The sequence below is a fragment of the Leucopleurus acutus genome (assembly GCF_964270905.1).
Source record: "Leucopleurus acutus genome assembly, chromosome: 3".
In the NCBI taxonomy this organism is placed as follows: Eukaryota; Metazoa; Chordata; class Mammalia; order Artiodactyla; family Delphinidae; genus Leucopleurus; species Leucopleurus acutus.
The window spans coordinates 41072890-41217068 of NC_139145.1; the positions used below are offsets into that span (position 1 = coordinate 41072890).

Here is a 144179-nt window from a genome sequence, read left to right on the forward strand (position 1 = left end):
GGGGAATATGGTCCTTGATTGTCATTCATTCAAGCTGATGACTGCTGTGAAGTCCCTTGTCACCTCAGTTTCTCAGTAACAGACTACACTGGCCTCTTCTGTCACCTTCTGGCTCCCACCTATAGGACCCTCCAGGTACAGTTCTGCCTGTCTTCTTCCATTTATCCCTTAGGTGTGGGGCAATCCATTCTGCTGCTCCTGCACCACGCTAAGTTATGGAAAATTCTCTGTGTGTATTATAATAAAAAATATATATATATATATTTGGTTTTTGTTCCTGGTTCCTGGCAGAGAACTCCTAAAACCCTGGGAATTTCTGATAGGAATGTCTTTTGTTATTCATAACAAGCCCCTTTCCTGCATACCTGAAATTATGCTCATGAGGTGATTCTTGGCTTCTAGATAGCTTCAGGATGGGGGCTGGTCACTAGAGGAACCAACCACGTGATTAGAAGGTTGGAACTTTCAGCCTCACCTCCAACCTTGGGGAGGGAAGAGGGGCTATATAGATTGAGTTCAGTCACCAGTGGTCAGTGACTTTATCAATCATGCCTATGTAATGAAGCTTTAATAAAATCTTCGGAGCAACAAGGTTTGGGGATCTTCCAGGTTGGTGAACAAACACATCCATGTGCTGGGAGGATGGTGCACCCAAGGAGGACATAGAAGCTCTCTATGTACGCCTCACCCCACCCCCACCCCTTGCCTCATGCATCTCTTCCATTTGGCTGTTTCTGAGTTGTATCTTTATAATAAAACTGTAATGGTAGGTATAGAGCTTTCCTTAGTTTTATGAGTTGTTCTAGTGAGTTACTGAACCTGGGGAAAGGGGAAGAGTGGGAATTCCCAAATGCGTAATCAGCTGGGCAGGTGTGAGTAGCTTGGGGATCCCATTTGTGGCTGGCATGCAAAGTAGGGGCATTTTTGTTGGACTGAGCCACAAACTCCCTTAACTTATGTGTAGGCACTAATTCCACATAGTTAGGATCAGAATTGAATTGAATTGTTGAACACCCTGTTGGTATCAGAGAATTAGAGAATTGGTTGTTGTTGGAAAATGACAGGCTTGCTGTCAGCAAAACAATACTAAGCTTTTTTTGAGTTTTATTCCTCCGTGCCCTTGGATCACTTTGCTTTTCTGCACCAAAGAGAAGCACTGGCGACTAAGTGAGGCTTCAAAAGTCAAGTGCCTAGACCTATCACAAAGCCATTTCTACTCTGAGGTTGGTCGGCTTGCTGGGCTCCATGTGAGAAGGGGACCACCATTCTCTTCTGGTTTCATGCACCACAAACCTACCTTGGATTTCTGTCATTCACCAGATCATGGGCTGGCAATGAGATAGGATAGAGGCTCCTTTGCCCAGAGATCCAGCAACATCTAAGCTCTAATCACTTCCCATCTGATTCTCCTCTTCTCCAACCTGGAAATGTGCTAGTCTTTGGGCCAGGAAGATTTGCTTTGACTCATCAAGTATTTTCCAAAATCACTCTTCATGCCAGAGTTATATTCTGTGCCTCCTGAAGACTGGGATTTTAAAGACAAAAGCTGGGACAAGATTACTGTTAGTTATATATTGGGTTCTGCTGTGTCATGCCTTTTCTGAGTCATTACATACAGAATACTAAGCTGAGTGAATGAGTAAGGACCAAAGGGGAACAGAAAATACTGGGAACAGAAACCACACTGATTAATGTTATCAAAATATTAACCCAGCATACACTTTCGTGGTTTGTTTGGCAATTGCAAATGTTTATGGAATATTATTATTTGATGTCAATCTTCCACTAGACTGTAAACACCATGAGGACAGAGATTATATCTCTCTTGCTCATGATTGTATAAAAAGCACCTAGATGGTACCTAGCACCCAGCAGAAACTCAATAAATATCTGTTGAATGCAATGCAATGCAATGCAAATAAATGAATTTAAACTCCTTAAGTTGACGTTCAGTATGATTAACCAAATGATGATGACTCCCTGCTCTGATAAACTAATTTTACTTGGGTATTGACCAACTTTCCACATCACCTGAGTTAGTATGGTTACTAGCCTCTGTTTGTCACTTATTCAAGACTGGATCACTTCTTTGAATATCTTCTTTGCTAAAAATGTCCTTTCTCCACTCTAATAATTCATCATCTTCCCTACTTTCAGACTATGATTTAAAACTGACCTCCAAACAGCCTTCCGTGATTGACCTCACTCATATATTCACTCATTTTCATTCATTCATCCATTTAAAAATATATACAGAACAGTTGCTATGCCTTGGACACCATTCTAGGCGTTGAGGATATAACTGTAATTAAGACAGAGGATGTCTCTATTCAAATAAACAAATATATAAATAAGGTATTTTCAAATAGTGATAAATGCTATTAAAACACAAACATAAGGCGGTGTGATAGAGAGTGATTGGGGAACAAAATTAAACAAGGGTTCAGAAAAGGACTCTGAGCTGAGACCTGCATAGTGGGAAGACGATATTAGGGTAGAGCATTTATGACAGCATTTCCAGCTTGAAGATGAACAGGTAAAAAGGACCTGGTACAGGCACAAGGTTAGGGTGTTCTGGAAAAGCAGGGGTGAGGGCGTGCCTGGAGCTGCATGAGCAAAAAAGAGAGTGGTAGGATTGAGGGCAGAGTGGTGAGCAGGGCCAGATCAAGCAGGGACTTGTAGGCTAAGAATAAGAGTGTGCATTTTATTCTAAATGTAAGCAGGTACTTTGGAGGCTTTGAAACTTGGGTGTGTCATTCTGATTTATGATTCAAAAAACTAATTTAGCTGCTGGATTACAGATAGACTACAAAAGTGAAAGCAGAAATACCAGGTAGAAGGTAATTGCAGTAACTCGAGAGATGATGATAACTCAGTGTGAACTGGAATGGTAGTGAAAATGTAGAGAAATGGACAGATCAGGGATTTATTGATTGATTGATTGGCTCACTGATGGATTTGTTGGGGGTGGTAATGGAGGAAAGGGTGGATGGGGAAAGAGCAGAATCAAATTTGATTTCTACACATTTTAATTTGAGCAACTCGGTGTTGGTGGTGCCATATACTGAGATGGGGAAACAGGGAAGGAAAGATTAAGGTGGTAGTTTAAGATTAAGGGACATTCTATTTAGTTCATGTCTAAGATGTCTATTAGACATCTAGGTGCAGATGTCAAGTGTATAGTTGAATATGTGAGCCTGGAGCCCAGTAGAAAGCCAGAGTATATAGTGGTCAAGAGAGAAGACTTTGGACCCAATTTACTTAGCTTAAAATCCTGGCTTCTCCTTGCTATGTGGGCTTGAACAATTTACTTAACCCCTTTGTGCTTCAGTTTCTTCATCTATGAATCAGGGATAAAAAGAGTACTCAACCCATAAGTTTGTTTTAAGGATTAAATGAATTAATACATATAAAGCACTTACTATAGGACCTGGCACATGGTAAGTATTCAATAAATGTTAACTACTATTATCAGTAAGTGGCTGGGATTTGAGTATAGGTGAGGGCTGGAGCATAAATTTGGGAGTCATCAGTGGAATTTCAAAATCATGGTATTAGATAATATTCCCTCAGGAGAGAGTGCATTTAGAGAAGGCAAGGAGACCCTGGGCCAAGCCTTGGGTGGTTGCAACATTTTGAGCTGAGGCAGGGGAAACAAAGTTGCTACCAAAGAAGAGCAAGAAGGAGCCAGCCAGGAAGTAGGAGGAAAGCCAGCAGACTGCACAGTCACAGAACAGGTACTGGGTTGAACAGTGTGTGTGTGTGTGTGTGTGTGTGTGTGTCCCCGTCCCCCCACCCCCCGCAGAATTCATGTCTATCTGGAATCTCAGAATGTGACCATATTTGGAAATAAAGTTTTTGTATATATAGTTAGTTAAGTTCAGATGAGCTTTTTATTAGATTATGGTGTGCCCTGGATCTAAAGACTGATGTCCTGTATGAAGGCCACGTGATGATGGATACATCATCTATAAGCCAAGGGACACCAAGGATTTCTAGGGGCTGCCAGAAGCTAGGAAGAGGCAAGGCGTGAGTCTTCCCTAGAGCCTTCAGAGGGAGCATGGCGCTGTCAATACCTTGATTTTGGACTCTCAGTCTCCAAAACTGTTAGGAAATAAATTTCTGTTGTTTTAAGGCACCCATTGGTGGTAACATGTTACAGCAGCCCTGGAAATTCAATGCAGAAATCAAGAAATGGAAGTGTTTTCCAAAGAAGGATTGATGGACCCATGGGATGCTGCTGAGAAGTAGAATAAGATGAGGTCTGACAAGGGACCATTGGATATGACAATGAGGAAGTCTTTGATGCCCTTGCTTGGAACAGTTTCAGCTGAATATTTGGGATGGAATTCTGATTGGAGCTGATTGAGGGGAGAATGGGGGGTAAGGAAGTTGAGACAGTAGCTATAGACAGCTTTTCAGAACATGTTCACTGTGGGGATGATGGTAGTGGGGCGTGAAGTCAGGAAAACGTTTTTCTAAAGATTGCCAACCTAAGTATGTTTATATTGTTAGTGGCAATCATCCAGTACGGAGAAAAGTTGACGGTACAGAGGAGAAAGGGAATTACTGCAGATTTTTAAGTCCTTAGAAAGCTAGAGAGGCTGAGATTCAGATCACTGGTAGAGATCTTGTCTTTGATAGGAGCAGGGAACTTTCTCCCACTGTAGGAAGAAGGAAGGCCCAGAATATCATTCTAAAGCTGGTAGATTCCCAGTGGAAGGATGAGGAGTTTGATAGATTGTTTCTATTTTCTCAGCTACTCACTCAGCTGAAAGTGAGTGGAGGAGACAGAGGGTGGGTGGTATTGGAGGTTTGAGTAGAAAGTAGAGTGAGCCACTCTGGGGAATGAAGAATAACTTATCAGAATAATGCAGTGGGCTTGTGGAGCAGTGCTGAGGGCTAAGCTTTGAGATTAGTGATCGGTTGTGCAGTTTATCCAGCAATATCAGCCTCTCAGGTGCAGAGCTGATAGAGGGGAGAGAAAGTTAAGAACATTTACAGGCAAGAATTTAAATGGTAGACTATAGAATTTATGGTGGGTAAAGAGAGATGTAAAGACCTAAGAGGGGTATATAAAGAGTTGGTCTGCTCAGTGGATTGGAAGCTTGATGCTGAGAAGAACACGAGTGTAAGCACTATAAAAAACAGAATCAGAATGTTTGTAGGAGTGACCAGAGAGAAAGATGCTTGAAATAAAGGTTTTGGAAGTTGATGTTAAAGACAGTTTGAGAGGTAACTATGGATATAGGTGGGTTGGAGAAAAAGATCATTTAAGTGGGAGGGTTAAACTAGGAGATTGTGAAGGGGAGAATGGGAAACAATTGCTTAATAAGTATGGGGTTTCCTTTTGGGGTGATGAAAATGTTTTGGAACTAGGTAAAGGTGGTAGCTGTACAACATTGTAAATGTCACTCAGTTTTTCACTTTAAAATGGTTGATTTCATCATATGTAAATTTCACCTCAATAATAATTAAAAAAAGAATAAAAAACAAATGGATTATCTGTGTGGTTGTTGAAGTCACCAAGAATGAGGACATAAGCAGAGACAGAGAGGGACTCAGTGAGCCAGGTGTAAAGTTATCAGTGAATGGGGGAGAGAGACTAAGCATGAAGTCATTCCATTTATACTGTCCCAACGGTGTGTAACCCTATAAATTTGTTCCTCATTTGCTTCATATTCACTCAACCAGATTTTAAAAGACTTAGCTATATACAATATCCTAAGCGGAAGGGAGAGAAGGTGAGAGATTCAAAAGAAAAATAAACATTGGTTCATACCTTGAAAGAGTTTATAATCAAGCAAAGGAGAAAATACACACAAAGTAAATTTAATACAAGGCATCATAAGTAGTCCATCCATCTAACATCAATAAGAGGCTTGAAGGCAGGAATTATCTGTTTCATTTATATCATACTTAACATCTGCAGGAATTGTGTGTTCTGATTCATTTATATCCTATCTACCATCTAACAAATGGCTATGAATGTGCTTAATAAATATTGACTGATATTTAGTATCTTTATATCTTTGAATAGTGAAGTTATTAGCAAGATGAGCCAAAATAGAAACGACAATAATAACAATAACAATAGTTACTGCTGCTTTTCTTGTGCTAGGCCTTGTTCTAAGCAATATATGTATAGTGCGTGTGTGTGTGTATAAAATTTAATCTACAAGGTAGGTGTTATTACATGGGAAATTAGGCACAGGAAGGTTGAATAACTTGCTCAAACTCACACAACTGGGAAGTGGCAGAACCAGGCTGTGAATCCAGGTGGAATAACTCGCGACTCCACTCTCTTAACCACCATCTCTATTTCCTATTTAAGAAAAGGCAATTTTCCACACTGTACTCTGAAGTCTATGGCCCAAGGCAAACTTTCTCAATTTGTGCAACCTTGTACAGACATCAAAGAGTGCTCACAGGGAATACTCCTGAAGTGTTACTCTCCTTCCGGTTTATATAGATAGTTTAGGGAAAACTAATACCACTGTATTCATTACCAAAGGGAGACCAGCGGAGTTTGTGTTCTAGACTCTGAGATGTGCCTCGTGAACAAACTCAATTAGCTCTCTGGTACAGTCAGTCCAACAAAGGTCAGGGTACAGTGTGGTCAGGGACACAACACAACCAACCCAGATGTGTCTGCGTTGAATCTGAGCTCTGTTCTTTTTTTTTTTTAACATCTTTATTGGAGTATAATTGCTTTACAATGGTGTGTTAGTTTCTGCTTTATAACAAAATGAATCAGTTATACATACACATATGTTCCCATATCTCTTCCCTCTTGCGTCTCCCTCCCTCCCACCCTCCCTATCCCACCCCTCTAGGTGGTCACAAAGCACCACTGAGCTCTGCTCTTGACTACTTAGTTGTGTGACATCAGGCAAGTTACTTGACCTCTCTCTACCTCAGTTCCCTCACTTTAAGGATGGAGATAATTATCCTATCTACTTCCTAGGGTTTTTGTGAGATTAAGTATGATAATTCATGTAAACCACCTAGTACAGAACCTAGAGCAGAGTGAATGCCCAATACAGACTACTCTCCTGCACAAACTCCTCAGTGGTGCTCCATTTCCTGTTAAAGTCCAAACTCCATAGTATGGCTTGGAAAGTCTTTCCTTAACTCCCAAATAGACCCCAGTTTACCTTATCTCTCCCCACTTTCCCTCTGTAGATCTGAGATCCTGTCATAATTGTATGCTTGTCATTTCTTGCATGTACTTCACTTTCTGGGCATATCTAGCAATATTCGTGATGTAGTCAAAGCACAACCCAATTTTGTCACCCACTAGCCCTTAGCATTTTTATTCAGAAGAGCTAATTTTGCCCTGCCCTCCAATGCAAACTTGGGCAAATCCCAAGACATTTTAATTAATGGACAGTGCTTCTCATTTTAAGTCACAAATAACTGTCTTGATTTGTAATTAGAATGTGTCTAGTTAAGAGATTAGTTAAATACCTCCATCTCTGTTCAAAAAGTGAGAGTTCTCTCCATGTGTGAAGGCCTGTGGTCAACCAGCAGCTACATCAGACCCCACCTGGGTGGAGGCCACCTGAAGTTTTTTATTGAAAAGGATATATGGACATATAACAGAAAGTGATATAATTGATAGAAGAGGACTCACAGTATCACTGATTCTCTAATCACTCTGGGAAACTACTGCATACAGTGACTAGAATAGGGCCCTGGTTGCAGAGTGCGCAGGCTGCTTCCACACTGGTTACTAGTTATTTTGTAGAATCTGAACAATCAGCACCCTACTGCTACTGCTACTTCAAGTAGAGGAAGCTAGCTGGCTTTTTTCGTTTTGTTTTGTTTTTTAACTGACATATAGTTGATTTACAATGTCATGTTAGTTTCAGGTGTATAGCAAAGTGATTCAAATATGTATATAGATTCCATATATATGTGTTAGCATATAGTATTGGTTTTTCTCTTTCTCACTTACTTCACTCTGTATAACAGACTCTAGGTCCATCCACCTCACTACAAATAATTCAATTTCGTTTTTTTTATGGCTAAGTAATATTCCATTGTATATATGTGCCACATCTTTATTCATTTATCTGTTGCTGGACACTTAGGCTGCTTCCATGTCCTGGCTATTGTAAATAGAGCTGCAATGAACATTGTGGTACATGACTCATTTTGAATTATGGTTTTCTCAGGGTATATGCCCAGTAGTGGGATTGCTGGGTCATATGGTAGTTCTATTTTTAGTTTTTCCAGGAACCTCCATACTGTTCTCCATAGTGGCTGTATCAATTTACATTCCCATCAACAGTGCAAGAGGGTTCCCTTTTCTCCACACCCTCTCCAGCATTTATTGTTTGTAGATTTTTTGATGATGGCCAGTCTGACTGGTGTGAGGAGATGCCTCATTGTAGTTTTGATTTGCATTTCTCTAATGATTAGTGATGTTGAGCATTGGGGAGTCTTGGAACTAGTTGACTCACATTCCTTTTATAAATTATGGCCATGGGGGAATTTGCCTTATACTTATGCTAGTCTCTGAATCTGTTGTTTTGGCACCTCATTTGTCACTGAGGTAGGAAGTGTTCCATCTTACCATTCTGAAATGTGTGTGTGAAGTATGTTCTCTCCTCCCCCTCTGTTTGCCTTACCTTTTACTCACCTAGCTGACCCTTGTCTATTTTCAACACTTAGAATGTCTCTCCCTTCCTCTCACCCCATGACCCCATAGAATGGGCTAATCTCTTTTATTTGTATTTCCATGGTAACCTTTGCCTACCTGTCATAACCAATGCAGTCCACTTCGTTTTAAAGCCATTTCTGTGTTTGTCCTTAACCTCATGAGACTGGAAGTTCTGGAAGGCAGGGACTCTTGAGATGTACTGTTATATCCTCAAAATCTAACAAAATACAATTTAAATTATCATTAGTGATAGCATAAAAATCCTCAAATATCTTAGGAATTTATGTAATAAAAGATGTGCAAGACCTCTATGCTGAAAACTTAAAATCTCAGTGGTGTCTTGGAAAACTCAACAAGCCAAAATTCCAAATTTGACTCCAAAATTGATAAGAAAATGCAAAGAGCCAAGATCCTCTTGAAGAAAACAAAACAGAAGAAAGGAAACCTGGTGCGAAGACTTGTTCTACCACATATCAAGACTTCTTCTTTAGCCAGAGTAATTGAAACTGTTGGTATTGGCACAAGCATAGACAAACAAATCAGTTGTTTGGAACAGAAAGTTCAGAAACAGAGCTCCTCAGATATGTACACTTGATTTATGACAGGGAAGGCTCTATGGAGAAGGAGGAAAACATGCTTAAAACAAGTATTAAACATAAAAATATTAAATTTAAATGAATAAATTATGTTCATCAAAAGAAATACCACTTAGAGAATGAAAAGGGAAGCTACAGAACAAAAGAAGATTTTTGCAGCATATATAATTAACAAGGGGTTTGCATTCAGAATATACAAAGGATTATGAAACAAAAAGCAAAAGATAAATAACCCAGGAGAAAATTGGGTAACAGACTTGAACAATTCACAAAAGAGGAAATATAAAAGGCCACCAAATATATGAAAACATACTTGACCTCATCAGCAATTAGGGAAATGCAAGCTAAAATCTCCCCTGGAATGGCTAAAATTAACAGGACTGACAATCTTTTTTTTTCTTTTTTTTTTGCGGCTCCGCGGCATGTGGGATCCTCCCGGACCGGGGCACGAACCCGTGTCCCCTGCATCGGCAGGTGGACTCTCAACCACTGTGTCACCAGGGAAGCCCAGGACTGACAATCTTAATTGCAGTCTAGTATATAGAGTAATAGGAACCCTGACAGAGTGCTGTTGAGAGTGTAAATTGGTGCAAACATCTTGGAAGACAGTTTGGAGTTATCTAAGAAAGTTGAATACCTGCGGACCCTTGGGCCAGCAGTTCTCTTCAAGAGAAATGTGTGCACATGTGCACCAGGAGACAACTGCAGAAGTGTTGATATCAGCATCATTCATAGTAGCATCAAACTGGAATTTGGGTATTCCTGAATCCAAATGTACATAAATAGAAGAATAAATAAATAATAGTGTTATACTCATAAGATAGAATTCTATACTGAAGTGAAAATGAATGAACTGCAGTTTCACCCAAGAATATAACTGAATCTCAAACACAATGTAAAGCAGAAAAAGCTTGACACAAAACAACAGTTACCATATTATTTCATGTATAAAAAATTCACCAACAGGCAAAGGAAACTACAGTATTTAGGGATTCATACTTAGGTGGTCAAACAAAGAAGAGAAAGTCACTATATTACATCAGAAAAGTGGTTACCTTTGTGGTTACTGAGACAGTTTTGAATAGGAAAGACTACATGGGAGACTTCTGAGTATTAGCAAGGTTCTATTTCTGGATAGTAGTTAAATGGCTGTGTTTCTCAATAACTTGTTCAGTTGTACAATTGTGTTTCTTTGTACTTATCATCATCATTTTTTGTAGTTACTTCCTTATCTTCATAACAGCATATTATACTGATCAGCAAATTAAAAGGATTGAAGGCCTTGGGACTTTTTTCACTGCAGATAACAGAAAACACAACCCAAACTGGTTTAAGCAAAAAAGATAATTTATTGACTAATATAATTAAAGAATAGGGGGTGGACATGCTGGCTGCAGATGAGGCTTAGATCAGTGCTTATACACTGTGACCAGGTCCTGGTTTCTTTTTACACCTCGGGTTCTTTTACTTCCTCTGGAAAATTTTCAGACTGGCTCTTCCCTTTTGGATCTAGGATGGCTGCCTGTAGTCCATGAAATTATAGGATTCCTTCTTTAGGTCTAGCAGGAAAGAGAAACTTTACTCTCTCAATAGTTCAGTCATAAGCCCTATTGTGTCTTCCCTGATTGGCTTGACTTGGGTCATGGATCCTTCCCTGGACTAATCACTATGGGAGATAGGATAAACTGATTGATCCATCCATGGCCAATAACCAATAGGCTACATGGCTAGAACATTCAAGGTAGTATTAAAAAAAGAGAGAGAGAGAGAGAGATAGATATTGAGGAGGCAAAATAAGTAATGTCTACGACAATCAATATCCATTCTGTTTAGTTGGATATTATCATGCTTCAAAAGTAACACACAGTTTTATACTATTAACCATCTCAGGCTTACTCAGAATCAAGACAAAGAAGGTGGCTGGGTAGGAATAGAGGTACACCAGCTGAGCTTAAATCTGAAAACAACAACAAAACATTTTTTTTCTCTGCTGATGTTAGAGATTCAAAATAGTCACAAGCGCTCAGACTGATTAAAAGCAAAGCTGGCTTGTAAGACATAACAATAAGGCAATGAGTGAAACTTGATTGGATCTAGGTTAGAAAAGATCTTGACTGGATCTTTGTTCTAGTTATCTGTAAAAGATATTTCAAGGAGAACTTGGAAAAACTGAGCATTGGCTGGACAGTAAAAGATTTAGGGACTTATACCTTATCTTAAGTGTGGTAATGGCATTTGGTAATATTGGAAAAAACTCTTATTTTTAGAAGAGGCAGGCTAGAGCATTTAGGGGTGTAATGTGTTGATGTATGCAACTTACTCTCAGATAGCTTAACAAAAGACACACATATAGACAAAGCAAATGCTCAAAACTTTAACAATTGTTGATTCTAGATGGTGAGTGTGTGAGTGATGATTGTAATATTCTTTTAATTTTTCTGTATATTTGAAACTCTTCAAAATAAAAAGTTGGAGAAATAAAAAGAAAAAATGTTTGAGGGATAATCTAAAAAATCTTGAACAAACAAAAAGCTGATGTGTTTCTATGCTTTTTCCTCCTGTAGTCTAGGTCTTAGTTCCACAAGAGGTAGAAAAAAATAAATTTATGTTGGTATTAAAACAATATACAGGGCTTCCCTGGTGGCGCAGTGGTTGAGAGTCCGCCTGCCAATGCAGGGGATACGGGTTCGTGCCTCAGTCTGGAAGGATCCCACATGCTGCGGAGCGGCTGGGCCCGTGAGCCATGGCCGCTGAGCCTACGCATCCGGAGCCTGTGCTCTGCAACGGGAGAGGCCACAACAGTGAGAGGCCCGGGTACCGCAAAAAAACAAACAAACAAAAAAAACAATATACAAGTGCTGTTGCTTTTCCAACTATCCATGAAAAATATTTACTCAGCACCAACTATGTGTATGCATCGCATTGTTAATAGGGAGTTATAATTTTATCTCTATCTGACTTTATTACAGAATAAATGTTGCCAACCAAATACCAAAGGCAGAAGGAAGGGAACTAATAACATTTACTGAGGGCTTACTTTGTACCAGGAATATTAGCATACATCGTTTCATTTATTTTTCATTATAACCCTATGAAGTAGATACTATCATTATTCCTGTTTACAGATGACAAATGGAGGCGTTTGTATACTTGGCGCAGGGTCCCACATCTAACAAGTAGGGGGCATCTGAATCTAAGAGTAAATCTTTCCTTGTCACTGCTGGTGGGAATGTAAAAATGGAGCAGCCACTTTGAAAAACAGTCTGGCATTTCCTCAGAAAGTTAAACATTGAGTTACCATATAACCCAGCAATTTAATTCTACTCCTAAGTATATACCCAAGGCAAATGAAGATTTGTTCACACAAAAGCTTATAGTACATGAATGTTTATAGCAGCTCTATTTCTGAGTCAAGAAGTGGAAACAACCCAAATGTCCATCAGCTGATGAATGGATAGATGGAATGTGGTATACTCAAACAATAGAATTTTATTTGGCAATAAAAAGAAATGAAGTACCTATACATGCTACAACATGGATGGACCTTGAAAACATCATGCTAAGTGAAATAAGCCAGATGTGAAAGGCCACATCTTATAATTACTTCATTTATATGAAATGTCTAGAACAGGCAAATCTGTAGAGACAGAAGGATTAGTGGTTGCCTAAGGCTAGGGAGAAGGGAGAGTGACCTCCTAATGGATGCAGGGATTTTTTCAGAAGGGAGATAGTGATGAAAACGTTCCAAGATTGATGGCAGTGATGGCTGCACAACTCTGCAAATATACTAAAACCCACTGAATTTTACAATTTAAAATAGGTGTAATGTATATGGTATGTGAATTATATCTCAATTATATCTCAAAAAGAGTGACCCTCCCCTTTACTGACCCATGTTACCGGAGAAAACTATAGTTTTTCTCTTAGAATTGGCTTTCAAAATCAAACTGTGGAGGTGCCAGGTTGAATGAGATTTTATATATCAAGACTCTTCTATTCTAGAGAGTTAACTCTTTGAATTGGACAGAGAAAACCCTTGAAGTTCCCAGAAACCATCAGGAATGAATAAAGTGAGTGAATAAGTGAATTCATGAAAATTTTCCTTTTCCCGTATTTCCAATGTTGGCTATCCAAATTTTTTGGATTTTGGCCCCATTATGTGAAGTCTGGTATATGAGCTTTTATCTCTGGATCTAAAAGGCAGGGCATAACTGGCCACCGCTTATCTGCAGGTTGGAACCAAAGGACTATTTCTATGTGATTATTAGCAAGAGTTGGTTCTATAAGGAATTCAGAGACTTGCCTTTTGGAATGGCTTCAACTGTAACAAATATGCGCTCTTCCAAACTTTGAACTGACTTCCTCCTCCATGTTGAATACAGTTAGTGACCAGGAAGATAACCTTTAGAAACCTGAACTGTTTATGACTATTCCATGGTCATTAACACTCCACTTCTTTCCTTCTAGCACATGAAGCTAATTCCTTCTATGACTAAGCTGTGGCATTTGGGTATTTCCTTAAGCTTGGTTCCAGGTACTTACCATGTTTTTCTCCTGACCTTTCCTGATTGTGTGGGTTTGGGTGCCTCTAGAAAGTACTTACTCTGCACTGTGATTGCTTTCTTTTATTTGAGCAGTCCTCTCTAATACCCTACCCCCCTGTTCTTTTTCCCTCTGCTTTTCTCTTTAGTTTGATTTGGTTACCTGTTTCTGGCTATGTGGAGCTTTCCCGAAACTGGATTAGCAGCAATAACAGCAGTAACCCTTTAATTACCAGAGTAATTTTCTTTGCTTGTTTGGAGCTCCAGTGTTTTACAGGAAGCTGCTGTAAAAATTAAATGTGAAAAAGACACGTGACTTATTCCTGCTTTTACCAGTCCAGAGAACTTATAGTGAGGGTTATAGGGCTTCGCACCAATGTGATTTTCCCTTTAGAAAAGGAAAGGTGAGAGCTGAGGTAGGCTTCTCCTCCATTTAAACAAAACACACAAATCCAGTAACAGTGCTAAAATAATACTGTCAAGATTCTGTAATTCACCCTAGTAGAATAAATAAATCCAGTTCGAATCTGTTTATATAGGTTTTGACTTCATTGTAATCTTGTTTCTGGCCTTATGTTTTCTTGACTGAGTCAGTAGTAAAATTGTTAAAACAGGGAGGAAATCAAAGGAAAGGCCTTGCTATCTTGGGCAGTTTCCTACTCCAGTCATTAGTCATGTGGCCTCTGTAATTTCTCATTTACCAGGCTATATAAAGAGACTCATAAAGCTGCCTCCTGGCAATGTAGCAGGCTTCACGATTAATCTTAAGTAGTCTAAGGCACCAGGATGAAAGGGAGCTATAAAGAGTTAACGCAATTCCCAGAAATTTTAAAAACTTGTTTTCTATAGAGATATCAAACTGGTGGAAGGGAAGTTACTCTGAATTTGATTGATTGATGCCTACAGGAATTACATCTGCTAAATGTAGAGTTTGCATTTACAATTTTAGCCAGATACAAAGGTTGCTCAGGATTGGGGATTTATCATTTAGAGTACAGAAGCCAGAGGCTTGAATTTCCAAGGAGAGCCGGCAACACGAATCTAGGTTGAAGGATGTTAATTTCTTTTCTAACACACAGAAGTTGAGGCTTTACAATTTCAAGATGCTCCAATCTAGTGGCAACATTTTATCCACTATTAGGTGTGTATCTTCTGTGTATGTAGGCATTGCCAACCTCAAAGGCCAGACTGGTTTCTGGTAGCAACTGGCTCTCTAGGAACTAACCAAAGACAAAGCAAGGAACAGTGTAGGGGTATTTTTGGGAAGGGGCCGAGGGAGAGGGCATTTGTGGAGGGTCGTGGTGAGGCAGGAAAGTAGAAAAACTGGAGAATAAGGAGTCCTGCCAAAGCCCAGAAGACCAGCAACATCCTTGATTCATTCTGTGCACAGCGTGTTTCAGGCTTTGTATCCTGGGTAAGTGTGGAACAGTTCCTGCTGCACAAGGTGTGTTCACATTTAAATTAAGGTAGGAATGCTGGTCAGTGCTAGGGACTTGGACAGAACAAACGGATTTCCTAACCTTGGGAAGGGGGTGTGTACACTAACCTGTTTTTAACTGTGGACTAAAAGACAAACACATACTACTTGATTTCATACTACAGTAAAATCCTTTGAACAAATTCTTTAAACCAAGGGGTCGGAATTTTAAAATTACAGATAGTGAATAGGTCTAATTCATTTATTCATACATCCACTCACTTATTCAACAGAAGTTTATTGAGCGCCTATTCTGTGCTAGGCACTGCTGAGCCATCACAGATGTGGTCTCTGACGCTAAGGAGTTGACAGTCTAGGCCAGTCAGTAAGGGGGTTAAAAAAAATTCTGGCATCATTGCTACTCTGCGGCTGCATCGGGTGAGGATCAACCCTTCTAACTAACTCTCCCACGTGGTCCTGTCAGGTAAGTATAGGTGTGAGCGCGTGTGGCTCCTGATGTTTGGGGAGTGTGAAAGAGCACGTGTCAGAATGGCGCGTGTCACAGTGCGCGTGCAGATGTCGGCGTGGTACGCGTCTCCATTGCGGCGGGAGCCCGCCTGTGTGGGCTGCGGGAGGCTTGTGTCTCCCGCCCACTTACCGGAGGCGGCGCGGGAACCACCCGGCCAGAGAGACTGCGAGTGACCGCGTGTGCGCGCGCGCGCCCGTGCGGGGGAGGGGCGCGCCGCGCTGGCAGCGCCGCGCGCAGGCGCAGAGCGCGAGAGCCCGGCCGCAGCCGCCGCAGAGCGCCGGGGGCTGGAGGAGTGAACGAAAGAGGCTATGGCCGCCGCCGGCTGCTGAAGAGCTCGGCCCGCGAGCGCCTGCCGCCGCGTACGATGGTGACCGCACGGGTCGGGCCGCTGCCGCCGCCGCTGCCACCTCCTCCCAAGACGCTGCATCCAAGGCCTGGCGCGGAGGAGCCGCCGCTGTGAGCCCCGCCGTCCCGGCCCCCGCCGCCGCCGCCCGAGGAGAAGAGGAGGGCAGGCGAGAGAGCCGGGGAGTTGCGGAGTCCGTCTGTCCGCCGGCGGCGCTGCCCCGCGGGGAAGGAGGCCGCAGCCTGAGGTGACCGAGCCGTCCGCCCCGGCCGGCCCATTCCTATCCCGGTGCCCGGTCCGCATGCCACATCCTCTCTTACCCCGCTTCCCCTTCCCTCCTCCCTTCCCCCATCCAGTCGCCCGCTCTGTCCTCTTCTCCCCCTTCTCCCCTTCCCCCGTTCGCCTCCCTCCTCTTCTCCCAAGCTTCGGCGGCGTCCACATCCCCTCTTCACCCGCAGCGCCCCTCTCTCCCTCCCAACCGCCAGTCCCTCCCACGGTCCTCCTGGCCCCCCCTTAGGCTGTCTCCGACTCTGCCCTCCCCTCCCCGGGGCCCAGCTTAGAGCCCCCTTTCCCGGCTCCCGGGCCTTGTCTGCCGCGTTTCCACCCTCCACCCTCCTGGAGCTATCTCTCATCTCCCCCGGCATTCCTAAGATGCCCTCACTCCGAGCGCTCCCCCATCGCCTCTCCAGTACCCCATTTCGGGGCCTTTTCTAAGCCCCTTCCTGAGCTGCCCCTTTCCTAGCTGCTCCTTTCTAGCTCCTTTCTTCCAGTTCCCACTTCCAACTTTCCTTCTTTTTCGTTTTTGTCCACTTTGCTCACAAGCTTCCCTCCCTCTTTTATTTCACCCTAGTCTTCTTCGGTTTACGCAGCCCCAAACTCAGCTTCTCCCCTTTCATTCGGTTTGAGGTTGTTTGGGGGTGCGGAAAGGCCTGCCAAGTCATTCTTCAATTGGGGACCCATTTGCTCTGCATCGCGTCTGTCAGTCCTTTTTTTACAGTAAAAGGGGTCCTCATCCCTTTTTGTCCCCATCGCTTACTCTCTCGTTTGCCATCCTTTCTGCATCCCCCTCCACTTATGCTTTTACCAACCAAGGACCCCGAGACCCTTGCCCTCCTTCATCAGTGGGTCCCCTTTCTGTTCAGGGATGAAGAACTTCGCCTGTGTCTTTCTTCAGAATCTTTTTGGTGCGTGGCGCGGCGGAGCCAGCACCCTTGGCCAGACAGGAGGGGAGCTCCCTGGCACGGGCCTCTCTCCTGGCAGAGTTTTTGTGGACGTAATCCCTTAGCCCCGCGGCAGCGCCTGCTTTGCAGCGAGCTGGGTTGGGGTTACTATAGTTCAAACGCAACTGAGATCAGCAGGCGTGGGGGGCGGGGGAGGAGGTGCGGCGAGAGAGGAAGGGGGCTTTGCAGTGAGAAGGCATCAAAGATTAATGGATGGCTTTGCATCTCAGTCTGCAGTAAACAGGAAACTAGTTTGAAAGGAAAGGAGAGGGACTGTGTGTCTTTTTATTTTTTAAAATACGGACTGTGCAGTTCTGGTGAATCTTGAATCCTGCCCAAAGGATGAGCTGTCGGTGCTGCAGTCATGACCCAGGCTGAGTGCCCAATGACAGAGATAGCAGTTTTTATTTCCTCTGTCTGGCTGCTTAAGTTGAAGGATGGCCCTTGTATTCAGAGTGGACTCCCTATCTTTGTCGATTTGGAGATGACCAGAAACCACAGAATTGCTAGTAGTTTATGTGGAAATCAGGTACATACAAAGTTAGCTAGCAATGAGTGGGAGTGGGGAGGACCAGCTATATTTAAAACGTGTGCCAATGCTTATGTAAGAAGTGCGTTCTTCTCCCTGGTATCTAAGTTTTTGGCTGAGTTTACTTATGATTTTAGGTTTTTGCTCTGCCCTCTGACATTTTCAGGGATAATGACAGCCAGAAAATCTGTCTTTCTGAAGATTGGCTTTAGCTGATGGTAGAATTTTGTTTTGTTTTTCAAATTGGATTGGACAAAGAAAGGGGATTGATGATGAATGATAGTTTTTCTTCTGTGCTGAGGGAAAAAGGTGTAAAAACTTTCGGCATTAAATTATCTAATACTCTACTGAATAATTTTAAATTGGATTATATGGCATTCTTTGTTTTGTCCAGGAGATGTGAATTCTGTTCATTTTTTGGGTAAGATAACATTTTCATTTCTTTTTCTTATTTAACATAATTCTTCAGCAGATGAGAAGAGCTATGACTTTAAAAACTTAGGTTTTTTTCATATTGTTGATGATTTGTTTGATTTCTTCATATTCAAAACCAAAATGTAGTGTTTTCAGGGAAGTGTAGAATGAGGCCCCCTGTGTGTCCTAACCACAAACATGAAGGATGAACTATGCAATGTTATACTTGTACAGGGCATTCTTGTGTTTGTAAGTAGCAATTTGCTGCTTCCAAGCCTGGGAATGTCATTTAATGAAATCGGTTGGTCCTCTTTTTGGTTAGCTTTTGTTGAGCCTTTTTTTTTTGCCGTTATTGGAAAGAAAGGATGGATTTTTTTCTTTAAAGCTGTTTTACTGTGTAAAGCATCTATGAGTCGCATTTAGTTTTCATTACTTTCTGAGATGGTGTGGTGGAGTGTTACTTTCCCAGTTCTTTCCACATTTCAAGGAGGAAATTTAAAAATCATGCACATTTGTGACCTCCTAGAGGGGTGGGATAGGGAGGGTGGGACAGAGACGAAAGAGGGAGGAGATATGGGGATATGCGTATACGTATAACTGATTCACTTTGATATAAAGCAGAAACTGGTGCACCATTGTGGAGCACTTATACTCCAATAAAGATATTAAAAAAAAAATCATGCACAGAAAGCAAAATGTACGTAACTGAACAAGGCAGGAAGTATCTTATATATTTGGCTTTAGAGAGTGTCAGGCCTTTGAATTTTCTTTGCCTTCAGCTCTTGTGCTTATTTTCGAGGCTTATTTGGTATTGTTTTGGTTTTAAGAGAATTTTGAGCTCCCTCTGACTTAGAATATGCTCATTAGCACTAACAAATCTAAGAAAAAGATAAATTAGGCTTGAACCAAACATCTTAGTGGTATAATAATCTCTTTACCCCAGTAGAGAAGGCTCCATTTTTATTTCATGTTTTTAAGTTAGTCATTTGGCACGTGTGAGTGATTTCAGGTATCTGCAGGTAAGATATATTTCAACATTTTGTTTAGGTGTTGGTTTAGTGTGTGGTGCTGGAGTGTGGTGTATGGTATTTATCTGTGATGGTCACCACCCTATCATGTGGCACTTCTGCTGTAGAAAGGTTCAAAATGTGTTTTTTTTCCCCCCTCTTTTGTTTCCACAGCTCTTGTGGGTAACATTTTAGATTTGGTTTTCTATGTGTTAAATTTGTTTCCTCCATGTCCCTCCCTATACATGGCCAGTTTGCCAGCGATGTACTGAAATATCACTCATATACAGAAATAAATGAAACATTTAGTAAGCAATATATTTGTTATTAAAGGGGATATTTCGTTCTCTGCAGGCAGTAGAGTTTAGGGATCTGTCTTGGATGTTCTTCTGTATCAATAGCTTTAGGAACCCAAGATTTTCTTTTTATTCTTCTGTTTGTGAGGCAGAAGTAGTGGTAATTAAGAGGGAATGTATACCATTCTGATAATGGCCTTTTGTAATAGAAATATGGTCCTCTGTAAGAACTGGGAGATTTTTTCCTTAGCATTTCAAATTTTGATTTCTAATGCAAGATTGGTTTAAATTTTTTCTTTACCCCTGTAAGAGCTACAATAAATAGTGAAGTGGGCACAGTTAAAAATAACGAAAACATTAAAAACGTACAAAGGCTCTAAGTCAGATGAAATACATATGGACCACGAATATTTAAAATTTATGTATGTATGTATGTATTTATGGCTGCGTTGGCTCTTCGTTGCTGCGCCTGGGCTTTCTCTAGTTGCAGTGAGTGGGGTCTACTCTTTGTTGCGGTGTGCAGGCTTCTCATTGCGGTGGCTTCTCTTGTTGCGGAGCATGGTCTCTAGGGCTGCGGGCTTCAGCAGTTGTGGCTTGCGGGCTCTAGAGCGCAGGCTCAGTAGTTGTGGCACGTGGGCTTAGTTGCTCCGTGGCATGTGGGATCTTCCCGGACTAGGGCTCAAACCTGTGTCCCCTGCATTGGCAGGTGGATTCTTAACCACTGCGCCACCAGCAAAGTCCTGGACCACAAATATTAACTCAGTAATTGTCTCTTTTTGTTGTTGTTGTTACTTACAAAAGCAGTAGTGATTTATATTGGATTCTAGAATATGGCAAAATACTTTTCCATTATAGAATAAAGCCTGTCAGTGATATTTTTACCTAGGTCCAGTCACACTGGTGACTGGTGGTTTGTGAGAAAAATCTATCATTTGTGTACTTTGTTTTTGTTTTTTGCGGTACGCGGGCTTCTCACCGCTGTGGCCTCTCCCGTTGTGGAGCACAGGCTCCGGACGCACAGGCTCAGCGGCCACGGCTCACGGGCCCAGCCGCTCCGCGGCATGTGGGATCTTCCCAGACTGGGGCACGAACCCGTGTCCCCTGCATCGGCAGGCGGACTCTCAACCACTGCGCCACCAGGGAAGCCCCATTTGTGTACTTTGAAATGAACTCCAAGAGTGCATTCAGTTATCAGTTTGACCACCAGAGTAAGTAGTTACTTTCTGTGTATTTCCTTAAGTCATCTAGTTAGCTTAGGCACATTACATTACACTTTTTACCAAGAATTTATTTTTTCAAGTTGGCTGCTCCCCACCAAATAATACATGGGTATACTGAAACATTTGGCAAACAGAAAAAGATAGAGGGAAATAAAAACCACGCCAGGGCCACTGTTGGAAGGATGTTAATGTGAATATTTTGGTGTATTTCTTCCCAGAATATATATTTTTTTCTTTATGATATCATGAGCTTTGAGAAATTTAGGTTCCTAAATGGCATAATTTGTAATAAATGTTGATTAGAGATTTTATTTCTCAGTGCTTTTTTCTCCTTAGGACACAGCTATTTGGTTGTGATTCTCTCACAATATTATCTTTTTCTTATGTAGGAAAATTATTAAAGCAGTCTTGTTCTTTTAAAGTAATCAGAATTATAGTTCTTATTTATAAAAATGTTAATTCTACATTATTGATAGGATATACGTAACATTTGGGTAGTGGGAATGATATATAATAAATCAGTTTTTAAGTGATTGAAAAACTTATATTAATCGTTTGCTAAGTTGAGCTGCCTTTTCTTCCCCCAGCTATCTGAGCTAGGAAGCTATGAAAATTAGAGGGTGAAATGGAAATACTGACAAATATTTAACCATAGCATAGCAATCTGTCACTATAATTTTCTTCAGAAATCAATGTTTTCATTTGTCCTGTAATGTCTGAAATTACTGCCAAAGCTAGAAGTGTGTTTTGCTTTCTCAGCAAAGTTCTTAAAAGAATATTGTCAGAGCCAACAATCTAGAATTATCATTAGTCCTAAAATTGTCCTTTACCACTTTAGTTTGTTCTGTTCTCTTGTCTATAATTCCTTGGATTAATTTGCATCTGTATCATATAAAGCAGTATTACGCCAAATTGTCCTTTTAAATAGTAGATTGTCTGGGAGATCCTTCATTTCCTTTCTTTTTTTTTCTTCTCCCCATTCCACCACTAGTAATCAACAGCTAAGCAAAGACACAGGCTGCAGACTCACAATGCCTGACTTCTTCCATGTGCCAGCATGTTTGTGTGTCAGGGGAAGAATTTAATGAGCTTTTTCCTACTTTGAAGGCAGATTGTGGGAATTTCAGACTAAGAATTTAATTTTAATGATTCAAGGAAACAATATTGCAAATAATGTTATCTTTACCTATATCATGAGTTCTCTGAACTGTATCTGTATCACGTAAATTCAGTACTTCAGTTTTGATTTTAAGTAATAAGGAAAAGGATAGACTACGAGAAGCTGTGTGCTAAATGTGCAATCATGAAATGCTTGTTGAGTAACTTAGGCTTTTTCATGTAATAACTATTTAAAATTTGCCCTCTTTTTTAAAAGCTGCATAAATCTCAAAGATCTTTATAGGAGTGAATTTTTCTTTTCAAGGTAATTGGACAAAGGTTACAGTATTCTTATAGGGTGTTTTGTTAAATGCCTAAATTTGGAATTAGGAGCTTTTTTTTGACCATGCCGTGCAGCTTATGGGATTTATTTATTTACTAATTTATTTTTGGCTGCGTTGGGTCTTCGTTGCTGTGCGCAGTCTTTCTCTAGTTGCGGCGAGCGGGGGCTGCTCTTTGTTGTGGCGCGCGGGCTTCTTGCTGTGGTGGCTTCTCTTGTTATGGAGCACGGGCTCTAGGAGCACTGGCTTCAGTAGTTGTGGCATGCAGGGTCAGGAGTTGTGGTGCGCAGGGTCAGGAGTTGTGGCGCACGGGCTTAGTTGCTCTGCGGCATGTGGGATCTTCCTGGACCAGGGCTCAAACCCATGTCCCCTGCATTGGCAGATGGATTCTTAACCACTGCGCCACCAGGGAAGCCCAGGAGCTTTTTATAAACACATTTTGAGGTCTGAACATTTCATCAGAGTCTTAAAGTTGAGCAGACCTGAGAGAGTCCATGTGAAAACACAATACAAAGCTTATTTCCTAAATATCTAGAAGTAGTAGATGTGTCTAAGGAGCTTTTTTTACATTGTAACATAGTTTTTGTGTAGTATGTGAGAATCCATTAGATTGATAAGAGGATATCTGAAAGCTATTTGAGGTGACTTATTTGTATATATTGTATCTCCTGAATTTTAGGTCTGCTCCAAGAAAAAAACATGGCTGCAAAGGAGAAACTGGAGGCAGTGTTAAATGTGGCCCTGCGGGTGCCAAGCATCATGCTGTTGGATGTCCTGTACAGATGGGATGTCAGCTCCTTCTTCCAGCAGATACAGAGGAGTAGCCTCAATAACAATCCTCTTTTCCAGTATAAGTATTTGGCTCTTAATATGCATTATGTAGGTAAGTGTCTACAGCATCTTTCTTAAGCTTCTAGTGAGCATTCTGATTTATTTTATGTCTTTGAATATTCTTAAATTTGGGTAAAATGAAGTCCTTTTACATTGAGATGACAGTAATATAGTCGATGAGTATGAATCTTGTTTATAGTCTTATTTGTCTTACAACTGCACATGAATTATTAGGGGTAGAGGAAAACAGATAGTGTTGGATTTTAGTGTATGAAACTAGAAGGCAGAAGAAAACATTTTATTTTTTAATTTATTTTTTTCTTCTAGGTTTATAAGATATAATTGATGTACATAGAAGAAAACATTTTAGATTTTAATATGAATAAAATAAATAACAGGAAATACCTTTCCAGGCATTTGGCCTGTTCTAATTTGTCATTATTTTGGGGTTTGGTAGTAATTCAGAAAGTAAGCTTTTTAAAATGCAGTATTTTTATTGTTCTAAAACATTAGTATCATTTGAAGATAAAGTATTCATTTCAGTTAAATGAAATATGGAAAATGATATTATAATATTAAAGTACTCCTTGAAATATAATTGATATGATTTGGAGTTAGTGGTAGAAATAATGTGGAAAGAAATTAGAGTTAAAGGTTAAAGAAATTAAAGTCAAGAGATAGAGGCAGGAAGCAGATAAAATCCATCTAGAATAAAAGTCATGATTCTTAATTTTTAGGTTAGTTTTTGTTTTATATGTAATGATAGCAACAATATATTTTCATTTAACATTGCTGTTTTATAATTCAAGATGTGGTGTGAATGATGTACTGTAGTGGTTTTATTAATATTTTTATTATTAGAATTGTCAGCAAGTATATCTTTTTAAAATTTGTGAAGGTTATCTTTATAAAATTGTTAAGGGTTGTCCTGTCTCTATGAGACTTATTTTAATCTATAAAAGAACTTTCTGCGTTTCAGAGCTTAGCCCTGAGAACCCCTTACAGCTCTAAGAGATTACCAAGTAAGCCATTGTGGGAAGGAGTATGGTATAGTAGAAAAGACAGTGCACGAGAGGCAGAACATCTGGGTACAATAAACTCATCTCTGTTAGTTGGCACTACCTTGGGAAAGTCTCTGAAATGAGAAGGTTCTTTTATGCTGCAAAACACTAATTCTCAGCCCTTTATTCAAGGCTTGTATGTTAGCCAATATATGGAAAATAATTCCAGTCTGTAGTAGAACAGTTGGGTACTTGGCTTAGAGTTTTAGCTTGATCAGCTAAAGTAATTCGTACTGTGGTTTTAAAAATGTGGTTATCGGGGCTTCCCTGGTGGCGCAGTGGTTGAGAGTCCGCCTGCCAATGCAGGAGACACGGGTTCGTGCCCCGGTCCGGGAGGATCCCATATGCCACGAGGCGGCTGGGCCCGTGAGCCATGGCTGCTGAGGTTGTGCGTCCGGAGCCTGTACTCCACAATGGGAGAGGCCACAACAGTGAGAGGCCCGCGTACCGCAAAAAAAAAAAAAAAAAATGTGGTTATCATATGTATTATTTCTGAATAGATTGAAATATTTATTATAAAAACAGCTGCCTAATAACCAGAAACATCAATTGCAGAAATTGTATGTGTCCTAGTACAGTTGTAGTTCATACTCACCAGCTTATAACTTTGGGAACCCAACTGAGCCTTCTTTCTTTTTTTAAGAATTTATTATTTATTTATTTATTTAAAAATACAGTTTTATGCAAATAAAAACAAAGGACAGATCATTGGAATTTCTGCCCTCCTTAAGGAAAGACATCAGTACTTTTACAAGCTTAGCCTCATTCAGATAGAATTTGGAGGCTTTCAGTCGTCTTTTATTCTTATTTATTTATTTATTTTTCGTTGCTGCCCGCGGGCTTTCCCTAATTGCGGAGAGCAGGGGCTACTCTTCCTTGCGATGCGCGGGCTTCTCATTGCGGTGACTTCTCCTGTTGCGGAGCACGGGCTCTAGGTGCACAGGCTCAGTAGTTGTGACATACGAGCTTAGTTGTTCCACGGCATGTGGGGTCTTCCTGGACCAGGGCTCAAACCTGTGTCCCCTGCATTGGCAGGCGGATTCTTAACCACTGCACCACCAGGGACGCCCCAATTGAGCCTCCTTAAATACATTTAATTACATGGTATGGTGGAGTAAGCTCAGTGATTACATGAGTAGATATTTTCAGCTTGAACAGTTTTTTGGTTAGAGTAACCTCTGTGTCAGTATTATGTAGTGTTTATGTAATGTTCCAGTTTACAGAATTTCACCCTTAAATAAATTTTTTAATTGGTAGTTTATGGTTCATAAACCAAAAAGCATAAAAGGTACACAGTGAAAAGTGCCTTCCTCCTATCTCATCCACTAAGTTCTCACTTTGAGTCCCAACAAGTAGCTCTTTTTATTTCCTACAGATTCTACGGATATTTTTATGCATGTATAAGTAAATATAAAGATATATTGGTATATAAATGTAAGTATAATATAGAAGTACAAATGTATATATTTCCCTTTTTAGTACAGATGATAGCATAATACTACTCTCCTGAAACTTTTAACTTAATGGTGTATCATAGAGCCATAACTGCTGTTTTTAGATATTTACTGTTTTTTTATGTTGACACTTTCTGTTCTGCCAAATCTTAAGATTCTGATTAACTGTTGAGGCCTCACTCTCCCCCCAGCCCTCCAATTCTGTTTCATAGTGGCATAGTACCCTTGTATGTCTGTACCGTAATTTATTGCACGAATTACTTCATTGGAGGACGTTTTAGATAGCTTCTGTCTTCTGCTGTTTCATTCAGTGTTGTACTAAATAATTTTGTATAGCCATCATTTCAACAGGTGCAAATATAGCCTTGGGATAAGTTATTAGAAGTGAAACTGCCGGGTTAAAGAGTATATATACATTTGTACTATTGACTGATACTGCTCTCCATAGGATTTTACTATTTTGTACCTCCACAAATGGTGGATGAGAGTTCCTGAAATCCTACACCCTTATCAAAACAGTTATCAAACTTTAGTATTTGGCTGCTCAGTAAGTGAAAAATGGTTGTTTTTTAATGTAGTATTAATTTGTATTTCTCTTATGAGTGAGATTGAATTTATTCACGTGTTTTAACAAAACGTATTTCCTCCTCTGAGAGTTGTCAGTACATGTCCCTTGCTCACTTTTCTATGGGTTTGTTAGCCTTTTCTTACCAATTTATGGGAGTTTGGTATAATGGAAATAAACCCTGTGTGATGAGTTGGAATTATATTTTCCAATTTCAGTTCTCTTGATTTTGCTTAAGATTTTTTTGACATGCAGAATTTATTTTATGTGATTGAATTTATCATTTTTTTTCTGTAGCTTTAGGATTTTGAATCAATTTAAAAAAGCCTTTTCTGTTTTTGAGTTTATAAAGAATTGTCATGTTTTATTGCATTATTTTTGTTTTTACTTTTAAGTCTTTTGCTCCATTTAGAATTTATCTGCTTGTACAGTGTGTTTTATTCCATTTCTAAACATTTTTCTGTTTTTTTAGTTTCTTATTATTGAGGATTTAGATTATATTTTACTGTCTGATAGAATTAGTCTCTTCATTTTTCTTTATTTCCCTCTCTGAGTTTTTTTGTTATTATTAGTTTTCTATATAAACTTCAGAATTATCTAATCTTGTTCCAAAAACAACCCTGTTGACCTCTTTGCTGAGATTGCAAACTATTAAAATTTTAAGTTAGGATGAAGAGAGAACTTAAGGATGCTAACTCTTCCTTAACACAGAGAGACTTGCTATGTTCAGATTTCTTCTGAGTCCTTCTGGGGTGTTTTAAAGTTTTCTTTATATAGGTCTTAGGCTTATTGTTAAGTTTGTTCCTAGGTATTTTATCTTTTTTATTACTATTATAAGTTTTTTTCCCCTTTATAGCCTCTAATTGTTTGTTATTAAGAGCTTAAAAATCAAGGTGAGCAGTGTTAATGTTTGTGCTTATGGAGTATAATTGTGCCTTTGAACTTAGAAGCTTTCCAGTGTTGGTTCTGTCTGAGAACAACAAAGAAAAGTGACTGTCCAGATGTAATTGGTGGAATGTTAATTATAGAACTGTTTTGCAGCATATGAGATATAAAAAGGGGAATAGAAATAATATTGAAAAGGAAGAATGGGGCCATTTGTGAAAAGCCCTGAATACAGATGTTAGGTATTGTGCTTAATTTGGTAGCTAATGATGGGTCAGTAAGGAATTTAGAGCAGGTGAGCTGCATCTTAAAATTGATTAGGCAATGTTGTATAGGGTAATGGGTTGGGGAGGGGAGAAACTGGAGGTAAGAAGACCAATTAGGATTTTAGGCAAGAGGTAATGAGAGCCAGAGCTAGCATGGTAGCAATAGCAAAGGAAAGAGTGGATGTGAGAATAGTTCTGTTGTAACTGCAGTCACTAAAATCATTAGTGACCTAACATGTAAAACTCAGACTTCATTTATATCCCTATTCTGCAGACCTTTCCATGTTTGTGAAGCTGTTGACCACTTTCTCTTTCTTAAAAATGTTTCTGGATTCTTCTAACTTATTGACCATTCCTTCTGACTCTTTTGCTGTATTTTTTTCTTTGGACTGCTTTAGTCTTGATATTCCAGAATTTGTGTTTAATTTTCATCTTCTGTTGTTTGGGTGATTTCACATAGTTTTGGCTACAAATCTCTATCTACATTTTTCACAGCTTTTTTGAGCACCTTAGTCTATGGTAGTGTTCCTCCTCTTTGATCCCACGGTATCCAGTTCGTACCTCCACCATAGCACTTATTGTGCTGAATTCTAAGGGTCCATATGCTCATCTATCTTCCTAACTAGATTGTTAACTCCTTTAAGGTAGGATTGGGGTTGTCTATTATCTCAGTATTCCCAGTACTAGTGCCTGATGCTGAATAAATGAATTTCTAACTACTGTTAGATATCTCCACCTAAATATTCTACAGACACCTCAACTTATTACTGAACTCATCATCTTTACTTCAACTCAATCCTCTTCCTTCTTGTGTATTTCCTGTCTTAATAGCAAAGCCATCCTCTCAATTATCTAAGCTAAAAACATCAGAACCATCTTCACTTCCTTGTTCGCAACCACTCACCAGTAGATCACCACTAAGACCTATTTGAATATGTATCTCATAGCTGACCCTGCCAACTCTATATTCAAAGCTACTGTTTTATTCCATGTCCTCATTTTTTCCCCCACTGCTAAAATAATCCTTTAAATAGCAGAAATTTCTATATTTTGTTAGGAAGATTCATCAATGTTATTTTAAGCAGGTCATCATTTTTAAATACTGCCAGTCTTGCTTTTTAATTATGCATTACTGTTGGGTTAGCTTCATCATTATCAATTTAGTTTGTTGTGTTCTGTTTGGATAATCCTGTAGCATGAATAGTGATGCATATTTGCATCAGCAGTAGTTTTGTATTTTTCAAATAATTAGATTATGTATACAGTTGACCCTTGAACTGTGCAGGTCCACTTATATGTGGATTTTTTCAATAGATACATACTACAGTACTACATGATCCACAGTTGGTTAAATCCGTGGATGTGGAACTGTGGATATGGTGGGCCAACTGTAAAGTTACACTCAGGTTTCCTACTGAAGAGGAGGGGGAGGGGTTGGTGCTCCTAACCCCGGCATTGTTCAAGGATCAACTGTTTATTGTAGTTCAGATGATTTATTCCTACTGCTCTTATATCAGCATAAGTATTCATAATCTCTCAAAAATCTTCTTGTGTGATATATTTTATTATCACAGAATTATTTTTTCACTGGATTGTAAAAATGGGGGTATAGGTGAGCCATAGGGTTTTTGTTGTTTTTTGTTTTCTTACCTCACCAAAATGGTATCTAAAGGATCTGAGAACATTAGCCCAGGCTAAGCTCCTTATTATCATATTTTAGTCTTTATACTGAGGCTTTAGCCACCAGTTCTATCAGCATCATCTCCCAGTACCCTCCCAATACTCTTTCTGTTTACACCAGAATTTAGTCTAGCCTACAGAATTTACTGTCTCCTGAAAATATCCTTCGTGCTTTCATGGCTTTTGGACCTGCTGTGTTCTTTTTTCTTAGAATGTTTCCCCCTTTTCTTAGCCTAGTAAAGATCCTTTCATTCTTTGAGGTCCAGGTCAAACTTAATCACTTAACCATAGCCCTTCTAATTTTTGTTTAATAGAGCACCAGTAATGTATCATACTTTTGTTCTTGTTTGTTTTTTCACTAGACTGTGAATCTTTTTATTTTTTCTTTGGATTTTCCATGTCTAGGAATGCATATGGATCATACTTTACACATAATAATGTTGGTTGAATGACTGAATAATTGAAAGAATGAATGAAATGAGTATGTTCAATCTAGAGGATTTGGCAGCTCATTTTATGAGATGTGCTGGAGAAGGGAAAGATAATATATGGAAAGGAAAATGATAGTTCATTAAAAGTCAAGAATTTAAGGAAACGTTTCATGCAATAGACTGATTAGAAAATCCTTCAGCCACAAACAGTAAAAATGCTTGCTAGATATAATAAATATCCTTTTAAATACTTCTAAGGTCCTGTGAGATAGGGATTAACATAATTATTTTGGGGAAATCATTTTAAGAAATGAAAAGCAAATAGAAATATATATCTCTGGCTTCTGCTGGGTTGTTCTTGAAGTTAGGATGTGTGGGAAGTCTGTAGTCTCTAGCACCACTCCTGTTTGTTTAGCTTTAAGTATGATCGATTCAGCCTGAGCGAGACATTAGGTGCTAAGAAGGGACATCTGTGCCCTAATAAAGACTCATTCATAAGGGGAAAATAAACTAGGATCAGATTTTTGCAAGACATAGAATGTTACACTGAGAGGTTCCATACTTTTGAAGGTTTTAGAGCAAGAGGGTTGTGTCAATGAAAGTGATAGTTTTGGGAATATTACCCTGGTAACAAAGCATAGGATGGATATGGATGGGAAGAGACAAAGAAAAATAGCAATTAGTATCAATAAATTATTACATTACAGAGTGGATTAAGATGGGGCATAGGGTCTGGAAAGGAGGGGTGACGTAACAGATCTGTTGAGGAAGACTCAGTGGGACTGGGTGATAACAGGGGACTCAGGTTTGAGTCAGAGTGAATGGGATTTAGGAGAGTGAAAGAGGGTGAGGTGAGCTAGCTTGTTGAGGGAGGAGGATTTGTACTCATTGTATATGAGGACATTTAAGTGGAGTATATCTCAGGCATCATGAGCTACGAGATGTCTACTTAGAATAGGAAATGATTAAAGGTTTTTTGCTTATGTAGTGGGTTCTCAGAACTATCGTTGTGTCATCTGGAATGGTATATTTGAAACAAGAAAATAGATTCTTTGAGCTAGATACTTTACATAGAGAATAGAAGTTGTTCAGGAACTAAATTTTCTATGTTCACTTGAGAGGGTGAAAAGAAAGTAGAGAGAAGGATTTAGAGAGTAAAAGGAAATCCACGTCACAGAGCCAGAGAATAAGTTTTTTGTTTTTTTTTTTAAATGAAAGCTTATTTATTTATTTATGGCTGTGTTGGGTCTTCGTTTCTGTGCGAGGGCTTTCTCTAGTTTTGGCAAGCGGGGGCCACTCTTTATCGCGGTGAGTGGGCCTCTCACTGTCGCGGCCTCTCGTGTTTCAGAGCACAAGCTCCAGACGCGCCGGCTCAGTAGTTGTGGCTCACGGGCCTAGTTGCTCCGCAGCATTTGGGATCTTCCCAGACCAGGGCTCGAACCCGTGTCCCCTGCATTGACAGGCAGATTCTCAACCACTGCGCCACCAGGGAAGCCCTAGAGAATAAGTTTTGAGGTCAGTTGCTTCAGATGCTGGGACAAGGATTAAACTTGAGTCTTAGATTTGTCAAGTAGGTAATTGTTGACTTTCAAGTTTCTTTAGAGAAAAGAAAAGGGGATTTGTAGAGGATCTAAGATTGTAAGGGGTAAAGAGGGAATAATAGTTAGAAAATAGAGGCTTTGGTACAGATAATTTATAACATTTGTCAGTGGAATGAGAAAAATAGGTAACAGGAAAAGGAGAAATCTGTGGAGAGAAGTTTTTCTTTAAGACTAGGGAGAAGAGCCCTGCACATCCTTTGAAAAGAGAGGTGAGGATGGTGTCAGGGGAATGATTGAAGATATAGGAGGTAGCGGGTCCTTCGGAGTTGGAAAAATAAAATCTGAGTCACAGAAGGCGCAGTCATAGAGAGGGACAGTAAGACACTCAGTTCTTCTTGGACTAGAGAATGAGAGAAATGGCATAGAAGAAATAAGGAGACAAAGAAAGGTAGATGATGGAGTAATCTTCTTGTACCTTTGGGTGATATATGTGATTATAAAGTAGAAAAATCTACAAAGGAAGTGAAAAATGCTTTATATTTTTAATAGAAAAATCCATACTGATTTTGCTGTCCTAAACTTGCTTTGGTAGTGAAGTAAAAAAGCTCAAAGTTGTTGAAACCTAATTGGGAAGTAATTTACTTCAAGCTCTTTTTATTATTGTAATTAACTGGAAGACTAAATTAGAATCGAATTTTATTTGTATCTCTCTTAACTTCTACTACAGGTTATATCTTAAGTGTTGTGCTACTAACCTTGCCCAGGCAGCATCTGGTTCAGCTTTACCTATATGTTTTGACTGCCCTGCTCCTCTATGCCGGACATCAAATCTCCAGGTAAGAATGTGAGCCATTTTTGAAATGTATGACTGAATTTAAAGTTTTCCTTTACCAGTAAAATACTTTTCATGAACACCGTTAAGAAACTGAGGCTTTGGTAGGTATCCAAAACAGATTTTTATTTTTGATACTTGTTTTCTAAATGAATATTATCATACAGGATTAATAGCTGGGGTTATGTCTCAAAATTTTTTTCTGCTTTTACAAACAGTCTTACTATGAAATGGACCTTAAGGGTATGTTTACAAAGATACCCATGAGCTTTTCTTTATTACCTGAGAAAAGAATATCCAAAGACAGGCTATAGGAACTATTTAACAATTACAGACTTCATTACTGTCATCATTTTAGGAAGTCGGTTTATGATGCATGAGTTATCAGCATAAGGTGCAACCATGTATACAGTGGATGATTGATATAAATTATTTCATGAGGTTAATTGTATAGCTCAGAACTTCTGCCTCTTTAGAAGTATTGTCTGTTTGTCTTGGTCTGCTGGTCCTAAATTTTAAGACTCTGGTCTGCCAATGAATATGAGCTTCTTACTTTGAAACAATATTAAAATTGTTAATATTGTTAACAGTAAATGTAGTGGGGTAGAATAAGTTTTGTGGGTACAATACTTCTTTTGTTTTGATTGAAATGTATAACTGTAACAAAATGTACTCCCAGTTCTAAGAAGAGTGGCAGTTACTTTGCATATATAACAAGATATAATTTTCTAGAGGTTTGAAACACAGATTTTGGTGTACGTTTGAAATTTAATCTTAGAAATAGCATTTTTGTATTACTAGAATTGAATGGTTGACTTTTAAAAAACCTTTTTCCCCCGATTATAAAATTATACTGTTCGCTGTAGGCAGTTTTTGGGAAATATAGAAAATTTAAAGGCAGTAGCAATCACCTGAAATTATACCACCCTGAGATAGACCTGTTAATATTCTGTTATTTCCTTCCAGTTTTTTAATACCTTCTACTTTTCACCACTTCATTGGGTACAAAAGAGTGACAATTACTAACAGTCACTGACTCTTGGTCCCTCTTGCTGAAGCAGGACCGCCATCTTCCTTATTTCATCTAGTTATTTCCTGAAGTCCCCCAAATATTTCCCAGAAACTCAGTCTTCTCACATTCCTCTCCTCTGTTCCTATCTGGTTGATTTCCTCTGCTCAAAATGGTACCTGGAGGGTGGCATCTTACTCTTTAACTTCTGCGGCTATCCTTGCCCAGGGTATGTTATTGGATGTCAGAATTGCAAAATATGGAGCTGCAAGAGCAGTGCTGCGTGTTTGTACTTGTCACAGTGTTTCAAATCAAGCTGCTTTACTCTCGGCTTTTCTAATTTCGTGTCACACAAGTATGTCCCTGTGTCTTAGCCTCCTTCACAGGACCAACTTGAGCCTTTTCCTACAGCATCTTTCTCCATAGAGCCTAGACTAGGAGTCCAAGGGCCAGCACTGACTCAGACAACAGGATATCCTTCCCATTCCAGGACCACCAGCCCCAAACCCTGATGCAGTCTGTTCCTGTGGCCTTACCCAGACAGTTCTGAATCTCAGCTCAAGCTGGAGACGCTAACCTATCTTAATTTATTCATTTTTAAATAAAAATGGTATCTATGGAGTATAATGCAGTAGTTAGAGTATGGGCTCCTTAGTCACCATTTTAGTGTGTAAAATGAGTGTTTGGGCACCTAAGAATGACATATCTTTTGGAAGAACGGATGGGGATTGGATAGGTTCAAATCCATGTTTCTCATTTACTGCTCTGTAACCTTAGTGTCACTTATCAGAAAGGTACATCTCAGTTTCTTCACCTGTAAAATGCTGATAATATTTTAAGGGGCTGTTATAAAGATTCATTAAGATTAAGCATGTAGGGCTTCCCTGGTGGCGCAGTGGTTGAGAGTCCGCCTGCCGACGCAGGGGACATGGGTTCGTGCCCCGGTCTGGGAAGATCCCACATGTCGCGGAGCGGCTGGGCCCGTGAGCCATGGCCGCTGAGCCTGCGCGTCCGGAGCCTGTGCTCCACAACGGGGAGAGGCAGTGAGAGGCCCGCATACCGCAAAAAAAAAATTTCTGACGCATCGTAGTGCTCAGTGAATTTTAACTTCCTTATGTCTTGCTTTTATTATGCAGCGATGTTTTGTGAGCATTTTCCTGTGTTGTTAGTCTTTAAAAAATGATTTTTTTTCATGGCAGGGTATTCCATGGTATAGCTATATATATAATGCTAGCTTTTTAGAGTTGATAGGATTTTGATGATTAATCAAAGAAATCTGAAAGTTGAAGGTAGAGCTGTTAAAATTGTTATTTTTATATGTTATTATAATTCCTGGTGAAAGAACAGTGAACCAGCACTTTCCCCTTATGTTTCTTTTGTTTCCATGAGGTTTAGTGATATAGTGATGGCTAAAACCTTGTAGCTCTATTTTTATCTGCAGTATTATCATCCAGGCTTTTCTAGAGAGATCAAAATTCTGTTATGTAGGGATAAAGGGGACCCTAACAGTGTCAGAGATAAAGAAAGCCTTTTTCTAACCATTTTTCTTTGCCAATTTCAACGTTTTACTTTTAGTTTATAGGAATGTTTTTTCCAGTATTTAAAGTTTGTTTTCATTATCAGAAAATTTATATTTATTTTAAACAGTAAAAAGAATTGTAATAAAATTTTACAGTGTGCAAAAACATTTCTTGTTTTTTATTTCATTTTGATCCTTCTTATAATCCTTTGAGATTTACAGATGAAAAAACTGAAATTGGCCAACATCTAGGAAGGCATGATCCCAGACTTTAACTTGAATCCAGGTTTTCGGATTCCTAGATCTGTCCTGTTAGGGAAATAGCATGGTTAGTGGAAAGAAAATTAGTTTTACAATCAGTAGGATATGAAGTAGTTTCCCTACTTAGTAAATATGTTACCCTGGCAAGTTGATTCTTCGAAACTAAAGTAAGACAATGCCTATCTTATGGAGTTAGTTTTGATGTTAAACTAACAAATTTCAAGTTATGGAATATTTTAGTATTTCTCTTTTTAGTATAATTTACACTACATGGTACTATCTCAAAAAGATTAGCAAAGATGTGTTAATCCTTGAATTATTAATAAAATGTCACGTTTAATAAATTTTGTGTCTTGAAGGTGTCTCATTTATAGACTATTAAGGCTGAATTTTTTAGTTTAAAAAGCATAAAGGTTCATATTTCATGTGGCAGCTTCCTGAACAAGTATCTTTTTAAAAAAGTAACAGCTTTATTAAGATATAATTCACATACCTGTTTCAAGTGTACAGCTCAGTGGTTTTGAATGTGTTCACAGAACTGTGTAAATCATCACCCCAAACAATTTTAGAACATTTTTATCACTCCAGAAAGGAACCCTGTATCCATCGGCAGTCACTTCCAATTTCCTACCAATCCCCTTCCCCTAGCCCTATGCATGTCAGTCTTTTTTCTGTCTTTATGGATTGGCTTATTCTGGACATTTTGTATACATTGAATTGTATAGTATGTGATCCTTTGTGCCTAGCTTCTTTCACTTAGCATGTTTTCAAGGTTCATCCATGTTGTAGCATGTATCATTACTTCATTTTACTGTCCAGATCATATTTTGTTGTATGAATATAACACATTTTGTTTATCCATTCATCCATTGATGGACATTTGAGTTGTTTCTGCTACTTGGCTGATACAAATGAACATTTGTGGTTTTTGTGTAGGTGTCCTTTTTGTGTGTGGGGTGCATATACCTTGGAGTGGAATTGCTGGATCATATAGTATCTATGTTTAAACTTTTGGGGAACTACCAGACTATTTTCTAAAGTGGCTGCACTATTACATTTCCACCAGCAGTGTATGAGTGTTCCAGTTTCACCACATCCTTGCTAATACTTGTTGATATCTGTCTTTTTCAGTATAGCCATCATAGTAAGCGTGGAGAGATATTTCATTGAGCTTTTGATTTGCATTTCTCTGATGGCTAGTGATGTTGAGCATGTTTTCACGTGTTCATTAACCATTTGTAAGTTTTCCTTGGAGAAATGTTTATTCAGATTCTTTGCCCATTATTTAATTGGCTTGTCTTTTTTAAAAAATTGAGTTGTAGGAATTCTTTATATATTCTAGATACAAGTGCCTTCTCAGTTAAATGATTTGCAAATATTTTCCAGCATTCACTCCAGTCTAGTTATATCAAGGTAGAGTGTAGTATGATCCTGAGAAGGAAAATCAATACTTGGATAATTTAAATAATTAATTTGATACTTCAAAAATTGGCTGTAGAAAAAGACATTTGCAAGTATTCCTTATATTGAAAGTTTCATAAACTCTTGAAAAGCTGGGTCTCTCTTTGCTTTAATTCATGTACAGGCATACCTTGTTTTATTGGGGTTCACTTTGATTTGCAGATACTGCAGTTTTTTTTTACAAATTGAAGGTTTGTGGCAACCCTGCTTCAAACAAGTCCATCAGTGCCATTTTTCTTTCTTTCTTTTTTTTTTTTAAGAAGATGTTGGGGGTAGGAATTTATTAATTAATTAATTTATTTTTGCTGTTTTGGGTCTTCGTTTCTGTGCGAGGGCTTTCTCTAGTTGCGGCAAGCGGAGGCCACTCTTCATCGCAGTGCGTGGGCCTCTCACTATTCGTGGCCTATCTTGTTGCGGAGCACGGGCTCCAGACGCACAGGCTCAATTAGTTGTGGCTCACGGGCCTAGTTGCTCCGTGGCATGTGGGATCTTCCCAGACCAGGGCTCGAGCCCATGTCCCCTGCGTTAGCAGACAGATTCTCAACCACTGCACCACCAGGGAAGCCCCAGTGCCAATTTTCTAACAGCATTTGCTCATGCTTCATGATTCTGTCACATTTTGGTAATTCTTGCAGTGTTTCAAACTTTTTCATTATTATGTTTGTTATGGTGATCTGTGATCAGTGACCTTTGATGTTACTATTGTAATTATTTTAGGTCACCACAAACTGCACCCATATAAGATGGCAAACTTAAGAAAATGCTCTGTGTTCTGACTGCTCCACTGACTGACCGTTTCCCATCTCTCTCCCTCTTCTTGGTCCTCCCTATTCCCTGAGACACAATAATATTGAAATTAGGCCAGTTAATAACCCTACAGTGGTCTCTTAAGTGTTCAAGTAAAGGAAGCGTCATGTGTCTCACTTTAAATCAAAAGCTAGAAATTATTAAACTTAATGAGGAAGGCATGTCGAAAGCTGAGATAGGCTGAAAGCTAGGCCTCTTGTGCCAAACACTTAGCCCAGTTGTGAATATAAAGGAAGGGTTCTTGAGGGAAATTAAAGTGCTACTTCAGTGAACACATGAATGAAAAGAAAGCTAAACAGCTTTATTGCTGATATGGAGAAAGTTTTAGTGGTCTGGAGAGAAGATCAAACCAGCCACAACATTCCCTTAAACCAAAGCCTAATCCAGAGCAAGGCCCTAATTCTCTTCAATTCCATGAAGGCTGAGAGAGGTGAGGAAGCTGCCCAAGAAAAGTTTGAGACTAGCAGATGTTGGTTCATGAGGTTTAAGGAAAGAAACCATCTTCATCACATAAAAGTACAAGGTTAAGCAGCAGGTACTGATGTAGAAGCTGCAAAAAGTTATCCAGAAGATCTAGCTAAGATCATTAATGAAGGTGGCTACACTTAACAGATTTTCAGTGTAGACAACGCAGTGTTATATTTATAAGGAAGAAGATGCAGTCTAGAACTTTTATACCTAGAGAGGTCAGTGGCTTCAAAGCTTCAAGTGACAGGCTGACTCTATTAGGGGCTAATGCAGCTGGTGACTTTAAGTTGAAGCCGATGCTCATTGACCATTATGAAAACCCTAGGACCCTTAAGAATTATGCTAAAATCTACTCTGCCAGTGTTCTATAAATGGAATAACAAAACCTGGATGACAGCATGGTTTACTGAATATTTTAAGCCCACTGTTGAGACCTACTGCTTAGAAAAAGATTCCTTTCAAAATATTACTGATCATTGGCAATGCATTTGGTTGCCTAAGAGCTCTGTCAGAGATATATAACAAAATTGAATATTTTCATGCCTGCTGATATAACATCCTTTCTGCAGCCCATGGATCAAGGAGTAATTTTGATTTTGATCTTCAAGACTTATTTAAGAAATATATTTCATAAGGCTGTAGCTGCTGAAGATAGTGATTCCTCTGATGGATCTGGGCAAAGTAAATTGAAAACCTTTTGGAAGGAATTCACCATTCTACATGCCAGTAAGAACATTTGTGATTCATGGGAAGAAGTCAAAATATCAACATTAACAAGAGTTTGGAGGATGATTCCAGCCTCATTCCAGACTTTGAGGGGTTTAAGTCTTCAGTGGATGTAGTCACTACAGCTGTGGTAGAAATAGCAAGATGACTAGAATTAGAAGTTGAGCCTACAGATGTGACTGAATTGCTGGAATCTAACAACAAAAACTGAAGCACTGTAGCTTCCTATGAATGAGCAAAGAAAGTGGTTTCTTGAGACGGAATCTACTGGTGAAGATGCTGTGAAGAGTATTGAAATGACAACAGAGGATTTAGAATATTATATATTACATAAACAATTGATAAAGCAGCAACAGGGTTTGAGAGAATTGATTTTAATTTTGAAAGAAGTTCTACAGGCTTCCCTGGTGGCACAGTGGTTGGGAGTCCGCCTGCCGATGCAGGGGACGCGGGTTCGTGCCCCGGTCCGGGAGGATCCCGCATGCTGTGGAGCGGCTGGGCCCGTGAGCCATGGCTGCTGGGCCTGCGCGTCCGGAGCCTGTGCTCCGCAACAGGGGAGGCCGCGGCAGTGAGAGGTCCGCGTACCGAAAAAAAAAAAAGTTCTACTGCCGGTAAAATGCTATCAAACAGCATTGCATGCTACAGAGAAATCCTTCATGAAAGGAAGACTCTGTGTAGAACACTTCATTCTTGTCTTTTTTTTTTTAACATCTTTATTGGAGTATAATTGCTTTACAGTGTTGGGTTAGTTTCTGCTGTATAACAAAGTGAATCAGCTGTACATATATGTGTATCCCCATATCCCCTCCCTCTTGCTCTCCCTCCCACCCTGCCAATCCCACCCCTCTAGGTGGTCACAAAGCACGGAGCTGGTCTCCCTGTGCTATGCGTCTGCTTCCCACTAGCTATCTATTTTACATTTGGTAGTGTATGTATGTCAGTGCTACTCTCTCACTTCATCCCAGCTTCTCCTTCCCCCACCCAGTGCCCTCAAGGCTGTTCTCTACATCTGCGTCTTTATTCCTGCCCTGCCATTAGATTGATCAGTAGCACTTTCTGAAATTCCATACATATGCGTTAGCATGCAGTATTTGTTTTTCTCTTTCTGACTTACTTCATTCTGTGTGACAGATTCTAGGTCCATCCACCTCACTACAAATAACTCAATTTCATTTCATTTTATGGCTAAGTAATATTCCATTGTATATATGTGCCACGTCTTCTTTATCCAGTCATCTATTGATGGACACTTACGTTGCTTCCATGTCCTGGCTATTGTAAATAGAGCTGCAGTGAACATTGTGGTACATGACTCTTTTTGAATTATGGTTTCTCAGGGTATATGCCCAGTAGTGGGATTGCTGGGTCATATGGCAGTTCTATTTGTAGTTTTTTAAGGAACCTCCATACTGTTCTCCATGGTGGCTGTATCAATTTACATTCCCACCAACAGTGCAAGAGGGTTCCCTTTTCTCCACACCTTCTCCAGCATTTATTGTTTGTAGATTTTTTAATGATGCCCATTCTTACCGGTATGAGGTGATACCTCATTGTAGTTTTGATTTGCATTTCTCTGATGATTAGTGATGTTGAGCATCATTTCATGTGTTTGATGGCAATCTGTATATCTTTGGAGAAATGTCTGTTTAGGTCTTCTGCCCATTTTTGGATGGGATTGTTTGTTTTGTCGATATTGAGCTGCATGAGTGGCTTGTGTATTTTGGAGATTAACCCTTTGTCAGTTGCTTTGTTTGCAAATATTTTCTCTGATTCTGAGGGTTGTCTTTTCATCTTGTTTATGGTTTCCTTTGCTGTGCAAAAGCTTTAAAGTTTGATTAGGTCCCATTTATTTATTTTTGTTTTTATTTCCATTTCTCTAGGAGATGGGTCAAAAGGATCTTGCTGTGATTTATGTCATAGAATGTTCTGCCTATGTTTTCCTCTAAGAGTTTTATAGTGTCTGGCCTTACATTTAGGTCTTTCATCCATTTTGAATTTATTTTTGTGTATGGTGTTAGGGAGTCTTCTAATTTCATTCTTTTGCATACAGGTGTCCAGTTTTCCCAGTACCACTTATTGAAGAGACTGTCTTTTCTCCATTGTATATTCTTGCCTTCTTTATCAAAGATAAGGTGACCATATGTGTGTGGGTTTATTTCTGGGCTTTCTATCCTGTTGATCTATGTTTCTGTTTTTGTGCCAGTACTGTACTGTCTTGATTGCTGTAGCTTTGTAGTATAGTCTGAAGTCAGGGAGCCTGATTCCTCCAGCTCTGTTTTTCTTTCTCAAGATTGCTTTGGCTGTTCGGGGTCTTTTGTGTTTCCATACAAATTGTGAAATTTTTTGTTCTAGTTCTGTGAAAAATGCCAGTGGTAGTTTGATAGGGATTGCATTGAATCTGTAGATTGCTTTGGGTGGTGTAGTCATTTTCACAATGTAGATTCTTCCAATCCAAGAACATGGTATATCTCTCCATCTGTTTGTATCATCTTTAATTTCTTTCATCAGTGTCTTATAGTTTTCTGCATACAGGTCTTTTGTCTCCTTAGGTAGGTTTATTCGTAGGTATTTTATTCTTTTTGTTGCAGTGGTAAATGGGAGTGTTTCCTTAATTTCTCTTTCAGATTTTCCATCATTAGTGTATAGGAATACAAGAGATTTCTGTGCATTAATTTTGTATCCTGCTGCTTGACCAAATTTATTGATTAGCTCTAGTAGTTTTCTGGTTGCATCTTTAGGATTCTTTATGCATAGTATCATGTCATCTGCAAACAGTGACAGTTTTACTTCTTTTCTGATTTGGATTCCTTTTATTTTTTTTTTTCTTCCCTGATTGCTGTGGCTAAAACTTCGAAAATTATGTTGAATAATAGTGGTGAGAGTGGGCAACCTTGTCTTGTTCCTTATCTTAGTGGAAACGGTTTCAGTTTTTCACCCTTGAGAACGATGTTGGCTGTGGGCTTGTCATATATGGCCTTTATTATGTTGAGGTAAGTTCCCTCTGTGCCTACTTTCTGGGGAGTTTTTCTCATAAATTGGTGTTGAATTTTTTCGAAAGCTTTTTCTGCATCTATTGAGATGACCATATAGTTTTTCTCCTTCAATTTGTTAATATGGTGTATCACATTGATTGATTTGCGTATATTGAAGAATCCTTGCATTCCTGGGGTAAACCCCACTCGATCATGGTGTATGATCCTTTTAATGTGCTGTTGGGTTCTGTTTGCTAGTATTTTGTTGAGGATTTTGGCATCGATGTTCATCAGTGATATTGGCCTGTAGTTTTCTTTTTTTGTGACGTGTTTGTCTGGTTTTGGTATTAGGGTGATGGTGGCCTTGCAGAATGAGTTTGGGAGTGTTCCTCTCTCTGCTATATTTTGGAAGAGTTTGAGAAAGATAGGTGTTAGCTCTTCTCTAAATGTTTGATAGAATTTGACTGTGAAGCCATCTGGTCCTGGGCTTTTGTTTGTTGGAAGATTTTTAATCACAGTCTCAGTTTTCAGTGCTTGTGATTGTTCTGTTTATATTTCCTATTTCTTCCTGGTTGATTCTCGGAAGGTTGTGCTTTTCTAAGAATTTGTCCATTTCTTCCAGGTTGTCCATTTTATTGGCATAGAGTTGCTTGTAGTAATCTCTCATGATCCTTTGTATTTCTGCAGTGTCAGTTGTTACTTCTTTTTCATTTATAATTCTGTTGATTTGAGTCTTTCCCTTTTTTTCTTGATGAGTCTGGTTTCTCAATTTTGTTTATCTTCTCAAAGAACCTGCTTTTAGTTTTATTGATCTTTGCTATTGTTTCCTTCATCTCTTTTTCATTTATTTCTGATCTGGTTTTTATGGTTTCTTTCCTTCTGCTTTCTTTTTTGTTCTTCTTTCTCTAATTGCTTTAGCTGTAATGTTAGGTTGTTTATTTGAGATTTTTCTTGTTTCTTGAGGTACGATTGTATTGCTATAAACTTCCCTCTTAGAACTGCTTTTGCTGCATCCCATAGGTGTTGGGTCATCGTGTTTTCAGTTTCATTTGTTTCTAGGTATTTTTTGATTTCCTCAGTGATCTCTTGGTTATTTAGTAGTGTATTGCTTAGCCTCTATGTGTTTGTATTTTTTACAGATTTTTTTCCTGAAATTGATATTTAGTCTCATAGCTCTGTGGTCGGAAAAGATACCTGACACGATTTCAGTTTTCTTACATGTACCAAGACTTGATTTGTGACCCAAGATGTGATCTGTCCTGGAGAATGTTCCATGACCACTTGAGAAGTGTATTCTGTTGTTTTTGGATGGAATGTCCTATAAATATCAATTAAGTCCATCTTGTTTAATGTGTCATTTAACGCTTGTGTTTCCGTATTTATTTTGATTTTGGATGATCTGTCGTTTGGTGAAAGTGGGGTGTTAAAGTCCTCTACTATTATTGTGTTACTGTCAGTTTCCCCTTTTATGGCTGTTAGCATTTGCCATATGTATTGAGGTGCTTCTCTGTTGAGTGCATAAATATTTACAATTGTTATATCTTCTTCTTGGATCGATCTCTTGATCATTATGTAGTGTCCTTTTTCTCTGTAATCGTCTTTATTTTAAAGTCTGTTTTGTCTGATATGAGAATTACTACTCAAGCTTTCTTTTGATTTCCATTTTTTCAGTCTATATGTGTCCCTACGTCTGAAGTGGGTCTCTTGTAGACAGCACATGTATGGATCTTGTTTTTGTATCCATTCAGCCAGTCTGTGTCTTTTAGTTGGAGAATTTAATCCCTTTACATTTAAGGTAATAATTGATATGTATGTTCCTATTACCACTTTCTTAATTGTTTTGGGTTTGTTATTGTAGGTCTTTTTCTTCTATTTCCTGCCTAGAGAAGTCCCATTAGCATTTATTATAAAACTGGTTTGGTGGTGCTAAAGGCTCTTATCCTTTGCTTGTCTGTAAAGGTTTAATTTCTCTGTTGAATCTGAATGAGATCCTTGCTGGGTAGAGCAATCTTGGTTGTAGGTTTTTCCCTTTCATCACTTGAAATATGTCCTGCCACTCCTTTCTGGCTTGCAGAGTTTGTGCTGAAAGATCAGCTCTTAACCTTACGGGGATTCCCTTGTATGGTATTTGTTGCTTTTCTGTTGCTGCTTTTAATATTTTTTCTTCGTATTTAATTTTTGATAGTTTGAGTAATATGTGTCTTTGCATGTTTCTCCTTGGATTTGTCCTGTATGGGACTCTCTGTGCTTCCTGGACTTTAGTTTGACTGTTTTCTTTCCTGTATTAAGCAAGTTTTCAACTGTCATCTCTTCAAATATTTTCTCAGTCCCTTTCTTTTTCTCTTCTTCTTCTGGAACCCGTATAATTTGAATGTTGATGCGTTTACTGTTGTCCTAGAGGTCTCTGAGACTGTCCTCAGTTCTTTTCATTCTTTTTTTTACTCTGCTCTGCAGTAGGTATTTCCACTATTTTATCTTCCTGGTCACTTATCCATTCTTCTGCCTCAGTTATTCTCCTATTGATTCCTTCTAGAGGATTTTTAATTTCATTTATTGTGTGGTTCATCATTGTTTGTTTGCTCTTTTGTTCTTCTAGGTCCCTGTTAAACGTTTCTTGTATTTTCTCCATTCTATTTCCAAGATTTTGGATCATCCTTACTATCATTACCTGAATTCTTTTTCAGGTCGACTGCCTATTTCCTGTTCATTTGTGAGGTCTGGTGGGTTTTTACCTTGCTCCTTCATCTGCTGCATATTTCTCTGTTTTCTCATTTTGCTTATCTTACTGTGTTTGGAGTCTCCTTTTCACAGGCTGCAGGTTCGTAGTTCCTGTTGTTTTTGGTGTCTGTCCCCAGTGGCTAAGGTTGGTTCAGTGGGTTGTGTAGGCTTCCTGGTGGATGGGACTAGTGCCTGTGTTCTGGTGGATGAGGCTGGATGTTGTCTGTCTGGTGGGCAGGACCACGTCCACTGGTGTGTTTTGGGATGTCTGTGAACTTATTATGATTTTAGGCAGCCTCTTTGCTAATGGTTTGGGTTGTGTTCCTGTCTTGCTTGTTGTTTGGCTTGGGGTGTCCAGCACTGGACTTCTCTGGTCTTTGAGTGGAGCTGGGTCTTAGCGTTGAGACAGAGGTCTCTGGGAGAGCTCTCGCCGATTGATATTACGTGGGGTCAGGAGGTCCTTGGTGGACCAATGTCCTGAACTTGGCTCTCCCACCTCAGAGGCTCAGGCCTGAGTCGCGGCTGGAGCACCAAGATCCTGTCAGCCGCACGGCTCAGAAGAAAAGGGAGAAAAAAATAAAATAAAATAAAGTTATTGAAATAAAAAATAAGTAAATATTATTAAAATTTAAAAAGTAATTTTAAAATAAGAGAGCTGCCAAACGAATAAACAAGTCCACCAGTGATAATAAGCACTAAAAACTATACTAAGATAAGCATAAAAATCAGAAACTAGTCTGTCACATACAGCAAACCCCAAGTCTACAGTTGCTCCTAAAGTCCACGGCCTCAATTTTGGGAAGATTCCTTGTCTATTCAGGTATTCCGCAGATGCAGGGTACCTCAGGTTGTTTGTGGAGATTTAATCCGCTGATCCTGAGGCTGCTGGGAGAGATTTCCCTTTCTCTTCTTTCCTTGCACAGCTTCTGGGGTTCAGCTTTGAATTTGGCCCCACTCTGTGTGTAGGTTGCCCTCTAGTGTCTGTTCTTTGCCCAGACAGGAGGGGGTTAAAGGAGCGGCTGATTAGGGGGCTCTGGCTCACTCAGGTTGGGAGGAGGGAGGGCTACGGTAGTTATAATTGGAATGTGGGGCAAGCCAGCGTGATGTTGCACCAGCCTGAGGCGCGCCATGCATTCTCCCGGGGAAGTTGTCCCTGGATCACGGGACCCTGGCAGTTGTGGGCTGCACAGGCTCCCAGGAGGGGAGGTGTGGATAGTGACCTGTGCTTGCACACAGGCTTTTTGGTGGCTGCAGCAGCAGCCTTAGCGTTTCATGCCTGTCTCTGGTGTCCACGCTGATAGTCGTGGCTCATGCTGTTCTCTGGAGCTCATTTAGGCGGTGCTGTGAATCCCCTTCTCGCGCACCCCGAAACAATGGTCTCTTGCCTCTTAGGCAGTTCCAGACTTTTTCCCAGACTCCCTCCCAGCTAACTGTGGTGCACTAGCCCCCTTCAGGGTGTGTTCAGGCAGCCAACCCCAGTCCTCTCCCTGGGATCCGACCTCCAAAGCCCGAGCCTCAGCTCCCAGCCTGGTCGGCACCGATCCTCTGTGCAGGAATCTCTCCACTTTGCCATCTGCACCCCTCTTGCTGTGTCCTCCTCCGTGGCTCCAAAGCTTCCCCACCACCCTTACCCCAGTGTCCGCTCGCGAAGGGGCTTTGTAGTGTGTGGAACCCTTTCCTCCTTCACGGCTCCTTCCCACTGGTGCAGGTCCCGTCCCTATTCTTCTGTCTCTATTTTTTCTTTTGCCGTACCCAGGTACTTGGGGAGTTTCTTGCCTTTTGGGAAGTCAGAGGTCTTCTGCCAGCGTTTAGTAGGTGTTCTGTAGGAGCTGTTCCACATGTAGATATAGTTTGATGTATTTGTGGGGTGGAAGGTGATCTCCACGTCTTACTCCTCCGCCATCTTGAAGGTCCTCCATCCATTGTTGTCTTATTTTAAGAAATCGCCACAGCCACCCCAACCTTCAGCAACCACCACCCTGATCAGTCAGCAGCCATCAACCTTGAGGCAAGACCCTCCACCAGCAAAAAGATTATGACTCGCTGAAGGCTCAACTGATGGTTAGCTTTTATTTAGCAACAAAGTATTTTTAAATTATAAGGTACGTACTTTTTTTTTAGACGTCATGCTACTGGACACTTAGTAGACTACAGTATAGTGTAAACGTAACTCTTATATGCACTGGGAAACCAAAAAATTCATGTGATTTGCTCTTTTGTGGTATTCACTTTATTGTGGTGGTCTGGAACTGAACCCCCAGTATCTCCAAGGTATGCCTTTACTCATATAATGAAGCTGATTCTCCTTAAGTGAATAAAAACTAGTTTAGAATATGTTTATAAAATGGGTATAACTTGCATTTCACAAGAATTAAACTTTAGAAAATCCATGGGCACAGCTCAGTATGAACATTTAATATTAATATTCTAATTGAACTCATTAGAATTTGATAAATGTCAGGTTCTTTAATACTTAAAATTCTAAACTATGCTTTTCATTTTGAGTGATCTAAGGAATGTATTTTACAGCGTCAACCCTACTTTAAAATTGAGACAATCCAGAACTACAGGGAAAAAAAGAGAAATTGTACAAAGTGACATGACCATTACTGTGAGAGTGTTTTCATGGTTTACATCCACAGTTAAGTGTTTTTCTCTAAAATTTTAAACTTCATTATTCTTAAATGCCTTGTGTTATTGTTAGGTTTATGAACCAGTGTATCAATTTTGTACATGTATGACTTAAGAGCCCATGGGTCTCAAATGATAAAAGTGTACTCTTTTTCATCCTTGTCTTGGGTGTGTAACTATGATTTCAAATGTAAAACTTTCCCAAGAGTTACTTATGTGTCAATACAGATAACTAGGTCTCCATTTTATGAAAGCTTGTGTAATTCAAAGCTATAGATGAGGGGTTGTCTCTTTTGGAACTGTTAGCATTTTGGGCTGTGTCATTCTTTGCTATGGAGCAGTTGTGTGCATTACAGGATGTTAACAACACCCTGTCTCTGCTAACAGATTGCAGAATACCCCTTCCGCACAATTGTGAAAACAGAAAGTACCACTAATTGCCAAACGTTGTCACCCGGGGAACAAGATTTTTTCATTTGAGAACTGTTGTTAGATAAAGGAATTGTAAAATGAATTTTATCATTATACACTCAACTCCTAATTTTGACAGGAATAAAATTGGTCCATTTCAGTGTCAGATATGTTCTCTTCTTTTGAACATTATCAGATCAAGGCACTAAATATTTAGTAGGTGGTCAGAAAGAAGCTGAAGAGAGAAAATAGGGTGGCCGTGTGACAGAAGATTTAAATGATGAAACTGGGTAGATGAACTGTTCAATTGCTAGTACAATGCTTAGGGTGTGGTAGGTACTCAAATCCCGGTGTTTGAACATCTCGGAATTCCCTAGTGGCCCAGTGGTTAGGACTCTGCACTTTCTGGTTGGGGAACTACGATCCTGCATGCTGCACTGTGCGGCCAAAAAAAAAAAAAAAAAAAAATCTCATTATCTGGGATCTCTTAAATTGAGCAGTGCCTTTTTTTCGCACATATTGCGAAAGATAACTTGGAGGGCTCACCACTTTGTTCTGTGTACAAATAGATTAGGTTTCTTTGGAATTAATATTGTTTGAAAGCTTTAAGTGGCCAGAATGTACAGATTGTTCCTAGGTTGTTCAGTGACGCAGCCAGGTTGCTTGAGAGACTTAGAAATAAAGATCTTTAATCAGCTGATGAATTGATAAGCTCCTAGGTTTTGTTGTTATTTATTTTTTTATAACTTGTATACTTCTCTTTATAGCAAGAGTTTTTCCTATTGTAAGCTATCCTTGGGGCTCTTTTTATACATCTTACACATTCCTTATGCCCCCAAATAGTTGCAACAACAGGAAAGTAGTGTATCACAAGTGGTGTAGAGAAGTGGATTTTCAAAGTGTTCAGTTTACTGGTGCTCAGCATTAATTGTTAGCATTGCACAGATTGCACAAGTGAGAAAAGAGGTTTAAGAAGGGGAAGATTTTATTCAGTTACAAGCAGAATGCAGGAATTCTTGTTTCTGACTAACTTAATGCATTCTACTCTTTAAATCTAAATTTAAAAATTCTGATACTGCTTTTGAACATTTCATCTGATTCAGTCTTAAAATAGGTATAAAATTCTGTTAAAAATAGAATTTCATGGCTCTTGCCTCAGAATAAATTTTGGCCTAAAATGACTCATGGAATTTTGGATAATTCTTTCTCTGGATCCTTCTTATTTAGGCTTACTGTCTTGTTTTTTACTGTTGTAAGTGACCCACTCCATTGAAACTGAGTAACCAAGAGTTTTCATTGCCAGCATGAGATTCCCTGAAGTTGTACATCACTTAGATATAGAGATCTTTGTTAATGTTGCCAGTTTTGTTTTTTTTTTTTCACCAGTTTTTCTGTATAGTTTGGGAGGCAGTGCTCAGATTCTTCTCTCAGAAGAGATAGGTAAGTAGTGGCTGCTTGGCAAGACGAGTAGTTTAGCCTCCACCAAAGCCACTGCCCTGGCTCTGGCAAGCCAAGCTCGGCCAACCCAAAGGGACTGCAGGCCTTCTGGGTCTGGCTGTCTTTACTGAGGTGGGGCCTATTGGTGAGTCAGCCAAACAGAGAAATTCTGAAGACTGTCTTGAGAGATAGGAGTTGAGCAAAGGGGAGAGGGTCTGAGGTGCCTAGGAAAGATGTTAATTTCTTTGGTAGGGTGATTGATGCAATGACAGGTCGGGCAGTCCTGGGAGAGGCTGCAGCATTGAGAGAGAGCTGTTCATAGGGTCTTAGAAGAGGGCAAAGTGGGAGAGCTAGTGGGCAGAAACTGCTTAAACTCAGGGTGTTGTCATTGTGGCCTAAAGGTTGGTGATTATTCTGGAATGTAGTCGTCCCTTAGTGTCCTATAATCTCAACAAACCACAGAGTAATGAAACATGGAAAGAGAAAAAGAACTAAAAAGAAAATCATAAAAAGAATTAGAAAGTTAAGAGGAAACTTTAAAAACAACAACAACAAAACCACCAAAGCAACATAGGGTAGGATAAAAGAAAAGGAAATAGTTGCATTAAACCCTTTAAAATAACCCTATGAAATAGAATGAGAGGTAAAATAAGTGATATTTAAAATAAAAAGGCAGAAAAAACTAGCTAAATGGAAAAATATGAATCTAGAAATGAAGATAATAGAAGATAATTTTTAAATAGAGTTGTGAATATAAAAATAAAAATTTAAAAGACCATTACAGCATTCTGTATTTTTTTCTTACAGCATTTGTCACAATTGTAATTTAATAATGGTTAGCATGAGTATTTGTTTAATGTATGTCTCCTCTCCTGGTTTGTAAGCTTCATCCTAACAGCAACTGTGTCTTTCTTGTCTACCGCAGTATTTTCAGGGCCTAGCAGTGTGCTAGCAACATAGGTATACAGCAGATTCTTTTTGAGTTAGAATAAAAAAGTATACAAAATATTAATTTTCCTTAGAAGTTTTGATATGTGAAATTAGAATTTAAGGTAAGGGACTAAAGAAAAACAAAGAGGCTTTTAAAAAGAGGGTAAGCTGAAGTAGGCTAGGAAATAATACAAAACAATTAGCAAATGTCTCAGCAATAAGACATTCTTGATAATGTTGAGTTTCCTGAGTTTCTCATGAAACATCAGTAATATGATGACAAAAGCAAATGTGAGAGAAAATAAGACAGGGAACCCAACTCTGTCATCTCCTCCCCTCACCCCTCTCTGTGAGAGAGCTCCTGGGACTGAGGTCCTTTTGGTCCATCTTTTGGCTTTTCCCCTTGGAGGTAGTGCTCCTGTAGGCCCCCCTTTTTTACTGAGGTGAAATTCACATAACAAAATTAACCTTTTAAAGCGAACAGTTCATATAGTACGTTCATAATGTTGTATAACCGTCACCATTATCTAATTCCATTTTCATCACCCCAGAATGAAACCTGCAACCCTTAAATAGTTGTTTCCATTCCCCCTCCCCCAATCCCCTGGCAAACACCAACCTGCCTTTTGTCTTTATGGGTTGTCCCTGGCCTCTTTTTACTTTTTAATTTAATTTTTTTAAAGTCTTTATTGGATTTGTTACAATATTGCTTCTGTTTTATGTTTTGGTCCTTCAGCCGCTAGGAATGTGGGATCTTAGCTCTCTGACCCAGGATCAGACCTGCACCCCCTGCATTGGAAGGCGAAGTCTTAACCACTGGACTGCCAGGGAAGTCCCACGTGGCCTCTCTTAAACTGGATCTATTTGAAAGGGATGTGCTATGGCCAAAAAGAAATTATTTGGCTTTAAAGGCCTAGGTAGTACTGGGACTCAGAGCTACATCTCTTTAAAATATAAATTTATTTCTTTAATAGCATTTTCAAAGACTTCGTAAGCGTACATGGTAGTTATGTGTCTATTTTATTTTAAACTTCATAATTCTCTTAATTCTTTAGCTTTCTATCTTAAAGCTATATAAAATATAATAATTACATTGACGGTTACCTATACTACTCTAGTAATCAGATGTTTATATATAATTTGCACGTGTAGCGTTTGTGTCTCTCTACATTAAAACAGGATTTCAACCACTGACCTTCTGGAGTGGGTAATTCTTTGTTGTGGGGGCTGTTCTGTGCACTGTAGAATGTTTTAGCAACATCTTGGCTTAGGTGCCAGTAGCACCCCTCCACCCTTCCAAACTGTGACAACTAAAAATGTCTCCAGACATTGCAGACTATCCCTTCAGGGGCAAAATCACCCCTGGTTGACAGCCACTGCATTAGAATCATTCCCCTTGAGAATTTGGCTTTCTCTTTACTAGAAAGAGACTTTATTTGTTAAAAATAATCCTCCTAGAGTTATAGAGGAGAATTGCAAAATCACCCAAGAAGCTTAGTCATTCATTGGTTTTTATAATTGTTCCCAAAACTGCTTTAAATTTTTATTTTAGTTTTTAATGTTGATTTTTGGCAATACTCTCCTTGCTGATTATGTAAAGGTCATTTCTTGTTTGGCTATGTTATGCTGAAGGAATTCAACTTGATTGCCTAATAGGAAGTAATTTCATGGAAAAAGTAAATACAGCCATCTGAGTTTTTCAGAAATACTTGAAACATTAAAACTATTAAAGTACAGTGAATAAAGCATTCAGCAATTGAAGAAAAGGAGAATTTTTTTTAACACAAACTTTCCTACTTTGATGTCAGAAGAACTTAAGACAACCATGTTCTACTATTACCACTGAACTTATTGATAATAAAGTAAATTCTCCCTTTTTGTGCTTCCTGCCTCTGCCCTAAAAGTTCTGTTTTCTCAGAGTGTAAAGGCTCTTTGGCCAATACTTAAATCTTGTTATTTCTCAGTGATCAATGTTAAATGAATTAAGTTTTAAAAGGAATATTTGATTTGATTTAAAATTTATCTCAAAATAAGTTTGTAGCCTACAAAATATTATAATTCTAATTATAGATTCCCTGTAGACTTGAAAGTGACAGTTTTTAAGGATTGTCCTGCTACAAGCTAGTTTGCTAGCTAGTTTGTGATTTTACCTGTAACTAATTAAGTATACCTTGGGACAAAACTTTGGGGAAAAGAAGATGGGAGGGATGATGGAAGCTAGTCAAAAGAGGGGAAATTCAATGTAATAGTATTAGGTGTTATCAGTTAAGTAGTAGGGTTGAGAGATGGCATCTCAACTGGCTTTTTCCTGGGCATAAATTATTTAATTAAGGTCATGGGAAGAAAGAAAATCCCACAAAGTGGAGCCTTGGCTGCTTCTCTGCATAGTAAAATTCAGTTTCAGTAAATTCTCTTTCCAGTGCATGGACGAAGGAGATGAAGGCCATCCCTCTATAATTTTTTGTACCTAAATTTTTCCTTAGTATAGATGTGGATAGAGGTGTTATTAACATAATATGCTTTTTATAAGAATGCTGTGCTATAGCAGCTTCTATCTCCCATATGTGCTTGGAATGTATCTAATACATTCTTATCATTTTACTTATTTAGGGACTATGTTAGGAGTGAACTGGAGTCCGCCTATGAAGGACCAATGTATTTAGAACCTCTCTCCATGAATCGGTTTACCACAGCCTTAATAGGTAAGTATTATAAAAGAATTAAAAGTGTACGTAGGAACCAACCAATCTTAATTACTATTTTCTAAAATTGGTTCATACTTAATACAAAAAACTGGAAAACTCAAAAGTTATTCATGATGACTTTCAAAACATAGCCATTGTTAAATGTTAGTCTTTTTCTTTCATACATAGGTGTTTCTTATTTTACATGTTTATGATCACATATAGCCTGTAGTTGCTTGTGTTTTTTTAAGGGTAATGTAAGTATTTGGGAAGATTAATTTTAAAATAAAGCTAATAATTACTTTGTAAGATTAAAATGAAATACGTAATGTCTTAGTATTGTTTACTGTTGTTGAAAGCCGTTATCCTATAGTCAAAAATAAAGTGCCAGAAACATCAAGAACTTGAGACATGATTGAAATATTCAGGTAGCAGAATGCTTAAAACAGAAGTGTTGGCTAGGACCCCAAAACAATATAGATACAGTCCAAAGTGAAATACTAGACCCTACCATGCCAAAGTTGCAAAAAACAAAGTGAGAGAAAACCTCTCACTGTTGTGGCCTCTCCCATTTCGGAGCACAGGCTTTGGACGCGCAGGCTCAGCGGCCATGGCTCACGGGCCCAGGCGCTTCGCGGCATGTGGGATCTTCCCGGACCAGGGCACGAACCCATGTCCCCTGCATCGGCAGGCGGACTCTCAACCACTGCGCCACCAGGGAAGCCCATAGTATGTAATTCTTAAATTCACCCATGTAGAGGGTGTTAAGAGGTTGAATGTTGGGATTTGAAGGAGGATTTCTTTAGGGAGCTGTTTTCTCTAAAATACCTGCGGGGCCCTTCTCATTTAGAGAATTTAGTGGTAGACCATTTGGAGACACATTTTTTTGTGTGGCTTAGGGGGGATACTACAGACTGGTGTCCAACCTAGGCCTGCAATATCTAAAGCTACACCATCCAGAACAAGCCACATGTGGCTTGTGAGCCCTTGAAATGTGACTAGTCCAAATTAAAATATACTGTCATGTAAAACACATCCAATTTCTCAAACGTAGTACAAAAACGATATAGACTGTCTTGTTAATTTTTTAATATAGATTGAATGTCTATGTGATAATATTTGGGAAATATTAGATTAAATAAAATATATTATTAATTAATTTTACTTTTTTTTACCTTTATAAAATGATGCTACCAGAATATTAAACATTATATATATGGCTTGTATTATAATTCTAGTCTGATATAAAGGCCAGCACTGGGCTGGCTGGCTGGCTGTTGAGTTTCTGACCGTGGAGTGAAAATGTCTTGAGAGGTTCTCCTGTATCATCTAATCTGTGTAGGCAAAGGATGTTAGTTTACTATGGACTAGATGAGGGCCCCAAGAGTCAATGGAATTTTCTTAGGTCCTCCCAAGACGGCCCTTATAAAGGATGAGAAGACTCCAACAGGGATTGAATTTAAGGAGCTGAGGAAAGAACCAAAAACAGCCAGAGGAGGGTACATAACAAGCATCAAGGGTACTGCAGATGAGAGATCCACAGTGATGGGAACAATCAGAAGAATCCTTAAAAGTGCCCAGGAGAAAGGAGATCCATTTTAAATACGCCAACTGTAGGGAGCACCAATACCATACCATTGTAAGAACATAGTTCAGTAAGAATTTTCTACTTCCCTCCCTCTCCTTCCCTGCCTGCTTCAGTCGTGAGTAAGTCAGGAAAAGAGTGAGATTGTGCTGGCAGAGAAAGAGGAAGAAGATTGCCTTAACCTCTCTACTCCCTCTCACAATTGCAGGTTTTCTGTTATGCCGTAGGAGGCCTCAGCTGGAATAAAGGAAAACTCTCAACTTTAAATCAGTTTCAAAGTTTTGTTTGTTATTAGATTGAGATTAGATTAGATTAGATTAGATTGTATAACCTGTGCTAGATTAGAAAAGGTATGGGACTTGCCTTAGGGGCAGGAGAACACTCAGTTCACAGAGTGGCTTTTAAGACAGTAGGACACAAAAATAATGTTGCTTTATGGCTATATCCCATGAATTGGTATATTCAGTAGTGGTGACATCCAAGTATGAAAATATTTACTAGGTTAGAAAACTCATAAAGTGTTCTCTTTTATTCTATAATGGACGCAATTTAGTATAAATCTGTATATTTCCTTAAATTTTTCCTATCAGTGGTTATGATAGTGTGTTTACTCAACTAAGATTCAATTAATTGGAAATAAAACAAAATCCGTAAACTATTAAGTAGCAATTTTCTTTAGACTTTGATTTTAAAGTAACTTTCTACTCCTTTTCTTCCATTTCACTAATGAACTTTTAATGAAAAATTAAGTAATTTGAATATACCATCATTTCTTAGGATTACAGACTTCTTGGAGATAGTTCTTACAGTGGAATTCTGAAATCCAAAGAGTACATTGTGATTTTGATTTATTCAGAATTGTCAGTTGGAATAGGCATGTCAAGTTAAACAACTTCCTTTTCTCCTGGAGCTATAGGAAAGATTTCCACTAACAGTATGACTCCTTCCTTCTTTCACCTAAATAAGAGGAGTAGTCTTCTCTTAAAGAGAATCACAGCATATGAGTCATAGTCTTCTGTGAAAGAAGATAAATGAAGCCTGTAACCCCAGAGCTGAACACCGAATGTGCTGTCCTAGACTTATGGGAATTTTCAGAGCTTAAAGGAAGTTTACAGCATGCTGAACAAGGAAATTTTTTTTTTTTAAGAAGAAAAAAGAGAATTTTATTTGAGCCAAACTGACGATTATAACACAGGGAGCAGATTCTCAGAAAGCTCTGAGAATTTGAAAAAGGAAATTTAAATATCATAGCTATGAGTACAGTGAAAGTAAGACATACCAGAATGAAAATTCCTAATCATTCCTAATATTAAAGCATTTCCTCTGAGTATTTTATTTCTTTCAGAGTTTTAGCTAATTTTTTAATCAAAGAAATATACTTACTTTTAAAACTCAAGAAATACCACAATTTTATGATGAAAATCGGTTTTCTCCTGTACCACTCCTCTCTACTCTCAGGTATCATTCCGCAGAGGCCTTTCTCCTTTCAACTCACCTAACTTTTCCCTGCTGTTTTCTCTTTTGTCCCTTTCTGGAAATTCTCTTAATTGGTAAGGTTCCTCCCACATTGAGCCCCTAATTTTCTTACTGTTCCATTTTCCTTTTTCTCTCTCTCTCTTTGTCTTACTTTCTGAGATTTCCCAACTTTATCTTACAACCCTTTTGTTGTTATATATTTTAATATCCTGGAGTTTGTTTTCTTTTTATTGTGACAGTCTTTTAAATTTCTTAGATATATTATTTACTTTGAAGCTTTCTTTTTTTTTTTTTTGTGGTACGTGGGCCTCTCACTGCTGTGGCCTCTCCCGTTGTGGAGCACAGGCTCAGTGGCTGTGGCTCACGGGCCCAGCCACTCCACAGCATATGGGATCCTCCCGGACCGGGGCACGAACCCGTGTCCCCTGCATCGGCAGGCGGACTCTCAACCACTGCGCCACCAGGGAAGCCCCTGAAGCTTTCTTTTGTTCCTTGCGTTCTCTCCATTTGTTTTGGTCTTTGCCTTACCTGGGACAGCAGTATTTCTTAAGCCTGGATTAGAATCACCTGGTTATATTACATAAAAAATTATAAATACTGATGCCTAGACCCCATATGAGGCTGATAAACTGTAAGTTTTACTTAAATATCCTTGTGTGATCATTTGTATTAAAGTGAGTTATTAAGTTGTCGATTGGAATCTCTTTAAGGCTTACCAACGGGTATGTTTCACATTTGGTGTCAAGTGCGACTGGCTGTTTTTTGGGACCCCTAAGTGTGTGTATTTGTAGGTCTTTTCACTTGGACTTGGGTCAGTTTCCCCAAAGAAGAATCTTTCTGTCTCCTGTAGGGGAGGCTAGTGTCAGTGACAAGAGCTAGGTGGCAATAAACATGGCAGCAGTGTTTGGAGATCTAGAGTGATCTCATCCTTCTGGGTGCAGACTTTTATTTTAATCTCCGTTTTTCATTTGGGCACTGCACCTCACCTCTGCCCTGAGCTGTGCACAGTGCCCAGGAGCCTATTTCAGCCTTTCCGGAGAGCAAAATTCAGTCTTCTTCTCAGGGTGGGGAAAGAGTAGTGGCCTGATAGTTGTTTTCTAGCCCCTAAGATTTTGTTGACTTATCTTACTAGGTGGCCTCTTCTCAGTATTCTTTTTCTATTTCTTTCTTTCTTTTTTTTTTTCTGAGGGTAGAAAGTGAGATTTATTGAGTATACACTGCGGGGGAGACCAAAAGGGGGTCTACGCTGGGGGAGAGAAACTGGGCTTCTTTTATGGTTCCCTCTGGTCACCCTTGGGTTAATGTTCCACCCGTTTGGTGGTTAGGGCTGGGTGTGTCATAGCTCTATCTGCCTGGAATGCCAACTGCTTGTGACTACTGATAATCTCCCGTTGGGGGGAGAGTGCATTTGTCTTATCTTAAAAGGACCGCCCCAGCCTAAGATGGCTGTTCTTTTGTTAAGCTCTACATTTCCCCCCTGTCAGATCAGCAGAGTCAAATCATTGACATCTGGGCAACGACATCATCTTGGGCTACTTCCTGCTGCGAAAGGGTGACATTGGGTCCCAGTTGGCTTTGCTGGTCGGCTGTGGGGCTGTGGGATTCTGTGTGAATAGAAATTTTGGGAGGCCTGTTTGAGAGTAGTCAACTGTATTGATTCTAGAGGTTGGAATCCTTGTCTTGTCACCATTTGTAGCTTGATGGAATGAAGTTGGTTTTGTAGCAACTTGTTTGACGTACTTGGTGACGTTGGTGGATCAGGATGGAAAGAGAAAAGAGGATCTCACAGTGTGCCTGGATTTGCCCCAGACGAGCTGCCGCTGCCGAATGCACCAGGTGTTAGAAGTGAGGAGTCCCAAAGCTAGGCCCAAAGGACACTACCACCCCATCGGGCAGGGACAATCAGTCGATATGGGACAGGGCTTTAGGTCCGCCAGAGAGTCAGGATGTGCAATCCCTGGTCTCCAGGGACCTTAGACCATCGGCAGTGTTGAAGAGGAGAAAAGACTTTCCAGAATGTAGCCCTTGGGGTGACAGTGAGTCGGAGCCCGTCTGGAGACCTTGGGTCCCGCTGAGCAATAACCCTGGCCGGGGACCTTCAATTGCCCCAAGTCATTAGGCCGATCACTACTATTGGAAGACTGATTAGAAAAGGCAGAGAGAGGCATTCCCTGTATGGGCCACCAAAATGCTGTGGAATGTGGTGATGGGGCTGGCAATGTGGGTGGTAAAAGAATTTACCAAGCCAGAAGTGAGGGTAGAAAGCGAGATCTATTGAGTACACTGCAAGGGAGCAGAGGGTGAGAGCAAGCTGTGGGGGAGGGGATCTGCCTCAGTTTTCTTTATTATTAGGTGTTTTTCTCTTTCTTAATGCCTTTATGAATGTTTTTCATGTGATTTGAATATCAGTTCTTTAAAGGCTAAAATTAGTACTTTGTGGGAAAAAATACCACATATGTTACATACAGTGTAGTAGATTGTTAATAAATTTTCAGCTTTGTATAAAAATAGTTGCAGTTTTTTAATTCTTCTAACAATAATATGGATAGAACACAAATTAGAATCTAAAAATATTGTTTTGCTTTTCATTGGCAAGAAGGAAGAGAATTTGACTGATTCCTAAATTAATTTGGAAGATGACATGTTCAAGAATTTCTAAGAAATTCTGAGAGGAGCAATAAGAGGAGACTTGTCCAGTCAGTGAAAAGGAATAGTGGGCACTGTCATCAGAGTAGAGCACTGAAAAAAATTAGCAAGTTCTGACACAGACACAAAATATACAGAAGATTCTGAAGTATACCAAAGTGGCATTTCAAATTAACGAGAAAAGAATTGGACGATTCCAATAGCTAGTTTTGAGACAACTGACTGCACATCTGGAAAAACAAACATAGGTCTTTACTTTTTACCTTATTCTAAAATAATTTCATATATATTAATTTTTAAATTAAAGAAAATATAGGTGATTACATGTATAATCTTGAGTAGGGGGAGCCATATAATTAACCATGGCACCAGAAGTAGAAACCATTAAGGAAAAGATTGATAGGTTTGACTCTTTATAATACAAACTTCTATACTATGAGAGAAAAAAGTTATTAAAATACTCAAATGACAGATTGGGAAAATAGAATCATATGATAAAGGAGGTTAATATCTTGATCAAACAACAGAAGGCTACATATCCTAGTAAAAGAATAGACAAAGAATGTGAACAAACGTTTTGCCAAATAATTGCAAATGCGTTTACATGTTGATCGGACAAAAAGTTCGTTTGCGTTTTTCTGTAAGGTTACGGAAAAACCTGAACGAACTTTTTGGCCAACCCATTACTTATTGGTAATGTTCAGTGCTACTGGTAAACGACAAAATACAAATTTAACAAAAACTTAGAAAATATTCCTTGCCCTTCCCTTTCTTAAATTATTTTCACTGTTGACAGGTAGGTGAGAAAATGGGCACCCCTGTACACTGTGTGTTTTTTGTCTGTAGGGCAATTGACAGTATGTGTTAAAAGCCTTAAAAAATGTTTCTTCTGACTCAGTAATCCCACTTATAGGAATTTAGGCTAAGAAAATATTAGGAAATGTGCTCCAAGTAGTTTATACAATGATGTCATAAATGTACAGGCTTATTCATAACAAAGCATTTTATAATTATGAAATATTTGAAAATAGCCAAATGCTAATATTGTCATGTGCATTCAGTTTTTTAACTAAAAAAACAACAAAAGCCTTTATTTATTTATTTGAGAGATATATGCATAATATGTATTAAATGAAAAAAGTTGATTGTGTGTATGCTATAATCTCCTTTATATAAAACATTTGTGTATATTCACATGCATAGAATAAATCTGAAAAGGTAACAATATGAATAACTTTGAGCACTGCCTATGTTTCAGATAAAATGCTAAGGCTTTACGTGCAATACCTTATTTAATGAACACGACATTAACAGTGCTACCTTTGGGTGACAGGATTGTAGGAGATTGAGGCTTCTTTTTCCTTTTTCCTTCTCTGTATTTCCTAACTTTTCTATAATCATGCATAATCCTCTGTGAGAAGAATTTGTTGTTTAAACTTTTCAGTTTTAACTTCTCATTATTGAGTCATTTGGGAAGGCTTGCATGGTCCTGTAGAAACAATTAAAGATTGAAAACCTCAGAATAAATCTTGTCACAGCATGATCTTGGACAAGTAACTGTATCTCTTGGATTTTATACTTTCACCTCTAGAGGAGAACAGTTAAATATTGAGGGCCTTTGTAAAAGGAGCTAAATATATTTAGTTGTAACTGAATTCTTTTTTGAATGAGACATTTTAAAAAATTGCCATATTATATATGCCATCTGGAATGTGATGAAGACCAGTGGATATTTGTGCTGCTTCTTTTAAGTCAGTTCTAGGGAATGGGTGCCCAAAATTCACAGAACATGTAATTTTGGTCAGATGAAATTAAAATTTGATTTAAAATATTATCTAAGAGATCCTAACTAAACTCCTTCAAAAGCTGTGTCATCATCCTTTTCAACAGTGTTTTGTTTTTATTTTGTGATTACCAAATCTCGAAATTAAATATGTTCTCCCCCCCATTTTAGGTCAGTTGGTGGTGTGTACTTTATGCTCCTGTGTCATGAAAACGAAGCAGATTTGGCTCTTTTCAGCTCACATGCTTCCTCTCCTAGCACGCCTCTGCCTTGTTCCTCTGGAGACAATTGTTATCATCAACAAATTTGCTATGATTTTTACTGGATTGGAAGTTCTTTATTTTCTTGGGTCTAACCTTCTAGTACCTTATAACCTTGCCAAGTCTGCATACAGAGAGTTGGTTCAGGTAAGACTGTGTAGATAAAATTCTACATAAATATTAAGTATATTAAAGATTTAGTTTTTTATTTCACAGTCATGGTCATGGTAACATTATGTTTGACAGTTTCAAAATAGTAACTGTTTTCAACCTAATTAGGAGCATCTGAGATTCTTTATTAAGTTCTATTGAGAGGCAGTAAAGTGAAGTAAGTGCTTCTCCAGAAGCAGATGGTCTGGGTTCTCACTCTGATGCTGCTGTTTACCAGCTGTGTAACCTGGGGTTAGTCACTTAAGTTTGCTTATCTGTAAAATGGAGCTAATAATAACGGTTGTACTTAACGCATAGGGTAGCCGTGAGATTTGAATGAGTTCAGTGCCAGGTAGATGATATTCAGTGTTAACTATGATAACAAAGACAAGAATGATGTAGAATTGAATACCTAGAGGTCAAATCCTGTTTTTTTCCTGATTATAGCCCTACTGTGAGTACAGTTTTTTCCTTACGTTTGTTTAATAGACTGAGAAGTTAAATAGTTCTGGGCTATGGTATGACAGATTTCATTTAGATGTGGTGCTTGGACTGATTTTGCCAACATAACGTGCTTCTGTCTCTCCTACTTTTATCAGCCTTTGCTCTCAAACAGATTATTTCCAGACACAAACAGTAGGTATTGAGGAGATAAATAGTTCTATTTGATTTAATCAGTGAATTTCAGTATATAAAATAGGTCTTAAAACTGACATTGGTATAAAGAGAGTATTAAAATGGGCATTCTCTCCTAGCTCTTTACTGTGTGCGTGACCCTAAGGTACAGGAAGCTTTCAGATTGGTCAAACTGATACTACTAAATGAATCCTTTCCTTGTTGTTATTGCTGTGGCCCCAGGGGCAGATTTTCCCAGAAAAATTTCCTAAGCTCTTGGCCTTACCCTGATTCTACTGATTTCTTCATCTTACATAATGATTAACTTGAGCAACTTTCTTGAAAGTAGATCTTCAGAAGAAGATGAAGTTATTTTCATACTCTCATTGAACAGTTTCTTCGTGGGGAAGGGTTGTTGTATGCAGGGTCAGAATGATGAATTTATGTATTTTTTATTTGAATTCAATCTTGTGGAACTACCCTGGTTTGTAAGAAGTGGTAGATATTCAGTAAATATTACTTGGATACTGTTTATTTACTTACCATAAGGACAAAGCCTCCGTTTTTCAGTGTCATGTTTACCTTCTTGGTTGCCATAAGATTCTTGTAGCACAAGGTGTTGCAGTTGAAAATAAAGTATAGGTTATGAAATTCGTGACCTGGAAAGAATTGGATAGACAAGAAGTGGAAACTGTCAGGTATTTTAGTGGTCTTTTCCTTGAATGGAAAGAAGGAAAAGTACTCTACCTCTCAGTGATTAGTTTGCTGCTAATAGTAATTTTGCAGCTAGCTGGACAATTTCCTTTTTCTTGCAATATTTTCTAGTTGGGAAAAAATGAGGGTTAATCATGACTCAGTTTTAGAAAAAATATTTGATTTACAGATGAAAAAATGTTAATTTAGAATAAGCTACAAGTCAGTGTATTTTTATTTAAGGTCTTTATAGTTTTTGAAAAATTCTGGTGTCACACCGAGCATTCCGGCAAGACCAATTGGCTGCTTAGGTTAGAGCTTGTAACCTACTTGGCAGAACCTTGTTGTGTTACCAGGGTCCAGTCCCTGGCTTAGTAACTCCAGAAACTTGGTTACAGCTGTACTCCTAGGCTGAATCAGGTTATGAGAATTAATTCCTCCTAATCAGTCTCATAAGGATTTGTTTTATAAACTAGACAGCTAATTTATTGACTTATAGTAGTTTAATAAACTTTTTTTAGGTGTACCTTTTTCCCTGGTGTTAATACACTTGGCAAACCAAATCATTTGAGAAATGTTGCTTGATAAATACACAGTAGGAGCAAGGGGAATTGATTTGTCTGAGGGAAAAGACTTCCTGTCTTTGCTCCATCATAAACTTCTCCAATGATTATTCTGTCTTCCATCAAACTACTTCTCATCTGTGACCTTCCTGAATAAACTCTGGAAAATTCTTTTATATTTCCCTTCCTCCTAGCCCCTCAAGCAGTATTGCATTGTTCATGCTAGTCCTGATCATTTTGATTAGACATGAGTAAGTTTAGCAAGGCTCCTCACACTCCCTTGACGTAGTTTAACTCTGACTGTGACTTTATTTTGACATTATCCCTGAACTGTTAGGGCAGTTTACTGTTGCCATTTGATGAATGTGTGTCAACTGTTAATAATAATTCAAAGTCAGAAAATTAACAAAGACATGCTAATTCCTACTTGTATGTATAGAGCTAACTTTGAAGGAATTTAGTTGAAATAATCTTGCAAGAAAAGAAAAGCTACTCAGTTTTTCTCTTTCAGTACTTTAGGTTAAACTCTTTCGTGTTTAAATGTGTTTATTGAAGTGATACAAGGTGTTTTCCTAAAGTCCTATTTTCTTACTCAGGTAGTGGAGGTATATGGCCTTCTAGCCTTGGGGATGTCCCTGTGGAATCAGCTGGTAGTCCCTGTACTGTTCATGGTTTTCTGGCTCGTCTTATTTGCTCTTCAGATTTACTCCTATTTCAGTACTCGGGATCAGCCTGCATCACGAGAGAGGCTTCTTTTCCTTTTCCTCACAAGGTAATTAATAAGAGTATACGATACTATATATAACCCTAGGAAGAGAAAACTTTGATCTAGGAATAGTAAGTTTTTCAAATTAACTTTTGTCAGTCTTTTTATAGTACTTCATATTCAATTAAAATAGGATTTTCACTCAGTGGATGCCTAGGTCTGGCAATGTAGGGAGGTGCTAATATAATAATGGTGGTATATTTGGCTGCACTGTAGACCGTAGTACAGCAAATGATTTGTGGAAAGGTATGTAGCAAATTGTAAAAATGTTTTTTCAATTTCAAGTTAAACTACTGGAAAAGAAATATGTTACTAAAAATAACTATCACTTTAATTGAGTATTTAATATGTGCCAGCCACACTAATAAACACTTCTTCATACTTACTTTTATAGCAGCCCTGCAAGAAAGGTACCTTATTATCATTAGCATTTCAGAGGTAAGGAAACTGTACCAAGAGTAACTTGCCCAGGTGCCAGTGCCAAAAGAAGGGATGCTGACACTCAAACCCCCCTGAGTCCAAATCCTATGACTTACCTATACACTTTCACTATGCCCTGTTATTTTCAATGTTTTGCTTCCGTATTAATATAGAGTCAAATAATGGTAAAATGAGTATATCATAGTATTTTACTATTTAACCTAAAGGAATTCTAAGGCTTGGTTTCTAAAATAAATTATTTTTAAAAAATCTTAAGTCATTAGAGTCCTTTTTCTACCTCATTATCTTTGTTGTGAGCTTATCTAGACATTTGTCACTGTTAAATTCCAAGTTTCCATCTCAATCCCTCAGAATCTAGCAGATGGGTCTACATCTTCATTCCCTGGCTCATTGTCACTTTAAAAGGCAAGAAAGAAACTCTCCTCCTGGGAAGTATAGGCGAATACAACTTTAGAGTTTTAGTTAGTAGAGCTGTTGTTTCGCAGCCATCCAAAATGATGGAGTGTTGTGCACCAAGTGGTGTAGGGGAGGAGAAGTTTAAGACAGATTTACTCTCTTTAAGGAGCATATTACTTGTTAAGATTGAAAACGTTACAAAGTTAAACAGCACTAAAAATGTCATGGGGCGATACCTATTTTGACAAGTAAGTAAAATAAACTTATTGGTACTGAGTCAGATTTTGTACTTTCTGAGACTTTTAATTAAAAAGTAGCTTTTATAAACATGCAATAAACTGATATCAAACACATTTTAATGGCCAATTCATTGTTTCACTGCTATTTGTTTTTATGTAAGTATCATGGAGATTTTATGCAGAGTTTTAAAATGGTCCAAAAAGTAACTGAATTTAAAGAGAAACAGAGATATACAGTTCAGTGGTTAGGATAACCTAAGTGTGGGACTGGGATTGGTCATGTTTTAAACCAGATTATTATCCATTGTGAAGCACAATCAAATGAAGCATAGTATAATGTAAGAGGCTTAACAAATCAGTAAGCGATGAATGAATTTGGACTTAACAAAGTAAGAAAATAATGCTGCAATTTTAGGTGAGGCTTAGATATCTTGCCAAAATAATTTTCTTCTTTATTCCTTTTCCATACATAGGATAGATTGCCCCTTCTCTATATAAGAATATTTTAATTTGGTGTTTTATAGAGAAGTTCCTGTGTGGTTCTTTCATTAATTTGTATCTCTGTAAGCATTGTTCTTTGTCCTTCTTGATGCACTTGTGCGTTAGGTTATGTGTGTATGTTGCTTTGCCAATGAACAACTTAGTCTCAAAAAGGAGGATCACAAGTTTACCAGGATACCCTGACTAAAACAAACCAACAAAGCATGGCAAACAAACTGAAAAACAAAAAGAAGGGTTTTTTTTGCAGCCAGGAAATAGAAACTAAAATCAATAAAATGTCTCATCGAGGAGAGATGGGAAGAAAAGTTTTATAAATTTCCCAGCCTCTTTCACTTCCCCAAAGCTAGGTTGAAACCGTTTGTTTTCTTTAGTATGCTCTTGAAAAATAGCACCACACATTTTTTTAAAGTAAGAGAAAAAGAATGTGCTCCTCTTGAAAATGTAATTAAATCATACTGTTTGGGTAAAAAAGATTTCTTTAAAAATAGACATAAGAATAGAGAAATTGTTTGGACATTCAGTAAAACTTTCAGACTTTTCCAATGGGAATGAAGTAAAATTTTTAGTGTTATTTTTAGCCATGATCCTCATATTTTTAAATTACTGGACAATTTGTTGAAACATGGTATATAATGATTTTTCTGAGAAAAATATCAAACATTTCAGAAATTAGACTTTTAAGAATGCCATAAAATTATTTATTCTTTAGCTGTCAACTACCATGATTGGTAGATACTTTGGCTCCTAATGGAAAACCAGACATTTTTTTCCTCATCATAATGCACAGTGGTCTATGTAAAATTAGATGTTTTCACATAAAAAGTAACTTAAAAACAGTTGTGTAAGAAGGATAACCGTGTAGCACAGGCATGGAGCTACATAGTAAAGGGCAGATACTGATTTGCCTGAATGAATTCCTCATCCATGCAAGACATTATTCACTGAAATTTCAAAACTTGATACCATGCTTTGAATGTTTTTTTATTAGTTGCTTTGTAAATGCTAAATCCAAATTATTGGTATATAATATTACATATATTTGCAAAATACTTGTGAAATTATTCTCAAATGTGTTCAATAAAAGTATTGAATGTATTTCTATAAAATATGAAAGTATTTCCAAGGTTTAGTGCAAGTCCAGTTCTCCTTATTAAAAATTGCTATTAAAATTATTTTGAAATGGTCTTGGGCTATATTCTTGGACATACTTTTGAAATAACCCAGAAAAGACCTGCATTTACCTACGCCTAAATTAATTAAAATGTAAAGCACCAGTAGCATGGAAGACATTGTTGGAGTGAGAGGAGTCAGGGGCTGCAGAGTCTGCACAGGCCTTACCCCATAGCAGTTTGGTCAGAGAAGGAGTTTTGACAAGGAACCACATTAGCAGTACAGTCTGATCAATTTGAACAGCCAGAACCTTTCAGAAGAACAATGGGCAACTATACACATTTCTTTTGAATATTATCAGCATGTTAATTAGATTTTCTTAAGGTTTGAACAAGATTTAAGCCTTCAGAGTTTTACTACCTTTGAAGGAGAAGATAGTTAATAAAAATAAAAAAGACTGTGTTTCAGATTTGGTGCTATGTGCTGAATATTTGCCAAAGAGTTAGAAAAATGAGGTTAGGATAATAAGAATGGATTTAAATTATTAACAGAGTGGTTAGGTGATTTCATCTCAAATTTTGGGTGTTTTCATTGAGGATCAGATCAAGCTTGGTGGTTATTTAAAGGCCTAAGATGTTTCAATTCCAAATAAACAATTTTTATCGGACAATATTTCCCCCCCTTTTTTTCTAGTATTGCTGAATGCTGCAGCACTCCTTACTCACTTTTGGGTTTGGTCTTCACGGTTTCTTTTGTTGCCTTGGGTGTTCTGACCCTCTGCAAGTTTTACTTGCAGGGTTATCGAGCTTTCATGAATGATCCTGCCATGAATCGGTAAGTTCTTCACCCTGAATAGCTCTAGACATTTAAATCTTATGTAACTTGAAGAAGGAATGATGAATTTCTTTGTTGATGAATTTTAGAGGAAATGGAATTTTGAGGACTTTTTTTTTGGAATGGTTGCAATATTTAGATTAAAATACTATGAAAAAATAACTAAATTTCTATGTATAAAAGATGTATTTTTATTATATCTACATAACAATGTATATTAGGCACTTTCCTTTCCTAGATTTATTTAAGAGATTTTTGGATAGCTTGCTTTTTCCCATTTGACGTTTGTGTTGCTCTGTTAAAATCAGATTTCTAAATTCGATACTTTCTTAAAGATTTTTTTTTATGTTTGAACATAATTTTGATACTGATTGAAGTTTCAAAGGATGCATTAATGAGGATGCAGAATAGTTATTCCAGTTGTTATTAAATCACTAAGATCAGGTATTAGGAAACTACTTCTAGAACTTGTCATGATTTCTGTTATCTGAATTAACATAGAGGTTTAATGGTTTCATTTATATAAGCTTATGTAACCTCTTCTTAAAGTATTTAAACTTTTATGGACTATTTCATGATTAGTAGATGCTGAGTACCTTGTAAATTGAGGGGAAATTTTAATTTGTTGTGTATTAGTTTTTTAATGACAGAAAAGAAAAAACCTATGCTCTGTAATTTTCCTGCCAGTCCCAGCTAACACCTTTATAATGGAAAAAGGGAGTGGGGACAAGACAGAAAAATAATTCATGTTTAAGTTCACAGAATTCATACCATTCAGAAAGCACAAAATGGAAAATGACAACTTTCTTCCCCTACTTCCCATTTCCTCTCCCCAAAGGTAACAGCTATAGATGGTAATTTAAAACATTTCTTATAGGGAAAAGTATATGTAGTCTTTTCCACATACTATACACATTGTTCTGTACCTTATCTTGTCACTTAATATGGTTTAGATAGGTTTTTTTGTTTTGTTTTTATGTCAACACATACACCTCGTTCTTTTCGATGAATGCATAGTATTGCAAAAATAATGTATCTTTTTTTGTTGTTGTTATTTAAAAATAATGCTGCTATGAGTGTCTTTGTTCATGTCTCTCTTTTTAAACCCTTAATTAGGAAAATTTTAAACCAGTAAAGCTGAGAAAATAGTAAAATGAACCCCTATGTATGTACCTGGCACCCATCTCCAGTAATATGGCCAGTGTTGTGTGTTGTGTGCCCCTGTCAATTCCACCTACCTTGTCCCATAACACCCCCTCCCTAGCTGCATTTGTTTGGAGCAAATCCCAGATATAATATTATTTTACCTCTAAATCTTTTAGGAAAAAACCATAACTACAATAGAGCATTCATTTCTGATAGAAGAATTCCTTGACACCAGATACCCAGTTGGTGTTCATATTTCCCTAATTATCTGTCTAAATTTTAAAAAACATTTTGTTTGCTCAACTCAGGATCCAAATAATGCCCATGTTGTAGTTGACTGGTATGCCTCTTAAGTCTCTTTCAATATTTAGTTTCCTGCTATCTCTTTATTTTTTCCCTTTAATGTTATTTGTTGAAGACATCGGATTGTTTGTCCTACTTAGTTTTTCAGTCTGGATTTTACTGATTGTATCCCCATGATGTCACATAACATGTTCCATTGTCCACTTTATCTCTCAAATCTATGTGTGTGTGTGTATATATATATATATATATCTCTTAAAAATCTATATCTATATATCTTAACTTTTGTAGTACATCCATAGGGTAAATTACTAGTAATATTATTGAATTGAAGGGTATGTACATTTTAAATTTATTAGCAATTCTTCTCCAGAAACATTTTACCTGTTTGTATCTCAACATTAGTCTGCCCATATTTTTTTACATTCCTTGTCAGTACTTGGGTCATCAGGCTTTGAAATATTTGCTAATTTGTGTATCTGAAAACTGTACCTGTCCTTCGCTCATTTCTCGTTTATTTGTAAGATTCTTTATAATTCAAGTCAATAGGATAAAAAGGTCTTAGGACTTTATATATATTTTCCATATGGAAATTGAATTTCAAAAAAAGTATTTTTGTTTACGTCTCTGGTTCTTATGGTCTTCTTAAATAGACCTTCCCTACTCCAAGATTATAGAGACATTCACCTGTGGTTCTCTATTTTATAATCGGGATATAGCTCATGATGTAAATATGTATATAATTCAGTGGATATCTAAGAATGGTAGGAGTGTCTGACTCGTTAGCCAAGCCTGGTTAGAATACTTTTATTTATCTGAGAAGTTGCTTTTTTTCTTCTCACTGTATGCTAAAATTATAGCTATTACGTTTTGCACATGTAGTGATACATTATGCTTGTATATTATTACACTGACATTAATATTCTGATCAAGTTCTTTTGTCGAAGTCAGAATAGATCACAAATATGTAATAACAGTCTAAGCCTTTGGATTATTGTCCCTCGGAATTAAATGTGATTCTGATTATTGTTTGTTTTTCCAAAAACGTGTGCTTTTCTAGAGGCATGACAGAAGGAGTTACGCTGTTAATCCTGGCGGTGCAGACTGGTCTGATAGAGCTGCAGGTTGTTCACCGGGCATTCCTGCTCAGTATTATCCTTTTCATTGTTGTAGCTTCTATCCTGCAGTCTATGTTAGAGATTGCAGATCCTATTGTTTTGGCGCTGGGAGCATCTCGAGACAAGTAAGAAACTTCCTAAAAGAAATTTTTGTCCTATTGTTTACATAAGTTTGTTGTCTGAAGATCTAGGTATTGTTTAGAGACAAGATGGATAAATAATTGGTATTATTAACAAGTTATTAACTTAGTTTTATTATTTATTTAGTTTTATTATTAGTTTTATTATTTATTATTAGTTTTATTATTTATTATTTATTATTAACAAGTTATTAACTTATTAACAAGTTTACCTTTTTATTTTTTGTATGTATTTGACTTTTCTGTTTTTTTTCTCAACATTCTTGTATATAAAAAGTCACATTAAAGGCCAAGTAGTTACAAATCAGCTTTTTCTTCTTCAGAGAAATGTAGTACTTTTTTATACTTATACAGTTTTAAAATTAAGAATGTAGAGCATAAAATTCAGCACAGTAAATATAACAAATAATATACAATTTTATTCTGTGCAGTGCTAAAGGAGAGGAAGCATTGAGAGAAAGGGCAAATGAAGGAGAGAAAAATAAAGGTTTCAGACAATCATAAAGATAGGCATTTATGGGACTTCCCTGGTGGCACAGTGGTTGAGAGTCCGCCTGCCGATGCAGGGAACACGGGTTCGTGCCCCGGTCCAGGAAGATCCCATATGTCGCCAAGCGGCTGGGCCCGTGAGCCATGGCCGCTGAGCCTGTGCATCCGGAGCCTGTGCTCCGCAATGGAAGAGGCCACAACAATGAGAGGCCCGCGTACCGGAAAAAAAAAACAAAAAACGATAGGCATTTATGGAATAACAGTCTCAGCTGATGGCATTTTGCAACTAACTGAGGTTATAATGGGGGTTCTTGACACCTTATGGGACCAGCTGGATTCATATTCATCTCATATTACAGAAATTTTCATAAGGAATAAAAGTCAAATTATTTGGCTCTTTAAGATATTATGATGTAAATATGTATAATTCAGTGGATATCTAAGAATGGTAGGAGTGTAACCTACCTAATGGTAGGCTTATGGTAATTTATACAAGGATTTTCTATAGGGAATTGCTTAAAACTCAGTGCCGCTATTTTTTTCCAGCATGCTTCTACACACTCTGAGTATTGATTATTGAAATACCCGATTTAATTGCTTCCTTGGTGGTGCTTTATAAGTAAGGAAATTAACATTTTAATTATAGTTAATCAGATTTATCTTTCTATCCCTATATCCCATATTGCCAAACATTCTGAAAACTTGTCAAACCCATAGAATGGCTGAAAGAGTCAATTTAATTTAAATAAGCTCAAAGCTCTTGGATATGTTTCAGATAATTTTAATCATTATACTTATTTGAGATTTGGTTTTTAGGTTTAAGGTTTCTCAGCAGAAGCATTTAAGATGTTGAATTCAATGGTGAACTTAAATAGTCACTTAAATTGGGGTTTTGACCTAAGTACAGTTACTATTTTGTCATCTCTGGCAGTATCCTTTAGTATTATTAATTATACCAATTAAAAGACTGATATAATACAAGAGAAAGTTTGGAAAAGAGAGAGAAATAAGACCATAATTTCACTGCCACAGGCACCAGTAAATTCAGTTCTGGGTCCTTCCAGGGTGCTGAACTAGCATCATTACTGGCTTCTTCCTCCAAGATCAAATACAGAGGAAATTTAGAGGGAAAGAAGCAAGACTGAGAAGCCCTGTGTGTTGGTGTGGAGTGGTTATTTTGGATTGGTGTCACTGTTGTTACTCGTGTCTGTAGCAGCATTAATTGGCCTGAGGCAAGAGAGGCTCTTGGCTGTGACAGGATGAGATAGGAATGAACAGTTACGGTTCTGTTCTTACTTCTCTCCCACTACTGCCTATGGTAATTAGAATGTACAATCAACAGTTAAATGGCAGTACTTTTTAAAACAAATGAAATGGAAAAGTTGTGAGAAAAATAAAACTTATTAGAGCTGACTTAAGAATTAAAAAGCTTGGATAGTTCTGTTAAAGAAATGGAAGCAAATGGTAAACATCCTGACTCAGATGGTGTTATAGGCAAGTTCTACCAAACTTTGAAGGAGCAGATATCCCTGTTTTAAACAAATGCTTTCAGACAATAGAAAGACTATCCCCCCACCCCTGCTCATTCTTTGAAACCAGTATAAATCCATATTGAAATCAAACTGACAATTTGAGAAAGATAAAGTTTATTTCACTCACAATAGGAGATACTGTGAAGTTTTTATAATAATTGGCTCAAGTATAGACAACTTGACCAATGGAACAGAGCCCCCAGACAGGTCCATATATATATGGGACTTTGGTGTATGGCCGAAGTGGCATGTTAGATGAGTGGGGCAGGTGGTTCTCTTCTGTAATGTAGCTGGAAAAGGTTTCTAATTGGAAAAAGGTGGAATTGGATTCCTGTCTCACAACCGTAAACAAAAGAATCAACTCCAGAATGGTAGAGCCTTAAATGTCAAAATAAAAAATTAAATCTGCATAGAGTAGTATATTTTAGACCTTCAAGTAGGAAAAAAAATTATTAAACTGATGGAACTGGCCGTGAAAGACTGAGACTAAGAATGACTATGATTATGAAAGAAAAGAATGATAAATCTAACTATCAAAATTAATAACATTTTCTAAACCTAAAGGAAACTTGTATTAGAAATGATAGTTACAAACCTGGGAGAAGACATTTATAGTATTCACACTTCCTCAAGAATTACTATCAAGAATATATATGTAAATAGCTCAGGTGGTGAGAGAAGTGGATAAAATACATCATCAGCCTTTTAGTGAAAGCGGAAACAATGAATATGAAGAGAGGTTCAGTGTCTTTAGTGGTCAGAGAAATGTGAATCAAGACTGCTGTGAGATACTGTTTTAAACCTGTGGAAGTGGCAATGAATAAATAATAGAAAAGAAGGAAGGAAGGGAGAGAGAGGAAAGAAAGTCAGCTGATACCTAGGGTAGAAGAAAACATAGGTCCCCAGGTATCCCACGTTTCTGGTGGGAGTGTAAATTAGTGTAATCACTTTGGAAAACAGTTTAGCATTGTCTCCTCCTACGTAGATACTCAAGACATTCTTGTGCATGTTCAGGAGGGACATGTAGAAGAATGTTCATAGCACAACTCACAATAGCAAAAACCTGGGAACAAATCATGTGCCAATCAAACAGGAAAGGGGGTGAATAAATGTGATAATAGTCACAGTGGAATGTTAAAAACATAGTGATGCATTAAACATTTTGAACGATTCATAGCAATATATAAAGTAAATCCCCAAAGATGACAATGTAGAATGTTTTGTTTTGTTTTGTTTTGTTTGTTTTGTTTTGCGGTATGCGGACCTCTCACTGTTGTGGCCTCTCCCATTGCGGAGCACAGGCTCCCGACGCACAGGCCCAGCGGCCATGGCTCACGGGCCTAGCTGCTCCGCGGCATGTGGGATCTTCCCGGACCGGGGCACGAACCCGTGTCCCCTGCATCGGCAGGCGGACTCTCAACCACTGCGCCACCAGAGAAGCCCTAGAATGTTATTTTTATGTCAAAAACAGAATTTTAAAATACACTCTTTAGGAGTACATATGGATAAACAAAACTGTAGAAAGGGAAGCAAGCAAGAGAGTGAAGAGTACAGGACTCATGAAATGGTTTCATTGGGTGGAGGGAGGCAGGACATGGACTAGGCTGGCCTGCCACATGGTCCAGGGCCTCTTTTGTACGGGGAGATGGGTTCATGAATGCTTGCTACATTTCAGGTATTTAAAATAGCTAATTGGATTACGAACTAATAAAAAAGGGGGACATGCACAGACCAATAACGATAGTGCATTCTGAACAGAGGATTGTGATTAATTCAATTAAGTGTACCAGGTTTGTAATTAATTCAATTAAGTGTACCATTAAAAAAGGAAATGGAAAAATTTCCTAATTCTCACATTAGGTTAACAATTAAAAGGTAATATTGAAACTCTGCTTCTCTCAGTCATTAAGGAAGTAACTATTAGGGGAAAATCCTCACACATCTTGGTGTTGCTAGGACTGGAGGTAATTTCCAGTGTTTAAACTTAAAAATGTGTCTCAGGTAGTTTTAGCTGTAGATATAATTGTTACTTTTATCCAGGAATTTTATTACAGTTGTTAGCAAGGAATTTTACAACTAGAGTCTACTGTATTCAAATGATATAGCAGATTTTCAAATTCCGCTATTCGTTTTTGGTTTTTTTTGTTTTTTGTTTTTTTTTTGCGGTACGCGCGCCTCTCACTGTTGTGGCCTCTCCCGTTGCGGAGCACAGGCTCCGGATGCGCAGGCTCAGCGGCCATGGCTCACGGGCCCAGCCGCTCCGCGGCATGTGGGATCTTCCCGGACTGGGGCACGAACCCGTGTCCCCTGCATCAGCAGGCAGACTCTCAACCACTGCGCCACCAGGGAAGCCCCACTATTCGTTTTATGTTTAATTTTAAATTAGATTTTTATTGAATTTTAACTGCTTAAATAAGGATAAATATGTATGTAATGTTTGCGTATATATAAAACATAGAAATCAGACGTAAGTTTAAAACTGTTGGCATCATGTTATATTTACTTTTCTGTGTATATGTATAAATATATGTTTGTATATATGTAAATTATATAAGTGAATCACAGCTAGCTTGATTTTGAAAAATATATTTAAAGTTTTAAGGCAAATTGCCCTATTATAACTACTGCCTGCTTTTCTTTAAAAAAAAGTAAAAGTTTGGAATCTCAAAGCAGGGCTACTGTGGCAGGTTTATATTTGTCCCTTAACTTCTCATAAGAAAAATGTGTGACAAGAAAAGATGTAAAACACTTTCCAAAGTACCTAGCTTTAATTTTAACCAGAATAATAATTTACTTTCTTATCAGACTTGCTAACTGTGGACAGTCCCACACAGTATAGCATTTAACTTAGTGTGGTTATTTTTCCTCCCACCTATGTTGTAGTAGAGTTAAAGGTAGGCAGGATGATTTATGTTACTCTTCTGTCTCCTTGAGATACTTCACATGGACTTGAGAACATATCACAGATGCTGATATTTAATTAAAACAGCATAATTATTGTGGCTATGAGCTTTAAACTATATTGGTTGAAATTCACGTTTCCTCGTAATGTTTTTAAATAATCTGTGTTTGTTTTTATTAGAGAATCATTAAATGATTTAGGACTTGATATTCAGTTTACATAGATTGTAATTGAGTTTTTTTAAGAGAGGGGATGGCTGTTTGGGGCTCACGCTGATTTCTTTCTAGATTTGTGATCCTTATGTTAAAAAATTACTCCAACTTTGGCTTTTATTTACCAAGGAAATGGAAGTATCTAGCATCTTTTTTTTGTCCTCTTTAAACCCCTTTTGGGGTAATAAGTCATTACATCATCATTTGTCTTATAAATGGGATATATAAAGTAAATAATAAACTTGTAGAGGGTGGAAATCATACCTTTTTTATTATCGCACAAAAAGATTTTTTCAAGGTTCTGCTTAAGGCACTTGTTGGGGGAGGGTTTTGTGTCATTTTTCTTTTAGAAGTTGGTTTACAATCTGTATTAAATTTGGGGTGTATTTAAGGAATGAGCTGTTAGAATAGTACAATGTATGAAGAGCTAAATAAAAGAAAAGATTATGTTCCTTCTCCTTTTGCCATAACTAGGGGACTCCTGCTGTGTATTCCACTATTGACAAGGAGGATTCGAGTGGAATCAGAAGCTGAAATCTAAGTCTAAGAAATTTCTTGACTTGTTGGGTGTCTTAAAAGCATAAAGTTATACATGGAACGGTTCTGCTGTGTAATGACCACAATTAACTTTTGTCCTGCTTATATCATAGGGCTTTGCACTTGGGTGGATAGATGGGTAGGTAAGAAAAGGTAGTAATTGATGGAAAATAATTTGAAAAATATCAAGTAGAAATAAGTTTCATTTGGCACTTATTTCAAACAAGCCTCTGTGCTTAGGAGCTGGAGTTATCCTATTTTTGAGGAGATTGGTGATATGGGTGATAAGACTTTTTTTAAATGTGTGTATATATATAAAGACTTTTTTTAAATGTGTGTATATATATAAAATATTTTTATTTAAATAATAAATATAAAATAAAAATATAAGTAAGACTGTTTAGGTGTATATGATACATAATGTATAAAATATTATATATAAATATATATTGAAGCAGTGCTTCAATTTATTGTATGATTGTTTGGTACAGATGTTAAGAATTCTGAGAGGGTAGGTGATTCCTGGGGAAAGGATATCATTACCTGTATAAACATATTTGTTTAGCTTGAGCTAGTCTAAAGCGTTTAGAAAAGGAGAGAGTGGAATGCAGGCATTTCTGGTGGGATTTTTAAGAGTGCTTGTGTTTTTTTGGGAAGAGAGTTAACCATCTTTGCTTGTAGTGAGGGACAGATGTTGGCAAGTTTGGACCAAAAAATTGGGAGTGATAGGGACTTCCCTGGTGTCACAGTGGTTGAGAATCCACCTGCCAATGCGGGGACATGGGTTCAAGCCCTCGTCTGGGAAGATCCCACATGCTGCGGAGCAACTAAGCCTGTGGGCCACAACTACTGAGCTTGCATGCTGCAACTGCTGGAGCCCGTGCTCTGCAACAAGAGAAGCCATCGCAATAAGAAGCTTGCACACCGCAACGAAGAGTAGCCCCCGCTCGCCACAACTAGAGAAAGCCCGCGTGCAGCAACAAAGACCCAACACAGCCCCAAAAAAATAAATTTAAAAAAGGCTAAAAAAAAAAAAATGGGAGTGGAGGACCTAAAATGCCAGGCTAGGAAGTTTAGAGAAGGTATTGACAGTATTATGCTAGCAGAGCTTTAGAACGATTAATCTCTCTAGGAACAGGGGCTAGAAGGGAAGGAAGATCAGCTAGTAGGTCTTAAAGTGCAGTGGTTCATAGTTTTTCCCCAACCTCAACAGATGTGAGGGGTAATACCCCTGCTCATCGGAGAGCCATTCCTCTTAGTAACACTGCACTCACGGCTGCAGAGATTTTCATTCAGGGTGGTGCAGGTGAGGAGAGGACGTCACAATTTAAGACAGCACATTACTGTTAAAATTGTTGAAGTTTAATGCTATAAAAGCCTGACATCGCTTTGAGATTGCTTGGAATGGAATGAGATTGAAAGCAAACTATTCAGAAAAAAAAAAAGAATTGGTGGTACTTGTCAATTGACTGAGTGTGGGGTGTTAAGAGAAAAGGTGCTTTGAAGCCTTTGACATGACTTGCCCTGAAATCTAGCACTGTGACTGGCATGGAGAAGGGTGTACAGTAAAATGCTGTGAAATTGAAGCATGGCACAAGATTGGTTAGTTGTGCTGCTAGGTGACAGGCATGTTAAAAGGATACTTTTCTTTCTCTAGGAGTTTATGGAAACACTTCCGTGCCGTGAGCCTTTGTTTATTTTTACTGGTGTTCCCTGCATATATGGCTTATATGATTTGCCAGTTTTTCCACATGGATTTTTGGCTTCTTATCATTATTTCTAGCAGCATTCTCACCTCTCTTCAGGTAAGCCCAGGATTAATTAACTTTATATAATAACTGATTTTCTTACTTTTCCTTCCAGGAAAGGAATTAAACTTTTTCAAGATTAATGATGATAAGTGGTCTATTTAGGTGATTACTTCCCATCCTCTTTACTAGAATGCATTACATTATTTGAGTATAGGCGTTAGAAGGTAGGTTATTAAAATACTAAGCCTGTCACTGTAGTTTTTTTTTAGTCAAGGTAATTAAACTTTGCAATATCTCTTTTTCAAAATGGTATGATACAGAACTGTCATGTAAATCTTAAATAGATAAGTAACTATAAAATATTAAAAGATTTTAGTGCTTGTTTGGAGCACATTTTGCCCACTCAAAAATATCCATAGAGCAGGATAGAGACTTCCGGGAAGATGGCGGAAGAGTAAGACGCGGAGATCACCTTCCTCCCCACAGATACACCAGAAATACATCTACGCATGGAACAACTCCTACAGAGCACCTACTGAACGCTGGCAGAAGACCTCAGACCTCCCAAAAGGCAAGGAACCCCCCACGTACCTGGTTAGGGCAAAAGAAAAAACTAAACAGAGACAAAAGGATAGGAACGGGTCCTGCACCAGCGGGAGAGAGCTGTGTAGGAGGAAAAGTGTCCACACACTAGGAAGCCCCTTTGCGGGTGGAGACTTCGGGAGGCTGAGTGGGGGAGCTTGGGAGCCGCGGAGGAGAGCACAGCAACAGAGGTGCGGAGGGCAAAGCGGACAGATTCCAGCGCAGAGGATCGGGCCGACCGGCACTCACCAGCCGAGAGGCTTGTCTGCTCGCCCGCCGGGGCAGGCGGGACTGGGAGCTGAGGCTCCGGCTTTTGTCGGAGCGCTAGGAGAGGACTGAGGTTGGCGGCGTGAACACAGCCTGCAGGGCGTTAGTGCACCGTGGCTAGCCGGGAGAGAGTCCGGGGAAAAGTCTGGACCTGCCGAAGAGGCAAGAGACTTTTACGTCCCTCTTTGTTTCCTGGTGCACGAGGAGAGGGGATTAAGAACGCTGCTTGAGAGAGCTCCAGGGACGGGCGCGAGCCGCGGCTAAAAGTGCGGAGCCCAGAGACAGACATGAGACGCTAAGGCCGCTGCTGCCGCCACCAGGAGGCCTGTGTGCGAACACAGGTCACTAGCCACACGCCCTTCCGGGGAGCCTGTGCAGCCCGCCACTGCCAGGGTCCCGGGATCCAGGGACAACTCCCCCGGGAGAACGTACGGCGCGCCTCAGGCTGCAACGTCACGCCGGCCTCTGCCGCTGCAGGCCCGCCCCACACTCCGTGACCCTCCCTACCCACCGGCCTGAGTGAGCCAGAGCCTCCGAATCAGCGGCTCCTTTAACCCCGTCCTGTCTGAGCAAAGAACAGACGCCCTCCGGCGACCTACACGCACAGGCGGGGCCAAATCCAAAGCTGAGCCCCTGGGAGCTGTGAGAACAAAGAAGAGAAAGGGAAATCTCTCCCAGCAGCCTCAGGAGCAGCGGATTAAAGCTCCACAATCAACTTGATGTACCCTGAATCTGTGGAATACCTGAATAGACAATGAATCATCCCAAATTAAGGAGCCCTGTGGATGAAAGGCTCTTGGTGCTGCAGCCAGGAGTCAGTGCTGTGCCTCTGAGGTGGGAGAGCCAACTTCAGGACACTGGTCCACAAGAGGCCTCCCAGCTGCACATAATATCAAACAGCAAAAATCTCCGAGAGATCTCCATCTCAACGCCAGCACCCAGCTTTACTCAACGACCAGCAAGCTACAGTGCTGGACATCCTATGCCAAACAACTAGCAAGACAGGAACACAACCCCACCCATTAGCAGAGAGGCTGCCCAAAATCATAATAAGTCTACAGACACCCCAAAACACACCACCAGACGTGGACCTGCCCACCAGAAAGACAAGATCCATCCTCATCCACCAGAACACAGGCACTAGTACCCTCCACCAGGAAGCCTAAACAACCCACTGAACCAACCTTAGCCACTGGGGACAGACACAAAAAGCAACAGGAACTACGAACCTTCAGCCTGCAAAAAAGGAGACCCCAAACACAGTAAGATAAGCAAAATGAAAAGACAGAAAAACACACAGCAGATGAAGGAGCAAGATAAAAACCCACCAGACCTAACAAATGAAGAGGAAATAGGCAGTCTACCTGAAAAAGAATTCAGAATAATGATAGTAAGGTTAATCCGAAATCTTGGAGATAGAATGGACAATAGAATGGACAAAATGCAAGAATCAGTTAACAAGGACCTAGAAGAACTAAAGATGAAACAAGCAACGATGAACAACACAATAAATGAAATTAAACGTACTCTAGATGGGATCAATAGCAGAATAACTGAGGCAGAAGAACGGATAAGTGACCTGGAAGATAAAATAGTGGAAATAACTACTGCAGAGCAGAATAAAGAAAAAAGAATGAAAAGAACTGAGGACAGTCTCAGAGACCTCTGGGACAACATTAAACGCACCAACATTCGAATTATAGGGGTTCCAGAAGAAGAAGAGAAAAAGAAAGGGACTGAGAAAATATTTGAAGAGATTATAGTTGAAAACTTCCCTAATATGGGAAAGAAAATAGTTAATCAAGTCCAGGAAGCACAGAGAGTCCCATACAGGATAAATCCAAGGAGAAATACGCCAAGACACATATTAATCAAACTGTCAAAAATTAAATACAAAGAAAGCATATTAAAAGCAGCAAGGGAAAAACAACAAATAACACACAAGGGAATCCCCATAAGGTTAACAGCTGATCTTTCAGCAGAAACTCTGCAAGCCAGAAGGGAGTGGCAGGACATATTGAAAGTGTTGAAGGAGAAAAATCTGCAACCAAGATTACTCTACCCAGCAAGGATCTCATTCAGATTTGATGGAGAAATTAAAACCTTTACAGACAAGCAAAAGCTGAGAGAGTTCAGCACCACCAAACCAGCTCTACAACAACTGCTAAAGGAACTTCTCTAGGCAAGAAACACCAAAGAAGGAAAAGACCTACAATAACGAACCCAAAACAATTAAGAAAATGGGAATAGGAACACACATATCGATAATTACCTTAAATGTAAATGGACTAAATGCTCCCACCAAAAGACACAGATTGGCTGAATGGATACAAAAACAAGACGCATATATTTGCTGTCTACAAGAGACCCACTTCAGACCTAGAGACACATACAGACTGAAAGTAAGGGGATGGAAAAAGGTATTTCATGCAAATGGAAACCAAAAGAAAGCTGGAGTAGCAATTCTCATATCAGACAAAATAGACTTTAAAACAAAGACTATTAGAAGAGACAAAGAAGGACACTACATAATGATCAAGGGATCGATCCAAGAGGAATATATAACAGTTGTAAATATTTATGCACCCAACATAGGTGCACCTCAATACATAAGGCAAATACTGACAACCATAAAAGGGGAAATGGACAGTAACACATTCATAGTAGGGGACTTTAACACCCCACTTTCACCAATGGACAGATCATCCAAAATGAAAATAAATAAGGAAACACAAGCTTTAAATGATACATTAAACGAGATGGAGTTAATTGATATTTATAGGACATTCCATCCAAAAACAACAGAATACACATTTTTCTCAAGTGCTCATGGAACATTCTCCAGGATAGATCATATCTTGGGTCACAAATCAAGCCTGGGTAAATTTAAGAAAATTGAAATTGTATCAAGTATCTTTTCCGACCACAACGCTATGAGACTCGATATCAATTACAGGAGAAGATCTGTAAAAAATACAAACACATGGAGGCTAAACAATACACTACTTAATAACGAAGTGATCACTGAAGAAATCGAAGGGGAAATCAAAAAATACCTAGAAACAAATGACAATGGAGACACGACGACTCAAAATCTATGGGATGCAGCAAAAGCAGTTCTAAGAGGGAAGTTTATAGCAATACAATCTTACCTTAAGAAACAGGAAACATCTCGAATAAACAACCTAACCTTGCACCTAAAGCAATTAGAGAAAGAAGAACAAAAAAACCCCAAAGTTAGCAGAAGGAAAGAAATCATAAAAATCAGATCAGAAATAAATGAAAAAGAAATGAAGGAAACGATAGCAAAGATCAATAAAACTAAAAGCTGGTTCTTTGAAAGGATGAACAAAATAGATAAACCACTAGCCAGACTCATCAAGAAAAAAAGGGAGAAGACTCAAATCAATAGAATTAGAAATGAAAAAGGAGAAGTAACAACTGACACTGCAGAAATACAAAAGATCATGAGAGATTACTACAAGCAACTCTATGCCAATAAAATGGACAACCTGGAGAAATGGACAAATTCTTAGAAAGGCACAACATTCCAAGACTGAATCAGGAAGAAATAGAAAATATGAACAGACCCATCACAAGCACTGAAATTGAAACTGTGATTAAAAATCTTCCAACAAGCAAAAGCCCAGGACCAGATGGCTTCACAGGCGAATTCTATCAAACATTTAGAGAAGAGCTAACACCTATCTTTCTCAAACTCTTCCAAAATATAGCAGAGGGAGGAACACTCCCCAACTCATTCTACGAGGCCACCATCACCCTGATACCAAAACCAGACAAGGATGTCACAAAGAAAGAAAACTACAGGCCAATATCACTGATGATCATAGATGCAAAGATCCTCAACAAAATACTAGCAAACAGAATCCAACAGCACATTAAACGGATCATACACCATGATCAAGTGGGGTTTATTCCAGGAATGCAAGGATTCTTCAATATACGCAAATCAATCAACGTGATACACCATATTAACAAATTGAAGGAGAAAAACCATATGATCATCTCAATAGATGCAGAGAAAGCTTTTGACAAAATTCAACACCCATTTATGATAAAAACCCTGCAGAAAGTAGGCATAGAGGGAACTTTCCTCAACATAATAAAGGCCATATATGACAAACCCACAGCCAACATCATCCTCAATGGTGAAAAACTGAAAGCATTTCCACTAAGATCAGGAACAAGACAAGGTTGCCCACTCTCACCACTCTTATTCAACATAGTTTTGGAAGTTTTAGCCATGGCAATCAGAGAAGAAAAGGAAATAAAAGGAATCCAAATCGGAAAAGAAGAAGTAAAGCTGTCACTGTTTGCAGATGACATGATACTATGCATAGAGAATCCTAAAGATGCTACCAGAAAACTACTAGAGCTAATCAATGAATTTGGTAAAGTAGCAGGATACAAAATTAATGCATAGAAATCTCTGGCATTCCTATACACTAAGGATGAAAAATCTGAAAGTGAAATCAAGAAAACACTCCCATTTACCATTGCAACAAAAAGAATAAAATACCTAGGAATAAACCTACCTAAGGAGACAAAAGACCTGTATGCAGAAAATTATAAGACACTGATGAAAGAAATTAAGATGACACAAATAGATGGAGAGATATACTATGTTCTTGGATTGGAAGAATCAACATTGTGAAAATGACTCTACTACCCAAAGCAATCTACAGATTCAATGCAATCCCTATCAAACTACCACTGGCATTTTTCACAGAACTAGAACAAAAAATTTCACGATTTGTATGGAAACACAAAAGACCCCGAATAGCCAAAGCAATCTTGAGAACGAAAAATGGAGCTGGAGGAATCAGGCTTCCTGACTTCAGACTATACTACAAAGCTACAGTAATCAAGACAGTATGGTACTGGCACAAAAACAGAAATATAGATCAATGGAACAGGATAGAAAGCCCAGAGATAAACCCACGCACATATGGTCACCTTATCTTTGACAAAGGAGGCAGAAATGTACAGTGGGGAAAGGACAGCCTATTCAATAAGTGGTGCTGGGAAAACTGGACAGCTACATGTAAAAGTATGAGATTAGATCACTCCCTAACACCATACACAAAAATAAGCTCAAAATGGATTAAAGACCTAAATGTAAGGCCAGAAACTATCAAACTCTTAGAGGAAAACATAGGCAGAACACTCTATGACATAAATCACAGCAAGGTCCTTTTTGACCCACCTCCTAGAGAAATGGAAATAAAAACAAAAGTAAACAAATGGGACCTAATGAAACTTAAAAGCTTTTGCGCAGCAAAGGAAACCATAAAGAAGACCAAAAGACAACCCTCAGAATGGGAGAAAATATTTGCAAATGAAGCAACTGACAAAGGATTAATCTCCAAAATTTATAAGCAGCTCATACAGCTTAATAACAAAAAAACAAACAACCCAGTCCAAAAATGGGCAGAAGACCTAAATAGACATTTCTCCAAAGAAGATATACAGAGTGCCAACAAACACATGAAAGAATGCTCAACATCACTAATCATTAGAGAAATGCAAATCAAAACTACAATGAGATATCATCTCACACCAGTCAGAATGGCCATCATCAAAAAATCTAGAAACAATAAATGCTGGAGAGTGTGTGGAGAAAAGGGAACCCTCTTACACTGTTGGTGGGAATGTAAATTGATACAGCCACTGTGGAGAACAGTATGGAGGTTCCTTAAAAAGCTACAAATAGAACTACCATATGACCCAGCAATCCCACTACTGGGCATATACCCTGAGAAAACCATAATTCAAAAAGAGTCATGTACCAAAATGTTCATTGCAGCTCTATTTACAATAGCCCAGAGATGGAAACAACCTAAGTGTCCGTCATCGGATGAATGGGTAAAGAAGATGTGGCACATATATACAATGGAATATTACTCAGCCTTAAAAAGAGACGAAATTGAGCTATTTGTAATGAGGTGGATAGACCTAGAGTCTGTCATACAGAGTGAAGTAAGTCAGAAAGAGAGAGACAAATACCGTATGCTAACACATATATATGGAATTTAAGAAAAAAAAATGTCATGAAAAACCTAGGGGTGAAACAGGAATAAAGACACAGACTTACTAGAGAATGGACTTGAGGCTATGGGGAGGGGGAAGGGTAAACGGTGACAAAGCGATAAAGAGGCATGGACATATATACACTACCAAACGTAAGGTAGATAGCTAGTGGGAAACAGCCGCATAGCACATGGAGATCAGCTCGGTGCTTTGTGACCGCCTGGAGGGGTGGGATAGGGAGGGTGGGAGGGAGGGAGACGCAAGCGGGAAGAGACATGGGAATATATGTATATATATAACTGATTCATTTTGTTGTGAAGCTGAAACTAACATACCATTGTAAAGCAATTAATTATACTCCAATAAAGATGTTAAAAGAAAAATAAATAAAAATAAACAGCAGGATACTCCTATTAAGTTAAAATAATTTTATATTTTAATTAAATTAAAATATAAAATTTAAAGATTCTCATAGATCTCGCAAAAAAAAATATCCATAGTTTCATAATGTATATAAATAAATGATACCTGTGTATGTATTACACGGACATTATATATACTTTACACACACACACACACACAATATTACCATGGAATGGATAAACTTACTGTAACTTAAAAGTGTATCTTGGCTGCCTAATCAGTAACAAGTAAAAGAAAAATGTAGCACTGGCAATAAAGATTTATTCATTGTTTCTTGTAGAAGTAAAGGTTCTTTGAAAGTTGAGGAATAGATATGAGTACAGAATTGGGAAATTTTAGATAGAATTGTGAGGGTTTTGGTGACCAGGGGAAAGCAGGAAAGAATGTCAGAGAAGACTGATTACTAATCAGAATCATTTTAGTAAAGTTATATCTCAAAGTACTTTTCAGTATCAAAGATCTGTATTACTGAGATCACCCACATTTTAATTGTACCACTGTCTCCTATGGATATGAAATCTGGTATACTAAAGATATTAGTAATGTGTTATTACTTAAAGTCTAGGAGAAACTTTATTAGTGATTATATACATCTTCTTTTTTTTTCAGGTTCTAGGAACACTTTTTATTTATGTCTTATTTATGGTTGAGGAATTCAGAAAAGAGCCAGTAGAAAACATGGATGATGTCATCTACTATGTGAACGGCACTTACCGCCTGCTGGAGTTTCTCGTGGCCCTCTGTGTGGTGGCCTATGGCGTCTCCGAGACCATCTTTGGAGAATGGACAGTAATGGGCTCAATGATCATCTTCATCCATTCCTACTATAATGTGTGGCTTCGGGCCCAACTGGGGTGGAAGAGCTTCCTTCTCCGAAGGGACGCTGTGAATAAGATTAAATCATTACCCATTGCTACGAAAGAGCAGCTTGAGAAACACAATGATATTTGTGCCATCTGTTATCAGGTAACTCATACAGTAAGAAGCCATTTGGGTGGTTCATACCATGTATCCCTTGCAACTTTAACCACATTATCCAAATTCAAGTTAAATTTCCAGGCAGAAATTATCTCCTGGGAAAAAAAAAAGTGGGCCTCAGATATTATTAAGGACCTGATAAAATATTTCCATTTTATTTCTAAAGTAAGTTTTAAATTTAGTTCCTCAAGTTCTAATTTATTGTTATTTTCAACATTATTGCTCACCCATAAATAAGGAAAAACAGGTCAGGTGTATTTTATATTTACTCCTGAACACACACACACACACACACACACACGTACTATCAAATACATATTATCATTCAGGAGTCAGCAACTTCTGAAAAGTGGTGTGCCAAGATTCTGACTCTTTCCCTCTGGTATGCGCTTCCCTGTGGGCTGAGGTATATCTGAGGTGGATGCAGCCTCTCTGTGGAAGTGGGGGGCCGGAGATATGGCAGAGGCACCCAGTTGGTGTACATTATGGTTGGCCTCCCTGGCATCTTTGGCACGTGAGCCCTCAATAGCTGATGACTGCCTTCTAGCAAGAATTGAAAGATAGTATTTAAATCCGCTTGGAAATACAACAGTAACAAACAACAGGCCTAGAGTTTAGTCACCAGTCACCTGTGCAGGAGGGTGATTGAGTAAGCAGCTTTTTACAGCTAACTGTACTGTTGGAAGTATGGGCAGAAATTCTGGGCCACAGCACAAACTGTTCCTTTCAAATCACTCTTAAAAAGTGTGGGCTGGTGGGAAAAAACTATAGATAGTGTCAATGAGTATACAGGGGAGGTACTTGCTCCAAGGCTTCTTTACAGTGTAGATGGGATGTGTATGTGTTTGTGCGTGAAGACCATCTAGAATAAGAATTTTTCCTAAGAGTAAAATTAAGCTGCCACTTTTTGATTGTTATTAGAGCATACTTTGGGGTACTAGCAAAATAATATTTTCCAGGTTGTTTTTGCATTTGGGGGGATTGAGGAGCAATGTAGATTCCCCCAAAGTTAAGTGGTCATTGTCTTCTTTTGGGTCCTTTGTGCTCGGTAGCCTTGTTGTATGCAGGACAAAGCATATCCAAGACAGATTTGTGGCACATCAACTTCAGCAGCCTATGTCTAAATATACCATCTCTGGGATTTGAGAGTCCTCTTTTTGTATTTCCTGTTGTCACATCACTTTTTTTGAGGTGCTTGAACTACCTGCTGATATCACACTGAAAATAAAACTCAAATTGCTTACCTTCCTAGCTGGCTGCTCTTCCTTGGATGGCTTTCTGCTTAAAAGCTGACTCCCAGGTGTTACCAGTTCTTGGCAAGGAATTTCTATTATAGCCACAACTCCTTGTTTTGGGACTTTAAACAAAATTAATGGTTGATCAACCAAATGTATGTTGTTACAATTTAAACTTCATATCCCTAGCCTTCCCTCCCCAAATATATCTTATGCAAGGACTACTAGTGCAAAGTATACCATTTCTTATTCCAGTGGTTATTAAACTTAAGTGTGCATTAAAGTCACATGGGTGGCTTGCTTTACCTATGGATTTGTGAATGCCATCTTCAGATATCCAGTAGGTCTGGGGTGGCCCCAGAATATGCATGGTTAGCCAGCACTCCAGGTGATTCTGATGCACTTTGAAAAAACACTGGCTTATATCTTGAAAACTGGGATGTACATTGTCCCTAATGAAGTTTCCACTTCCTTGCCAATACCCTGGTGTTATGTGGCTGATTTTGTCTCCTTGCCAATAATCTCATCATGGAATAATGTGTTGAGCTGTGTTGAAGGAAAAAAGTGGAAAAAGTCCAATCTTCATCAGATTTCCTGAGGTTATAATTATACTTGTGGAGACCCAGTGATCATACTGCTACAGTTTTATAACCTTTGTTTCATACTAAGTCCGAACCCCGTTACGAAGGTCGTTTCTTCCTCATTTTTGGTTTTTACTTCTTTTTAAAAATTGCTTAGCCAGTGGTTCATGTATTATTTGTATAAAGGGGTCTCTGATGGCAAGAAGATTATTACAAAAATATAAAATGAGTTTTATTCTAAGATATGTGTTGCAAATTTTCTCTGGAGAATTTGTGAGAAAGAAATGTTGGAACTAGAACTCGAGCATAGCAGCAAAGATTTTAGATAATAGACATTTACGAATTATCTTTTTCCCCCGTTTTAGGACATGAAATCTGCTGTGATCACACCTTGCAGTCATTTCTTCCACGCAGGGTGTCTCAAGAAGTGGCTGTATGTCCAGGAGACTTGCCCTCTGTGCCACTGCCACCTCAAAAACTCCTCGCAGCTGCCAGGGTTAGGGGCTGACCCGGTTCCACAGCCTCCTGCTGGAGCTGAGCAAAATGTGCTTCAGGAAGGTACTGTACCCCCAGGCCAAGAGCGTCCTCAGGGGACTGGGGTGCAAGAAGGTTCTAGGGACAATGACGAGTGCATTGCCAGAAGATCAGATAGCCAGGAAGGGACTTGTGATCCCAAGGAAAATCCTCTTAGCGCAAAAGATGCAGCACATCCTGTTGAGGTCAGCCTAGAAGAAAAGCAGCAGGAGTAATGCTTTGCTACTCTGGAGGAGAAGTTAACTCACGATGGAGTTCGTGCCCAGATTTGAGGAGTGAATGTATGAGGTGATTAGGCAGGAAACTTGACATTCCAAGGATCTAATCCAGGAAGTACTCTCAGTGGAGACCACCTGCTTTCATCCCCTTGACTTTGTGGGAGAAATTTTGCAAAGTATGCTAATCAAAATGTATTTATATATCCTATGCTGATGTTTGGTAGAGGTTTGCCAAGAAAATTCAACCTCAGCAACTTCAGAAACGGCCCCTGACTTGTAAGGGATAAATAAAATCAGATTTGAGTGTCTGAAAGGGGCTAAAGAAAGGAGGATAAAGAGCGTGAGGACACCGTGGGAGGAAGCAGGCAGAAGTGGAACTGATATTTCACTTTCTGTGGGACAGGACCATTCTTGTTACAGAGTATGAGTGGTGACCAGCCCTTTTCTCTACCCCCTTTTCCCTCAGTTAATTGGAACTCAGTCAGGTGATTATTTGTACAGCACTGAAATGAAATCAAAGACGTAAAAGCATTGATTGTATTCAAAGATTGAAGCACGCTCATACTTCGTATGTGCTTTGGGGGAGGGGGTGGGTGGGCACTTGGGCCTTGCGGGTGCATTCATGTAACCTGAGACTCTTGAACTTTATGATGGAGTCTTCAATATTTTGATGTATATGAAACTTTTGTTAATACATCGTATACTGTGTTGGCTGTGTGAAGTAAACTAAAACTCTAATGAACACTTTGGAGTCCACGTTAGTATAGGAGACCAAAGTGGGAAGGGCTTTAGGGCACTGATAAAGGCCCTAAGTGTACTTTTCAATCCTGTGTAATGTTTAATTCTTGCAACTGAATCAAAACAGTGTTAAATTATGGCAATATTTGCACTTTGGGAATGAGTACATAACTGTATGATCACACTCTGCAAATGCCACTTTTAAAGCTGTTAATAGACTTTGCACCTTTTCTTTGACAAGGATTTGTCATATTTAAATTTTTACATTCATCATGGCTACAGGTAGAACTGGGGAGGGGGGGATGTAATTTTTTATGGGAATTTTGATATGAAAAGAAACTAGTCATTTATTTATACAATAGGCTTGCCTCAAAAAGTGTTTTTCAGACTCGGTATTCCTAATGTGGGACGTGACTTTATTTTATTTTTAGTAGCAAATTTGGATGTAGACTGACAGACATAGCTGAATGTCTTAATAAATTTAAATTTGAAGATAACAATGTTTTATTTCTGTGATAATTATTATTGTAAGGTGTCTTAACGAAATTCTGTTTTCAAGAGGTTTTGCTTATCCAGCTGGGCTTCTGATATCTTGATCCCTGTCAGAAAATGCCCTGCAGATGGCAAAACATTTTGATTGAAAAGGATCAGTTCTTTGAAATCTTCTACACCAGTGGTAGCAAACCTAGCTCTGCATCAGAAGTATCTAGGGAACTTTTTTAAAAAATTACGCATTTCTGAACCCCACTTCAGACCTACTGAGTTAGCCTTTGGGGTGCCTGAGAATGTGCATTTCATAGCTTCCTGGGTGATTCTATCCAACTAGCCTGACACCAGCATGATTTTACATTTAGAAAGGAAGTGGCTAGACCAGAATGGATTTCTCCCCAGGTATAGCCGGAAGTTTCTCACCGTCCTTTTGGTGATCCTGGTCAGGCAGAAAACAGCAGATGGCACCCTCTGGTGGTAGTCAGGCTGTTGTCCAAAAACCTAGCAGCAATCTTGGATTTAAAACTGAATTTCAAAAAAAAACAACAACTGAATTTCAGCCCTTGTGTAAAAGGTACATATTCAAATATTAAATGTTTGGTGCCTTGTTTAAAGGAATAAAATTGCATATGAAGTTGAAATTATTTATGGCACAGCGAACTCGGCCATCCTTAAGCACCAAAGGACTGACTCTCTCATATAGACTTCAGGAAAAGTTCTCAGATGTTTTCATAAAACTGTTTGTCATAGTTTCATATTACAAAACAGTTTTTTTTAAATAAATTTATTTTATTTTATTTATTTTTATTTTTGGCTGTGTTGGGTCTTCGTTGCTGTGCACGGGCTTTCTCTAGTTGCAGTGAGCGGGGGCTACTCTTGGTTGTGGTGCACGGGCTTCTCATTGTGGTGGCTTCTCTTGTTGCGGAGCACGGGCTCTAGGCGTGTGGGCTTCAGTAGTTGTGGCACACGGGCTCAGTAGTTGTGGCTCGTGGGCCCTAGAGTGAAGGCTCAGTAGTTGTGGCGCACAGGCTTAGTTGCTCCGCGGCATGTGGGATCTTCCTGGACCAGGGATGGAACCTGTGTCCCCTGCATTGGCAGGTGGATTCTTAACCACTGCGCCACCAAGGAAGCCCCTACGAACCACTTTTTTTTTTGCGGTACGCGGACCTCTCACTGTTGTGGCCTCTCCCGCTGCAGAGCACAGGCTCCGGACGCACAGGCTCAGTGGCCATGACTCACGGGCCCAGCCACTCCGCGGCATGTGGGATCCTTCCGGACCGGGGCACGAACCCATGTCCCCTGCATCGGCAGGCGGACTCTCAACCACTGCGCCACCAGGGAAGCCCTACAAACCACTTTTTAACCTCCTAATAGCACAGAGACCCCAGCTGTACTTAACCAAGTCACATGAGCCTCTCAGCCCAGCAGCCTGGTGGGCAAATAACTCTCTTTATCAGCGCATACCCTTTTGTTTCAGTCAGGAGAGCAAGATTATGTTGTAGTAACAAAACCCCTCAAGATCTCAATGGCTTCAAAACAAAGGTTTACATCCCACACACTGCATATGTGTCTGTTGGAGAGTGGGTGGGGTGCTGTATTTGGTGCAGGTACTCAGGGATCTAGGCTGTTGGAACAGTCACTGACTTGAACCTTCCTGATGGTCATGGCAAGGGAAAAGGCTCTGGAAGGCTGTCCTCTAGCAGTTACTTGCTCCTCCCAGCAGTGGATGCACCACCCCCTGGCCAGAGCTGTGGTCCCACCCGCACAAGAGGCTGCGGAAGTTCAGTCTTCCTCCTGGGCCTGGAAAGAGAATGCATCAGCTGTGCTGATAACTGCCACATCTCAGTGGAAGCACCACTTAATTTTTTATTTACACGTTATTCAAAATCTGGGAGCACACCTGTGAATGATTGAAAATATACCAGTTGAGCACCTCTGACTTAATTTGTTCCTTGTTCTAATATGCTGGGACAGTAGCACTGTATAATGCCATCTGTCTTTCAAATTTCTGTTTTCTGGTCATTTTTTTTTAATAGTATTCAACTCACTGTCAGACTTCTGATTTAAGAAGAAGACATAAAGTTTAACCACCTAGTTTGTACTACTAAAGAGAAAACCAGAAAATTAGATTCAATTTCCCTTCTATGATACTTGATCAAATTAAGTGAGAAAATATCACATCCCTGTAAGCCCTGTCTGCTTAATGATCTCCACTGTTTTTCAGACAGTGTATATGTATTTTCTGTCATGATCAGTTCCCTCTTAAAAACTTTATCACCTTATGAACTCTGACATCAAAGTTAGTACTAAACAGTTGAAACTGTCATACTCGTTCAACTTATATTTCCACTTTGTGTTGCTTTTCATTTTTTTCATGTAAAACTGTTGTCCTAATGATCTAAATCATGCTATTTGCACAGCATGTCTCTAGAGGTCTGATTTTCCAACACTGAACATGTGGCTCCCTGAAATCCCTCATTAGGGCTTCCATGTTTTCTCTTAAGAACATGCCCTGTTTTCATAAGCCTTTTACATCGGAAACACTGCTTTCTCAGAAGGTTTTGACATATGTCAAATTGTAAATTTAATTGGTTAATGGAGAAGGAAAATTTTTGTAGTCTCCGGGTTTAAGTGGGAAGGCTTTTTTCTATGTCTGTGGTAATGGGACAAGAACCTTACAAAGATTTAAGCCTTACTAAATCATGTGCTGATCTTCGGGGGGAAAAAAAAGCTGTAAAGAACAAGTTTTACATTCCAGTTGCTTCTACTCTGGCTTTCATATTAAAAATAGAATTTCTCCAGTTTTAGAATTATGGCAAGTTGAAAACAGGAATTATTAGATTTTGATTATTTTTTTAAATGCTATATGATTTAAAAAAAATACTTTTCCCTAATTTTTTCAACACATTATTTGGAAAGTAAAGAATTAAAAAACCCAAAAATCACCCGTAATCTCACTTTTGGAATTAGTCTCTTCAAGATGCTTTTATATTCAGTGATAGCAGAACTACCCCCATTGACAAGCACCCTGCCCACCCAGGGATCTGTTTCACATCTCTTTTTGAAGTCCAGTGCCTGTCATTAGCTTCTGAAATTCAAATACATTCCAGACAATTTTGTAGTTTATCAGTTAAGGCACACCTGTTTCTCCCACCTTTGAAGATAGAGAATACTCTTAAAAACAGGGTTGTATTTGTAGGTAGTACTTACTTAGAAAATAATCAGAAATACTAGGAGCAGTTTATACAATGAGTGATTGTGGCCACTCAGAAAAATACTTTCTTTCCTTCCTCCAGTGGACTGGACATTCGGTTGCAGTATGGTTGAGAGTAAAAGGTAGGACATGGCCAGTGAAGACAGTAAACCCTGCTATTAACCACACTCCTGGTGCCCTGTTCATCTTACTTAATCTTGCTGACACTGATCTTGGTGTTCTTTTCCTAACCTATTTTTTTATGAATGTTGGCTGTATGACCCTTAATTTTTATTTCTATTCTTAATAGATATAAGCAATTCCTTGCTTTTCTATTGTTTTATATGTTCTAAGGTAAGAGAGAATGGCCTCTGACTAGCTGGAAATAATAATCTCCATGAATGCAGATGGAATTCTGAGTCATTTCTGGATGGAATATTCTATTATTTTCCAAATGACAACTTGCCAAACTGAACTCGTCTCTCTGATGGGCATCAAGCCTGCTAATTTCCTTTGACGATCCTTTATCAGTCCCCTTGTATTTAGGTAAATAGGCAGCAAAAGGGGTGAGAGGAGCTTTGAGTAAAGGCAGAAGCTCTGAGTTATCATTTTTACTCCCTTTCAAGCTGTATGATCCTTGGCCAGCCTTTGTTTTTCTGGGCTTCAACCTCATCTGAAAAAATAATCTTTGAGGTACCATTTTGCTCTTAAGGCTTTGCCCATCTGTATATTTAATCTTTACCGCCGATGGAGTGATGAGCTTTATGTACTTTTTATGTGCTACGCCAAATATTAAACTTAACTAAGTTTCAGTTTACTGCTGTGTTCTCAGTGCCTGGCATAGGGCAGGAGCCCTCTGCATACCTACTGAGTGAACAGAGGGACTTAGTACGTAGCTCCTTGTGTAAACCCCTTAGTTCAAAAATGGCAGAGACTTCTGTTAGTTCTAGAGGCAGAGAGCATAATGTTACGTGTCAGCTGGAAGTAATTTCTGTGAGATAATTTTTGATTATCTAACCGAATTCGGATACAGAACTCAGAACTCGTAGAACAGAACTTAAGAACTTCAGATATTCAGTGAAATCTGGGTTGATGAACTTTGCTTTGTTTTGCTGTTGGGCCTCAATGGTGCATTTTTAGATGATGTTTGAAGAAAACTTTTTTTTTTTTTGCGGTACGTGGGCCTCTCACTGTTGTGGCTTCTCCCGTTGCGGAGCACAGGCTCCGGACGCGCAGGCTCAGTGGCCATGGCTCACAGGCCCAGCTGCTCCGCAGCATGTGGGATCTTCCCAGACCGGGGCACGAACCCGTGTCCCCTGCATCGGCAGGCGGACTCTCAACCACTGCGCCACCAGGGAAGCCCTGAAGAAACCATTTGATTTAGTTGCCAACCATTTAAAAGTTGCAAGACTATACATACAAATTTTCTGGCTTCTTTTCGAAAATTGGAAGAGCTGGCCCCTTGAAGTTACTCATTCCTGCCTGGTGGCAGTTGCCAGGAGTTGAGGTGGGTCTAGGGGGCTTTCTAATCCACCCCAGATACCCTCCCCACCCCTACCTGCTCTAGAAAATTAGATTGTAGTCATCAAACCCCTCTGTTCACATGAGAGATGCTGTGATTAATGGGCAAGTTTGGCTTCTCATTTAATAAAATCGTATAGTGCAAATATTCTGTATTGATCAAAATGAAAAATATGAGAACCAGAAGCAATGTGGATAAACCTCATTTGCCTTTAATTACATTAGTCGTTAAAAAAAATCAATGACCAAGTGTTTCACTTGAATGTATTTTCAGTTTGGATCTACATCTGAATTTTGCATTGTTGATATCACCAAATTGTTACAGTGTTTCTCCATCTTTTTTAGGCATTGGAAGCAGGTGGAAAGCTTGTGAAAAATACAAGTGCCTGGGCCCACCCTGTAGCTTCTCATTGGGTAGGTTTGGGATGGAGCCTGAGTATTTACCTTTTTACAGATTTTGCAGATGATTCTGATTCCACTGGAAGGTGAGAGTGTTTGATCTGGAACAAATACTCCTGCTCTTTTGGTGAGGGGGGGCGGGGGTCCTTGTTTTTGGAACTACTGCTTTTACGGAAGAAGATTCTTAGAGAAGAAATAGACATGAAAATGTTTGCCTCTGAGGAACACTTGTGGTTAAGGATTGCAGCTGATGTAACAGTCTACAGGGCTTCTGCAGTGAAGCAGCAAAGCCTGGCTGGCACATCAGTGCAGGTGCACGCATGAGATCTGACCTAGGTTACGGACCGCTTTGGTTGATTAGCCACCCAGAAATGTCTGAAACTATTTATATTTGAAGGTAAAACATTGTCAGTTTCTTTCCCACAAGCATACAGAATTAAAGAACCATAGAATTTTTGGAGGTAAACCAGCCTTCAGAGATTTCGATCATTTATCCTATTTTATAAGAGAGCAAACTACCAACTCGTCCAAGGCCACACAGTTGATGGCAGAGCTGGGAACAGTGCTTGGATATCCTGAATTCCAGTCTGGTGCTCTTTCTTTTATAATCTGCTCACCTCAAAACAATATCCAAATACCTGTGACTATTACGTTGCATTCACGAGAGCCGTTTCATTACATTTAAAGGTATTATATGTAAGCTTTAGTGAAAAGATAAAGCAGAATTTCTGGGATATTATAAAATTTAAAACTATCAATTTGACATCAAAATTTTGGTGAATTGCTTAAAAAGGGAAAAGGGCAAGTAAATAAAAGTTGGGGTGCAGAATAAATCAATATATGGCAAGCCACAGCCCATCAAGACATGGAAGTTGTAAGCTGCTGGCTGTAAGGTGTCCTTGTACCATTTATTTGGAAAATGCTGTGCATGTTGTTAGAACCACAAATCATGCAGACCCTGTGATCACACTGTGAGGACAGATGGAAAGTAATTAAGACTGGGAGTCAAGTCTTGGTTTGGAGAATTTTAAAATAAAACTGCTTCCTTCCCTAGATAAGTATTAACATAGCTCTGAGGGACAACACGTGAGGGATAGATAGATGTAAATAATATACATAAATCCCTGTCTTCTCTCTAGTTGTTTAATCTTTTCCAAAGCCTTCCCTAAATTACCCTGAAACTCCTCCCTCTCCCTTAAAAAAAAGCAGCACAGTTTTTTACATTTGTAAAAACCAAATGTGCTACTCAAACAGAAGTCAGCCTGAAAGATGGGAGCCTCTGTGTTTTCATGTTGCTGAGAGTAAAAGATTGATTCCTAAAAGGCCATGTGTGTGAGGAAGTATGTTGCCAAGGGAAGGAAACCAATTAACTGAGCTACTTTGTATCATGAGAACATTTAAAACTTTCAATCTGTATCTCACAGGCCCACAGCCTGCCTTCATGCCACTGCCATTTATTTTATGTTAGGGGTTTAGGTTTTTGTCATTTCTATCACATTTAAGAAAAAAAAGCAAATAATACCTTGAAGAAATGATACCTAAGAAATGCATTTGCGTCTAGAGTGGAAAGTGAAAGGAGCAACCAAAGTACACTTGGTCATTTGGGAGGAAGAAAAAACCCCAACTTTTATTTAAAAAAAAAAAAAAGCAGTATTAACTACTTAGAAAAAGAGTCCTTTTACTGAAACATGGAGCAGACATTTCCTAGGTCACAAATGCAAACACAAACATTTTGCTTTGTCAGATGGATGTGCATACATTTTACATTACCTCTGAGGACAGAGGTGGAGGGAGTTCAGTGGACTCAGGTCCAGTGTTATGCCTTTAGAATCCAATGTGGAGGCACAATTAATAACACACCATGGACATTGTAGGACATGGACTTTGAAGGTCCCCCGCTGACCACCCCCAGCATGGGGGTGAGGGGATCAGTGTGAGCACCGTCATTTCACTGAGCCACCCCATCTTTCTAGTGACTGTTGCCTTGTATTTAAAGAGAGTTAGATAGGGCCTGAGAACCAGGGAACTGAATCCCCTCCCTTTTCTCTTAGGGTTGACCCCAAGGCATTACGAATACCTGCTTTCTAGTTAACTGAGCTTGTGGTCCATGTTTTCCAAATATCTGACATGTTTATCCCAAAGTAGCATTACATCCTCTTTTTTTCTTGTATTCTCCAGCAAAATAATGGCTATCCCTTGCCCTTTGCCAGGTTCTCTTTTAATCTCTTTACACACACAAAAAACCTCCTTTGTCCCTTAAACCCATCTGTTGAGGGTAGGTATTATCATCCCCATTTTCCAGATGAGGAAACTGAGGCACAGAGGAGTTCAATGACCTGCTCAAAGTTCAGAGTGCTAAGTACTTGAACCCAGGCAGTCTGGCTTCAGAGTCTACTTAATAATTACATTATGGTGCCTGCCTGTTCACAGATGCATGCTTTTAGAATTTTTCATTCTTATCCTTAAAATCGGTGGAGGTGATAAGGAAGACATCTCAGGGACTACCTCCTGGACACTTCTTTGTGCTGGGTACTTTGTAGGTTTCATTTGTTCAGTAGCTGACAGATGATCTCCAAACTCCGCCTGTGTTCTTTGATATGAATAACTGATATTTTCTCAGTTCTGTGTAAGGTGTTGTAGAAACATAGCTCCAACCAGTATCCCATCTCACATCCTCCCCGTTCCCCAACTAGTGTACCTTCCCTGTGTCCCCAGGGCATCTAATCAACACGTTTGTAAGTAACTCCTGGGCACCAGCCATGAGCTCAATGCCAGGTGTAGTCCCTGCCTTCTTAGAGCTTTCATAGTCCATTCAGAAGAGATACAGTTAAATAAGAACAATAAAGTGTGATGAGTTCCTTTATGGGGGGCCCAGTTTCTCAGCTTACCTGTGGCTGTTTGTGAAGTCCATTGTTCTTAGTCCAAAGTGACTAAGGAGGGGGTTTAAGCTTGTTACTCCTGGATTCATTTTCCACCAAACGTGAGAAACCGTCAATATTTAAAATTGAAATAGTCTTCTTGCCTTCTGTAAGGCATATTGAAGCATGTTTTACTTCCAAAGACCAGCTTTATCAATGTTGTGGAGACAGGTTCTTGGAATCATAGAGCATCCCTTAGCATAGTGGTTCTCAAACTTTGCTGCACGTTGGAATCCTCTGGGGTCCCCCCTTTCCCGCAGACATTCTGTTAGGCTGAGATGAGACCTGGACATCAGGATTTTGAAAAGCTTCCTCAGGGATCCCTATGTGCATCAAAGTCTGGGAATCAGTGTTCAAAAGATCAGCATTCTCTACTGCCCTGTCACTTGAATGCCCTGCAGTTGGATCTTGATGAGGTGGGGGCCTTTGCAATCAGGGTCCCTGGGTTTTGCACAATTCCCCCCACCCTAAACCTTCGTATTCTCAATGTCCAGTCTTCTCTTGACTCAGCCTGGCAAGTGGATCTCTGCTGCCACCACCAAACTATGGACTCAGACTTGGCAAACTGGTACCTGGGGACCAAATCTGACTGGTAAACTTGTTTTATTTTGCTTGGACAGTGTTTCTAAAAAATTTGAGTTAATATTTAAAAATTAGGAGATTTCACATAAAGAATCTGGGTTCCTGGGCTTCCCTGGTGGCGCAGTGGTTGAGAGTCCGCCTGCCGATGCAGGGGACACGGGTTCATGCCCCGGTCCGGAAGGATCCCACATGCTGCGGAGCAGCTGGGCCCGTGAGCCACGGCCGCTGAGCCTGCGCGTCCAGAGCCTGTGCTCCGCAACGGGAGAGGCCACAACAGTGAGAGGCCCGCATACCGCAAAAAAAAAAGAATCTGGGTTCTTGAGTTCTCTGGAAAAATCAGAAAGTAGAAGCCCACTCCCACTTGTAATATTCAACAGGAGCTTAGGGGCTCCTGCCCTTTAAGCTGGCATTGACTCCCCTGACCCCCTACTTCACCGGGTCCTACCAAGACGCCATGATTTATGTTACCTTTGCCCCCTGCAGGTCACATACTCAGGAATTACTCCATTTGACAGGTGCTGTTGCTCACCTTTTGTTGAACATTGATTACATATGCACAGCACTTTCTAACCACAGTTTGCTTCCTGCTTGAATAGTTTCTACCAAGGATCAGACACACACACACACTATCCAGGTTTATTATCTCTACTTTTGTAACCACTTTTTCAGATCACTTCTAGCTCTTACTCCTTTTATACTTTCATGACCAGATAAGGTTGGTGGTATTTTCCAAAACATTGCAAAACTAAGCAGAAACCCCAACGCACATGGTAGACAAGGTTCTCAAGTTCAAATGCCTACAGGGGTCAGGGAGGTAATATAAAGGGATGAAGTGGGCTGGCTGGGGACCACAGAGACCTGAAGAGCTGTTTCTCCAACTGCGAGAGGCAGCCCTCCCACTACCCTCCAGGTAATGCAGCTCAAGAGCACATTTTACGATGAAGGAAATGGCCAATAGGGTAGCCTTTAGCCAGATGTGGCTTGAGCACTTGAAACGTGGCTAGTGAGACTGAGGAATCGAATTTTCAATCTTATATAATTTTTATTAATTTAAATATAAATAGCCACATGTGCCTAGTAACTACCACATTGGAGAGAGTCCAGCTGATGGTTGCTGAGCAGAAGTGAATGTGGGCCCAGATGTTCCAATCTTGCCAGAGCATCCATCCGGGAATCCAGATTTTTAGTAAAGTCTCTTCCACTTAAAATGTTGGCGCCATTTAAAAAATGTTTTGAAGATCAAATAAAATATACTGATGGGATGAATCATGGCCTGTGATCAACCATCTATGTCCTCCTCCCATTGGATCAATGAAAAGCCAAGGGCAAAGAAAGAGAAAAACACCTTGCAAATCATCCATGGCAAGTAAAGGGCATAGTTAATGTGTTCTTGCTCTGAAATATAACCTTTTTTGCACCAGTGGAAGTTTGTTGGTTGAAAGTTGTTAGTGGCATAATTTATATACATCCTATCCTATGAAACATATAATAAGTGACATGGAGGCTGAGACAAAGGTTGAAGAGAAGGTCTTCTAGTAAGAGGGAACAGCAGGGCAAGGACCCAGAGGCAAGAGAGGACATAGCTTGTTGGAAACCTAAAGAAGTTTTGTGTGTCTGCTCTGTCTACTACGGTAGCCACTAGCCACGTGTGGGTATTTAAATAAAAATTGAAAAATTAAAAATTCAGTTCCTTGGTCACAGTAGCCACATTTCAAGTGCTCAGTAGCTATGTGTGGCTAGTGGCTACCATATTGGATCTTGCAGATATAAAACATGTCCATCAGGGCTTCCCTGGTGGCGCAGTGGTTGAGAGTCCGCCTGCCGATGCAGGGGACACGGGTTCGTGCCCCGGTCCGGGAAGATCCCACATGCCGCGGAGCGGCTAAGGCCCGTGAGCCATGGCCGTTGAGCCTGTGCATCCGGAGCCTATGTTCCGCAACGGGAGAGGCCACAACAGTGAGAGGCCCACATACCGCAAAAAACAAACAAAACAAAACAAAAAACATGTCCATCATTACATAAGTCTGCTGGACAGCACTAGAGCTTAGAGAGTGGAGGAGATGAAAGGAAGAGCGTTGGGAAGGGGCATCATGAGAAAGGCTGGAGAGACACTCAGGGACGAGGTCAGGAGGTCACGAAGGGGCTGGTGCTCCGCATTAGGAAGTTTGGACATTTTTTTTTAATAACTTTATTCAGTTGCTTATGTGATGCCCTTTATTTTGTTCCTTTTTTTTTTTTTTTTTGCGATACGCCGGTCTCTCACTGTCGTGGCCTCTCCCGTTGCGGAGCACAGGCTTCGGACGCGCAGGCTCAGCGGCCATGGCTCACGGGCCCAGCTGCACCGCGGCATGTGGGATCCTCCCGGACCGGGGCATGAACCCGTGTCCCCTGTATCGGCAGGTGGACTCTCAACTACTGCGCCACCAGGGAAGCCCAGGAAGTTTGGACTTTGAGCAGAAGATTCACCATTTAGGAAGTTCATGCTGCTGTTGTGTGAAAAATGGATTGGAAGGAGGAAAGGAATGGTTGCTAGAGACCTGATAAGAAGCTGTGGTAGTTTAGGTAAGAGATCAGGATGCCCCTGCAGTCAGACATTATCCATTATCCACTATCCATAGTGCTTGGCTCAGCACCTAAAGGACAGGGATTGTTTATAGTGCCAGGTAAAGAACACCCACTCAGAATAGCCCCAATTCTGCAGGTAAGGAAACTGAGGTTCATAATGGTTAAATAAATAGACCTCACAGACCACGTAGCGAGTAAGTTCCAGAACTGTGATTCTAACCCATGTCCATTTAGTTGCAAAGCCTGAGATTATTTTTTATTTTTATTTTTCTCTATATACAGTGTTCACACCAACTTCCCCCCAAATCAAGTGAGCCACTCTCTACAACTGTATCCTCACCAGTATTCATTTTCTGTTCCTCCTTAGATGGGGAGAATTATATTTCACAGCAATTTTTTTTCATAGCCAACTTCTATTCCAAATTAAGGGTAATCACAGTTGGTTGGTTGGTTGGGTTCAGTGCCAGAACCCAGCCTTGATAAAAGTCTTTTGTACATGATGATATTAAATGTGTGAGCTTTTATAAAATATGTGTACCTTTGAGGGATTCTTCAGGCATCTGAGGAATTTGAACTAGTAATTTATAATAGATTTCCTTGACTAGCAAGATAATTCCCTAATGAAAAGAGCAGCAGTGGAAAGCTTAGTAGCTAAAACTTTGAAATTCTCAAGCCTCTAGGTGCAAGTTTATGTATTTACTTTGATCTTTTTTTAAATTTGTTTTTTAATAAGACAAATTCCTTAAAACATTTTACCTTTTTTTGTCATTACTATTTTGATGTGAATTTTAAACTTAAAGAAAAGCTGCTAGAATAGTACAAAAAAATCTGTGTACCCTTCACCCAGATTCACCAATTGTTCACATTTTGCCACATTTATGTATCATTTCCTTTCTCAGTACACAAGTAATATTATTATTTTTTGAACCACTTGAAAATAAGCTGAAGATATAATGCTGCTTTACCCCTCAGTATTTTACAGCATATTTCCTAAGACAAGGATGTTTTCTCACATAATCACAGTAAAATGATCAAGGCAGAATTTAACACCAGTACAGTATCATTATTTAATCCATCCTAGGTGATTGACAGGATTACTCAAATTTCATTAATTATCCCAAAATGTCCTTGATAACTAAACTGAATCCAGGATTAAACATTGCATTGAGCTGTCATAGCTCTTCAATCTCCTTAATCTGGAACAGTTTCTCATACTTTTTTTTTTTTTTTACATCTTTATTGGAGTATAATTGCTTTACAATGGTGTGTTAGTTTCTGCTTTATAACAAAGTGAATCAGTTATACATATACATATGTTCCCATATCTCTTCCCTCTTGCGTCTCCCTCCTTCCCACCCTTCTCATACTTTTTTGACTTTCATGACATTTGTATTTTTGAAGAGAAATAAAAATAGTGATAGAGTATAGATTATGTATAGTAAACATTATAATTTATAATATATACATGAATATATAATCTACAACATATATAATATGTACCATATAATGCACACATGAACATACTCATTAATTCTTTCATAATCTATAATCTATTGGGATTAGGTCTTCGAGTGAGAGGGAACAACAGCAAAGACAAAGTTCCAGAGGTAAGAGAAGACATAGTTGGTTGAAAACCTAAAGAAATTTTTTGTTTCTGCTGTCCAGTATGGTAGCCATACTGAATATCTGTACATATAATCTATTGTATAGGTGATAGATGATGTAAGAATTCATGAATCCAGACTAAGAAACATAAACATAAATAAGAGAATAAGGAAATCTCTTCTTTCAGTAAAATAATAACTAACACAAATGTAGGAAGGAATGACAGAATTATGGAATTATCATTTTGCAACCATTATAAGTAATAACAGATTCAGGCAAGAATCATCAATGAATATTAAAATTAGCGGAAGAAAGTTTGAAAAAGAAATTTATATAGCCTCAAAATATTGCTCCATAAATCATTTATTAATTAGAAAGGAAAAAAGAGTAACTTTAAGGCTGGTAAACCAAGTCATCAAAGTTAGTATCACCAATGATGGGGACCATGTGTCCCCAAAGGAACACTTTGTGGTTACAAATGGATACATGGAGCACAGGGATAGTTTCTGAGTTGCCAATACCATTCTATTCCTTGACTTGGATGGTGGTTAGCAAATCTTCACTCTATAGCTGTTTCTTAAACAATGTATATAATTGTATGAATGTTTCTGTATATATATTACAGGTGACCCCTGTAAGGCCAACTGGCCCGAGGCAGGGGAACACAATCAGATTCACAGGTGGCATCAGACCGAAATTCTCCGGACCACCCAGTTCCAGAAACTGCCCTGGAGACATTCCGGACCACCCAGTTCCAGGAACTGACCTGGGGACTTTGAACCCAGCCCAGCCTTCCCGCCTTTCGAGGGGCGGGACAAACGGTCCCCCAGGATACCCGAAAAGACCACCAAATAAAAAATAGCCTGCGCGCTCCCAGATTCACCACACCCCTTTCCCTTCTTTCCCTATAAAATCTTGCCAAACCCTCGCCCGGGTGCGACTTCTCTGGCCCCTTTCTCTCGGACTAGTGAACCTCGCCCGGGAGCGCTCCCTAATAAAGCTCACTTGAAGCTTTCCTCTGTTTCGCGGTGCCGTTTGTTAAGATCCGACCTTACAACCCCTGCACAATGAGGGCATGTATCACCATGTGTCTTTCGGTATGATGCATTAAGGAAGGCACAACTTCATGTATGTTATATTTCTGTTAAAAATTAATCCTATTTATGAGAATGCAGACCAACCCCAGATGACAGAACAATATTTGGTTTTTTACGACAAGCTTGCTTAAACCGAGGGTTGCATCAAAAGTTGCATTATCAAATAGCACCACTAGATGTCACTGTGGGTTTGCAAGTTGCACAAGTTTTAACTGTCAATAAAGAATATAAATTGCACCGTGGGGGGGCTTCTCTGGTGGTGCAGTGGTTGAGAGTCCGCCTGCCGATGCGGGCGGCTCGGGTTCGTGCCCCGGTCTGCGAGGATCCCACGTGCCGCGGAGCGGCTGGGCCCGTGAGACATGGCCGCTGGGACTACGCGTCCGGAGCCTGTGCTCCGCAACGGGAGAGGCCACAGCAGTGAGAGGCCCGCGTACCACAAAAAAAAAAAAAAAAAAAAAAATTCCTCTGTGGCCTGCCTCCTGACACCTTTGTGGACTGGCCCCATTTAGCCAGTTCTAACATGTATGGCTTTTGAGAGGACTACAAGTTAAATAACGGTACAGCGCTGGAGGAGGAGGTAGCAAGCTTAGATTAAAGCTTGTCTCTGCCATTACAGGCTGTACTGTCAATTCTTTGGCAGTCCCTGCCCTGTCCCTGGGCTTCATGTAAAACGAGGGCATTCAGATTGTCTGCTCCTAGTCTCCTCTAGCTCTGACAGTCTATGATTTTAAGTTGATATTTTCTTTTTTAAAAAATTTATTTATTTATTTATTTGGTTGTGCTGGGTCTTAGACGCAGCCTGCAGGCGCTTTAGTTACGGCTTACCTGCTGATCCTCACTCCACTTCCTTGAGTCCATCCAAAGCAAATCCTTCAGATGTTTGATGTTAGCTTGCAGGTCCTTCCCGTGTCACTTTTCCTTCTCCAGACTTTTCTGAGCTCTGAACTTATTTTCTCTCCCTGAAAGGCACTTCCCCTAAGTATGTGCCTTTCACTTACTCCAAATTATTATATGAGGCGCCTCACTCTCCAGTTCTCAAATGTCATCTCCTCAGAGAGTCCTGCTCTGACAAATCTGGCTCAAGGCTCTCATCCCCAACGCCTCCTTCTATTGTATGTAGCCCTGTTTTTTGTACTCTTTATTGTAATCTGAAATTACTTTTTATTGGCTTACTTTTTACTATCTCCCCACAAAGCTGTAAGCTCCATGAGAATAGAGACCTTCTCTTTCTATTACTGTATGCTCGTTGGGACTGTGCCTTTCATCCTAAAGTTGCTCCATAAGTATTTATTGAATAAATTAACAAATTAATAGTATGACTCATACAATTTTTTATTGTGATATAGATAGCTAAACCTTGAACAACATGGGTTTGAACTGAATGGGTCCACTTAATATGCAGATTTTTTTCCCAATAAATATAGTACTTGTATTTTCATTTTATAGATCTTTAAGTGTGGGCAAAAGTTTGTGTTCAATTAGAAATCACAATATGTGGAATCAAAAGAACTAGAGTTTGAGTCCTGATGCTATCCAAACTGTTTCAGCTTCATGCCCTTGGGTGAGTCATTTATCAATTCCTTTGTTTTTGAGGCGCAGATTAAAGTACTCCTATTTTTGACTGCATGGGGTTGTCACCCCTAATGCCCTCATTGTGCAGGGGTCACCTGTAATATACATACAGAAACATGCATACAATTATATACATTGTTTAAGAAACAGCTATGGAGTGAACATTTGTTAACCACCATCCAAGTCAAGGAATAGAATGGTATTGGCAACTCAGAAACTATCCCTGTGCTTCATGTATCCATTTGTAACTACAAAGTGTTCCTCCTCCAAAAGGTAACTACTGTCCTCACTTATATGATAATTATTTACTTGTTTTTCTTCATAGTATTTTACCTCTTAGACACACATGCCTAAGCCATGTAGTTTAGGAATTATGGAATTATATTGTATGTACTCTTCTGCACCTTATTTCACTCAAGGTTGTTTTTAGAGGTGGGAACCCCAACACTGACAGATGTGGAGACCAGGTGACTTTTCCAATCTCTTCCAGCCCAGAGGGTCCACCATCCTTTGGGCACTGAGGCATGATTTAGTTGTAGGGGGTCTCGCCTGGACCTGGAGAATTTGGATCCTTGTAGTGGGATCAGGCAGTGCAATTCCGGGGGTGCCTCATTTGCTGGCACTACTTCCCCAGTTCCCTCAGCCCCATGACAGTGCCACCTGGGGACCCAAGCCAGCTCTGGCTCCAGGGATGTGAGGCCAGGCTGGGTCATGGGCACCTCAAGAAAGTTAGTAACCATTTCTCTCTTTTTTTTGGAACTTAATTTTAATTGTATAGAGGACTATAGCTGTTTTACAATGTTGTGTTTCTTTTTGGTGTACAGCAACTTGAATTACTTATACAGAGACGTCTATGAATTCTTTTTCAGATTCTTTTTCCTTTGAGGTCATTGCAGTGTGTTGTGTCGAGTTCCCTGTGCTACACAGTAGGTCCTTATTGATTATCTGTTTTCTCTCTATAAGGGTATGTATGCTAATTTAAACCTCCTAATTTATGCCTCCCCTCATCCCCCACCTTCCCCGTTGGTAGCCATAAGTTTGTTTTCTAAATCTGTGACTCTGTTTCTGTTTTGTAGTTTGTTCATTTGTATCAAGTTTTAGATTCCACCTATAAGTGGTATCATATGATATTTCTCTTTGTCTGACTTATGTCACTTAGTATGATTGTATCTAGTTTCGTCTGAGTTGCTGCAATGGCCTTATTTCATTCATTTCATGGTTGAGTAATATTCCATTGTATATATGTACCACATCTTCTTCATCCATTCATCCTTCAGTGGATACTTTCGTTGCTTCCAATTCGAGGCTCTTGTAAACAGCGCTACAGTGAACGTTGGGGTGCATGTGTCTTGTCGATTTATGGTTTTCCCTGGATTGACACCCAGGAGTGGAATTGCAGTATCCTCTGGTAGCTCTGTTTTTAGATTTTCAAGGAACTGCCATACTGTTCTCCAGAGTGGCTGTTAGCAATTTACATTCCCAGCAGCTGAGTAGCAGGGATCCATTTTGTCCATGCCCTCCACAGCATTTCTTCCTTTTAGATTTTCTGATGACAGCCATTCTGACTCCTGAAAGGTGATACCTCCTTGTAGTGTTGATTTGTATTACCTTCCTAGTTTGCCATGTTGAGCAGCTTTTCATGTGCTTTATGTTTTTCCAAACAGTGGGAGTAAAATTTACCACTTGAAATCCGGTTCCTGAAATTCTGCCTTGTTCCGAAGTCGTTTTAGATGACTAGCCCCAAGACACAGGTGTCATGTACAGTCTTGAGGGCCTTGTGAATATGCAGTGTTCTTTTTTAAAATTTTTAAATTTATTTATTTTTTATACAGCAGGTTCTTATTAGTTATCTATTTTGCAGTGTTCTTAAGCACGAGTTTTCAAGTTGTTGTTTTGGGAAATGACCACAAGGCAGCAGGGTTTCTTCATGCCTCACTTTGTTTATTGGGGCAACCTGAGCCTTAGGGAGAATCCTTTTCCTGATTGGAAATTAGAGGGGAATGTGCCAGCCCAAACATTCAAGGACTTGTATCTCATTCCTTCTCCCCCGCTACGCATCATGTCCTGGACTAATTCCAAGCCCCGCCCAACTGCCTGTTGAGGATGCTGTCTCCTGCAGGTGGGGCGACTGTAGAAAACAAAAGGCTAGCTGTGGGAACCCCAACACCAGGAGATGTGGAGAGCAGGTGACTTTTCAAATTTCTTCCAGCTCAGAGGGTCCACCATCCTTTGGGTGTGCTAGGCATGATTTAGCTGTAGCCGGGCTTGCCTGGACTTGGAGAATTTGGTCCCGTGTAGCTGGCACCAGGCAGTACAAGTCTAAGGAGGCTGAACTTGCTGACACTACTTCCCCAGCTCTCTCAGCCCCATGACAGTGCCTCCTGGGGACCTAAGCCAGCTCTAGCTCCAGGGATGTGACGCCAGTTTAGGTCACTGGGACTCAAAAAATTTAGTAACCATCTCTCTCTCTCTCTCTTTTTTTTGTAACTTAATTGTATGGAGGAGTATAGCTATTTTACAATGTTGCATTTCTTTTTGGTGTACAGCAACTTGAATTACTTATACAGAGACATCTATATTTTCTTTTTCAGATTCTTTTTCCTTTGAGGTCATTGCAGTGTGTTGAGTCGAGTTCCCTGTGCTATATAGCAGGTCCTTATTGATTATCTGTTTTCTCTATATAAGGGTATGTATGCTAATTGAAACCTCCTAATTTATGCCTCTCCTCTCCCCCACCTTTCTCGTTGGTAGCCATGAATTTGTTTTCTAAGTCTGTGATTCTGTGTCCATTTTGGAAGTTAGTTCATTTGTATTGATTTTTAGATTCCACCACTAAATGATATCATATGAAATTTATCTTTCTCTGTCTGACTTATGTCATTTAGTATGATGATATCTAGGTCTGTCCGAGTTGTTACAACTGGCCTTATTTCATTCATTTCATGGGTAATATTCCATTGTTTATACGTACCATATCTTCTTTATCCATTCATCCTTCGACGGAGACTTTTGTTGCTTCCAAGTCGAGGCTCTCATAAACAGCGCTACAGTGAACTTTGGAGTGCATGTGTCTTGTCGATTTATGGTTTTCCCTGGATTGACACCTAGGATTGGAGTTGCAGTATCCTCTGGTAGCTCAGTTTTTATTTTTTTAACATCTTTATTGGAGTATAATTGCTTTACAATGGTGTGTTAGTTTCTGCTTTATAACAAAGTGAATCAGTTATACATATACATATGTTCCCATATCTCTTCCCTCTTGTGTCTCCCTCCCTCCCACCCTCCCTATCCCGCCCCTCTAGGTGGTCACAAAGCACCGAGCTGATCTCCCTGTGCTATGCGGCTGCTTCCCACTAGCTATCTATTTCACGTTTGGTAGTGTATATATGTCCATGCCACTCTCTCACTTTGTCACAGCTTACCCTTCCCCCTCCCCACATCCTCAAGTCCATTCTCTAGTAGGTCTGTAGCTTGGTAGCTCTGTTTTTAGATTTTCAAGGAACCACCATACTGTTCTCCAGAGTGGCTGTTAGCAATTTACATTCTCAGCAGCCACTGTAGCAGGGTTCCTTTTTTTCCACGTGCCATCCAGCATTTCTTCCTTTTAGACTTTCTGATGAGAGCTATTCTGACTCGTGGAAGGTGATACCTCATTGTAGTGCTATTTGCATTTCCCTCCTCTTTGTGATGTGGAGCAGCTTTTCACGTGCTTTATGTTTTTCCAAACAATGGGAATAAAATGTACCACTTAAAATCCAGTTCCTGAAATTCTGCCTTAATTTGAAGTCATTTTAGATGGCTAGCTTCAAGACGCAGCTGACATTTACAGTTTCGAGGGCCTTGTGAATATGCAGTGCCACTAAGCAACGGTTTTCAAGTTGTTGTTTTGGGAAACGGCCGCAAGGCGGCAGGATTTCTTCATGCCTCACTTTGTTTATTGGGGCAACCTGAGCCTTAGGGAGAATCCTGTTCCTGATTGGAAATTAGAGGGGAATGTGCCAGCCCAAACATTCAAGAACTTGTATCTCATTCCTTCTTCCCACCACCCAGCATGCCCTGGACTAATTCCAAGCTCCGCCCAACCGCCTGTTGAGGACGCTGTCTCCTGCAGGTGGGGCGACTGTAAAAAAAAAAAAAAAAAAAGGCTAGAGGTGGGAACCCAAACACCGGGCGATGTGGAGACCAGGTGAATCTTCAGATCGCTTCCAGCCCAGAGGGTCCACCATCCTTAGGGTGTTGAGGCATGATTTAGCTGTAGGGGGGCTTGCCTGGACCTGGTGAATATGGATCCATGTAGTGGGGACCAGGCAGTGCAAGTCCAAGGGGGCTGCAGTTGCTGGCACTACTTCCCCAGCTCTCTCAGCCCCATGACAGTGCCGCCTGGGGACCCAAGCCAGCTCTGGCTCCTTTGATGTGAGTTCAGGGTGGGTCACTGTACCTCAGGAAACTGAATAACCATTTCTCTCTCCCTCGCTTTTTTTTTTTTTTTTTGCTGTACGCGGGCCTCTCACTGTTGTGGCCTCTCCCGTTGCGGAGCACAGGCTCCGGACGTGCAGGCTCAGTGGCCATGGCTCACAGGCCCAGCCGCTCCGCGGCATGTGGGATCTTCCCGGACCGGGGCACGAACCCGTGTCCCCTGCATCGGCAGGCGGACTCTCAACCACTGCGCCACCAGGGAAGCCCGTCTCTCCCCCCTTTCCTTATTTGTAATTTAATTTTATTTGTATAGAGGAGTATAGCTGATTTACATGTTGTGTTTCTTTTTGGTGAACAGCAAGTTGAATCACTTATGCAAAGACATCTATATATTCTTTTTAGATTCTTTTTTCTTTGAGGTCGTTACAGTGTGTTTTGTTGAGTTCCCCGTGCTACACTGTAGAAACTTATTATCTCTTTTTTCTATATAAGGGTATGTATGCTAATTTAACCCTCTTAATTTATGCCTCCTCCCTCCCCTACCTTTCCCGTTGGTAGCCATAATTTTGTTTTCTAAGTCTGGGATTCAGTGTCTGTCTTGTAAGTGAGTTTTTTGTATCAATATTTAGATTCCACCACTAAGTGATATCATATGAAATTTATCTTTCTCCATCTGACTCATGTCACTTAGTATGATCCTATCTAGGTCTGTCCGAGTTCCTGCAAATGGGCTTATATCATTCATTTTAGGGTTGAGTAATATTCCATTGTTTATATGTACCATCTCTTCTTTATCCATTCATACTTGAGTGGACACTTTTCATTGCTTCCAAGTTGAGGCTCTTGTAAACCATGATACAGTGAACGTTTGGGTGTATCTTGTCGATTTATAATTTTCCCCAGATTGACACCCAGGGGTGGAATTGCAGTATCCTCTGCTAGCTCGATTTTTAGATTTAGGAGGAACCACGCCCTCTCAGCATTTCTTCCTTTTAGACTTTCTGATGAGAGCCATTCTGACTCGTGAAAGGTGATACCTCGTTGTAGTGCTATTTGCATTTCCTTCCTTCTTGGCATTGTTCAGCAGCTTTTCATGTACTTTGTTTTTCCAAACAGTGGGAGTAAAATTTACCACTGGAAATATGGTTCCTGCATTCTGCCTACTTTTCAAGTCCTTTTTGATTACTTATCCCATGACATTTTTGGAGCACAGGTGTCATTTACAACCCTGCAGGCCTTGTGAATATGCAATGCCCCTGAGCATCAGTTTTCGAGTTGTTATTTCGGGAAAAGGCACAAAGCGGAAGGATTGCTTCAAGCCCAATTGTGGTTACTGGGGCACCACGAGCCTTCGGGAAATTCCTCTTACTGATTGGAAATTAGAGTGGCATGTGCCTGTCCAAACACCTAGGGGTGGTGTCTCATTCCTTTTCCCCCTTCCCCTTCATCCCCCGGACAAATTCCAAGCCATGCAAAACTGGCTGTTGAGGGTGAACCTTCCCCAAGCGGGGAGACTCTAAGGAAAGAGGCTGGAGGGGGGAACCCGAGCACCAGGAGATGAGGAGATGAGGTGAATTTTCAAATCTCTTCCCACCCACGGGGTCCACCATCCTTTGTGTGTCCCAGGCATGTTTTAGCTGTAGGTTGGCTCCCATGCAACTGGAGAGTTTGTACCCATTGAGTGAGGATCAGGCAGTATAACTCCAATGGGGCTGCATTTGCTGGCCCATCCTCACCAGCTCCCGCAGCCCCATGACAGTCCAGCCTTGGGACCCAAGCCAGCACTGGCTTCAGATGACGTGACACCAGGTTGCCTCACCACCCCTGAACAAATAGTAACAATTTGTCTCTCACTCTCTTTGTTTATGTACTTTAACTTTATTTTTATAATGGAATGTAGATGATTTAAAATGCTGTGTTTCTTTCTGGTGTACATCCACTTGAATCACTTACAGAGAGACAAATATATATTCTTTTTCAGATTCTTACCAGTCTTATATATTCTTTTTTGGTTATTACAGTGTGTTGAGTCGAATTCTATGTGCTGTACAGTAGGTCCTTATTGATTACCTATTTTCTCTATGTAAGGGCATGTATGCTAATTTAAACTTCCTGGTTTATACTCCCCCCTATTCCTTTCCCCTGTGGTAGCCATAAGTTTGTTTTCTAAATCTGTGACTCTCCTTCTGTTTTGTAAGTTTGTTCATTTGTATCAATTTTGAGATTCCACCTAGGTTATATCATATTATATTTCTCTTTGTCTGACTTATGTCACTTAGTATGATTGTATCTAGATCCATAACTGGCCTTATTTCCTTCATTTTATGGCTGAGTAATATTCCATTGTACATAAATACCACATCTTCTTTATCCATTCTTCCTTCCAAGGAGAGTTAGGTTGCTTCCAAGCCTAGCATCTGTTTTTTTTTAATTTATTTTTGGCTGCATTGGGTCTTCGTTGCTGCGCGCGGGTTTCCTCTAGTTGCGGCGAGTGGGGGCTACTCTTAGTTGCGGTGCACGAGCTTCCCATTGCGGTGGCTTCTCTTGTTGCGGAGCATGGGCTCTAGAGTGCAGGCTCAGTAGTTGTGGCGCACTGGCTTTGTTGCTCCACGGCACATGGGATCTTCCCAGACGAGGGCTCGAACCCGTGTCCCCTGCATTGGCAGGAGGATTCTTAACCACTGTGCCACCAGGGAAGTCCCGAGTCTAGCATCTTTTAAACAGGGCTGCACTTCATGTTGGGGTGCATGTGCCTTGTCGATTTATACTTTTCCCAAGATATGTGCCCACGAGTGGAATTGCCGTATTTTCTGTAGCTCAGTTTTTTAGATTTTTAAGGAAACTCCATAATGTTCCCCAGAGTGGCTGATAGCAGTTTACATTCCCACCATCAGCATAGCCGGGTTCCCTTTTCTCCACGTCCTCTCCAGCATTTCTTGTTTTTAGACTTTGTGATGATGGGCATTCTGACTGGTGTGAGCTGATACCTCTTTGTAGTGTTGACTTGCATTTCCCGAATATTGGGTTGGCCAAAAAGAGCATTTGGTTTTTTCGTTAATACCTTATGGATAAAGCTGAATGCCGTTTTTGGCCAAGCCAATCATCAGCGATGTTGAGCAGATTTTCATGTTTTTTAATGGCGGGTCATATGTACCTCTTGAAATCCGGTTCTTGCAGTTCTGCCTTTTCAAGTCCTTTTCACTTACTTACCCTAAGTCTTGTTTCGAGGATAAGTGTCATTTACAACCCTGAGGGCTTTGTGAATTGCAGTGCCCCTGAGCACCGGTTTTCAACTTGTTGTTTCGGGGAATGGCCACAAGGTGTCAGGAGTTCCTGAAGCCCCATTCTGGTTACTGGGGCAACCTGAGCCTTTGGGAAAGTCCTCTCCCTGATTGCAAATTAGAGTGGCCTGTGCCTGTCCAAACACTCCAGGGCTTAAGGTCTCCTCCCTTCCCCCACAACCCTCCATCCACCGGAAAAATTTAAACACGTGCGAAGCTGGCTGTTGAGTCTGTTGTGTTGCCCTACTGGGGAGACTCTAAGGAAAGAGGTTGGAGGTGGGAACCCCACCATCAGGAGATGTGGATATTAGGTGACTTTTAAAATCTCTAACCCCCTCCCCCCGAGGGTCCACCATCCTTTGGGTTTCCCAGGCATGTTTAACTTTAGGTTGGCTCCCCTGCACCTGGTGTTTTGGGACCCATGAAGTGGGGATTAGGCAGTAGAAATCCAATGGGGATTATTTGCTGGCAGAACCTTATCAGCTCTCTCAGCCCCACGGCAGTCTAGCCATGGGTCCCCATCCAGCTCTGGCTCCAGATGATGTGACAGCAGGTTGGGTCACTGCCCCTGAATGAATTTAGGAACACTTTCTCTCTCTCTCTTTGTTTTTAAGTTTATTTTTCTAATGGAGTGTAGCAGATTTACAATGTTGTGTTTCTTTCTATTGTACAGCATCCTGATTCACTTACAAAGAGACATCTATATATTCTTCTTCAGATTTTTGCCATTCTCATATATTCTTTTTTGGCTATTACAGTGCATTGATTCCAGTTCTATGTGCTATACAGTGGGTCCCTATGGATTAACTATTTTCTCTATGTAAGGGTATGTATGCTAATTTAAACCTCCTGGTTTATACCTCCCCCCCTCACACCACCCTTTGGTAAATATAAGTTTGTTTTCTAAATCTGTGACTGTCTGTTTTGTAAGTTTGTTCATTTGTATCAATTTTTAGATTCCACCTATAAGTGATATCATGTGATATTTCTCTTTCTCTGTCTGACGTATGTCACTTAGTATGATCGTATCTAGGTCCATCTGAGTTCCTACAAATGGCCACATTTCCTTCATTTCATGGCTGAGTAATATTCCATTGTATATAAGTACCACATCTTCTTTATCCATTTTTTCTTCCAAGGACATTTAAGTTGCTTTCAAGTAGAGGCTCTTGAAAGCAGGGCAGCACTACACATTGGGTGCCTGTGTCCTGTCGATTTATGGTTTCCCCAAGATACACCCCGAGCAGTGGAAGTGCTGTATCCTCTGTAGCTCTATTTTTTTCGATTTTTAAGGAAACTCCATACTGTTCTCCAGAGTGGCTGTTAGCAATTTACATTCCCACCATCAGCGTAGCAGGGTTCCCTTTTCTCCTGGCCCTCTCCAGCATTTCTTGTTTTTAGACTTTGTGAGGATGGCCATTCTGACTGGTGCGAGGTGTTACCTCTTTGTATTGTTGATTTGCATTTCCTGCATATTCGGTTGGCCACAAACCTGAACGCCCTTTGTGGCCAACCGAATCATTGGCAATGTTGAGCAGCTTTTCATGGGCTTTAAGGGCAAGTCAAATGTACTTCCTGAAATCTGGTTCCTGCAAGTCTGCCTTATTTTCAAGTCCTTTTCAATTTCTTATTCCAATACATTTTTCTAGGACAGGTGTCATTTACTACCCTGCAGGCCTTGAGAATAGCAATGCCCTCGAGCACTGGTTTTCCACTTGTTGTTTCGGGAACCTGCCACAAAGGGGCAGGATGCTTCAAGTCCCACTCTTGTTACTGGGGCAACCTAAGCCTTCGGGAAATTCCTCTTCCTGATTGGAAATTAGAATGGCTTGTTCCTGTCCAAACACCCTAGGGCTTGTGTCTCATCCCTTCCCCCATTCCCGTTCATCCCCGGGACAAATTCCATGCTGTACAACCGGCTGTTGAGGGTGCTGTCTTAATCTGTGGGGTGGCTCTAAAAAAAGTCTAGGGGTGGGAACCCCAACACCAGCAGAAGTGGAGACTAGGTGACTTTTTTTTTTTTTTTTTGCGGTACGCGGGCCTCTCACTGCTGACCTCTCCCGTTGCAGAGCACAGGCTCTGGACGCGCAGGCTCAGCGGCCATGGCTCACGGGCCCAGCTGCTCCGCGGCATGTGGGATCCTCCCGGACCGGGGCACGAACCCACGTCCCCTGCATCGGCAGGCGGACTCTCAACCACTGCGCCACCAGGGAAGCCCTAGGTGACTTTTTAAATCTCTTCCAGCCCAGGGCGTCCCCCATCCTTTCGGTGTCTGAGCCATGTTTTAGCAGTAGGGGGGCTTGCCTGGACCTGGGGATTTTGGATCCTTGTAGTGGGATCAGGCAGTCCAATTCTAGGGGCACCTCATTTGCTGGCACTTCCTCCTCAGCTCTCTCAGCCCCATGACAGCGCAGCCTTGGCACCCAAGCCAGCTCTGGCTCCAGGGATGTGATGCCAGTTTGGGTCATTGCACCTGAAGCAATTTAGAAACCATTTCTCTCTCTCTCTCTCTCTCTCTCTCTGTTTTTTTATTGGGTTTTTTTGGAATTTGATTTTCATTGTATAATGGAGTATAGCTGACTTACAAAGTTGTGTTCCTCTTTTGAGTACAGCAACTGGAATCAGTTATACAAAGATGTCTATATATTCTTTTTTGGATTCTTACATATTCTTATGTATTCTTTTTTGGTTATTAGAATCTGTGGGGTCGAATTCCCTGTGCTATACAGTAGGACCTTATTGATTATCTATTTTCTCTATATAAGAGTATGTATTCCAATTTCAACCTCCTGGTTTATGCCTCCCCATCCCCACCCCCACCCCCGCCACCTTTCCCCTTTGGTAGCCATAAGTTTGTTTTCTAAATCTGTGACTCTCTGTCTGTTTTGTAAGTTAGTTCATTTGTATCAATTTTTAGATTCCACCTCTAAGTGATATCATACGAAATTTATCTTTCCCTGTCTGATTTATGTCACTTAGTGTGATCATGTAGGTACATCCAAGGTGCTGCAACTGGCCTTATTTCATTCATTTCATGGTTGAGTAATATTTCAGTGTATATATGTCTAACATCTTCTTTATCCATTCATCCTTCTGTGGACACTGTCATTGCTCCCTAGTCTAAGCTCTTGGAAACAGTGCTACAGTGAACGTTGGGGTGCATGTGTCTTGTCAATTCCTGGTTTTCCCCGGATTTACACCCAGAAGTGGAATTATTGGATCCTAAGGTAGCTCTAATTTTCTATTTTTAAGGAACCTCTATACTGTTCTCCAGAGTGCCTGTTAGTAAATTTTATTCCCAGCAACAGTATAACATGGTTCCCTTTTCTTCACACTCTCTCCAGCGTTTATTCTTTTGAGACTTTGTGGTGATGGTCATTCTGACAGGTGAGAGGTGATATACCTCGTTGCAGTCTTTTTTTGCATTACCTACAATTTCCGATGTTGAGCAGCTTCTGGTGGGCATTTTAAAAAATAATAATAAAATCACTCTGAGGGAAATTTACATCTTGATATCTGGTTCCTGAAATTCTGCCTCCTTTTGAAGTTGTTTTCCATAAATAACCCCAAGACACATGTGTCATTTACAGCCTCGAGGGCCTTATGACTATGTAGTTCCCCCAAGCACCAGTTTTCAAGTTGTTGTTTTGGGAATTGTCCACAAACCAACCTGATATCTTCATGTCCCGCTCTGGTAATTGGGGCAACCTGAGCCTTAGGGAAAGTCCTTTTGCTGATTGGAAATTAGAGTGGAATGTACCTGGACAAACACCCAAGGGCTTGTGTCTCATCCCTTTGCCGCTCCTTTTTGTAGTTAGGATTTGTATGACCCTAATAATTTGTGATATTGAGCATTTTGCCATGTCCTTTTTTTTTTTTAAGTGTGAGTAAAATTTACATCTTGAAATTGTCTTCTTGAAAATTTGCCCTGTATTGAACTTTTTTGTCTATTACCGACCTCAGGACAATTTTTGAAAAAAAAATTTGTTTGTTATAGGTGTAGAGAATCTGGTTCCTTTATACATATACATATATCTATTCATCTTCAGATCCTGTTCCCATGTAGGTTATTACACAGTGTTGAGTAGACGTTCCTTGGTACAAGGTGGTCTTTGGTGATTACATATGTTACATGTGTTAGTATATGTATGTTAACTCCCGTATCCTAACTTATCCATTCCTCCCAACTTTCCTTTTGTTTAACCATAAGTTTGTCTTCTAAGTCTGTGAGTGTCTTTCTGTGTGAAAATATGTTCCTTGGCGCAGGCTCAGCGGCCATGGCTCACGGGCCCAGCCGCTCCACGGCATGTGGGATCTTCCCTGACCAGGGCACGAACCCGTATCCCCTGCATCGGCAGTTGGACTCCCAACCACTGTGCCACCAGGGAAGCCCCCTTGGTATCAATTTTCAGATAATCCCATAAATGATATCATAGGATATTTGTCTTTCTCTTTATGACTTATTTCACACAGTATGATTATTTCTAGGCTCATCTATGGTGCTGCAAAGGGCAATCAATGTTTCATTCTTTTTCCGGGCTTATATACCACTGTGTACATGTATCACTTATCCTTTGTCCATTCATGTGTCGATGGACATTTTCGTGGCTTACAAGTCTTGGCTGTTGTAAATATGCTGCAGTGCACGTTTGGGTGTCTCTGCCTTTTCAATTCTGGTTTCCTCGAGTTATAGGCCCAGTAGTGGGTCTGGCAGATCATATCATAACTCAATTTTTACCTTTTAAAGACACCTCCATTTTGTTCACATTAGTGGCTGTTAAAAGTTTACATATCTCCAACAGCATAGGAGGGTATGCATTTCTCCACAACCTCTTCAGCACTTACTGTTTGTAGACTTTTTGCTGATGGCCATTCTGCCTGGTGTAAGGTGATACTGCTTTGTTGTTTGGATTTGCATATCTCTAATTATTCATGATGTTGACAATTTTTTCATGTCTTTTTATTATTTTTTTTAACATCTTTATTGGAGTATAATTGCTTTACAATGTTGTGTTAGTTTCTGCTGTATAACAGTGTGAATCAGCTATACAGTATACATATAACCCCATATCCCCTGCCTCTTGTGTCTCCCTCCCACCCTCCCTATCCCACCCCTCTATGTGGTCACAAAGCACAGAGCTGATCTCCCTGTGCGATGCAGCTGCTTCCCACTAGCTATCTATTTTACATCTGGTAGTGTATATATGTCAGTGCTACTCTCTCAATTCGATCCAGCTTAACCTTCCCTGTCCTCAGGTCCATTCTCTACATCTGCATCTTTATTCCTGTCCTGACCCTAGGTTCATCAGAAACATTTTTTTTTTTTTAGATTCCATATATATGTATTAGCATATGGTATGTGTTTTTCTCTTTCTGACTTACTTCATTCTGTATGACAGACTCTAGGTCCATCCACCTCACTACAAATAACTCAATTTCATTTCTTTTTATGGCTGAGTAATATTCCATTGTATATATGTGCCACATCTTCTTTATCCACTCATCTGTCGATGGACACTTAGGTTGCTTCCATGTCCTGGCTATTGTAAATAGTGCTGCCATGAACATTGTGGTACACGACTCTTTTTGAATTATGGTTTTCTCAGGGTATATGCCCAGTAGTGGGATTGCTGGGTCATATGGTAGCTCTATTTTCAGTTTTTTAAGGAACCTCCAAACTGTTCTCTATAGTGGCTGTATCAATTTACATTCCTACCAACAGTGCAAGAGGGTTCCCATTTCTCCACACACTCTCCAGCATTTATTGCTTGTAGATTTTTCTAATAATGGCCATTCTGACTGGTGTGAGCTGATACCTCATTGTAGTTTTGATTTGCATTTCTCTAATGATTAGTGATGTTCAGCATCCTTTCATGTGTTTGTTGTCAATCTGTATATCTTCTTTGGAGAAATGTCTGTTTAGGTCTTCTGCCCATTTTTGGATTGGGTTGTTTGTTTTGTTGGTATTGAGCTGCATGAGCTGCTTGTATATTTTGGAGATTAATCCTTTGTCAGTTGCTTCATTTGCAAATATTTTCTCCCATTGTGAGTGTTGTCTTTTGGTCTTGTTTATGGTTTCCTTTGCTGTGCAAAAGCTTTGAAGTTTCATTAGGTCCCATTTGTTTACTTTTGTTTTTATTTCCATTTCTCTAGGAGGTGGGTCAAAAAGGATCTTGCTGTGATTTATGTCATGGAGTGTTCTCCCTGTGTTTTCCTCTAAGAGTTTGATAGTTTCTGGCCTTACATTTAAGTCTTTAATCCATTTTGAGCTTATTTTTGTGTATGGTGTTAGGGAGTGATCTAATCTCATACTTTTACATGTACCTGTCCAGTTTTCCCAGCACCACTTATTTAAGAGGCTGTCCTTTCTCCACTGTACATTCCTGCCTCATTTATCAAAGATAAGGTGACCATATGTGCGTGGGTTTATCTCTGGGCTTTCTATCTTGTTCCATTGATGCATCTTTCTGTTTTTGTGCCAGTACCATATTGTCTTGATTACTGTAGCTTTGTAGTATAGTCTGAAGTCAGGGAGCCTGATTCCTCCAGCTCTGTTTTTCATTCTCAAGATTGCTTTGGCTATTCGGGGTCTTTTTTGTTACCATACAAATTGTGAAATTTTTGTTCTAGTTCTGTGAAAAATGCCAGTGGTAGTTTGATAGGGATTGCATTGAATCTGTAGATTGCTTTGGGTAGTAGAGTCATTTTTTCACAATGTTGATTCTTCCAATCCAAGAACATGGTATATCTCTCCATCTATTTGTATCATCTTTAATTTCTTTCATCAGTGTCTTATAATTTTCTGCATACAGGTCTTTTGTCTCCTTAGGTAGGTTTATTCCCAGATATTTTATTCTTTTTGTTGCAGTGGTAAATGGGAGTGTTTTATTGATTTCACTTTCAGATTTTTCATCATTAGTGTATAGGAATGTCAGAGATTTCTGTGCATTAATTTTGTATCTGCAACTTTACCAAATTCATTGATTATCTCTAGTTGTTTTCTGGTAGCATCTTTAGGATTCTCTATGTATAGTATCATGTCATCTGAAAACAGTGACAGCTTTACTTCTTCTTTTCCGATTTGGATTCCTTTTATTTCCTTTTCTTCTCTGATTGCCATGGCTAAAACTTCCAAAACTATGTTGAATAAGGGTGGTGAGAGTGGGCAACCTTGTCTTGTTCCTGATCTTAGTGGAAATGCTTTCAGTTTTTCACCATTGAGGATGATGTTGGCTGTGGGTTTGTCATATATGGCCTTTATTATGCTGAGGAAAGTTCCCTCTATGCCTACTTTCTGCAGTGTTTTTATCATAAATGATGTTGAATTTTGTCGAAAGCGTTCTCTGCATCTATTGAGATGATCATATGGTTTTTCTCCTTCAATTTGTTAATATGGTTTATCATATTGATTGATTTGCATATATTGAAGAATCCTTGCATTCCTGGAATAAAGCCCACTTGATCATGGTATATGATCCTTTTAATGTGCTGTTGGATTCTGTTTGCTAGTATTTTGTTGAGGATTTTTGCATCTATGTTCATCAGTGATATTGGCCTGTAGTTTTCTTTCTTTGTGACATCCTTGTCTGGTTTTGGTATCAAGGTGATGGTGGCCTCGTACAATGAGTTTGGGAATGTTCCTCCCTCTGCTATATTTTGGAAGAGTTTGAGAAGGATAGGTGTTAGCTCTTCTCTAAATGTTTGATAGAGTTCACCTGTGAAGCCATCTGGTCCTGGGCTTTTGTTTGTTGGAAGATTTTTAATCACAGTTTCAATTTCAGTGCATGTGATTGGTATGTTCATATTTTCTATTTCTTCCTGATTCAGTCTTGGAATGTTGTGCATTTCTAAGAATTTGTCCATTTCTCCAGGTTGTCCATTTTATTGGCATAGAGTTGCTTGTAGTAATCTCTCATGATCTTTTGTATTTCTGCAGTGTCAGTTGTTACTTCTCCTTTTTCATTTCTAATTCTGTTGATTTGAGTCTTCTCCCTTTTTTTCTTGATGAGTCTGGCTAATGGTTTATCAATTTTGTTTATCTTCTCAAAGAAGCAGCTTTTAGTTTTATTGATCTTTGCTATCGTTTCCTTCATTTCTTTTTCATTTATTTCTGATCTGACCTTTATGATTTCTTTCCTTCTGCTAACTTTGGGGCTTTTTTGTTCTTCTTTCTCTAATTGCTTTAGGTGCAAGGTTAGGTTGTTTATTCGAGATGTTTCCTGTTTCTTAAAGTAGGATTGTATTGCTATAAACTTCCCTCTTAGAACTGCTTTTGCTGCATCCCATAGGTTTTGGGTCATCGTGTCTCCATTTTCATTTGTTTCTAGGTATTTTTTGATTTCCCCTTCGATTTCTTCAGTGATCACTTCATTATTAAGCAGTGTATTGTTTAGCCTCCATGAGTTTGTATTTTGTATAGATCTTTTCCTGTAATTGAAATCTAGTCTCATAGCATTGTGGTCGGAAAAGATACTTGATACAATTTCAATTTTCTTAAATTTACCAAGGCTTGATTTGTGACCCTAGATATGATCTATCCTGGAGAATGTTCCATCAGCACTTGAGAGAAATGTGTATTCTGTTGTTTTTGGATGGAATGTCCTATAAATATCAATTAAGTCCATCTTGTTTAACGTTATCATTTAAAGCTTGTGTTTCCTTATTTATTTTCATTTTGGATGGTCTGTCCATTGGTGAAAGTGGGGTGTTAAAGTCCCCTACTATGAATGTGTTACTGTCGATTTCCCCTTTTATGGCTGTTAGTATTTGCCTTATGTATTGAGGTGCTCTTATGTTGGGTGCATAAATATTTACAATTGTTATATCTTCTTCTTGAATTGATCCCTTGATCATTATGTAGTGTCCTTCTTTGTCTCTTCTAATAGTCTTTATTTTAAAGTCTATTTTGTCTGATATGAGAATTGCTACTCCAGCTTTCTTTTGTTTTCCATTTGCATGAAATATCTTTTTCCATCCCCTTACTTTCAGTCTGTATGTGTTTCTAGGTCTGAAGTGGGTCTCTTGTAGACAACATATATATGGGTCTTATTTTTGTATCCATTCAGCCAATGTGTGTCTTTTGGTGGGAGCATTTAGTGTATTTACATTTAAGGTAATTATTGATATGTATGTTCCTATTCCCATTTTCTTAATTGTTTTGGGTTTGTTATTGTAGGTCTTTCCCTTCTCCTGTGTTTCTTGCCTAGAGAAATTCCTTTAGCATTTGTTGTAAAGCTGGTTTGGTGGTGTGAACTCTCTCAGCTTTTGTTTGTCTGTAAAGGTTTTAATTTCTCCATCAAATCTGAATGAGATCCTTGCTGGGTAGAGTAGTCTTGGTTGCAGGTTTTTCTCCTTCATCACTTTAAATATGTCCTGCCAGTTCCTTCTGGCTTGCAGAGTTTCTGCTGAAAGATCAGCAGTTAACCTTATGGGGATTCCCTTGTGTGTTATTTGTTGTTTTTCCCTTGCTGCTTTTAATATGTTTTCTTTGTAGTTAATTTTTGACACTTTGATTAATAAGTGTCTTGGCGTATTTCTCCTTGGATTTATCCTGTATGGGACTCTCTGTGCTCCCTGGACTTGATTAACTATTTCCTTTCCCATATTAGGGAAGTTTTCAACTCTAATCCCTTCAAATATTTTCTCAGTCCCTTTCTTTTTCTCTTCTTCTTCTGAGACCGCTATAGTTTGAATGTTGGTGCGTTTAATGTTGTCCCAGAGGTCTCTGAGACTGTCCTCAGTTCTTTTCATTCTTTTTTCTTTATTCTGCTCTGCAGTAGTTATTTCCACTATTTTATCTTCCAGGTCACTTATCCGTTCTTCTGCCTCAGTTATTTTGCTGTTGATCCCATCTAGAGTGTTTTTAATTTCATTTATTGTGTTGTTCATAGTTGCTTGTTTCATCTTTAGTTCTTCTAGGTCCTTGTTAAATGTTTCTTGCATTTTGTCTATTCTATTTCCAAGATTTTGGATCATCTTTACTCTCATTATTCTGAATTCTTTTTCAGGTAGACTGCCTATTTCCTGTTCATTTGTTTGGTCAGGTGGGTTTTTACCTTGCTCCTTCATCTGCTGCATATTTCTCTGCCTTCTCATTTTGTTTAACTTACTGTGTTTGAGGTCTCCTTTTTGCAGCCTACAAGTTCATAGTTACTGTTGTTTTTGTTTTTGGTGTCTGCCCCTAGTGGGTGAGTGGCTTGTGTAGGCTTCCTGGTGGAGCACACTAGCGCCTGTGTCTGGTGGGTGGGGCGGGGTCTTGTGTTTCTGGTGGGCAGGGCCGCATCTGGTGGTGTGTTTTGGGGTGTCTGTGAACTTAGTATGATTTTAGGCAGCCTCTCTGCTAATGAGTGGGTCTGCGTTCCTGTCTTGCTAGTTGTTTGGCATGGGGTGTGCAGCACTCGAGCTAGCTGGCCGTTGGGTGGAGCTGGGTCTTAGTGTGGAGACAGAGATCTTTCGGAGAGCTCTCGCTGATTGTTATTCTGTGGGGCCGGGAGGTCTCTGGTGGTCCAATGTCCTGAACTAGGCTCTCTGACCTCAGAGGCTCAGGCCTGACACCAGGCCGGAGCACCAAGACCCAGTCCCTGGTCAGTGTTGGAGTCCAGCCACTTGGTGGGAGGCGGTGAGTACTCAGCAGGGTGCAGGCCCTCGCCAGCATAACCATCCTATTTTAAATTTTGTCCGGATGCTTCTACAAAATGAAGATTTTTAAGAAGACTGATAGAAAGGAACTTTTTAACAAATATGTTTCTGATAGCCTTTAGATAATATCAGTGGACTGGGCAACAAATGACAAAACTAATGGGAAACCTGATTATTTCATCCAGATCAACAGGAATTAATGACATGGGACTGAATAAACTGGTAAATATGATTTATAACTTTATGACTTTGGGAAATATATTGGCTTTAATCTTTGTTTTTCGGAAAAACATTTTCTCTTCTGCTGTGACCTACAACAAGTTGATAAAGTATGACTTTGTGAACAAAGACAAAACTTTTATCTTTTTCTCTCTACTGGATCCTGTCAGAATTTGTCATCTCCACCTGGCTTTCCTGTGGACTTGATATTATGATAATCATAGTCTTATTTGTTTTTACTTCCAAATTCCAAGTGTCTCCCTGCTGCACTCTGTCTTTGTCAGTGTTACTATCTGCATTACTTATATCCTGTCTATTTTATAATATTGTTGTCTCTTGCAGTACCCAGTGTGTAACCAGGCCTCCAGCAAAACTTCTGTGGCTAAAAATCTTAAGGAAGTACATCACTTTTATAACATAAAATAATTGTAATAATGTGATTCTAATTATGGGAAGGAGCAACAAGGGAAAATGTTGACTTTATCATAATTAGACAGAGGCGCCAGAGAATCTTTAATTATCAATAGGGCCTAATCCGAAAATTAGCACCTGGAGTGGCATATTGAGAATTTTTGCCTGACCTGGGATGGGCCTCCCAGCACCAAGGGACAAAATTTGATCATGAAATGTCTCCCTAATATTGGTCAAATTCCTGACCAGGAGGAGAGGATCAGTCATCAGTGATTGCAGCACTCCAACATGAACCGGTGAGCTCTGAGGAAACTCAGGATATGCAAATATAGGATACAGGTCCCAGATAGCTGTGGTACATATCAAAAAAAATGATTTTGGTGAGCCCAGACTCTTGCATCTTCCTATACATAAAAAAAAAAAAATGCTAAATTCCTTGAGATGCGGCCTCCTGGGCTTGAAGCCCTCAAAATTCCTGAGGGCTGTGAATATTAAAAATATTCCTGTGAATATTTTTAAATCTACAGGTGTAAAGTAGACACTTCCAAAGTGGAACAAAAGACAAATCTCACCATTTGGAACACTGACACCAATGGCGGACACTCCCAGAAAGATCCATCTGACTGGGCAGTTAGAACGTTGTCATCCCTTTTTCCACAAGACTGTGGAATGGACATTGACAGTGGGGAATTTTAACAGGGAAGAGCTAAATAGGACTCCAAGTTCGATCTGTTTCTTTGACTTTAACCTTTGCTCTTTGTTGCTTTTGTTATTATAGTCATACATAATGGCCTGCCTCAGGGAACCCTGCCCCTCTGCCTGAATGTTAAACCAAAGTGCCTTCGTACATTCTGACCCTGTCTACCTGTGTATGGCATCGAGAAGGAAGAAATTGACACATCACCTCCCCGAGGCTGGCCATTCCAGGGGACATTTGCAAATCTTATGACGTTTTTACTTTACTTCCTCATCTCCTCCCCTTCTGTTCCATAAAAGAAGCTGGCATCCAAACCCCGATAAGATGGTTTTTCAGAGACACTAGTCTGCCATCTTCTCGGTCTGCCGGCTTTCCGAATGAAGTCATATTCCTTGCCTCAACACCTCGTCTCTGATTCATTGGCCTGTCGTGCAGCGAACAGTGTGAGCTCGGACTTGGTAACACCCTCATGGTGCATCTCATATCCCACCCCAGTGTGGTCTTTCTGAAGCATAAATGAGACTGTGACTCTCTCCCTCCTGTGATTCCCCCCAAAGGTTTTCCCTCATTTGCTGTGGTGTCTGGTGAGACATCTGCCATTGCCCTGAGAGTCCCCGGCATCCCTACTAGACTGCTGTCTCCTTGGTTCCCTGACACTGAGCACCTCAGGAAGCCAGGCAATATGGCACAAAACCCCAGAACTGCTCACCTCAGGAAGGGGCTGGCACTGCTGCTGTGTGATCAAATAGAGCAGAGAAGGGTTCCCCAGCTGGGACACAAACACTGCAGGAGTGGCCTCTCCCTGAGCCATCGCATGATTCCCATGTGACTTGAGGGAAAGAGGGACCAAGACGTGTGTTTTTTCCTAAGCAGGATGGCGTGGGCTCAGTTGTGTACTCCAAAATTCATATGCTGAATCACTAACCCACAGGACCCCAGGGTGTGGCTATATTTGGAGATGGAGTTTTTAAAGAGATGATCAAGGTAAAATGCAGTCAGTAGGGTGGATCCTAATCCAATAGGACTGATGTCCTACAAGAAGAGATTAGGACACATTTAGGCACAGGGGGAAACCATGTGAGAACATGGGGAGAAGATGGCTGTCTATATGCCAAGGAGAGAGGCCTCAGGAGAAACCAGCCTGCGGACAGCAACCAGGGCTAGAGATTGGTCTGTTGTTTAAGCTGCCCTGTCTGTGGTATTTGTTATGGCATCCCCGAGCAGACTCACACACAGGGTAACTCAGGGCTCAGACTGGACAGAGCCCACTCTCCATTCCCTTGTATGTGAGTTACAGGAACCTCAGGAACTGAGGAGGGGGTCCCTGAGGAGAGGCACAAGATAGAAGATTTTAGGCACAACATGACTGCATTCATGTTAAACGTGCCTGAACTACATTCACACTAGATGGTTTTGTTCTGTATGTACATCGACACCTTCAGTCTGAACTGCAGACCTTTGGCTTGACTACCTCCACTGAGAACATTAGCTTTACCGGCTGTGAACCACCTCCTATAGGATTTCCAGAACCACAGAGCATCGAAGAGATCATGCTGATGTGTAATCACATTTCACAGGACCCAGAGACTGTGTGTTGGTGTCCGGGTGACCCTCACGGCAGGGCTGCCTAGCTGCCCACAAGAACCCACTTCCCTTTTCCCTGTTCATGGCTCCCCTGCACCTTCCAGCCTTCCCACCCCTTGCAGCTGGGGCACAGTGTCTCCTGTTACAAAGGGGAAGTGTTGGAGGAGGTGAGGGCCTTGGCCAGTCTGCATGGTAGGACAGAGGGCTTGGTGCCCACATGGTCATCCCACCTTGCTGGTTGGAGCTCTCCACCCAGAAGCAGGGAGGAGAAACAAGGGGAACAGAGCCTGGGCCCTGACACCCACCTGCCCTGGACTCTCGCATGAAGGGGAAAGAAACACCTTGAGGCTCGGCCCATTTTGGGAGACACTTGGTTCCAGCAGTGAACCTTTGCCCTAAAAACCAAGGTACTTTACAAACCCCTCCCCAGCTGTCACAGAAATTAAGGCTTAGTCTCATCACACTTTTCTCAAACCACAGCTCATGCTGAGACCACCACTCAGGTAATGGTGCTTCAAAGCAGTTTCCTTGACAACCTGAACAAACCTGCTTGGTTTCCTTGACAACCAGGGAAGATTGGTTCAAAATCTCCGTAAGAAGATTCCTCCACAATCTCCCAAACTCTTCTCCTTCAGACATTCCTATTCTAGGTCTGATGAACCTAAAGTGACAGTGCCGTCATCACACACCAGAAAGCGATTCCTCCAAGACCATAGTTATTGGTTACATGATGCTATTGATGATGAAATCCCAGAAGAGCCAGCTTTGCAAGGTAACTACTTTTGGACTTGGCACTGGGACCCTTTCCACGGACAGAGTGGAGTGGCTGTTTTCATGGCCCCATGGTGGAAGAGCTCACCACGACTTGATCCTTTCCAGGTGCTTCTTGGGTCCTCATTCTCCCCAGACCCCCACTCACATGGTTGATGTCTGTGCCAGTCTATACAGGACCTTGGCAATCTCCTAAAATGAGAGGGTTATTTCATGCACAGATAATGGGTTGAATGGTGGCCCCAAAAGATGTGTCCCCCCAGAACACATGAACAGGACCGTATTTGGGAAAAGGGTCTTTTCAGATGTAGTTAAGGATCTCGAGACAAGGTCATCTTGGGTTAGAGTGGCCCTAAATCCAATGACAGGGTTCTGGTAAGAGACAAAAGAGGAGAGACACAGACACAGAGGAGAAGCCATGTGAAGATGGAGGCAGAGACAGGAGGGATGCAGCCACAAGCCTGGGGATGCCTGGAGCCCCCAAAAGCTGGAAAAGGCAGAAAGAACCCTATCCTGGAGCCTCTAGAGGGACTTTAGTTCTGCAAGACCTTGATCTCAGATGTCTGGTCTCCAGGACTGGGGGAGGATGAATTCCTGTCGTTTTAAACCACCCAGCTTGTGGTCATTTGTTAGAGAAGCTACAGAACAGTCACACAGACACTGCTCTGTAGGATCCTGGAAATGTGGGTCTTACTTAAGGCAGACAGAGGCTGGATTATGGAACCCATAGAGTCAGCACTGGGCCCCCAGGAATCCGAAAGCAGTGGCTGGACACCAGAATGTTGAGCGGTCAAGTTGGAAGCCCTAAGGGTGCTGTGTGCACATGGCCTCCCTAGGTTCTTACACCTGTACATGTGGGGGGTAAGTATTTCAATCCTGATTCAGGACTTTTGATATCACCATTCAAGCTGCTAATTAAGAACCCGCCAGTTACACAGATGAAAACCTTATCAGTCAGGAAGAAGCTAGGGGCAAGATGGTAATAAAGACACAGACCTACTAGAGAATGGACTTGAGGACACGGGGAGGGGGAAGGGTAAGCTGGAACAAAGTGAGAGAGTGGCATGGACATATGTACACTACCAAATGTAAAATAGATAGCTAGTGGGAAGCAGCCGCATAGCACAGGGAGATCAGCTCGGTGCTTTGTGACCACCTAGAGAGGTGGGATAGGGAGGGTGGGAGGGAGGGAGATGCAAGAGGGAGGGGATACGTGTATACGTATAGCTGATTCACTTTGTTATACAGCAGAAACTAACACACCATTGTAAAGCAATTATACCCCAATAAAGATGGGAAAAAAAAGAGAAAAGGAAAACCCTATCAGGACACTTGCTACACTGATGAACAATTCTGAAGTTGGTCAGAGGTGGGGAATTTTCTCACATGCAGCCAGCAGCCTGCCTGCTGGCACCCACCTCAGCCCCACAAGGAGCGTCCTCATTGCAAAGCTGGTGTGGAGGTCTCTGAGTGAACCTTAGTTGAGCCCCAGGCCAGCTGCTCCTGAACTTTATCCACCCTGCCCAGGGAAGCAAACCTAAATATGTGTAAGGACCTTACAGGCTGGAGGAAAGGGCTTGGAGCCACGCCAGTGACAGCACTCTTGCTGAGTTGGCTCCCGCAGGCCAGGCAGGATGGTCCTAGCCCCGGGCGCTCTTCTGGAAGCTTTCCATTTATCTACCTGAGCTACCCCTCCTCTCCTGACCCCCACTGCCTTTTTTCTTGCTTCCTCACCTCTGCCCGGGGAGAAATTCCAGCAGCAGGTATGGGTGACACATCCTCTTCTTTAGCAGGTGGCAGCCTGGCAACTGCTGCAGAAAGTCCAGCAGAGCCCCACTCACACTGGGTCACCCACAAAGCCGTGGCCTCTCACTCCCTCCCACCAGTCCAGCCCCGAGACTGCTGACAGGGCAGAGAAAATGGCGTCAGGCACAGCTGCAGGGGCTCTTGCTGCCTGGAGCGGTGTTTATATTGACCTAAACCCAGGCACACCTGGGGAGGGCTGGCCGGCACGGTCAGGCTGCCCAGGTCAGCCAATCATCACCCCTCAGGGGCTCACAGTTGCAGAAAATGGAACTTGCTGAACCGGCCAGGTCCAAGGAACAGGTGTGGGCTCCTGAGAGTCAGGATAGACAAGGGGCTGCAGCTCTGGCTTGTTTTCTAATCATTTTATCTGGCCCATGAGTGGGAGACAACTTCAAGAAAACCCTCTCCTAATGAGAGGAACCCAGGAGTCAGGGAGAGGAAGGGTGGGTGGTGGGTGGAGACAGAGGTCTGGTGCCCCGGGTGCAGTGGAAGTCTCTGGAAGACCAGGTGGAGGGAGGCCGCACAGAGTGATGCCCAGGGTCACAGACCTGTCGGAGCTGCTGTTTGTTAGTTCAAGTCCTGCTCTGAGGTGCTCTGTGTCAGTTCTGAGTGACAGGTGGGCTTGGGGTGCTCTGCAATGAGGGTTACATGCATGGTTCCTGTGTGCCCAGCCCTGTAGTGGTGCCTGCCCAGATGGCCCCTGTGCCCTTGAAGGGGCCTGCCCACGTGAGCCCCGTGGGCTGCTGGGTGCCTTCCCAGGTGTCCTCCATATCCTGGGAGGGGCCTGCCCACGAGAGCCCTCTGTGCTGGGAGGGGCGTATGAATGAGTGTCCTCTGATTCTTTCCTGAGAATATTGGTGGAAGGGGGCATTCAGGTAACAGGGCAAACCACTTGCTCTGGATGTTCTTGTGGGGAAGTGGGGGCATAGCAACAGGGGCTCAGCCTACAAAACCCCAGGACCACTGCCAGATCAGCTCCAGAACCACTTCTGGAATGGCAAGGAGAAGTGGGTATTTCACCTACTAGGTTTGGAGGAAAGGGATGGGGTCTGCAGGTCTGCCCTCACCTTCGGGGACTTGCTGGGTGGCTTACACGAACTCAGCACACATTTGTGTGCTCACAGATTGGTCACGGCATACAGCAGGGATGCACAGGTGGGAGGGCCCCGCCTGCTCCAGTCACCTCATCACCCTTCATGCCCCCTCCTTCCCTCAAGGTTCTCTAGGGTGTCTCTTTCTCCAGTGACGAAGAGCAGAACCATGACATTTACCCACACCCCCAGGGAAGCTCATTAGAGCTCTGGCACCCAGCTGGGGGTCGGGTCACGTGGTGTTGTCTGCCCTCACCCTCCAAAATGCCGGTGCCCAGAAGGGGAGCCGGGTTCAGCATGAGCCACATGGCTTGTGCAACAGCACAGGCGCAGGGGGCTGCCCCCAACGGGAGGCGGGAGGGTTTAGATCAGGCCAGGGAGCTGCTCACCAGCTGCATTAGCTTCCTGGGACAGCTGTGGCAAACGACCACAAACTGAGGCTCAGAACAACGGAAACCTGTCCTCTCTCAGCCCTGGAGACCAGACGTCTGAGATCAAGGTGTCCCAGTGCCACCTTCCCTCCAGAGGCTCCAGGGGAGGATCCTTCCTGCCTCTTCTAGCTTCTGGGGGCTCCAGGCGTCCCTGGGCTTGTGACCACATCTCTCCCATCTCTGCCTCCGTCTTCACCTGCTGTCTCCTCTGTGTCTGTGTCTCTCCTCTGGTCTCTTAGAAGGACACTGTCATTGATTTAGGGCCACCTTGATCCAGGATGACCTCATCTCCAGATCCATAACTAATTATACCTGCAAAGACCCTACTTCCACTAAAGGTTCCATTCGCAGATTCTGGGGGGCATGATGTGGACATAACTTTTGGGGGGACCCCCATTCAACCCACCATAGCACCCAGTTCCCAGATGCCAGCTGACCTTCCTCAGGACAGCATCAGGCTGGTGATGTTCTGTCTATCTGCACGGAGTTGTCTTTTGTTTCCTGTGGTGACAGTGAGGTTGGGTCAGGGGCGTTGCTGGCTGACCTCCTGGTCATTCCAGGGACCACGCTGGTCCTTCCCGGGAGTGTGCGATCACGGCCAGGGCTCCCTGTGAATACCCTACACTGACCACTCGGTGGTCAGACACCTGCATGGGCTGGACTGGTCCCTGGACCACTGCACCTTCTACCACATCCACAGCCTGGTGCACTGTGTGCAGGCCTATGACCATGACATGTGGACCGGCAAGATGGGCGGGTGCTCTCCTGCCTGCAACGTGGCCTCCAGCCCACCACAGACCCTCCAGTTCTGCTGTGGACACCCCCGTCCAGTCATGGATCCCTGCTCCTGCCATGGAACCCCCATCCCATTAGCCTTCAAGAGGCCTTCTGGGAGGGGTGAGAACTTGGCCATGAAGAAGACAGGGCAGGCCCTAACTGCAGCAGGTGTAGGCAAGTACTGGAGGCGCTTGGGTATTTGTCTCCCAAATGCCCAGAATATGGGTGTCTGAGCCATGAGGGTTCTGACTTGAGGGGTCCACCTTCACCTGGGCTCACCTGGGGGGTCGCTGCAGGGAGAGCACGTCCTTGAGTGATTTTCCAACTCTCCCCACTCCCAGCTTCACCCCCTGGGCCCCCCTGGCCCCATTAATAGTCTTTAAATTGTGTCTTTCACCCAACAGGCCTGCGTGGGAGATTTTAATATTGTGTGGGAGTCCAGTAGGCAGCGCCCATGTGTCCTGTGTGTCTTGGGAGGTGAAGGAGCCTCACTCTCACATTTCTGCCCCCAGTGTGCCTGGGGTTGGGGGCAGGGTGGGGTGGTGGCAGACCCAGGCTTTGTTCTGGCAGAAGCTCCCTTTCTGTGCACAAGTTTTCCCTCACTCCCGTTATCCTCACTGGAGGCTCAGGAGGCCACAGCATCAGGGCACCTCCAGCACCAGGACACCACCCTAGGGAATTTCTCAAGAGCAGGGACCAGGCCTGGGGGCTAAGGGGAGGAGGGAGCTGGCCTCTTTGTGATCCACGGGGGGCCAGGATGCCTCCTACCCAGGAGGGCCTAGGACTTAGCTTAACTCACCCGGGGTCTCCTACCCCTCCCCTGGTAGGGGGGCCCTTCAGATTCCAGGGCCCAAGACCTCCCCTGACTTCTGACCCTGACTGCGGAGTCGGGGACCCAGAGAACCCCTCCCCGGCTCCTTTTATCTTGGAGGCTCCCGAACTCCCTAAAGCTGTTACAATCTGGGTTTATTATGGTGAAGGATGCAGATGAAAATCAGCGAGGACAGGGGGACGAGCAGGGTCCAGCCTCCTCGGATGTGGCAGCCCAGGGAAGCCCACTTGAGTCCTGAGGTGCAGGGTTTACTGGGGTCTCTCATGTCAGTGTGGGGACCACCATGTGCCTAACCTTGGCCTCCAGCCCCCGGGGGGACTCAGGAAGCGTCACTATGCATCACGCCGTCAGCACAGACCAGCCTGGAGCGAGGCCCATGGAGCACAGACACTCCCGTCAGACTCAAGGTGACCTCCCGGAGTCAGGAGCAGAGGCCCGGCCTCTCTGTAGGTGGGTGAACCTGCACTGCACAGGCCCTGGTGCAGTGCCCATTCCGTGTGCTCAGCATGGGTGCACGCGGGTCAGCCAGTGCCTGTGTGCCTCAGCCTGTGACCTCTGACCACACTGTCCTGCTCTGCTCACAAGAGTGAGGCCAATGGAAGGACAATAGGGTTGGAAAAAAAGCCGATCACAGTCAGGCTGGGTGAGAAAGGGTCCACGGAGCAAGAACCCAGCTGCCCTTGCCTGGTGAGCAGAGAGCTGACGTCCACCCTGCAGTCAGTCGTCTCCCCACATGCCACTGTAGGGCTGCTTTTCCTGAGTGCTGGGGCAGGGTCACGCCTGTGTATACAGCAGAATGCACAGCAGTGCACGTAGCAGGCCTGATGCCTGCCCTCGCCATGGAGTTGGGGTCCTGGTGATGGTGGAACATCCCGACAGGACACGGGGCCCACCCTGGGGAGGATGTTGGGGTGAAGCGTTTGGGAGCCTCTGGAGGGGATCCTCACCTGTCTGCACAGGTGGATTGAGGACACCGACCAAGGCTGGGCAGGTGGGGGAGCCCAGGAAGGGTCCTGGGTCACCCCTGAGGCTGGATGAGGGGTGTGGAGCTGGGGGTGAGAGCGGTGGGGAAGAGGGGAGGATCGTCGGACAGTGTGGAGCGGGACCATCCGAGGCAGCGGGTAAGGTGAAGACTGTGCCTGACGGGAGGACGGAGCGACCAGCAGGCGACGCTGTAGGCGCGGGGATCAGGGCTGCTCCCTGCTGGGCGGCGCCTAGCCCCGCACCGCTGGAAGCCACCTGGTGTCCCGCCAGACCGCAGCCAAGAAGAGAAGGGAAGCCACATCTACACTGCTGAAAACACCAGTGCCGGGCATTCAGCCTGTCCTTCACCCAGCGGGGAAACAGGCAAATTGAAGTGGAGAGTGATGGGGTGGAGGTGGGAAATGTGAGTGCTGGGAGCCTGGAGAGGAGGGTTTCCGGAGGGGGTGAGGCCACAGGGCGCAGAAGAGGGACAGGGGGATGGGCAGGGGGACGGGCAGTGAGTGTCCGGCGCTGGAGTAAGTCCGTCCTCTCTCAGGCCGGCCCCGCCTCCCCCGAAGGCTGGGTCTATTAACACAGGGGACCCTGGAAGGGGGTTTTCTGTCTGGCTGGTTCACTGAAGCTGGGTGTTTATGGGGACATGGGCCAGTCTGGAAGCCCCGGTGAAGACATTGTTCACTCTGAGGGAATGAGGCGGACACTCAGTCCCTGGTCTGTGGATGGTCTAGTCCTCTGGGTGTCATGTCTCTTCTTGGGGGTCACTGGGGCTTTATCCTCACTCCGTGGGGTACAGCAGGGGAGGGATGGACACGTCCTGGGCTCACTGTGCCTGGGCTCCTGGGGAGGATCTCTCCGGCCCACATGTTTACAGGCCTCAGTCACCCCTGCTCGACACCCCCTTCCAGGAACTCGGCACGAGGATCTGCCCTGTGAAACGGGGCGCCTGGGTCGGGGGGCTGGTGGGTCCCTTCTCAGATGGCCACACTCAGGTCTCAGGGTAGGTGTGGTGGCCTGTGGCCACTTACCGTGGTCACCACTCCGCTGCGGGTCCTTTCTGGGGTCTGAGATGCCCCAGGGGTGGCTGGGTGAGGGGGGGAGGTCGCCGTGACAAGGACGTGTGGGACGGGGGTCCTGAGCCCTGGGTCCCTCCTCGAGGAGGAGTGGGGGTCATGCCCAGAGGGGCGGTGGCCGGTGACTGTCTGGGGTGTCAACAAGCACAGCGCCGCCCCCCGCAGGCCGGGTGTGGGATTCCTGCGGCCCCGTCACAGAACACCGCGGCGGGGGGGTGGGGGGGTGCGGGTTGGAACAAGGGACGCTTATTCTCAGGTCTGAAGCCCGAGGTCAAGGTGCTGGGGGCCGTCTCCTCTCGCGGGTTCTGGGGTCAGTCGGTCCCATGCCACTCCCAGCCCCAGCTCTGTCTCTGCCGTCACATCGCTTTCTCCCCCATGTATCTGTGTCCAAATTCCCACCATGAGGACCCCCCCCACACACAGGTCAGTGACCTCGTCTCAACCCGGCCACCTCTGCGGTGATTCATCTGCACACAGTCACATTCTGATGTCCTGGGGAGTCCGCCTTCCGGGGCCTCTTGAGGTGACCAATCCTGGTGGTCGATACAGCTCGTGGGGGCGTGGGGGGGGCGTGGCCCCAGGCCGGAATCCAGGAGCCTCACGGAGGAAGTGGTGTCCTGACTCAGGGAGGATGGACGGACAGGCAGAGGTGAGAGCGTGGCCGAGGGGCGGTCAGCCCTGCCCTCCGGGGAGTGAGGAGTCTCTAGAGGGCCGAGCCGGAGCTGGTGGAGGGATGTGGCGGTCAGAGGCGGGTGGCCTGGTCTGCGCCGGGTGGGGTCACTTAGGGGCAGAGGCACGGGGGCCTCAGGGATGCCCTCTGTCTGCTCCTACGAAGGCGGCCGGCTGTGGGATCCCAGCCGGGTTGGGCCAAACGTGGAGCGGTTTGAAGACACATCCTAGGGCCGCCTTCGAGAAGGGTCTTGTGCCTGGGGACACAGAGCCTCCAGCCTGCCGGGGAGTGTGTGGGCTGGTGGCACGTGGGGCTGTATCCAGGGCCCTGAGGAGCTCGAGGTGCCTGCTTCAGGCCTCACCTGGTTTGGGACGGAGGGCGGCTGCCCAGGGCCTCCTGCTTCGGGCACCACCCCTGGGCTGGGCGGGGCCAGAGGGTCCCCTGACCCGTCACTGCAGCCAAGCTGAGGCTGCTGAGCGGCCACGGCCGGAGCACGGCCTGTGAGTGGGAGGTGCGCGGGGACGTCGCAGGACAGCGGTGGGGCGCCTGCATCAACAGAGGCTGGTCATCCACTGGACATACGACAGGAGCGAGCGGGACAGCAAGGCAGCCCGACGCCCAGCTCGGGTGGGGAGGCGGCTGCGTGTCCTCCATCTTCAGGACCCAGGTGTTTGTAGAGATGCTCATCCAGATACCGAGGGGCTCTTTCCTCCGATGCCTCGTGTCTCATCATCTGGCAGGTGTGGGGATCCTGGGGTGACCGTGGCAACATGCCACAAGCCGGGGGAGTCACAACAGCAGAGATTTCCCTCTCGCAGCTCTGGACGCTGGAAATACAAAATGAAGGTGTGGTTGGTTCCTGCTGGAACTTCAGGGAATCTTCCCTGGCCTCTCCCGGCTTCTCTGGTTTCCAGAAATCCTTGGCGCCCCTGGACTTGGGGCTGCATCACCCCCACCTCTGCCTCTATCGTCACGTGGCTTCTCCTCTGTGTCTGTGTCCAGATTTCCCTCTTCTTATAAGGACACCACCTGTTGGATTTAGGGCTCTTCCTAATCCAGTATGACCTCATCTTAACCACATCTGCAGAGACCCTGTTCCAGAAATAAGGCCTGATTCTGGGGTCAGAATGGATATAAATTTTGGGGGGGAGGAACACTACTGAACCCACAGTACTAGCTGAGGTGTTAGAGGATGGAGGGAACGAGAAGTGCCCACTGAACTGACAGGGCATCGTGAGACCGAAAACCGAGGCAAAAAGCTCCAGGTAATTAATGGATCAGCTTATTATTGGGTAGTTTACTCACAGGGTGGGATTGGGATGTGGTGGACAACGATCGGAAGCATGTGCAGCCGCACTCTGCATGGCCACGGGGTCACCGGGACAATTTATGGTTAACTTGTGGGTGGAGGGTGCTTGGAAACAGGACGTACATTCCTAAGTCAATGTTCATGAATGGGTAACTGGCCTCATGGGCGCCGGGAACACGTCAGCAAAGGTCTTCCTTGTTTGGGGACTAACAAAGCGTAGAGGCCACCTGGTCCTGATAATTACTAAACAGCCTCTATTAACTAGAAAAGCCTTGAGGACAGAGAAGTGATTGACCACACAGTACAGTCCTTGGTAAGGTCAGCGGAAGGACGAGCCCAGATAGCATCAGTTATGCTGACAGCCTTACATGGTGGGGAGGCAGGGCTGGGGAAGGTGCAGGCTTGAGTCCCACAGGTGCCCCAGAGAAAGGGACGTGGGCCAGCAGGGGCCTTGCACCTCGAGTGGGACAGGGTGTGGCCCTCAGAAGTGACCTGACACTTGTTCGTAGGGACCCCTCTGTGTAGCGTGGACATGCCTGTGTCCAGGGTCACATCCTGCTGCTTTGGAGCCCGACCTCTGCGTGACCTCTGCAGGCTGGCCTGAGTGGGAGTATATTGTGTCAGGAGCCTCAGGCAGGACACATCCTCAGGGTTTGGGGAGGACCCCCAGTAGGCCTTGGAGGTCAGTTCTGGTGGGGGAGGGGTAAGGGTTCAATTCTGCCTCCATAAGGGCGGCATCCATACATGGAGGGGGCGGTGTTATCAGTTTACCTGAGAAAACACACTTTCAAGTCCCCCGTGCATTACGGGAAAATCCTGTTTCTAACATGTGGGTGTTCAGGTAGCTGGAAGTGCTCCGGCCTTACTCTGTGGCTGGGCCCGTGCTCCTGCAGCTCCCGAGGACTGACTGAAGCGCCATTTGCTTCACCCGGAAGGTCCCAGCCTTGGGGCGAGGGGGATCGGGCCACGGCCCCGGTGTCCAGGGCTGCAATCAGGCAGTACACGGCCACCGGCCCCATGGGGCTGTTCACAGTGCGATGATAAATCCAAATGGATTCTGTCCTGTGCTATTGGGGACGAGCCCTGGGTCTGCCTCTGGATCGTCCCTGTGAGGGGTTGTTCATGCCCTCATTTACACTCCATGGCCCCCACGAGGTCACCAGGGGTCCCAGGAATCACCTGGGCAAGCAGACAGGGTCTCTTGGCAGAAATGGAAATTCCCTGAGGTGTCAAGTTGTTGATGTGACGAATAATTATTTTTTTAGTTGTGATTAAAATATATGTAACATAAGATTCACCATTTACCATTAAATTGAACAACTCAGTGGTATTTATCACATTCACAATGTTGTGCCAGCACCACCTCCCTCTGGTTTTAAAACATTCTCATCCCCCAAAAAGGAGACCCCCTTCCGCCTCCCCTAGCCCTTGGCACTAACCCACTTCCTGTCTCTGTGGATTTGCCTTTTCTGGACATTTGATATAAATGGAATCAGTTTGTGGTTGTTCTTGGCTGAATGTTTGTGTCCCTCCAAAATTCACATGTTGAAATCCTTACCCCCAAGGAGATGGTATTAGGAGGTGGTGCCTTTGGGAAGTGATTAGGTCATGAGGGTGGAGCCCGAATTATGGGATTAGTGTCCTTATAAAAGAGACGTCAGCTCCCTCACATCTTCTCCATGTGAGGACACAGGGAGAAGATGCCACATACAACCAAGAAGAGAGCCTCACCAGAACCTGACCGTAGTGGCACCCTGATCTCAGACTTCTGCCCTCCAGAACTGTAGGAAATACATTTCTGTTGTTGAAGCCCCCAGCCTGGTAGTTTGCTATGGCAGCCCAAGCCGACTAAGACAGTGTCCTTCTGTGTCTGGCTTCTCTCACTGAGCATTGTGTTCTCGAGGTTTGACAGCACTGTAGCGAGTGTCAGTGCTTCACTCCTTTTCATGGCTGAGTAATATTCTATTGTGTGGATGGAGCACATTGCGTTTATCTGTTCTCTGTTTACCTGTTGATGGTCATTTGGGTGGTTTCTACATTTTGGCTGTTGTGAATCATGCTGCTATGAATGCTATGAACATACACGTACAAGTGTTTGTGTGGACGTGTGTTTTCCTTTCTCTTGGGTTTATACGTAGGAGTGGAATTGCTGGGTCTTGTAGTGACTCCATGTTTGACATTTTGAGGAACTGCCAGACTGTCTTCCAAAATGGTGGCACCATTTCACATTCCCACTAGCGCTGTTTGAAGGTTCCAAGTTCTCTCCTTTTTATTGTCTGTCTTTTGGATTCTAGTACCTTAGTAGGAATGAAATGCTATGTCATGGGCGTTCTGTCAGCCCATCAGACACACCCCTTTTATATCAAGTACTTTGTAACGCTCCCCTCACTTTCTGAAATCAGAAGCAGAGATAAGATAATCTCTCTACACGTACAATTTAAGTATAATTATGTATATGTGTGTATGCAGCTACAGTTACAATAGAGAGGAGAATTAAAGACAAATACATTTTAATGAAATAATACATAATTTAATAGGTGAATGCTTGGCTTCAACTACACTAAGTAATCAGATGTTTGCTTAAATTTTTCTTCAATTTAGATTTAAGAAAAGGCAGGTAACGTTCAACTCGATTCAAACTTTATATTTAATGTTTTTAAATGAGGACAAATAGGCATTGTTGTATAGAATTCGAATTACTGTGGTGACAGCAATCCTGGTGCATTAACTGGCGATTCAGAAACTCTGAGCCACTTTACCAGGAGATTTGACTTTCCAAACTGTCAGAGAATTCTTGGTAAAGTTCTGAATAACTGTGTGAACAAGCTTTCCTAGAATCACGTCGTTGTTCTATTCCTGCAAAATTCAGCCTATCTTAAAGCCATATAGAAATAACTTGTGTGTAAAGTAGAACAGAGTCAGATTCTCAGCTCAGAAAATCATGAGCAGGTCCTTCCCAGGAAGGGCGGGCAGGCACAGGACAATGTCTAAAACAATTGTCAAATGCATAGTTCTATAAGATCGGTGATTTTACTAGTATAACTCTAGATATGGGAAGACGCTACAAGAGGGAACCATTTCCTGGACCATAACAGACTAGTAGGACAGGTGACCCAGTGGCTTTGGGCTACTGTTAACAGGGCCTAGTCCAGTAACAGCACATTGAGTGGCCTATCAATGAAATCCTCACCTGAACTGGGAATGAGTATTCCAGGTGCCGTGGGATAAATTGGTCATGAAATGCCTCCTAAACCTTGGTCAAAATTACGACCAAAAGAGGGGGGATTGTAACATAAGGAAAGTTGCCCACCATTCAGTTGTACAAGAATTAAGTCCTCAACCACCACAATCGCTGACTTACAGGACACCCTGAAAGGAATTCAGGGCTAAGATCAGGATGAGACACTTTGTACTCTGGGCCAGAAGTGGCCCTCAGAGAGTTCCATATTTTCAGGAGAAAATTTGTATGAACCTGGATTCTTGCCTCTTCCCACATTTAGAAAAGCACTAAAACCATTAGGGTATCTGTTCCTCCTGAATAGCAGTAACCTCCTACCAAGCTGTGTGCTTGGTTGCATGTACCCCTTCGTCAAATTCACACAAATGGGTCACTTTTTAAATACAAGCAGTTCTCTTCAGCTTTCACGTAGAGAAAAGCCAGTCATGAGCAGCATTTCACGGGAGTGCAAACTGAATTGGCCAAGCGACAGTGGTGAGATGGTCCTCGACATGCGCCTTGTCCTACGTGGTCTGAGGTCCCACATGGCTCTCTTTCCACCCACCGTATTGGGGGAAGATGAACTAGAATGTCCGGCCCTGTGTGTCTGACATGCCCCCACTGGCCCCCCTGGATATGGGGCTCCTGGTGGGAGAAAGCGCAGCCCCTCAAGTCCTTCTCTTTGGTCTCAGGTGTAGGGACCAGCCCTCTGTGGCCCGGATGCCTTGGTGCAAACTGCCACTGTCAGGGGCGGCCCCCGCTGAAGCAGCAGAGGAAGGTCGCCGTCACCACGGAGGTGACCCTTTTCAAGAAGTACTTGCCCAGGGGAAGTACTCTGCGCAGGTGCAGCCACTGCGCAGTTGCGGACGTGGGAGCTGCTGGGGCACGTGGTGGGGGAGGGATGCTCCACACCAGGCAGGGTCGGTGGCTCGAGCCCGTGGCAGCACTGCAGCCCTGTGGTGCCCTGCCCGCTAAGACGCCACGTGAACCTGATCACGTGAGTGTGTACCTCACCTGATCTCAGACATGTGTGCTCACTGCTGATCCATCACGTGTGCCTGATGTCACACACACAGATGTGCTCACCTGCTCACTGCAGGCCCGTCACATACACTTCATCACACACCCACTCACTGCTGCCTGTCGCCCCCAGTCCACGTGGGTCGAGTCCTCTAAGGAGCTCGGGGTTGCCCTGCTGGACCTCATCAGCTGGTCCAGTGCTGCAGCTGCGAAGGGAAGCCTCACACGGGTGCTTCCTGGTGTCCTTCACACTCGGGTCCTGAGCCACACTCTCCTGCCCAGTCAGTTTCCAAGAGACCAGGCAGGCTCAGACCTCTTCGAGGGGCTGGCTTAGGTAAGGGGCTTGCTTGTTTCATGGGCAACATTACTGTTACCTCAGACTGAAGGGGGATTGTGTACCTCCAGGAAAAGAGACATCCATATCCTGACCCCAGGGGCTCAGGCCAGGACCTCATTTGGAAGTAGGGCCTGGTTGTGTGACTAGGTGAGACAGGGGCCTTAGGGTGGTCCCAATCCTGTGTAACTGCGTCCTTATATGATGAGTGGAGACACAGACACAGAGGGGAAGCCCCATGAAGATGAAGGTGGAGATGGGAGGGATGCAGCCATAAGTCCAGGGATGCCTGGGGCCCCAAGAAGCTGGAAGAAGCAGGAAGGACCCTCCCCTGGAGCCTCAGCACTTTCCAACTAGACAGTTAGTATGAGTGGGTCTGAACTGAAGGCAGCACCGTGGTCCCTGACCAGTCTGTCTGGCCCGCTTGGCACGGTGGGGAGCAGCTCTCACGAGACGCTGACGAGCGAGTTGGTTTCCCATGAGACCACAGGACGCAGGTCCTGTAAGCAGGCAGGCCCATCTCACGCTTCCTCCTGGGCTCTAGTCACACACGGCCACTGTGCACCGTGTGGGGCTGGGCTTTCAGCCTCTGCACAAGATCCCTTGGTGTTGGTTCAAAGTTCAGCTTACAGCCCAAGAATGACGGAAGGTGAAATCCTCATCAGCCCTGTGCGGTGCAGGCAGGGTGACACTATTAATTGTAGAGTTAAAAGCAGAGAGGCTAAGGGTTACTCAGCCATGGAAAAGGAGTTAAGCACTGACACAGGCTATGGTGTACATGAACCTCGAAAACATGATGCTCAATGAGAGAAGCCAGACACAAAAAGACAATTAGTGGATTCCACTTACATGAGACATCCAGAACAGGCAAGCCCACAGAGACAGAACGTGGACCGGGGATGCCGGGGCTGTGGGAAATGAGGGGTGGCCTCTAAAGAGTGGGCTTCTGGGGAGATGATGGAAATGTTGTCAAATGGATTGTGCTGGTGGGTGCACAGCCCTGTGAATATGCAGAACACCACTGAGCTTAATACTTAAAGTGGGTTAACTGTGTGGTATAGAAATTCAGTCTCGATAAAGCTGTTACCAAAAGCGAAAACCTGGAGGCTTCCAGGCCCACCACCAGAATCTGACAGCCAAGGTGCGGGGTCACACAGGACCTGCGGGTCTGAAAGCCCCGTGTGTCAAACCAGGTGGTCTGAGGGCACCTTGTGAAATTCTCCCTGTGGCATGAGAAGCGTGGGGCGCTAGTGTGGCCAGGCCTCAGGCAGAGAGGCTGGATTCCGTGGCCTTGCTGTCCTCTCTTAGGGAGTGTGGCATCGTCTCCGTAGAAGGACGTGGGTCAGCTGGAAATCCGGTTCCCTCTTCTGCACGTTTCTTCTCTCTTTCCCAGCAATGATGCTGGCTGAGCTTTGCCAGAGCAACCAAGGCAAAAGGGTCGTGCACAGAATGACTGAGAACTTTGACCAGGTGCCATGGACTCCTCAGAGGCAGTGACCCAGGACTGAGGCCCCAGAGCCTCCTTCTGAGTGTCATGGCCCCAGTGCCCCTCTCATGGGAGTTGTTGTCAGGCTTAATGGTTGAAGCAGCCATGGTGTCGAGATTTCACTGGTAGAAACTATTCCTTTTCTTCCCTGGGAGAAGCAGATCTCCTTCTACTTTGTTGGGGAGACCCCTTTTTTAATAAACCAAAATGATAAGCTGTAAGTACATATTAAGGATTAGGTTATATACATGTAAAGAATAATCATAAACATCAAGAAACAGAACCTGATGAGTGGACACCCAGGAGTGCCCTTCCCTCGTCCCAGCCTCCTCCCCGCCGTGAGGTAGCTGCTCTCCCGATGTTGTGTCAGTGACTTGTCCTCATAGCTTACGCCCAAGCACGCATCCCTAAATAACGCAGCCCAGCTTTGCCTAGTTCCAAAGTCCGTAAGTGGGTGGACCGTGCTTGCTGCTTTATTGCTCTTGATGGCTCAGCATTGTGTCCATGAGATTCTTTCATCTTGTGAATACAGTTTTTTAAAAAATAACTTTTATAGTTTTACCACCTTTAAACAAAACGTACTCCATTGCTGTGGAATATTCCTTCATAGCAGCGTGCATGGTTCATTTCTGCATCCGCTTGTGATGGCCTCCAGGTGCTTTCATGTTTGGCTCCTGTGGCTTTGGAGTCCATGTCCGTGTGTCCTGGTGCAGGGCTGAGGGGTTTGTGTTCAGCTGGGAGGAACACTGTGGGTCTGTGTGCATGGAGTGCGCTCTCTGAGGCCCGATTGTTTCAGAAGTGGTTGCACCGCCCGCTGCGCACCAGGCTTTCCATTGCTCCACATGCTGCTGAGATTTGATACTGTGTCTTCATGTCTGCCATTCTGGTAGGTGTGTGCACAGTCGTTTTCTTATGGTTTTAACCCCTCGGTTGTTAGTGAAGTTGTGCATCTTGTGGTATTCATGGACTACTTCCTGTTGTTTTTAAAAAAGTTAAAAAAATTGTGGTCAAATACACAAAGCATAAACTTTACTATCTTAACCTTTTCTTTTCTTTTTTTTTTTTTGCTGTACGCGGGCCTCGCACTGTTGTGGCCTCTCCCGATGCGGAGCACAGGCTCCGGACGTGCAGGCTCAGCGGCCATGGCTCACGGGCCCAGCCGCTCCGCGGCATGTGGGATCTTCCCGGACCGGGGCACGAACCCATGTCCTCTGCATCAGCAGGCGGACTCTCAACCACTGTGCCACCAGGGAAGCCCTATCTTAACCATTTTTAAGTGCACACTTCAGGGTCAAGAAGTAATTCACACTGTTGTGCAAACCTGACCACATCCTCCTCCAGAACTTTTTCATCTTGCAAAACTAAGAACAGTCCCCATTAAACACTCAGCCCCCATTGTCCCTCCCTCAGCCCCTGCACCCACCATCCTGCTTTCTGCCTCTATGGTTCTGACTGCTCTGGGGGCCTTGTATGAGTGGATCAAGCACTGTTTGTTTTTTTGTGTCTCGCTTACATCACTGAGCATAATGCCCTCAAGGTTCATCCCTGCTGCAGCCTGCGTCAGAGTTGCCTTCCTCTTTTGGCTGAATAACATTCCCTTTTATGGATGGACCATGTTTTGCTTCTCCATTCGTCCGTTAATGGACACATGTAATATCTACGTTCATTTCTCATGTCCTAATACTTGTGGAATAACGTCAGAAAGTCCTATGAATCAAAAGTCATTTGCCACTAACTTTTTTCTTAAACTTTTTATTGTGAAAAACATCAAAGCTAAGAAAAAGGGAAGAATACATGTAAGCTTCACTTGTGTTCAGGAATTAATGCTTTACGGTATTCACTTTATTCCCTGTGTGTGTGCTATGCATGTGCATGTGCCTGTTTGCATACATGTGCTGTGCATGTGCATAGGTATGTGCATTTGCACACGTTAATGTGTGCATGGGCATATGCGTGCATGTGTGTTCATATGCTAGTGTGTGAATATATTTGTGCTGTGCACCTGCATATGTTTGTGTGTGTGCTGTGCTTGCCTGTGTGCACAACTGTGTGTTTGCTGGAACCACTTGCAAATTGGTTGCAGACTGAATCGTGCCCCAGATATATCCACACGCAGCTGCTCTAACAATCCTGCGTAGCCACGTAAAGGTCACAGATCTCAGGGATTTAAATGGATGGAGCAGGATGTCCTGACACAGAGTCTGTTTTCCAATGACTGTCACTGTCTCAGTAACATCCTTCACACCTTCTTTAAGCCACATTCAGGGTCCAGTTTAGACCCCCATTACATTCAGTCACCTGCCCCAGGTCCCCTAAAGCTACAATGTCACAGTTGGAGAGCCCGGCCAAGGCTGGGGGTGCCCCTCCTGTTGGCCTGGCCTCCAGGCTCTGCACTTGGCTCCTGTGTTCCCATCTCTCAGCCAGGCCCCGACTTGGATGGGGCTGCCACCTCTTTCCTCACAGAGTCCCATCGCCCAGTCAAGGGGGTTCATTCTCCCAAACTCAGCATCAGGAGTGGGGGCGTGACAGTCCCCACTGGGTCTCCTTCATGTGAGACCTTGTGCTGTTGAAAGAGCAGGTGCCCTGCCCTCGGGGGTGGGGGCTGGGGGATGACATGTGGCCCACGATGGGCAGGCGGGTCCACGGGTGGGGCAAGCCAGTGTGCAAGGAGTTCCGTGGTGGGTTCTCCTCTCCAACGGCTTCTGTGCCCCTACCTCTCCCCGTGCCTCCCCTCGAAGACAGCGCGGTGCCCGGGACGGGAGCCATGGGAGCCGTCAGCCACCGCCCCCTCTACACACACAAACACGCACACACACACACACACACACACACGCACACGCTGCAGGGAAGCAGGACCTGAGTGCAGGGCTGTCAGTGGCCCTGAGCGCCCCGTCCGGAATCGGCCAGCGGAATGGACAGACCGGATCTCCCGGCCCGGACCATACAGGAGTGTCCTGCCTGGGCTTCCAGTGCGGCCGCCTCCTTCTGGAAGCCTGGGAGGTTGGAATCAGGCCACTTCTTGTCTGTCCTGGCAGCAGACTGGGATGCACTCTAAGAAGTTCGTGGATCACCCGTGGATCCGGACCATCAGGTGGCCAGAGAAATTGGTAACATTTCTGTTTTGCCTGTTGAAATGTTTAATGACAAAGATTTTGTTCAGTTTCCTGATGTGGGTGTCCAGAGATGAGAGTCCCATGTGTGTGATCTGTACCTCCTATGAGATCAGCCCTAAGCTAGTTTAAACATGATCATGTTCTGTCTACACGGTAGATTTAGACCTCTGCCTGTCCTGTCTACTGATTATGCTTAGAGCTGACCATGTGTTGTCTATAATAAGAAGATTTAGACCTGACCATGTTCTGTGTACGCTAGGACTATGGGAACCTGGGTAGAGACCCGGCCTGGCCTCAGTACTGGGAAGCTCCATGCCTGCATCTGAAGGTCAGTGCTTAGATGTCTGGGGTCTGGAGCTGAGGTGGGCTTGTCTAAGTAACAGCCTCTCTTCTGAGTGTGGTTACCTGGTCCTCCCAAGGGTCAGTGCTATGGTCGGGGCCTCAGTCTTAATCCCTGCAAGGTTCACCTTCCCTGGGGCTCGTGGAGAAT

At 41.6% G+C, this 144179-nt stretch overlaps 1 protein-coding gene across 1 annotated transcript; it reads left to right on the plus strand.

Annotated features, from left to right (window-relative positions):
• Nucleotides 1-16215: 16215 nt before the first annotated feature.
• RNF145 (ring finger protein 145) lies at nt 16216-87434 on the plus strand. The gene is made up of 11 exons (XM_082837332.1): nt 16216-16341; nt 22899-23102; nt 31661-31769; nt 51726-51817; nt 59461-59696; nt 62167-62342; nt 65717-65857; nt 68367-68549; nt 75894-76041; nt 83920-84276; nt 86470-87434. The coding sequence occupies exons 2-11, from the start codon at nt 22919-22921 to the stop codon at nt 86851-86853; spliced, it is 2010 nt and encodes a 669-aa protein (XP_082693458.1). The 5' UTR covers nt 16216-16341; nt 22899-22918; the 3' UTR covers nt 86854-87434.
• Nucleotides 87435-144179: the final 56745 nt, after the last annotated feature.

Coding starts and splice junctions, on each gene's coding strand:
- RNF145 (XM_082837332.1), top strand. CDS start 22,919: ATGGCTGCAAAGGAGAAACTGGAGGCAGTGTTAAATGTGGCCCTGCGG. Junction 51,818..59,460: donor GTTTACCACAGCCTTAATAG/GTAAGTATTATA, acceptor CCCCCATTTTAG/GTCAGTTGGTGGTGTGTACT. Junction 84,277..86,469: donor TTTGTGCCATCTGTTATCAG/GTAACTCATACA, acceptor CCCCCGTTTTAG/GACATGAAATCTGCTGTGAT.